The 144,179-nt window shown below is 40.7% G+C and overlaps 2 protein-coding genes across 4 annotated transcripts; one reads left to right on the top strand and one right to left on the bottom strand.

Moving 5' to 3' along the window:
* Positions 1 to 44,434: 44,434 nt before the first annotated feature.
* LOC132818500 (fibronectin type III domain-containing protein 7-like) lies at positions 44,435 to 60,192 on the bottom strand. The gene is made up of 13 exons (XM_060829559.1): positions 60,131 to 60,192; positions 59,376 to 59,394; positions 58,828 to 59,098; positions 57,229 to 57,483; positions 56,497 to 56,757; positions 54,891 to 55,166; positions 52,939 to 53,193; positions 50,984 to 51,241; positions 49,771 to 50,025; positions 48,267 to 48,521; positions 45,619 to 45,879; positions 44,622 to 44,651; positions 44,435 to 44,478 (listed from the first exon to the last, which is right to left on the bottom strand). Exons 1-13 carry the CDS (start codon positions 60,190 to 60,192, stop codon positions 44,435 to 44,437), a joined length of 2,502 nt encoding a protein of 833 aa, XP_060685542.1.
* Positions 60,193 to 71,557: 11,365 nt separating this feature from the next.
* stxbp3 (syntaxin binding protein 3) lies at positions 71,558 to 133,911 on the top strand. 3 transcript variants are annotated; one of them, XM_060830220.1, is made up of 19 exons: positions 71,558 to 71,919; positions 83,094 to 83,143; positions 86,335 to 86,416; positions 91,553 to 91,629; positions 94,570 to 94,648; positions 98,684 to 98,784; positions 101,746 to 101,912; positions 103,911 to 104,001; positions 104,552 to 104,676; positions 109,203 to 109,304; positions 111,106 to 111,163; positions 112,760 to 112,825; positions 114,325 to 114,405; positions 114,591 to 114,729; positions 118,889 to 118,992; positions 119,318 to 119,416; positions 129,008 to 129,093; positions 130,171 to 130,319; positions 131,233 to 133,911. In XM_060830220.1, the coding sequence occupies exons 1-19, from the start codon at positions 71,877 to 71,879 to the stop codon at positions 131,292 to 131,294; spliced, it is 1,761 nt and encodes a 586-aa protein (XP_060686203.1). In that variant the 5' UTR covers positions 71,558 to 71,876; the 3' UTR covers positions 131,295 to 133,911. The 3 variants fall into 3 exon arrangements, with proteins under 3 accessions (XP_060686203.1, XP_060686205.1, XP_060686204.1); XM_060830221.1 differs by lacking the exon at positions 71,558 to 71,919 and adding an exon at positions 75,708 to 75,800; XM_060830222.1 differs by lacking the exon at positions 83,094 to 83,143 and having other exon boundaries at positions 71,559 to 71,919.
* Positions 133,912 to 144,179: the final 10,268 nt, after the last annotated feature.

Raw genomic sequence — 144,179 nt, 5'->3', positions numbered from 1 at the left:
GAGATGGTACAATGTATTGGGAAAGAAGCCAAGTGTTGGTCATCAACTTTCCCACAGGAACAAAGGCCAAAAATTGAGGAAGAATGGCATTTGGGCCTGGTGCCTATTTGTCAACTCTCTTCATTTACTCTAAGATGATAGCTAGCAATAGAAGGTCAAAATAAAGGGGATCATTTTATTCCAACTCATCAGATAGGATGCAAGATGTAATTAATTGACAATTTTACAACCTCAATTCCCTACTGCCCTGGCGCTGGTTTCAATTCTCAACAGACAGGTGAGGTTAACATTTGCCTCCCTGAAAACATTTCTCCACCTTTCTCGCAGACATGCGAGGAAAAAGGTTGAAGCCTTTTAGGCCAGCTTTCAGTTAGCAGGATTAGTTAGCACAGCAAAAGTGTCATTTTATAATTTATCAGTTCTCACCTCATCAAACAATGACCTAACAACTCCACCAACCTTTGGGGTAGTTTAGGTGGAATTCTCTCCATTACCTGTTACAGCACCATATCAAAACATTTGAAACCCCTTTCCACAATTAATTCGTTGTGCAACAACAATACCTTTCTCACATAGACAATCGTGGATGTGACATCCCACAAACTGCAAGAAAGTGCACTGGCAGTTAATCCATTGTCTTGGTGACAGGGTTGCAGGACAATTATCAAGACAGCAGGAGGACAATCTGCCCTTCTTTGAATATTGCTGGGCGGTCTTCAATATCCACTTAAAAATCATTGGAACAGAGAGAAGGAATCTTGGTATATCCTTAATCCAAGTGGATAGCATCCTGAAGATTGTAGAAATCCTTTAGCGCTGCATCAATGTGTCAATCTGAAATATACGCTCATTCACCTAATGTGGAATTTTAGCATACTACTTTCTGACATGGAGACAAGAGTGATACGCATTGATCTAAGCAGTTGTGGGGCAGTGGGGAGGTGTGGTGTTAAAGGAAGGAAGTGAAAATTATCTTACCCGTTCTTCCTATTTTCCATGCAGTAGCAACTACAGTAAAACGTTGAATGGCTTTGACTGTCACGTTATAGGCAGCTCCTGCTCTCAACCTATAAAAAATTTTTGTGGTGATGAAAGGGTGTGCAATAACAGTGAATGGGAAGCTTCTGGATTTATTCACAATCCTTAGGTCAAGAATGTAATAACCAACATTAGGGTATGGTGTCCATGATACTTTCAATTTGGACGATGTCTCTGATTTTATTTCTGTGATGGCAAATTCTGTGAAAACAATACAGAAATCTTTAACAACAGTTTATACAAGTATTTTCATTTTTTACAAGTGGTAAGTACTATTAATAGTGAAGCCATTACATTTAGCTGTAGGTTAAATTCATTATTCGACTCATAATCTAAAAAGGAATGACACTTTACATGTAAATGCAACCTCAGAAATATCAACAAAATTATGAGAATTCATTTACCATTGTGTTTGAGATCTTCATTCCAATATATTATGCATACTGAGGGGTAACCTTATAGGAGGTTTATACAATCATGAGGGGCATGGACAGGGTAAATAGACAAGATCTTTTCCCTGGAGTGGGGGAGTCCAGAACTAGAGGGCACAAGTTTAGGGTGAGAGGGGAAAGATTTAAAAGGGACCTAAGGGACCTTTTTCACGCCAAGGGTAGTGCATGTATGGAATGAGCTACTAAACAAAATGGTGGAGGCTGGTACAATTACAACATTTAAAAGGCATCTGGATGGGTATATGAATAGGAAGGGTTGAGAGGTATATGGGCCAAGTGTTGGAAAATGGGACAAAAATTAATTTAGGATATCTGGTCTGCAAGGACAAGTTGGACCAAAGGATCTGTTTCCATACTGTCCATCGCTAACGCTCAACGACTATGTCCAACTGAACCACCTAAATTTATTCTATATTTGTAAGCTTTGGGCCAATATATTTGCAATTCTGATATTCCTTATAGCAGATTATTTTACAAAATAAACTTCTGGCAGTAGCATGGACACCATGAGATTCCATTTCGCTTTTAACAGAGGAAATTCAAACAATACCTTCTAAGAGACAAGTTCAAGGTGATGCGTTAAACCTATGTATCCATTGGAGTTTTGAAGAAGAGGAGCTGATCACATTGAAACATGTACGATTTTGAGGAAACATAGCAGGATGGATGCTGAAAGGATGATTCTCCTTGGAGGAGAGACTAGAACTGGGGAACGCAATTTAAAAATAAGGGTTCATCCAGTTAAGATCGAGGTGAGGATAAATTTTTTTTTCAGAGGTGAATTTTAGAATTCTCATCTATACAATGCAGTAGAGGCTGGCTTTTTGAATATTCTTAAGGCAGTGTGTGGATAAATTCCAGACAAACAACAAAGAGGGTGTCAGAAATAGATAGAAAAAGGGAGATAAAACACCATTAGACAAGTGTGATCTTATTAAATAGCAGGAGAGGCGCAAACAGACCAAGTAACCTATTCCTACTCTTAACTGGTATATTCATGTGAGTATATACATTAAACTAGTCATTGGAACTCTTTATCTAGCAAAACCACTCTCTCGCATAAATGGAAATTATCTTCCCCCTTCATTGCCTTAACTATTACTTTCTCTATTCTAATGTTACAGGTTGCATTTTCCAAGAGCTGTAGGGTCAGGACTCCAGGGCATTCGTAGATGTTTGCATAAGGCTGGTGGGGGTAAGAGATAAGGGGATGTATTTTTAGAATACATGATTGCTGTTATTTAACAGCCCCTTAAACTTTTTAAGGAGTTTGATGAGGGATCTATCAAGAACTAAGGATTTGAAAATCGATGACAGTCAGTCCTAGTCAGCATGGATTCATTAAAGAGAAATCATGCTTGGGAAATCTTCTGGAATTTTTTTTTGGAATGTGACCAGTAATGTGGACAAGGGTGAATTAGTAGATGCTGTGTATCTGGACTTTCAAAAGACTTTTGACAAAATTTACACAAGAAAAAATGGAAAATTAAAGCTCATGGTATCAGAGGTAATGTATTGATATGGTTGGAGAACTGGTTGGCAGACAGAAAGTAGAGAGTTGGAAAAAACGGGCCCTTTTCAGAGTGGCAGGCAACAACAAGTGGGGTGCCACAGTGTTCAGTGTTGGGATTGGGATATCAGCTGTTCACAATATACATTAAGGATTTGGACAAAGGAATTGAATGCCATATCTCCAAATTTGCGGACAACACTAAACTGGGTGGCAGTGTACGCTGTGAAGAGGATGCTAAGAAGCTGCAGGGTGATGTGGACATACTGGCTGAGTGGGAAATACTTGGCGAACGCAATATAATGTGGATAAATGTGAGGTTATCCACTTTGGTCACAAAAACAGGAAGGCAGATTATTATCTGAATGGTGGCAGTTTAGGAAAAGGTGAAGTGCAATGAGACCTGGGTGTTATGGTGGAACAGTTGCTGGAGGTTAGCATTCAGGTGCAGGTAGGCAGTGAGGAAAGCTAATGGCATGTGGGCCTTTACAGCGAGAGGATTTGAGTATCGGCCCTCCAACCGTAACAAGGACAGAACGCCCCTGGTGCTCACGTTCCACCCTACCAACCTTCGCATAAACCAAATCATCTGCCGACATTTCTGCCACTTCCAAAAAGACTCCACCACCAGGGATATATTCCCCCCTCCCCCCACCCCTTTCCGCCTTCCGCAAAGACTGTTCTCTCCGTGATTACCTGGTCAGATCCATGCCCCCCTACAACCCACCCTCCCAGCCTGGCACTTTCCCCTGCCACCGCAGGAATTGCAAAAGCTGCGCCCACACCTCCTCCCTCACCTCTATCCAAGGCCCTAAAGGAGCCTTCCACATCCATCAAAGTTTTACCTGCACATCCACCAATATCATTTATTGTATCCGTTGCTCCCGATGCGGTCTCCTCTACATTGGGGAGACTGGACGCCTCCTAGCAGAGCGCTTTAGGGAACATCTCCGGGACACCCGCACCAATCAACCACACTGCCTTGTGGCCCAACATTTCAACTTCCCCTCCCACTCTGCCTAGGACATGGAGGTCCTGGGCCTCCTTCACCACTGCTTCCTCACCACCAGGTGCCTGGAGGAAGAACACCTCATCTTCCGCCTCGGAACATTCAACCCCAGGGCACCAATGTGGACTTCAATAGTTTCCTCATTTCTCCTTCCCCCACCTCACCCCAGTTCCAAACTTTCAGCTCAGCGCTGTCCCCATGACTTGTCCTACCTGCCTATCTTCTTTTCCACCTATCCGCTCCACCCTCCTCCATGACCTATCACCTTCATACCCTCCCCCACTCACCTATTGTACTCTATGCTACTTTCTCCCCACCCCCACACTCCTCTGGCTTATCTCGTCACCCTTCAGGCTCTGCCTTTATTCCTGATGAAGGGCTTTTGCCCGAAACGTTGATTTTACTGCTCCATGGATGCTGCCTGAACTGCTGTGCTTTTCTAGCACCACTAATCCAGTATTGGCGTAAAGATATCTTGCTGCAGATATTCAGGGCCTTGGTGAGGCCACATCTTGAGTATTCTGTGCAGTTTTGGTCTCCTAGTCAGAGGAAGGTCATTCTTGCTATTGAGGGAGTTCAGTGAAGGTACACCAGACTGATTGCCTGGATGGCAGAACTGGCATATGTGTAAAGACTAGATTGACTGGGTTGGTACTCACTGGAATTTAGAAGAATGACAGGAGATCTCATAGAAACATGTAAAATCTGAGGGGACTGGCAGCCTAGATGCAGGAAGAATGTTCACAATGTTTTACAAGTCTAGGACTAGGGGCAGAGTCTAAGAAAGAAGGGTAAGCCAGGCAGGACTGAGTATTTCTTCATGCAGAGAGATGTGAACCTGTAGAATTCTCTCCCACAGGAAGCTCCTGAGGCCAATTCATTAGAGATATATTCAAGAGAGAGCTTGATGTGGCCCCTGTGGCTACAGGGATCAAGGGGTATGGAGAGAAAGTGGGAATGGGATACTGAGATTGCATGATCAGCAATTATTGTATTGAATGGTGGTGCAAGCATGAAAGCCAATGGCCTACTCCTGCACCTATTTTCTGTTTCTATGTTTTTATCCATTCTGCATTGCAATTCATAATGCTTTGGCGTGCGACACCATCTGGTACATGCTAATGCACAGTTGTTTGATTCACTGCCAGGCCTAATTAGGTTTTTAGAAAATTCAATATGTGAAGCTAACAAGCACCATAGAGTCATAGAACGATACAGCACAGAAGTAGACCCTTCGGTCCAACTTGTCCATGCTGACCAGATATTTGCCAGCATTTGGCCCATATCCATCCAAACCCTTCCTATTCATATACCATCCAAATGCCTTTTAAATGTTGTAACTGTACCAGCCTTGCACCACTTCCTATGGCAGCTAGTTCCATTTACGCAACATCCTTTTGATTTGGAATCCCCTACTCTAGGAAAAGGATTTGGCTATTTAACCTATCCGTGCTCCTCATGATTTTATAAACCTCTATAAGATCACCCCTCAACCTCTGAAGCTCCAGGGAAAGCAGCCCCACTCTACTCAGCCCCACCCTATAATTCAAATACTCCATTCTCGACAACATCCTTGTAGACCGTTTCTGTACTCTCTCAAGTTTACCAGTATCCTTTCTATAGCAGGGTGACCAGAATTGTTTACAATGTTCTAAAAGTGGCCTCAACAATGTTCTATACAGCTGCAACTTAACATCATGATATATCAAAATGTGTGCTACTCCTGGCCTTGTTCTCTGTGGCTGCTTTCCTCTGTGCTTGGCCATATGGCCATCTATGAACTGCCTGCTCTAATTGGCAAGACATCAGCACTTGCTGCTGGTACCAGGCAGCTCCTACCACAAGCAGTGAACTCATTTCCTGACAAATTAGATCATTTGCATTTAAAAATAGCAGCTGACCCAGAGGTGTGGAGGTTCCCAAAATTTATCCAGGAGGCAGGTTCCTGTTTTGAAAATCCAGCCCAAGATCTCTAAGATTTTACAGGCCAGCTTTCTTCACATAACACACAAATCTAGAAGGGGCTTTTGTAGGTTTGATCCATATATTAAGCCTTCCTTATCGTCTTGTATATCAAATTTCCTCCTAAACTTCCTCACTTAATCTAAAACCTGCATCTTACGTGATTTTTTAAAAAAATTAGATTCTCTACAGTATGAAAACAGGCCCTTCAGCCCAACAAGTCCATACTGACCCTCTGAAGAGTAACCCACCCAGACCCATTGCCTACCCTTACTAATTATCCTTTACTAATGCACCTATCACGATAGGCAATTTAACACAGCCAATTCACCTGACCTGCACATCTTGCATTGTGAGAGGAAACCAGAGCACCTGGAGAAAACCCACGCAGATGCGGGGAGAACATGCAAACTCCACACAGACAGTCACCCAAGGCAGGAGTCAAACCCGGGTTCCTGGCACTGTGAGGCAGCAGTGCTAGCCCACTGTGCTGCCCCCAAGATTTGGTTTATGTAAATCACTATAAAGAATTGAAATGTCACTACACAGATATAAAATGTAAGATAGGAAAAGACCAATTAATCCATTAGGGTTTTGCAGCATAGTTGTACGCATCACAACAAATACTTCCTATCAGCTACAGCTAATGGCAGTCATAGACAGCGTGACTGTGCTCAGAAGATTTCTTTATGGAAATGTCTAGATAATGTGTCCACCTGCTTATATTTAACACACAGTGAAGAATTTTACTTGATGGTCTTGACTTAATTTATATTCAGGAGTAGAAATACAATAAGGGGAAGGATAGCTGCAAAAACTAGAAGTTTGAAATAAAAGCATTAACACATAAAGCATATAAAGGCTCAGAGAGACTAGCTTTGGATACATTAACTCAAAAAGCCATTGTTAAAACATTGCTGCATGCAAAAGTCGTCCCCACCAGCAATGATCTCACTAAAGAAAGGTTTCTGAAAATTTGATACAATTAGATAGATGTTCTATTTGCATTACAACTCAAGTTGCCAATTCTCATTTCCCCCGATTTCACATCCAGACAGCAATTAGTTTCTGCTGATTCTTTTAATGGGATAATACAAAGAGAGCCACTTTTCTGCAAATTCTGTTACACTTTATATTAAAATTGAGATTATTTTGTTGTATGTTATTTACTGTTTCTAAGTCAGTGAATTTAAACAAAATTATAAATATGTTATTCAACCTGTCCAATAGAATTTTATTCTCAGTAAGAAAACCAAAATTACCTGGAAATGATAACAGAGCAAACAAAAAGCATCAAGGAGTCGGGAATCATCCAAAACCTATTCTCTGACAAATATTACACAGGTGTAACATCCCTTCACCAAATTAATTCAGTATTTAACTTATTTTAAACAGAAAATGTGTATCTGCTAAAACAGCAACAGGGACAAAAGTTGTTCATTAACAGACACAACTACTGAAGGGCAAACAGCATATTAGAGCCAGAGAGTCATACAACTGTACAACATGGAAACAGACCCTTCGGTCCAACACACCCATGCCAACAGTCCTAATTGGCAGCTTTTGGCCTGTATCCCTCTGAAACCTTCCCTTTCATACACCCATCCAGATGCCTTTTAAATGTTGCAATTGTACCAGCCTCCACCACTTCCTCTGGAAGCTCATTCCATACACGTACCACCCTCTGTGTGAAAAAGTTGCCCCTTAGGTGCCTTTTGAATCTTTCCCCTCTCACCCTAAACCTATGCCCTCTACTTTTGGACTCCCCCCATCTCAGGTCTATTCACCCTATCCACATCCCTCATGATTTTATAAACCTCTATAAGATCACCCCTCTGCCTCCGACACTCCAGGGAAAATAGCCCCAGCCTACTTAACCTCTCCTATATCTCCAGCCCTCCAACCCTGCCAACATTCTTGTAAATACTTTCTGAACACTTACAAGTTTTACAACATCCTTTGTATTTCAGGGAGACCGGGATTAAGTGCAGTATTCCAAAAGTGGTCTAACCAATGTCCTGCACAGTGGCAATATGGCCTCCCAACTCCTACACTCAATGCACTGACCAATAAAGGCAAGCTTACCAAAGGCCTTCTTCACTATCAAATCTACCTGCACCTCCACTTTCAAGGAGCTGTGAACCTGCACTCCATGATCTCTTTGATCAGCAACACTCCCCAGGACCCTACTATTAAGTGTATAAGTCCTGCCCTGATTTGCCTTTACAAAATGCAGTATCCCACATATTCTTGTACAGAAATTACATTTTAATTTAGCAGTAGTTGTCGGCATAACCTTTTATAATGCACTTATAATATTTTCCTTTTTTAGGATTCGTTTTCCTGATCACAATCTTAAAGGGGGTCGGAGACTAGCGATAGGTAGATTCTTGCAACCACTTCACAGGCGCCAAGCTTGGGGGAATGATTGCAAACGATGGATATCGGGTCGTCAATTGTGTTAGAAATATACTTTTTTTTATCAAAAACGGCTAATCCCGTCAGTTGAATCAAAGAGGTGGGTACAGAGATTTAACGTACATGGCTTCACTTATTTAAAAAAAACAAATTACTCGCGCCATTCCACTGCAGAAATGGTCTTATCCGGGGGTGGGTAAATCTTTCACTCCTGAACAGTATAAAATCGGGAGTAAACAGCACAATTGAAGTCACCAAAACGCCAAAAACAGACAAGACTGTCTGATCAGTTTGTTGCCAATGTTCTATGTCGCAATCTGATTTTCTGCTTTATAGTCCGATGTGTAAACTTTCTCCAGACCCTTATGCACTGTACTACCTGGGGAAGGGTGTGTTGCAAGGTGCCCCGGACTCAAGGGATGAATCGACACCCTAATGCAGACTGGTTTCAGTCCCCCAAACCCCCCATCACGTTGTCTCGATAATTTCACCCGGAGTCGGGGGCATTCCATCAAATGTAAAGAAATGAAAGTATCACGTAATGCTCGAGTTGCATTTTAATTCTGCGCTAACCCACGACGAAATTTAAATAAACGCACCCATCGAAGCGGATCAATTAAAATTCTTCTAACATTTTAATTGATGAGAGTTGAACAATAGAGCGTGTCTTTGTTGCTGCAACTGCCCATAAACCAGCCAAAACCGAACTAGAATATGAGGCTAGGGGGTAAGCAAGGGGGCAAATTCACGTTGAAATAGGAGTTATAACGTGCTCCGAATGCTAGAGGTGGGAAATAAAATAGAAAGTGCCTGACAGTCTGAGCCTGTTCTGAAGTCATAGCAGACTCGAAATGTTACCTCTGTTTCTCCCTCCACGGATGCTGCCAGACCTACTGAAGTTTCTCCAGCATTTTCTGAATTATTATTTAATTGTATTAAGGCGGTTTGAGGACGGGCCCTTTGCCCACCAGTTTCTGTTAAAAATAGACAATTCTCAAACAATGGCAAAAACAGACATTGCTGGAGAATCTCAGCAGCACTGGCAGCATCTAAAGAGAGAGAGAGCCAGAATTAACATTTCGGTCCAATGTGACTGTTCTTCAGAATCCGCAGTTCTCTGTGTTACCCAACTGGTTAGAAAGTTTTCTTTGAAATTTGTGGATGTGCGTCTGTGTTAAAATGTTAAGTGCGGCATGATTTGAGTAGATGACAACACTGGTTTCACTCTGCAGCGTAAGTCAAGGATCCTTGAACAGGATACAGAAGGGATTAACTGAAAAACCGCTTCCAGGACCAATATTGTCAAATACGTCGGATTTTAAGACAAAATTCACAAAGATGTGCACTTTCCAAGCACTATGCAACGGAATGCTCAGACTTAGTATATTTAAATAGGAGGACTACTGTAAAAAAATGTCCTTCATTCCCAACTGAAACAAATAGTTGCTGGACGTGTACTGAAGTGGATCGTGAGAATCAAATCACTGAGAGATACACTCAGATTTTCCCGCTTTGTTTAGAAAAGTATTAGATATTTACACTTACCAGGACGGCAATATGACACCTGCAGGTAAGAGAGAGGAGAGAGAAAAGAAACTTTTTAAAAACTGAATAACAATTTCGAAGTGATTTGAACATTGTTAGTGTTCCCGTCAGTACGTTGCCTTAAAGGAAACAATTTACCTGAGACAGAGTTGTTAATATTAAACATATCCCCAGCACGTTTACAAACCCCATGGCATAGTTTTTACATGGAGCTAGCTACCAAGCTGGGCTGACAATCTTTGATTATGAATGAATCCCCAAAGGACCAAGCTGATTATTTTGAAGAGTTTGGTAAAGGAGCTATCACCCACCCAATTCCATGAACCAATCAGGAAAACTTCCTGTGACCCACCTCCTGAGAAACTCCCCATTAATCATTTTTAATTTACTTCCAGAACAAAATTGTTCTGACTCCCTTAGATGGTTACATTGCTCAAACAATTCCTCAATCTGCACAAATACAATCATCGCTGGGGTCAAGAGACCTTTCCTAATCCTTCTTCACAATGGTAACCCTGCATTCTTGGGTTAGGATAGAAAAGAGATACCTGAGACTTTAGGGTTAGAAATTAAAGGGCTGAGCAGGGGCCATGGAAAGGCTATGGCAGAGAAAGAGGCCATCTAGCCCATTGTGTCAGTGCTGGTTCCCCTGGAGGATAATGCCTCAACATGTGCCCACCCCGCATTGCACCTTACCCCGGTCATCCCAGCTCTTCAATCCTTATTCCCAATCAGTATGATCCAATAGATGTTTTTAAATAAAACAAATGCTGACCAGATTATTTCCAAAGATGGAAAGCGTTACTTCACATGAAGAGCACATGAAATCTGTGGGGAAAAGCTTCTGGTGGGAGCACACAAATTTATATTAGATTACTTACTGTGTGGAAACAGGCCCTTCGGCCCAACAAGTCCATACCGACCCGCCGAAGCGCAACCCACCCATACCCCTACATTTACCCCTTACCTAACACTACAGGCAATTTAGCATGGCCAATTCACCTGACCCGCACATCTTTGGACTGTGGGAGGAAACCGGAGCACCCGGAGGAAACCCACGCAGACACGGGGAGAACGTGCAAACTCCTCACAGTCAGTCGCCTGAGTCGGGAATTGAACCCGGGTCTCAGGCGCTGTGAGGCAGCAGTGCTAACCACTGTGCCACCATGCTGTCCATATTGAGAACCCATGGAAAGGCATTGCTGCAGGCAGCCTTCTGCATGCCTAAGCTGGTATTAGTCATTGATATTGCAGAATCATAAAGTATTAGAGACATACAGGACAGAATCAGACCCTTCAGTACAACCAGTTCATACCAAACATAATCCTGTATTAAACTAGTTCCACCTGCCTGCTGTTAGCCTATATCCCTCCAAACGTTTCCTGTTCATGTACTTATCCAAATGTCTTTTTGTGTCTGACTCTCTGAAAGCGAAATTCAGACTGAAACTTCCCTGCCTTCCCCCCCCCCCCCAGTCTTGCATGTTTTTCCTTCTCAGATAATAATTCAAAAGGGGCATTTCCCTCTTCAATAGCTCAATTGAACTTGCTTCCATCACACTCTCAGGCACTGCTTTACAAATCCTAACCACTCACTGAATGTAAACCATTTTCCTCATGTTGCATTGTTTATTTTGCTGGTCAACTTGAAAGTATGTCTACTGGTTCTTGCTCCTTTCATCAGTGGGAACCATTTCTCCCTATCTTCTCTGTCCAAACTCCTCATGACTTTGCATAGGTCTAGCAAAACTCTTAGCCCTTTGTTCCACCAGAAAAGAGTTCCACTTTTCCAATCAATCATTTAATTGAAATCATCTTCTCTTGAACCATATCTGAGAATCTTTCCAGCACTTTCTCAAACCTCTACTTAGTCATCCTCAATTGTAATACCCAGAATTGAATGCAATACTTTAATAGGTGTCAAACTAGTATTTTATAAGGTTTAACATAATTTCTTTGATTTTGTATTATTTGTCCCTATTAATAAAACTTAGGATGCTTAATAAAACTTTATTAACCATACTGTCAATTTGTCCTAACAGCTTCAATGATTTATACACATATATGCAAAGGCTGTTTTGCTCCTTGTACCTCCTTTAGAATTAAACCCTTTATTTTAGATTGTCTCGCTGTGTCCTCTCTATTAAAATAAATCACTTCACATTTCTCTGCATGAAATCTCAACTGCTAGTATTCTGTCCGTCTCACCCACTTGTCGAAGATTGACATTACCCTCATCACAAATAACAACCTTTCCAACTTTTGTTTTGTTTGCAACTTTGGAATCTTTGCTCTCTACACCAAAATCTATGGCATTAAAGAATATAAAGAAGAGAAGAGGTCCTAACACTGACCCCTGGGGAACAGCCTCTTCCAACCTGAGAAACAAGCATTAACCATTACTCTTATTTCATTCGATTCATCTAGTTTTAAACCCATGAGGCTGCTCTCCCTTTTATTCCAAGAACATGAGCTTTGATCTCTAGGCTGTTGCATAACATTTATCAAATGTTTTTTGGCAGCCCATGTACATGACATCAACAGCATTCCCCTCATCAATCATATTTGTTTCCTCATCCAAAGAGCCTCAAGCATATTAGTTAAACATGATATGTCCTTAACTAAGGAAAGCAAGTACAAATTTGTTAACACATGCCCAAGTATCTACCGATCTTGTCCAGAAGTATTAATTCTAAAAATGTCCCCATCACTGGGGTGAAATTGATTGGCCTATAGATGTTGGATTTATGAACTTCTACGAATGAGGGTGTAGCATTTATAATTTTCCAATCTTTTACTCCTGAGCCTAAGAAAGTTTGGAAAATTATCGCCAGTGCCTCTCAGTTCTTTTCATGTTGTTGGATGCATCTCATTCAATATATGATCCTTATTAATACTTAAGAAGCCAGCCTACATAATACTTCCTCCTTTACTGATTTTATATGCTTCAAGAGTCTGTACTATCTTCTCTCTCACAATGATCTGTAAAACATCTTTTTTTCTTGACTAAAACATATGTAAGTATTCATTTAACGCTGCAGCTTTACCTTCTGCCTCCATTTGTATGTCTCCTTCTTGATCCTTAATTCTCCCCATTCTTCCTTGTATCACTCTGCTATTATCTATACGTCTATAGAAAACATCTGGATTTCCTTTTATGTTAACTGCCACTATTGTTTCATAATCTCTCTTTGCTTCTCTTATTTGCTTTCTAATTTATCATCTGTATTCAGCCTGGTTCCCAGTTTGATTATCTCCCTCTCATCATAAGCATACGTTTTTTTCTCCAGCTTCATCATTCACTCTTTTGTTATTCAGAAGCTCTGGATTGTCAATCATACATTTCCTCAGGTAGGAATATACCTTGACAGTAGCCAAAATTGTTCAGTTACAGTATTGCCTGCGAATCTTTGATTCCAATTTATCTAAGTCATGTACATTCATACCCCACTGAAATTAACAGTTGACTGCTTTAAAGCCTGGATTTTTCCTTGTCATTTTTCATCGACAATTTAAAACCTATGATAAAATTATCACTGATACTTGAAACATCAGAACCCCTCACATCCAAGAACCAGGACTAGAAATACCTCCTTTCTCAGTAAACTGATGACAGCATAATGCTGTAGAAAATTCTCCTGGATACACTCTAAGGACTCTTATGCTCTAAGTCCTTTTCATTTCTACTATTATAAGAACTCCAATTCTTCCACACCTCTATAATATTCTTGCAAATGTATTCCTCTACAACTCTCCCACCAGTTGGTGACCCATAAACTGCACCCAAGCAATGTAATTTCACCTTCTTTATTTCTTAGTTGGCCAAATACATTCCATCCTTGACTCTTTTGGGATATCCTCTCTCTTCAGGTCTGCACTTCTTTCCGTAATGATGATAACTTGGCCATCTAGCTGCATTATACTTTTGAGTCCAAATGCTTTAATGACCGAAGCTCAGCATGGAAGAGAACTTGAAGAAAGTCAGCAAATCCTGCACTCCAGGTCTCAATGCTCCAGAGATTTTTGAGTCCAGTATTAGTCTGTTCTGTCACATGAAGCCCCACTGCAAAAAGTTGTGATCCTGAGTAAATCTCAACCTTGAATCAAAGAACAACTGCCATTATTGATGTTTCCCTTACCCAATAATCCCACCACTCTCTCTTTCCTTCCATTCCTGTCTTTCCTAAACACCTTATGTCAAAAAATATTTAATATCCAGTTCTCCTGTTCTGCCCCTAAGTTAGATCTCTGCTTTAGCCATAGCATCATATTTCCACATGATTATCTTTGCCTGCAGCTCACCAACCTTATTTATACAATCCACTCATTCACATACATGTAGTTAACCTAAAGCAGACTTAATTATTTTCCTCCTAACTCCATGCATTATTTCTTACATTAGTACTATCTGCCTCTCCCAGTTTTATGTACCTCTGTATTCCTATCTAAAGTTACTTTCTGATTCTCACCCATTTGTTAAGTTAATTTAAAACCGTCTCAATAGCACTAGCAGACAGCCTTGTAAGAAATTTTTCCCAGCTCAGTTTTACCACCCTGCTATTATTTATACATCTATAGAAAACATCTGGATTTCCTCTTATGTTAACTGCCACTGTTGTCCCTTTCTTTGCTTCTCTTACTTGCTTTTCAATTTATCATCCCAACTATTTAGCCTGTAGGTGTCCCATAAACCCCAGAGTGTATCCCAATGTCCCCAAACTCTAAAGCCTTCCAATTTGCATAATCTTCCAAGTCACACATTCATCTGATTTATCCCTCTATTTTGATACTCACTTTGTGCGCTACTGTGAGTAATTCAAACTTTAACTACAAATCATTTTTTTGTTGCTAACTTCCCAACGCAGTCACTAAATCCTGACCACGCCACTTTTGTTTTGTTTATAATGGCATGTACATATTTAAATACCACTGTCGTTTAGTCTGGAGGCTAAGTTGGGAGTGTTCAGTGGAATTGATATGATTAGATTAAATTAGATTAGCTACAGTGTGGAAACAGGCCCTTCAGCCCAACAAATCCACACTGAACAACCTACCCATTCCCCTACATTTACCCCTGCACCAACACTACAGGCAATTTAGTATGGCCAATTCACCTAACCTGCACATCTTTGGACTGTGGGAGGAAACCGGAGTACCTGGAAGAAACCCACGCAGACACGGGGAAAACGTGCAAACTCCATACAGACAGTTGCCCGAGGCAGGAATTGAACCCAGGTCCCTGGTGCTGTGAGGCCGCAGTGCTAACCACTGAGCTATCGTGCCACCCTATCTTGAGGGAAATGATATACCATCTGAAATTGTGCTTTTACAGACTTAATGCTCCTCCTGGAATTTTTACCTATAAAATACTGTTGAGATTAGATCAATTGATTATCCATAACTCTAATTTTTGCTCAGCTGTGGTATTAGATGTTGTAGAATCATGGTGAGAAAATGAAGCTAAGGTGCAGATTAGAAATCATCTATCCAAATGGGTGAACTGAAATTTGACGGGCTGCAAGATCTCTGCTAGCTATTATATTTTTCATTGATTATTTCCAATGGACATTGCAACAGTGATAAAAAAGGCAACATAACCAAGAAATCCCAGCCATTCACAATATATATGATTTAGATAATGGAACTAAATGTAAAATCTCCAGATTGGCAGGCAGCACAAGGTTGAGTGGGAGAGTGAATTGTGAGGAGGGTGCAAAGATGCTTTAGAGCGAAATGGAAATGTTGAATGGGTGAATAAATACATAGCAGATGAAGTGTAAAGTGAGATACATGTGATATTATCCACTTTGGTAGCATAAACAGGAAAATAGATTATTATCTGAATGGTGATAGGTCGGGAAAAGGGACGTGCAATGAACTCTCGGTGTCCTTGTACACCAGTCACTGAAAGTAAGCGTTGCAAGTGCAGGAACAGTAAAGGAGGCGAATGGTATGATGGCCTTCATAGTGAGAGGATTAGAGTACAGGAGCAGGGACATCTTGCTCCAATTGTACAGGGCCTTGGTGAGACCACATCTGGAGTATTGTGTGCAATTTCAGTCTTCTTATCTGAGGAAGAATGTTCAGGCTATAGAGGGAGTGCAACAAATATTTACTGATACTTATGATGCAGGACTAACGTATGAAAAGAGACTGGATCAGTTGGGATAATAATCACTGAGGTTTCGTAGAATTAAGGGGATCTCATAGAAACCTATAAAATCCTAACAGGAATGGACAGAGTAAATGCAGGAAGGATGTTCCCAATGAAGGAGAATGCCAGAACCCAAGGATCACAGCCTAATGGTACATGATAGGCCATTTAGGACTGAGATGAGGAGAAGATTCTTCACCCAGACAGTGATGACCCTGTGGAATTCTCTACCTCAGAAAGCAGTTGAGGCCAAAATGTTTTCAAGAGGGGTTAGACATAGTTCTTCTGGCTAAAGGAATCAATAGGTATGGAGAAAATGGGAACACGGTACTGAGTTGGATGATTAATCATGATCTAATGGAATGGTGGAGCAGGCTTGAAAGGGTTGGATGGCCTGCGCATGCCCCTATATTTTATGATTCTATGTTTCTAAAATCCTAAGATGAAATGCATTGGAGTGTTTTAGAAAATGAAATTCTCTGCCATAAGTTGCTGAGCCAGAATCCAGAGTTTTGTTTCAAGGATATTAGCTAGTTTCTGGTAAAGATTAATTATTAAAAGGTAAGGAGAAAAAAAGTTAGAGGTGAGAAATTACATTAATCAGAGTGGAGAAAATGTAACTATAGAGTCGATAGACCATATCATGGTTTCTGTGTTGCAACATTAGAACATAGAACATAGAACAATACAGCACAGAACAGGCCCTTCAGCCCATGATGTGCCGAACATTTATCCTAGATTCATGTTGCTAATCCTTGGAAAAAGAGGTGTCAAAGCTACAAAACCAAACTGTTCAAACATGGCTTGATAACAATAGATTGATCTGCAGAAGAATTTAATGCATTTGTGGGAGGATCGGCTATGTTTTGAAAGTACAGCTAACACTGAATGTAGCAAAGAATAGAGAAGTTAGGTTGACAGCATCTCGCTTTCACTCCTGAAACTACAGACATGGTGACTTCAGAAATGTCATGAATAATGTTACATTGCAAGCTTAACAAGACAGAGAATCCAATAAGAATTCAGCTTTGGGATTATTTGGCAGCAGAACATCAGAAAACTGCACAAGAATCAAGCCCTGGACACCCACAGACAAACACTGTTGTATGGAATAGTGACTAAATATTTAGGTAATACCTAAGTTGGGTTGTGATGCTTAACTTGGTTACTTGAGGTGACTTCTTTTGGTTGCTATATGCAACCAAGCTTAAATAATTGTTTCAGTATTCGATTATCTGTGAGATTTCTTGATAAATAGCCAGATTAAAAGTAACTTGTGGTACGTTATCCACAACATAGTCAGCAAGATATCGATGGGGGGGAATGTAAAGTTACCTTTTCAAATTGATTGGCTTCCATCAGAACTGGAAAAAATAGAAGTGTAATAGGTTTTAAGCGGTGAAACTGGAGCCATTGAAATGAGGACATTGGATAGGTCTGTGCTAGGGTGGAAGATGGAAGACTTTAAATGACAGAAGAGTTGCTTGTGCAGAGCTAAAGAGAGTGATAATGAAACATGTAATTAAACGAGTGATGTGTCAAAAGAGTTGTGAATAGCAGGACAATGAACAGCTGTTGTCCAAAGCAATGAAAGAGAAGGAAAGCAAGCACAACAATTCTGATTTTCTCTTGCTTCACATTTCCTACATTTCCCATTTTCTTCCTTTGACTTTTTTTTCATGTTCACTTGTCATTTATCTTCATTCTCCAGGCTTTAATGCTTGATTCTAATCATATCCAATCATTTGATTTTTCAATAGCCTTAATCCTCTACATAAATGCCTCACACTTTCCAGTGCTCAGTCCAGCTGTCTATGCCAGTATGTTTCATTAATAGGAGAAGGGCTTATGCCCGAAACGTCGAATCTCCTGTTCCTTGGATGCTGCCTGACCTGCTGCGCTTTTCCAGCAACACATTTTCAGCTCTGTTTCATTAATAACTTGTCCCTGGTTGAAGGCTGTCAGAATCATTCAGGACCAATACCACATCTTGAATGTACTATTCATGCTGATAGTCTGTTTTGAGGGAATGTGACTCCCTTAAGATGAAAGGCAAAATGGAGTCTCTGGGAATTAAAGGTCTCATTACACAACTTAGAGGGTCATAGAGTCATAGGGAATCATAGAGTCACAGCACGGAAACAGACCCTTTGGTCCAACCCGTCCATGCCGACCAGATATCTCAACCCAATCTGCCAGCACCCAGCCTATATCCTTCCAAACCCTTCCTATTCATATACCCATCCAAATGCCACTTAAATGTTGCAATTGTACCAGCCTCCACCACTTCCTCTGGCAGCTCATTCCATACACGCACCACCCTCTGTGTGAAAAAGTTGCCCCTTAGATCTCTTTTATATCTTTCCCCTCTCACCCTAAACCTATGCCCTCTAGTTCTGGACTCCCCGACCCCTGGGAAAGGACTTTGCCTTTTTATCTTATCTATGCCCCTCATAATTTTGTAAACCTCTATAAGGTCACCCCTCAGCCTCCGACACTCCAGGGAAAACAGCCGCAGCCTGTTCAGCCTCTCCCTATAGCTGAAATCCTCCAAACCTGGCAACATGCTTGTCAATCTTTCCGAACCCTTTCAAGTTTCACAACATCTTTCCGATAGGAAGGAGACCAGAATTGCATGCAATATTCCACAGTGGCCTAACCAATGTCAGGTACAGCTGCAACATGACCTCCCAACTCCTGTACTCAATACTCTGACCAATAAAGGAAAACATACTATCTTCACTTCTTCACTATCCTATCCATCTGCGACTCCACTTTTAAGGAGCTATGAACCTGCACTCCAAGGTTTCTTTGTTCAGCAACACTCCCTAGGATCTTACCATTAAGTGTATAAGTCCTGCTAAGATTTGCTTTCCCAAAATGCAGCATCTCACATTTATCTGAATTAAACTTCATTTGCCACTTGAAGTAAATTAGTAAATTCTGGCCAAAGTCTCTCCTTCAGTTAATAATATCAAAGCTGATAAATCATATTATTGCAGTACATTGTCCATGCAAAATGACTGCTGAATTTGTCCACTCTAAAAATCAATTATTTGTGGGGCTTGCACACCTGGACAATTTAATGTGCCTATTGATGATATATAAATGCAAATATCTCATCGTTAGTATTTCTATCAGTGCAATCTCATTAGTTTTCATGTATTAGTCTTCATTTGCTGAGTATTTTTCTTGCAATTGTTTAATTGCGAAAATATTATATATTCCTAAAAAAACCTTTATGAACATGCACAGTTACTCTCTTTGCATATCAAGAAAAGCAAACTTTTTTGAATCTGAGATTCCCTGCAGTTGCAAAAACCAAAGGCATTTCTTACTTATGCAGGACTCTATTTACGTACATTTATATCGAGGAAATGAGAGAGTCTGATAACTGAACAGATCTCCATTGTGCTTTGGCAGAAATATCTTGGACTGTGGTCTCTCCCCTCTCCAAGCTGCCCCAAGGCCCATCCCTTGAAATGTGCCAGTCTGCAACAATCAGCTAGGGTCAACTCTTTGGAACCAACAAGTTTTGGGCAGACCAAAGAGTGTCTTTCACCAAGTTGATGGTCTTCCAGGTGCTGTCAATGTTTTTCTCGGTGTGTGTCCCGGCGAACAGCCTGTAGAGCACAGAGCTGTTTGGGACAAACCTGGAAAAGGAGCACTGAGTCTCTCTCCACACCTTCTTTGCAAAGGCACATTCCAGAAGGATATGTGTGACAATCTTTATCCCCCACAGCTGCTTCAAGGGCAGTGTGCGATGGCAGAGAGAGTCCAAGCGTAAATGAAGGATGTGATGGGCTGTGCCCTTCTCACCACCAACCAAGCTACAGGTTGGTGCTTGTTGGAAAGTTTTGGCAATGAGACTTTCTGCCAAGTGACTTTGACAATCTGCTTAGGGAACCATGCAACAAGATCCACCCTCTCCTTTACCTTGCAGGGTCTCAAGGATGCTATATGCTGACCACTTCCTGATTGACTTATGGTCAAAGGTATATTCCTTTATGAATCTTTTCATGAGGGACAGGTGATACAAACCAGTCCAACTACTTAGATCGTTTCGCCACAACAAACCCAGGCCCAAACGTCATAACACAGTGACAGTAGACCCTCAGTATGTAGTGACACTTAGTGAGGGTCTACAGCTTAATGCAGTATGCCTCCTGTAAACTGCTGCATCCTCTCTGCAGGGAGTGAGCCAATTATTCTGTTGGGACTACACCAGTCCCCTGATTTTTCATAGTCATCCGTTTCTCATTCTGAAGAGCAGGACTGCTTTGCAGTGTGAGGCAGACTGTCTTGGTTCCCTTTTGTTGCAGAAGCGATGGAAAGAAGAGCAAATGTATGAGCAGGGACATACATTGGGAGATTGGTTGAAAATCTTTACAAACACGTGGAATGTGAGTTGAAAGCATGCCTACAAAGAGGAGATCACAAGCCAATCAAAATAGTCATTAACAGGAGCATATAAATTACCAGTTTTTTTGGTCATCCATAGAATCATAGAGCCACAGAGATGTACAGCATGGAAACAGACCCTTCGGTCTAACCCGTCCATGCTGACCAGTTATCCCAACCCAATCTAGTCCCACCTGCCAGCACCCAGCCCATGGTCTGCCATGATCATAACTGTGTGGAAACAATTCACGTTCATAACTGATTGTAATTCCAACTAAATCTATGTTTAAGTTAATTGACATGAACCCAATCTTCTGGAGCAGACAAGATTTTAACAATTTGAAATTATTTAGTATTTAAGTTCTGATTTAATTTTGCTTCAATGTTTGCATTATATTTTATTCGTTTCACTTCCCTCATGTCTTTCAGACCAGAGAATATTGCCTGGCCAAAAACATGGTAAATAAATCATCTGAACGAGATTAGATTTAGCTGATGACACAGATGGATAAAGGGTGAGAATTGCAGGTGCACTGATCATAATCTTCCAATTCCAGAAGACTGGGAAACTGCGATTTCCACCCTTTCGTGTATTTGTAGATGTCTGCATAGGTTGCAATCTTTCCCCCAAATGGCTTTCTCTTAGTTACTTATAGAGTCAGAGAGTCACAGAGATGTAGAGCACGGAAACAGACCCTTCAATCCAACCCGTCGTGCTGACCAGATATCCCAACCTAATCTAGTCCCACTTGTCAGCACCTGACCCATATCCCTCCAAACCCTTCATATTCATATACCCATCCAAATGCCTTTTAAATGTTGCAATTATTCTAGCCTCCACCACTTCCTCTGGCAGCTCATTCCATACGCATACCACCCTCTGTGTGAAAATGTTGTCCCTCAGGTCTCTTTTATATCATTCCCCTCTCACTGTAAACCTATGCCCTCTAGTTCTGGACTCCCCCCACCGCAGAGAAAAGACTTTGTCCATTTATCCTATCCTTGCTCCTCATGCTTTTATAAACCTCTATAAGGTCACCTCTCAGGCTCCGACGCTCCAGGGAAAATAGCCTCAGCCTATTCAACCTCTCCCTATAGCTCAAATCCTTCAACCCTGGCAACATCCTTGCAAATCTTTTCTGAACCCTTTCAAGTTTCACAACATCTTTCCAATAAGAAAGAGACCAGAATTGCATGCAATATTCCAAAAGTGGCCTAACCAATGTCTTGTACAGCTGCAAGATGACCTCCCAACTCCAATTCTCAATACTTTGACTGATAAAGAAAGCATATCAAATGCCTTCTTCACTATCCTATCTACCTGTGACTCCACTTTCAAGGATCTATGAACCTGCACTCTAAGGTCTCTTTGTTCAGCAACTCCCAGGACTTTACCATTAAGTGTATAAGTCCTGCTAAGATTTGCTTTCCCAAAATACAGCACCTCGCATTTTTTAAAATTAAACTCCATCTGCCGCTTCTCAGCCCATTTGCTCATCTTATCAAAATCCCGTTGGAATCTGAGGTAACCCTCTTCGCTGTCCACTACCTCTCCAATTTTGGTGTCATTTGCAAACTTACTAACTGTACCTCTTATGCTCACATCCAAATCATTTATGAAAATGACAAAAAATAGTGGACCCAACACCGATCCTTGTGGCACTCCACTGGTCATAGGCCTCCACTCTGAAAAACAGCCCTCCACCCCCACCCTCTGTCTTCTACCTTTGAGCCAGTTCTGTATTCAAATGGCTAGTTCTCCCTGTATTCCAAGAGACCTAACTTTGCTAACTAAGAGGAACCTTGTCAAACACCTTACTGAAGTCCATATAAATCACATCAATGCACTCCCCTCATCAATCCTCTTTCTTGCTTCTTCAAAAAACTCAATCAAGCTTATGAAACATGATTTCCCACGCACAAAGCCATGTTGACTATCTCTAATTGGTCCTTGCCTTTCCAAGTACATGTACATCCTGTCCCTCAGGATTCCCTCCAACAACTTGTCCACCACCAATGTTAGGGTCAGCAGTCTATAGTCCGTTGGCTTGTCTTTACCACCTTTCTTAAACTGTGGCACCATTTCAGCCAGCCTCCAGTCTCCTGGCACCTCCCCTGTGACTATCCATGATACAAATATCTCAGCAAGGGGCCTAGCAATCACTTCCTCAGCTTCCCACCGACTTCTAGGGTACACCTGATTAGGTCCTGGGGATTTATCCACTTTTATACATTTCAAGACATCCATCACTTCCTCTTCTGTAATCTGGACATTTTTCAAGATGGTAGCATCTATTTCCCTACATTCTATATCTACCATGTCCTTCTCCACAGTAAATACTGATGCAAAATACTCGTTCATTATCTCTCCCATCTCCTGCGGCTCCACACAAAGGCTGCCTTGCTGATCTTTGAGGGAGTAAGAGTGTGTTGCTGGGAAAGCACAGCAAGTCAGGCAGCATCCAAGGAGCAGGAGAATTGACATTTCGGGCATAAGCCCTATATCAGGAATGATCATCCTGGTCTTTGTGGGACTCTATTCATTCCCTAGGTCAGGTGAATTGGCCATGCTAAGTTGCCAATAGTGTTAGGTACATTAGTCAGGGGGAAATGTAGGGGAATGGGTCTGGGTGGGTTACCCTTCGGAGGGTTGGTGTATTCTTGTTGGGCCGAAGGGCCTGTTTCCACTCTGTAGAGAATTTAATCTTACCCTTTTGTCCTTAATGTATTTGTAAAAACCCTTTGGATTCTCCTTAACACGATTTGCCATAGCTATCTCATGTCCTCTTTTTGCCCTCCTGATTTCTCTCTTAAGGATACTCCTACTGCCTTTATACTCTTCTAAGGATTCGCTTGATCTATCCTATCTATAATTGACATATGCTTCTTTCCTTTTCTTAACCAAATCCTCAATTCTCTCATCATCCACCGTTCCCTACACTCACTAGCCTTTCCCTTCACCCTAATATGAATATCCTGTCTCTGGACTCTTGTTATCTCATTTCTGAAGGCTTCCCATTTTACCTGCATCCCTTTACCTGTGAATATCTGCCCCCCAATCAGTTTTTGAAAGTTCTTGCCTAATGCTGTCAAAATGAGCCTTCCTCCAATTTAGAACTTCAACTTTTAGATCTGGTCTATCCTTTTCCATCACTATTTTAAAACTAATAGAATTATGGTAGCTGGCCCCAAAGTCCTCTCCCACTGAAACCTCAGTCACTTGTCCTACCTTATTTCCCGAGAGTAGGTCAAGCTTTGCACCTTCCCTTGTAGGTACACCCACACACTGAATCAGAAAACTTTCTTGTACATGCTTAACAATTTCGTCTCCCTTAACATTATGTTTGGAAAGTTAAAATTCCCTACCATAATCGCCCTATTATTCTTAAAGATAACTGCGATCTCCTTACAAATTTGTTTCTCAATTTCCCTCTGACTATTAGGGGGTCTATAATACAATCCCAATAAGGTGATCATTCCTTTCTTGTTTCTTGGTACCACTGAAATAACTTCCTTGGATGTATTTCCAGGAATATCCTCCCTCTGTACAGCTGCAATGCTATCTCTTATCAAAAACGCCACTCCCCCTCGTCTCTTGGCTCCCTTTCTGTCCTTCCTGTAGCATTTGTATCCTTGAATATTAAGCTGCCAGTGCTGCTCATCCCTGAGCCATGTTTCTGTAATTGTTATGATATCCCAGTCCCATGTTCCTAACCTGTAAAGTTGCAGGAAGCTATATCAGGAAAGCTCTAAATGTGATCCCCACTGCTGGAGTTTTCAACCTGCACCAGGATTGGATGTGGAAGGTAAAACTATTCTGAGGAGTCGAATAGCCAATTAGCATGATTAAAGACAGAATTAAAGGGCATTTTTGCAGGGACCGCTCATATTTTGCCAACAACAGAGCACTGACTGTGTGGGAGACAGCTGGCTAATGGAAATAGGCTCATTGTGGTAGCATGTGGTAGGGGTGGAGTTTAAAATCAGTCTCAATGTCCCAAAAAGGGGCTACCAGTCAGGAAAATAGCCCTCTTGGCACCAATAGTCCCACGAGAGGCAGTTCCTTGCCGCCACTAAATAGACCTGACCAAGTCCTCAATGTCTCTTGCTTCAGCAGAAATGATCTCTCCCTGTAGTACCAGAGACACTTCAAATCTTCAGACTCCTGATGGGGCAGCCAATGTAAATTGCCAAGATCTCTGTTGCCTTTGAGCACATACTTGGGAACACCTCTCCTCCTCAGTGTTAGGGTCTTCACTCCCATTGTAAAACCCAGGCCTCTGTGTCTGAGTTTGGTAGAAGGGACAGAAAACATTAGCATTATAGGCAATGAATAGATCAGAAGGAGGGAGGAACTAGAAACAATCATTATAATCAGAGAAAGAAGTACTTGAGAAAGCAATTGGATCAGATTGGATTACAGGGCCAAGGGTTAGCCAATGTTATTCTTTCTCAAGTTTTGAAGCATGTTCTTATGCCAACATGATGACTACCCCAGCAGCTACCACAACTCCTACATCCTGGAGCATGTCATGTACCTGGAACATGTTATGTACATGGAGCATGTCTTGTACCTGGTGCATGTGAGCATCCAGGTGCCTTAAGGCTGGTTACTGGAGGACAAAGAATAGCCACTGTAACCATTGCTAATGACACTATTGCACAAATACTCTGACAGACACATAGCACAATTACAGTGTGGCACATGCTGCGACCAGGACTGCGGTGGAGCTGACATAGGGCTGCCAAAGATGTGGTTCTGTTGTTCAGACTAGTCTGTGGGATGACTAACAGTATAATCTGGACAGAATCTGCTCCATTTGATGTGCTGTGGTCTGCAAGTGGAGCAGGCAATGAGGTGAAGTGCTAGATGCTGAGGAACTCAGGAAAATGATAGCAATCTTCTGAGGAGGAGGAATTGGAGAGGGAAAAAACTCTCCTTGTACATGACAGAGCTCAGTTGTGTTGGGTTTTACAAGTCAGACAGGATCTGATTGATGATGCCCAGTTCAAGTTGGTGAGACCTGAGTGCAGTAAACATTCATGAGCTGGTCATGATGCCAGTATTTGTTTTGCACTCTGGAATGAACAGGAGCCCCTGTTGGAATTGATTGTTGAAATAAAAGTCCATACTTAGAATTGTGCAATTGTTCACGTTTGTGTCATGTTCCACAATGATAAGAGGTGGGTCTACAGTCTGCAATGCAATGATTAGTTAGAGAGTGTTTAGATGGGATGTAGCCAAGGACAGGTAACTGTCTGGCCTAGTGGATAAACAGTAGCTGAATAGAGTTGTAAGTTCTAATAAATGTCAGCCATGCCAGCTATCTGCCATGAGCAGAATGGCTTTGTTACTGCGGTGCTATTACGTTGCTAGTGAGGGGAAATGCTGGATTACCAATACTTGTCCAGGCTCATGGTTGACTTTCAAAGGTGGTGCAGGCACAAGTGACACTGGTCTTTTGTTGTGTGTCCAGTACTGTGAGGGAAAATATTCTGGGAATGGCATGTGGTTGGAATAGGATGTGAGGGATGCCAAAAGGGTAGGGTTGATAGTTAAAGAGGTGCGTTTGGTAAATTGCAACAAGAAACTTTGCTAAGCATTGCAGCAGGAATCCATCTAAACAACTAGGTACGACTCACACATAGCCAAAAAATTGTAAGATGCACCCCATTGTCAAAAGATGTATGCATATGTGTCTTATGATTTGTATATTTTGTAGAGCAGGTATCATTCTAGGAGATGTCTAGAATTTCACAAATCAATAACATTTTGATTGCTTCTCAGATCTTATAAAATCATACTCCTTGTTGGATTCTAATCATAATATAGAAGATTCGATGAAGAAAATGTTGCTTTGTTCACCTGACCCAGTTTGCTAATAGGACTCTAAAGACATAAAGTGCTTTCATAATTAAATGAAAAGAGGAATCTCCACCCGTACAGTTAATTCAATGAAACACCGATCCATTTGTTTTAAACTACTTGATCCTTATACCTGTAGGCTGTTAAAGTGAAAATGACAACTAATGCTAAGACACTGACATCCATGTCTTAAACGGTCATTCATTATAAAAGTTTCTGAAATTCAATCCAACTTATTTCGAAATATATTTTTATGACCTTAAAATGTCATCAATTATGTTGCCAGTTCGGTGTTGAGCTTAAACTAGTGATGTTAATCTGAGGATAGTATATATATATTACTAATAGAGTTTCTCTGAGTAATTTAGGGTGGGGATATATCTCAAATCTTCAATTTGAGAGTACGTAGAGTATAAATCTTGTCCAAACCTGATTGCAAATTGTTTCAGAGTTTCTGTTTTTGGGAGAAATGGATGAAAGGTTCCTGCTGCACCTATAAAAAATTTGAAGGGTGTGTGAGATAGCGCTAATTGGCTAGTTGTTCCGGAGAAATGGCCAAGACACAATGTGCTATGTTGTTCATAATTGTTGATTTTGGTATTTACTTAAATGTCTAATTTTCAAGCAATACTGGGTTTATGTGTACTCAAGTATGCACAGATTCTGACCCATAATGTCAGTCTTGACTCTTATCTGAGTCAAAGGCAGTAGATTCAGGAAGAACATATTATTTATTTTGACTCTCAAATACTGTGGAAGTGCACATCTGCAACAGTTACAGTCTTCCAGAGAAGTTGGATGTTATTCCTCCAAATGTCCCATCAGCCTGAGTCTTACTTCCCACTAGTAGAAGACAATTGGTCAATTATCTATTGTAGTTAAAACAAACTTATGATATCACTCCTGGAATTTGGAGAAACTACCCACATTACCTAGCTTATACAATTAGGTTTGGAGTCAAGGTTGATGGAACATAATACAGGTCATTTTATACTTAATTCACACAGTCTTTGCACTGGAGATGTTGAATGCTAAGAGACTAGAGGCCAAAGTTGGAAAACATTTAGTTAGTCTGCAGTTAACATCTTTCACCTTGATAAGTACAAATATCTTCCCTATCCAAAAATAATTACATTACTGGAATAAAAAAAAGTCAAATGATTATAATATGGGTAATTATCATATAGTTATCATATAGTATAATGTAATTTTATCAGCTGAAAGTCCTCAAAGTATTCTTTGAACTAATTGTTATGGTTATGATGAGCATAAACACACACCACTTTCATTAAATAGCTTTATTAGCTCAGCAAGCTGGACATTGTTTCATCATTGTTCTATGTGCGTGTTTTTCTCTGTTATAAGATATGCACTGTATTAGAATCCAGGATAAATTTGATTCTCAAAGATGATGCTGTAATGAATGGGGTTATATTAAGTTGCCATTATAATGATACTGTCTCACGTTCTTCCTGTTCCCTCAGTTCAATTGCATAAGCTATAATGAGGCTGCATCAGCTTCATAAATGTTATCAAAATTATTCTGCATTGTGTTTCTTATGTTTGAAACCCATTTTTTACGATATTGTTGGTCTCCTGTACAGAGACTAGTACTGCATCTATTTTTCTCCATTACAACATCAATTACTGCCCCAGTAGAGAACTGGTTTCAACTCTGCACAATACTCAGTCAAAAGGATTAAATTTGAGCTGTTTCTGCAATGTCATTTCCAGTCGTTGTGTTTTGGCATCAATAATGTTTTTAAACCTCTCTGAGTTGGAGATCTTTTGTTCAAATAAATCAATATGACACAGAAGTTGGTAAGAATAGAGATCAGAATCTAAGCTTTCCACCTATCATCGACTAACATACATCTCTGGGATTAGGGATTTTCTTATTCATTGATGGGATGTGCATATCACTGGCTGGGCCAGATTTAGTCATAGAGATGTACAGCATGGAAACAGACTCTTCGGTCCAACCCATCCATGCCGACCAGATATCCCAACCCAATCTAGTCCCACCTGCCAGCACCCGGCCCATATCCCTCCAAACCCTTCCTATTCATATTCTCATCCAAATGCCTCTTAAATGTTACAATTGACCAGCCTCCACTACATCCTCCAGCAGCTCATTCCATACACGTACCATACTCTGTGTGAAAAAGTTGCCCCTTAGGTCTCTTTTATATCTTTCCCCTCTCACCCTAAACCTATGCCTTCTAGTTCTGGACTCCCCCTACCCATGGAAAAGACTTTGTCCATTTATCCTATCCATGCCCCTCATAATTTTGTAAACCTCTATAAGGTCACCCCTCAGCCTCCAATGCTCCAGGGAAAACAGCCGCAGCCTGTTCAGCCTCTCCCTATAGCTCAAATCCTCTAACCTTGGCAACATCCTTGTAAAGGAGAAAGTGAGGACTGCAGATGCTGGAGATCAGAGCTGAAAAATGTGTTGCTGGATAAGTGCAGCAGGTCAGGCAGCATCCAAGGAGCAGGAGAATTGATGTTTCAGGCATAAGCCCTTCTTCAGGAACATCCTTGTAAATCTTTTCTGAACCCTTTCAAATTTCTCAATATCTTTCTGATAGGAAGGAAACTAGAATTGCACGCAATATTCCAACAGTGGCCTAACCAATGTCCTATACAGCCACAACATGACATCCCAATTCCTGTACCCAATATTCTGACCAATAAAGGAACGCCTTCTTCACTATCCTATTTACCTGCGATTCCACTTTCAAGGAGCTATGAACCTGCACTCTAAGGTCCCTTTGTTCAGCAACACTCCATTAAGTGAATAAGTCCTGCTAAGATTTGCTTTCCCAAAATGCAGCACCTCGCATTTATCTGAATTAAACTCCATCTGCCACTTCTCAGCCCATTGGCCCATCTGGTCTAGATCCTGTTGTAATCTGAGGTAACCCTCTTTGCTGTCCACTTCACCTCCAATTTTGGTGTCATCTGCAAACTTACTAACTGTACCACTTACGCTCGCATCCAAATCATTCATGTATTTGGCAAAAAGTAGAGGACCCAGCACCGATCCTTGTGGCACTCCACTGGTCACAGGCCTCCAGTCTGAAAAACAACCCTCCACCACTACCCTCTGTCTTCTACCTTTGAGCCAGTTCTGTATCCAAATGGCGAGTTCTCCCTGTATTCCGTGAGATCTAACCTTATTAATCAATCTCCCATGGGGAACTTTGTCGAGCGCCTTACTGAAGTCCATATGGATAACATCTACCACTCTGCCCTCATCAATCCATTTGTTATTTCTTCAAAAAACTCAATCAAATTTGTGAGACATGATTTCCCACACACAAAGTCATGTCGACTGTCCCTAATCAGTCCTTGCTTTTCCAAATACATGTACGAGGTAAAAACAATGACTGCAGATGCTGGAAACCAGATTCTGGATCAGTGGTGCTGGAAGAACTCAGCAGTTCAGGCAGCATCCAACGAGCAGCGAAATCGACGTTTCGGGCAAAAGCCCTTCATCAAGAATAAATGCAGTGAGCCGGAAGCATGGAGAGATAAGCTAGGGGAGGGTGGGGGTGGGCAGAGAGTAGCGTAGAGTACAATGGGTGAGTGGGGGAGGAGATGACGGTGATAGGTCAGGGAGGAGAGGGTGGAGTGGATAGGTGGAAAAGGAGCTAGGCAGGTAGGACAAGTCATGGGGACAGTGCTGAGCTGGAAGTTTGAAACTAGGATGAGGTGGGGGAAGGGGAAATGAGGAAGCTGTTGAAGTCCACATTGATGCCCTGGGGTTGAAGTGTTCCGAGGCGGAAGATGAGGCGTTCTTCCTCCAGGCGTCTGGTGGTGAGGGAGCGGCGGTGAAGGAGGCCCAGGACCTCCATGTCCTCGGCAGAGTGGGAGGGGGAGTTGAAATGTTGGGCCACAGGGCGGTGTGGTTGATTGGTGCGGGTGTCTCAGAGATGTTCCCTAAAGCACTCTGCTAGCAGGCGCCCAGTCTACCCAATGTAGAGGAGACCGCATCGGGAGCAACGGATACAATAAATGATATTGGTGGATGTGCATGTAAAACCTTGATGGATTTGGAAGGCTCCTTTAGGGCCTTGGATAGCGGTGAGGGAGGAGGCATCTTCCGCCGCGGAACACTTCAACTCCATGGCATCAATGTGGACTTCAACAGCTTCCTCATTTCCCCTTCCCCCACCTCATCCTAGTTTCAAACTTCCAGCTCAGCACTGTCCCCATGACTTGTCCGGACTTGTCCGACCTGCCTAGTTCCTTTTCCACCTATCCACTCCACCCTCTCCTCCCTGATCTATGGCCTTCATCTCCTCCCCCACTCACCCATTGTACTCTACGCTACTCTCTCCCCACCCCCACCCTCCCCTAGCTTATCTCTCCATGCTTCCGGCTCACTACCTTTATTCCTGATGAAGGGCTTTTGCCCGAAACGCCGTTTCGCTGCTCGTTGGATGCTGCCTGATCTGCTGTGCTCTTCCAGCACCACTGATCCAAATACATGTACATCCTGTCCCTCATCACTGAGGTCAGGCTCACTGGTCTATAGTTCCCTGGTTTGTTAATTGTATCATTTGTAGCACATCGTGTCATAATATTGAATTTAAAAATATATTAACAAGCAGGCCCAACCTTCATATTTGCTCAGAATTTAAGCTAAACAGCAACCCTTAGAGTATCTTCTCCCTCCTAACATTTTGCAACATTTGTTCACATTTTTAACTACAATTGTTTTTAAAATTTCTTGCTTCCTATAATCTTATAATTGATTTTGTCTGTCCTTTTTTTTATCAACTCCATCAAATGCCTGTGCCATAAATTCTTTTTCATGACACCTAAATCCCTTGTCTCCATTGCTTCGTCCCAGTATCTGCTAAGCATCCATGACTATTAATTTTCAGGACTCATTGTTGTAGCACTGTTGTTTTTATAAATGACCTAGATGAGGGTGTAGAACAATGGGTTAGTAAATTTGCAGAAGACACTGAAGTCAGTGGAGTTGTGGATAGTGCTGAAGGATGTTGCAGGTTACAGAGGGACATAGATAAGCTGCAGAATTGGGCTGAGAGGTGGCAAATGGAGGTTAATGTGGAAAAGTGTGAAGTGTTTCACTTTGGAAGGAGGAACAGGAATAAAGAGTATTGAGCTAATGGTAAAATTCTTGGTTGTGTGAATGAGCAGAGAGATCTCGGTGTCCATGTACATAGATCCCTGAAGGTTGCCACCCAGGTTGATTCAGTCGTTAAGAGGGCATATGGTGTATTAGCTTTTATTGGTAGAGGGATTGAGTTTCAGAGCCCGGAGGTAATGTTGCAGCTGTACAAAACTCTGGTGTGGCTGCACTTGGAATTTTGCATACAGTTCTGGTCACCACATTATAGGAATGATGTGGAAGCTTTGAAAAGGGTTCAGAGAAGATTTACTAGGATGTTGCCTGGTATGGAGGGAAGGTGTTATGAGGGAAGTCTGAGGGACTTGAGGCTGTTTTCATTAGAGAGAAGAAGGTTGGGAGGTGACTTCATTAGACCTATAAAATAATCACAGGGTTAGATCGGATGAACAGTGAGAGTTTTTTTTCTCAGATGGAGATGGCTAGCTTGAGGGGAAATAGCTTTAAATTGAGGGGTGATAGATATAGGACAGATGTCAGAGGTAGTTTCTTTACTCAGAGAGTGGTAGGAGCGTGGAATGCACTGCCTGCAACTGTAGTGGGCTTGCCAACTTTAAGGGCATTTAAATGGTCATTGGATAAACATATGAATGAAGATGGAAAAATATAAGATAGATATGCTTTAGATTGGCTCAACACCAAAGACCGAAGGGCCTGTACTGCGCTGTAATATTCTATGTTCTATGTTCCAGACTCCAGCATTAATTAAATAACCTTTTCTCTTCTCTATGACTTTGCAAGCAAGCTCCTCATGAATAATGTAATGTTTGTTCAATACATCTACTTCATTCTGCCATATTCTGCCAGACAATAGCCATGTTACTGAAACCTTTTGTTTTTTTTTTACATGCATTATGGAATCCAACTAATTTATCCACATACAGAGCTGTTACTTTATGAATGCAACTTGAGGAGAAAGCCAATAGAAATTCATCATTGCATGTCTTTTATAGAAGGGATTTGTATATTAAATAATAATCACCTGTGGGAGGAGATAATTTAATTTAGGCCAATTACAACAATACTTCAGGTTTTTTGGTCATCAATGGTATTGATGAAAATAACAAGGATCATTACAACTTATAGAAAATAAGATACATGATCTGGCCTAATTAACTTTAAAGACATTGTTCACATCCTCAAAATCTAGAACAATGAGTCACCTTTCTCTTTATCCTTTAATAGAACAAATCCCTTTATACCAACTTGAGATCTTTTGTACAGGAAAATACCAAAGTTGCAGCCAACCCCTCCCTGTTCTATTGAATAATCATAATGACTTGCCTTATTACCATATCACTTGATCATTTCTCCTTCCAAAAATATACTTTGAACTTACCTTTCCTGCTTTTTCTCAGTACTTTTCATCTCAACTCTTAAGATTTGGATGAACATGTTATGTATAATTCCCCATCTCATTCATAGCTTATAAAATTTTAAATGTGTGCCTTTTGGTTTTTGAATCCTTTATCGCAGTGCATTTTCCTTTTTAATCAATTTTATCAATTCTCCTCATTAGTTGGAGTACATCAGTTAAATGACCTTGAATTCTGCTCTTTTCCAAGAAAACAAACCCAACGCATTGAAGTTTAACAGTCCCGGGATCATGTTGGCAATAATGAGTCACTTGGAACAATATGTGGAGACTGGGAAAATAAGATTCTCACATCATGAGAAAAAGAATCTAATTTTGCTCCCAAGGTTTGAATAATAGGGAGAGAATCCTATTAAGCAGTGGGAGGCTAATTGCTTACATTTGCATCTAACTTTTTCTATCTATTCTTGCTTAATTTACACACAGTTTCCTTTTCACCCACAGGCCAGAGAGAAAGTCAAGAGGGGTATTTGACAAGAAGCCGAGAGGGGCAAGTGGCAAAGAACCTGGTGGAGGTGTATATGTGAGGGGCGTGGACAGGGTGAATAGAAAGCAGTTCCCCTGAGTTGAAGGGTCAATGACAAGGGGCATAATTTTAAAGAGAAAGTGGTGTGGAATGCAGTATCTGGGAGGGATGTTTGAGGTGGGAAACCTCACAATCTTTATTTGAGTTCAATAAATATCACAACATTCAAAGCAATGGGACTTTGTGGGCAAAGTGGGACTAGTGTAGGTAGTAGTATATTTTTGAAGGTACAGACTCAATGGGCCAAATGGCCTCTTGTGTACTGTATAATTATATGATTCTATGACCATGTCCAAATCCCTGGATTGAGATCAGAAGCTGCCTTAGACTGTGTGTGGCGGGAGCCCCTTACCGACTACATCAGACTGTTTTACTGGATGTGACCGAGGACTGCTCTCCTTAGATTTTAAGATATAGTCATTTGGCTCAAACACCTGCAGTGTGTTTGCTGTGTAGGTTGCTGGCAGGAGACGTACATGTGATATTGAAGCACAGAAACATGTCCAACCCCTGAATGGAACACTGCTGACGACCCTAACTGGGTTGGAATTTAACACAGATAAATGTGAGATGATGGACTTTAGAAAAAGGAGGAAGTGAGGACGACAGATGCTGGAGATCAGAGTCAAAAGATGTGGTGCTGGAAAAGCACAGCCGGTTTTGTGTCTGCACCAAAAGCAAGGCCAGATCTAACTGCTATGGGCCTGTAAGTTCTGAATGAGGTGGCAAAAACACAAAATGGCAAGGGAAGTGCTATACGCATCCAAGCAGACCAGACGTGGGTAAGCAGAAAGACAGTCAACAAAGTGCCTTGAGGTGCTTTGATGTTTGATGACTGCCTGTCTCTGCACACGAAGCAGCTAGGCAGCAGCATTGAAAGAGAAACTTTTGGTGTGTTTTGTTGAATATCTCTATGCACAAGTCTGAGATGTCCCATGATGATATGGGGAGGCTGGTGGGTGCCCAATGCCAACCTCTATGGACACGAGTGTGTGGGCAGTCTTTGCGTATAAACTTTCCTCTGAGAGGTTGGGGATTCCTTTAGAAGATAGAGGTTTAGAGGAGCAAGTGGCCAAGAAGGCCACTTCCAGGTACCCTCCCAGGTACTGCATTCCAGAACCCCACCACCCTGTGGTTGAAAAGGCTTTTCCTCAAATCCCCTTTGAACCACCTGTCTTTCACTTTAAAATTATGCCCCTTGTTATTGACCCTTCAACTCAGGAGAACGCTGCTTTCTATTCACCCTGTCTATGCCCCTCACAATCATATACACCTCCACCAGGTTCCCCTTTCAACCTTCTCTGCTCCAAAGAAAACAAGTTAGCTCAACTAGCCTCTCTTCATAAAAGAAAAGATGAAAGATGTGGATGCTTTGGAGAGGGTTCAGAGGAGGTTCACCAGGATGCTGCCTGGAATAGAAGGGTTTATCTTATGAGGAGAGGTTGACTGAGCTAGGACTTTTTTCATTGGAGAAAAGGAGGAGAAGAGGGGACCTAATTGAGGTATACAAGATAATGAGAGGCATAGATAGAGTCGATAGCCAGAGACTATTTCCCAGGGCAGAAATGACCAACACGAGGGCCATAGTTTTAAGCTGGTTGGGGGAAAGTATAGAGGGGATGTCAGAGGCGGGTTCTTTACACAGATAGTTGTGAGAGCATGGAATGCGTTGCCAGCAGCAGTTGTGGAGGCAGGGTCATTGGGGACGTTTAAGAGACTCCTGGACATGCATATGGTCACAGACATTTGAGGGTGCATACATGAGGATCAGTGGTTGGCACAACATCGTGGGCTGAAAGACCTGTTCTGTGCTGTACTGTTCTATGTTCTATGAAAAGGTAGGTCTCAGGTAACATCCTGGTGCATTTCCTTTCCCATATGGTGGTGACCAGAACTGCACACAGTAATCCTGCTCTGACCTAACCCAAGTTATGTGCAGCTCCAACGTGACTTCTCTGCTCCAATAATGTATGCCATGACTGAAAGAGGTAAACATCCCATATGCCTTCTTAATGACCTTATTAATCTGCCACCTTCAGGAATCTGTGGACAAACATCCTAGGGCCCTTATGTACCACTGAGCTTCCAAGTGTCTTGTCATTCATTGAGTATTCCTTTGACTTGTTCCTTTTCCCAAAGTCAAAAAGTGGGGCACTGGAAAACCACAGCCAGTCAGGCAGGAATGATGAAGAGCTTTTGCTTGAAATGTCGACTCTCCTGTTCCTCAGATGCTGCCTGACTGGCTGTGCTTTTCCAGCACCACACTTTTTGACTCTAATCTCCAGCATCTGCAGTCCTCAGTTTCTCCTTTTTCTGACGTCCATCACCTCGCATTTATCTGTGTTAAATTCCATCTGACCACCTAACCAATCTGTTTATATCCTCCTGTAACCTAACACCTTCCTCCTCTGTTAATTACCCAGTCAATCTTTGTGTCACCCATAAACCAACATATCACACCCTTCCCCCATCCACTCCAACATTTTAATCCATGACATTTATGACATCACAGGTAATAAGGGATCCCCCACAGGTCCTTGTGGTATACATGGCACATGCGGCTTCAGTTACATAATCTACTACTACCCTCTGTCTCCAGCCAGTAATTCAATTTTGGAAACAACTTGCTGTGTTACCCTGGAGCCTGTGATCTTTTACCTTTCTTATCAGTTTATCAGTCAAAAGCCTTGCTGAAATCTCTATAAGTGACATCAACTGCCTTGTCCTCATCCAAACACTTGGTCACTTCCTCAAGTATCTGTTTTGGAGCGGTCCTGCCTTATTTTAAGAAAATCTGCCTTACCCCTGAATCCAAAACCCTCTTCTTTTTGTTTTGAAGGCCATCTTTCTCATATTCCAAGCTTAAAACATAGTGTCATGGTCACTATCACTAAAATGCTACCTCACTGTCACCTTGAACACTTGTCAAGTTTCATTCTCCAGAATTTGGTCAGTGCTTGGAGCTGTCAAGGCCATGTGTCTGTATCGCTACAGTCCAAGGAGTGGGCTATAGATAGTCCTGCAGGTCCAGTGCAAGAAACCGAAGGACTCGCATCATGTCAGGCTGGGAACTGCACAGAAATCAACCAGGTCACTCATCAGTCAGGGCTGTACTTCAAAGTTGGTCTGGGGGATGAGCCACAGTCAGTGTTGGAGGTTCGTTCGCTCAAAGTCAAGGTGGGTTATTAGGGTCCACTGCTGTGGTAAGGACGTTAGGGAGTCGATTGTGGAGATTAGAGGCAGAATGATGGGATGAAGAGCGGACAATTCAATATATGAAGATATGGTTGACTCTGTGAGGGATGGGGCACGATGGGGTGATGGTCTTTGACACTCATAACCTCTGCCAAACAGACTCCATGTGAAGAATTCACAGCTGAGGATGGAACAGGAGACCCAATATCTGTCACCCTTGTGGCCACTTTCTCCAGATGAGACAGATGTGTTGTTTCTATAGACTGAGTATGTCTCTAGGACACCATCAGAGAACTGTGTTTGCTGCTGAAAAGGGACTTGACACCTGAACAGGTCAGTCAAGGTGACAGCTAAAATGTTGTGCAAGTAGCTACTTCCAGGAATCCACTGGGGATCATCAACTCACAAATGTATCTGATAGGCTTTATGACAGACCACATTGCTTCATCTTGCTTCCCTGTATCAAGGTCAGTGCTTCTGTTGGCTTTGCCAACATAGCTGGCTTCTCCCAGGTACCAGACACTATGGTATTGCATCCGGTGCCCTGCATAACTGCAGCCAAATGAACAGGGGCGTGATGGAGAAAAAAAGAGTTGGGAGAGCATCTTCTGAGGAGGAAGATGAGGGCCCTTCGCCATGATGGAGCAGTGCAGTATCAGGGTTATAGATCAAACAAGATTTAATTGATAATCACTTCCATTAGACGTGATTTGGGTGAAGTGGTCACTCATTGGCTGTAAATCTGTTGATTCTCGAGGACAAACGGTCCTTGCTTGTTCCCAGAAGTGAATCCAGCTTTCTTCTAATATGTTTCCCACTTTATTTTTCCTGTTGTTAAATAAAAGTTAATGTTTTCAACTGTTTGAAAGCTTTCCTGCATTGAATAGTGACAAGTTGTTATATTACACCGGCTTTTAAGGAAAGGTTTTAGCACTCTTTTAGACAAGGTTCTAGCACATTCCAACACTAAGGATAGGTAACCTTGGTAGCTTGATCCTTGTTTCTGCAGTTACAATGACAGTTGAGCAGACAGGTGATGATGTAAAGTAATCCATGTACAAATGTGAACTTCTATTTCCAATGGAGTCATCAGTGCCACTAATGTGCCCTCAGAAGCTGTTATTTCTCATTCTCCTCCCACTGTGTGTCCTGTGAAGGGCTCTTCATGGCTGGCAGTGGTTGTCCTGGGCTTTAAATGCAACACTAGTGGAGGAAATCTTGGAAGGTCCCAGCAGGAGTGAATATTTCTACCACAGGATGTGTGAGTGCTGTGTGATAGAGGCTTGATGTATACATAATGACAGGGAGCAGTGGAGAAATACATGAGACAACTCCTTAGAGCTCATGGAGAGGAACAGTCCATGATGCTGCATGATATTTCACACTTACCTGATTGTTGGAAAAATTTAGCTGAATAGCTTCAACCTTTCCTCATAAACTAACTTGATGAAAACAGGAATTATCCACATTGAACAGTTTTATATGGTCTCAGAGACAATGGTATTGTCGCTATGTACACAAGAAAAGAAATACAAAGAAGGAAAATCATGCAATCCTGTAAATTCATCCATCCAGAATGTAGGAGATTTGGTGCTTCCATTAAGCAGGTAACTATCTCTGGGTTGTCTCAATGATGTTTACCGTCATGGGGAAAATTCTTCCCCTGCATTGACCATTCATAACATGAATAAGTCATTTCAGTGTCTGACTGAAGCCTATTTTTTTGTCAATTTGTTTCCATTCTCCTTTGTCATATTGCCTTGGCTTATCTTGACATAATGCATTGGATTTTTCTTTTCTGTACCATTTAATCTTATATCTTCCTGTGAAAATATTAGGCATTCCAATAGTAATCCTTTGCCCATTTTTGTAATAAGCATTCACTACTTCCAACTAGTCCGTCCATTTTCTTTATTCAGGTGATTTGGTTAAATAAAGATTGAATATTGCTTTTCCTTTTTCTCAAAATAATTTTAGATTTCTCACTATTTCATTCTTATGTATTGGTCATTTTATGGAAAAACTTTGTCCAAGCATTTCCGAAAGACCAGATTTATTTTGTCATCAGATTTTGCCCAGTCCACGTGAAAGTCATTTATTTAAAAGCTCAATGAATTTGGAGTTTGGTATTGTAGAAGTCTTTTCTCTCTTATGTCATATTGACTAATATTTGCTCAACCATTGTCTTACTAGTTCATTATAGGTATGTGCCTCTTAATTCTCTATATCATTTTACCTATTTTATGTTCAAAATTAACAAGTTCGTTGTTTCCTAGAGTAAATTGTTAACTTTCTTTCACTGTTATTCTATCCCAGAATGCACATATACACTAGGATGCACATATGAAAAAAGAAAAACTGACATTTATGATTACCATGTGTATCAGAGTGCATGACAGCCACTGTTATAATGTAGGAAATGTAGCAGCCAACTTGCACACAGTAAACTCCCACAGACAGCACAAAAATGAACAGATACTCTGTTTTTGTGAGTTTATTTGAAGGGCTAACTATTGGAAAGGAAACAAGGGGCAAATTTGTCTTCTTATCTTTGCCTTCTTCAAAATAGTGTAATGGGATCTGAAACTTAAGCATCTAGATGGAGTCTCAAATTAAAGGATCACCCGACAGAGGCACCTCACTGGTGGCTACTGTACTGGATGTCAGCTTGATTTTTATGCTGAAGTACTGGACTGTAACTTGAATCCAGAACTTGTGATTCAGAGATAAAAATGCAAACAACAAAATTTTGTCAATTTAGCATGTTGGGCTATCAAGTATTTTCAATTTTGGAATGAGCTATAGTACAATTAGATATAGAGTAAAGCCTCAACTTCTCTCTCCCTTCAGTTTACTTCCAAACCGCAGTGTCCACAGTGCTGTGTATAGATCGCTGTCTATTACAATAAGATAGGGCTCCAAAATTGACCTGAACCTGCTTTGCTATGATTCCAGCTGTAAACCAATTTTCTATCCAGCACCATGCATGCTATGGTGATTCCTGACTTTCGCCATTAATCCCTGGCATAGAATCTGCCTAAAAAAAAACTTGCCGAGAAATAGTTTTATTTATTTAAATTATAATGATAGTACAGATCAGTTGCTTGATGAAGAGTGAATTGGACTGAACCTAAGGAAGGGTGAACTATCTTGCTAAAAGTGCTCTTTCGCTAATAATTAACAACTTGCTAAGGTTAAATTAATGTCAGTATCAGGAACAATACTTCTTGTTCCTTTCTTAAAATGATTTGTACAATAGATGCCTCCAACATCTGAACTGACTTATTGTAGTATGAGGTCTGACACAGATTTATTTTGTGTCCATTCTTCAGCAGCACTGATAAAGATATTTTAGTAAACTTGGAAACTAAAATCAAAAGATAAAGGGGACCAGATGGATATATCATTCAAAAGAATGACCTTCAACATTGTTTGCATCTTTTAGCTACAGATAAGGGCATTTCTTACATCCTGAGTAGGGAGACTTTGGAGTGATCATAGGAGGACAGGACATTGTTGACTCAAGGTTTGTGTAAGCTGCCTCCTTTTCTTTTTAAATTCTATTCTATCAGTATTGTAAAATACAAAACTAGTAACACACCTTAATTAATCATGGCATTCTTAGAGAAAGTTTTATGTGAATGCTAGTCCTCTTCTTATTGTCAGATACCTCATGGCTGTATTTCGCACAGCATCCCATCATTCACTCTGCCTCTCCCTTACATCCAGCTTGAGCCTTAGCAAAACTTCAAACCCCATGCCCTATCCATTAGTAAAAGCATCCAATTCTACTTCAGTAACATTGCTAATTTACCACCTCAACCAACACCACCCTTTTCAGCTTACCTCACCTCCACTACTGCTGAACTCTCTCTATGTTTTTCATGTGTTAGACAACTTTTATTTGATTTTGATCTCCTACATATTCCTTCCACTCTTCGAGTCTCAATGGCAGAATCTACACTTTGAAACTCATTCCCCATTCTCTTTGCAAATAGTACCATGCTTCCGACTTTCAGAAGCCCTCTCAAAATCTATCTTGGAGAATCTCCGCAATTTCTTTTACTGCAGTGCGGCCATTTCTCTTCCATGAACTACCTCACATTAAACATGCTGAAACAAACAAAGTTAAAAATCATACAACACCAGGTTATAGTGCAAGAGGTTTAGTTGGAAGCACTAGCTTTCGGAGCGCTTGCACCTTCATCAACCATCTGATGGAGCAGTGCTCTAAAAGCTATTGCTTCCAAATAAACCGCTTGGACTATGACCTGGTGTTGTATGATTTTTAACTTTGTTCACCCCAGTCCAACACTGACTCCTCCACGTCATGGGGAACAAATGAAGGTAGTTGCAATTTGGGCCTTGCAATTCCAGCTTGGTTTTTCAATAAATCAATTTCAAGTGGTGAAAACTGTCTTCATCGGATATTCATTTCTTAATTATTTACCAGGATTATGTCAAATAGCCATTTTCTTGTATTTATCTTTATGCATTGTTCATTGGTAATTTATTTTAGGATTAATAGTTATTAAAATTTAATTCAACACATATACCCACAGCAAAGCACAACTTCTTAAATTCAGTTTTAGGTTGTTTGAATATTGCTAGGAGAGTAGACTGATTAATAATGGTACATAATCCATAGTGTATTTGAGTAGCTAAATCCTGATTCATCTTTATAATCATTGGGTTTACATTGCCTGTTTTGTCCCCTTTCTGTCCTGAAGGCATTATCAAATGTGTGGTCTATGTTTTCCTGGACATGGTAGGTCTTTAGCTTCTATATCATATGACTATTTGACATTCCTCATGAATGTTCACAGGTTATTAAAGCTGGGAATGCTGGAAGAGTTATAGCTGAGCCCAATACTGTTGCTGTTCAGACAATCCACAGACATGAAGTAGGAGCAGGACTCTGGCTAAGATTTGTGCCCTCCCCCACTGTCCAGCTGCACTGACATAAAGCAGTGCACCCTATTACTTACCTCAGCAGATTTCATTTAAGTTAGTACATACTGAGGAAAAAGCTTTAGAGTTTCCTGACCTGTGTGGCATTTTACTGAATCATAGAATCCCTACACTGTGAAAACAGGCCATTCAGCCCATCAAGTTCATACCAAACCCCCAAAAAGCCTGACCCACCCTACATTTATCATGACTAATGGCAAACTACCTAACCTATACATCCCTGGACAATATAGCATGGTCATTGTAGCTACCTGCACATCTTTGGACTGTGGGAGGAAAACCACACAGACATGGGGAGAACATGCAAACACCACACAGTCAGCCAAAGATGGAATTGAACCTGATTCCCTGGTGTTGTGAAGCTACCTTTATGGATTGTATTATTCAGATTTTAATTGCTAGTTTTTAATTCATAAAGTTCTAAAGACCATGGTGGATTGGATTTAGGGTGTGCTGTATTTCCCACCATCCCAAATACAAATGCAGTCAGAAGTCATCCCTGACAAAGCCTCTCAACCATTTTACCTTCACTGGGGTATTAATTAATTCATGGTAAACTTCTGCCCTCATCCTGGGGGATGTCTTACCTAACAGTACTGCTGCCAATCCAATTGACTGGCACTTCTGGAGTCCCAGCAGCTCCAATTCGAGTGGTAGCCATTGCTGAGACTGCCACCTGTAACCAAACAAGGGCAGGTTATGGAAGTCAGACTGAAGCAAAGTCCAGGGTACCAGATAGCCTGGATGGTAGGCCCTACATAAATGATTTGGATGCGAGCATAAGAGGTACAGTTAGTAAGTTTGCAGATGACACCAAAATTGGAGGTGTAGTGGACAGCGAAGAGGGTTACCTCAGATTACAACAGGATCTGGACCAGATGGGCCAATGGGCTGAGAAGTGGCAGAGAGAGTTTAATTCAGATAAATGTGAAGTGCTACACTTTGGGAAAGGAAATCTTAGCAGGACTTATACACATAATGGTAACATCCTCGGGAGTGTTGCTGAACAAAGAGACCTTGGAGTGCAGGTTCATAGCTCCTTGAAAATGGAGTTGCAGGTAGATTGGATAGTTTGGTATACTTTCCTTTTTTGGTCAGACTATTGAGTACAGGAGTTGGGAGGTCATGTTGCGGCTGTACAGAACATTGGTGGAATATTGCGTGCAATTCTGGTCTCCTTCCTATCGGAAAGATGTTATGAAATTTGAAAGGGTTCAGAAAAGATTTACAAAGATGTTGCCAGGGTTGGAGGGTTTGATCTATAGGGAGAGGCTGAACAGGCTGCGTCGGAGGCTGAGGGGTGACCATATAGAGGTTTACAAAATTATGAGGAGCATGGATAGGATAAATAGACAAAGTCTTTTCCCTGGGGTCAGGGAGTCCAGAAGTAGGGGACATAGGTTTAGGGTGAGAGGGGAAATATATAAAAGAGACCTAAGGGGCAACTTTTTCACACAGAGTATGGTACGTGTATGGAATGAGCTGCCAGAGGAAGTGGTGGCGGCTGGTACAATTGCAACATTTAAGAGGCATTTGCATGGGTATATGAATAGGAAAGGTTTGGAGGGATATGGGCTGGGTGCTGGCAGTTGGGACTAGATTGGGTTGGGGTATCTGGTCGGCATGGACGGGTTGGACCAAAGGGTCTGTTTCCATGCTGTACATCTCTAAGACTCTATGACTCTAGTAAAGGTAGTCGAAAGTGATGAGTGATAAGGCCAGAGTGGGGGTCAGCTTAAAGCAGGAGCATGAGCTTGGGACCAAAAGAGATAGCTCCCTTTCTTGTCCAAAACCAGTTGACCCAATACAATCTGCTGGAAGGGAGGAAAGAAAGATGGCAGGAAAGAAAGAAAAATTAAAGGAAGGTTGATTCATTATTTGAAAATGACAGGCAAAATATACTTAAGCTTGGCACATTGCATGTTTCCCAGCTGACCAAAGTTGAAAAGTTATTTGTAGGAGTTGAGTGGGTTCTGTTATGTCCTGGTTTGTATTTTTATTGACAAGGATTGCAGATGTCCACTGTATTAAACATAGATTATGACAGTGTAGCTATCATCTCATATTCCATCATTATTCTGTAATCCTATGATATTTATATCCATGGAGAATGAATATTTAATAATGATTAGGTATTATGCCTAAGTGCCTTTGGAAGTTGTACAGGGATAGCTGAATTTTAAACATTTTCCACATTATAACATAGATAAATCATTGTTGCACATATTGAAGAGGACCGCCTGGGTATTTGCTTTTATTTTTAATATCACAAGCACAACAAGAAGTATTCCAAAGATCACCATTCGCATTTCTTTCTTGATTCAGCCTTCAGCTTTCTTTCATTTGTCAAATATGATAAAAGGCATGAAATCTAAACAAGATACAGAAAAGCTTTTCTCCTTGTCCTAATTTTGTTTCCATTAGCTTAATCAGAACCATTGCTAATTTTAAGAGATACATAGTTAATGAAATGAATGTCTGTAGTTAAGGTTAATTGTATTACGTTATCTCTTTATTGATTAAAAAGTAAGGATGTGCTTAAACATGTTGGCTATTTATCAGATCAACAGACTAGTTCCCAGTATTTAGTTCCCAGTATTTGAAGCAATGTGTATTAAAGTGATTTTCAGAATAATTATGTCATTATTTTTCACAGCTTTTTCTAGATAAGTGTACATGAAGAACCGCATTTTGCATTGACTTCTGTTTGGATAAATTGACTTTATTCATCTGTGATCCTGGCAAAAGAAATATATACAGTATTAGAAAGTATTGTATGTGATACAATAAACAATGTTAAAAGCCAAATAATTATCTGTATATACAAAAAACTTTCACCTTGTCTTTCCTAAGCTTCATTATAAAATAAGCTCCTCCTCCCTCGATAAATTACTGGATAAATAAATAAATGTTATTAATAATATTCAACCACCAAAATGTGTAAATTTTGACACAAACTATTGAAGTGTGTTAATTAATTTATGTACAAAAACTAGATCCAGTAAATAGTGAAATTTAGAAGATACAATCCTTACCCATTGCACCTGAATTCATGGAGCAAGATACTGGGGGAGAAAATAAAAATATTCAAGTCAAGATTTGTTTGCTTTAATCTTCCTAATAAAGGCATCATACATGATTCCTGATAATTCTCAATCAATGGGCAGAATCTTCCAGTCCTAGATGCAGTGAGTCTGGGAGTAGGATGGCAACTTTCTGAGGTGGGAGATCAGCCAATCAGAACCCAGCAACCTTGCCACTTCCAATGGAGTTACATACTAGGTTGAAAGGCCCTAGCCAACTGAGGCAGGTAAGTAGCCAATTAATGATCACTTAAAAGGGCTGCTTTTGTTATAAATTCTGTATCTTACAATCTTATTCTCCATAACCACTTGATGAAGGAGCAGCGCTCCAAAAGCTAGTGCTTCCATATAAACCTGTTGGACTATAACCTGGTATTGTGTGATTTTTAACTTTGGGCTACAATTATCTCCATTCCAGACAGGGAGAGAGATAGTGGGGCTACTATGTCGTACATCAGTGTGGGCAGACTGTCCAGTGAGGAGTGATCCCTCCAGCTGCACTAACCTGTGCACAATCAAGACATGCAGCAGTGCAGTGGTACTGACAGCAAAGCCCCATGACACCCCATTCTAAGAAATCACATCCCCACCTCCCCCAAAGCCAACAACACATCCCTCTTCATGCTTCTGCACCATGGGCTGGGAGACCAGGGAGTATTTTACCAGCAGCAGCAATGGCCTCCTTCACAGCACTGTTGAATGATAGACCAGCCAGTCTGTAAATGACTGGCAGCTCCAGAAGGGAAAGACCTCCTCGACTGGAGTGCATATCCTAGTCAAAAGCCGATTGACCATCAATAATCTGTTTGACTACTGGAAAATTTGGTGGCCTAAGATGGTTCTGAACTCTCCTGCTTTCAGACTGAAAAAGGCAGGGTTCCACCTCATGAGACAGAAACTGAAAACAATTTCAACTGGCTTTAAATTTCAAGTCATAAAATTATATTACCTGAATACATTTTCATCGGACAAAATGTGACTATTGATCCATCTGTGGAAACGGGAGAGACAGTGACCATGTAAATGTCCCCACAGTAAATCCCAGTTATGTCACAGTATGTCTCCCACAGCACCGTAGAGCAGGTGAAGTTTGCATTGTTGCTGGTAACATTTACAATGTAGTTCACAGAACCTGCAGTGGCATGCCAGTAAACTCTTAACGCGTTGCTCCCTAACCTGTAAAGTTTAATTGCAGAAGGGCAACAGCCACCTGTTGGAAAATATAAATGAAACTGCGTAAACACATTGATCTTCTAAACAATTAACTATATGTAACTGCTGCTTACATTTGACATTAAGTTAGCTGGTTTTATGAACAACTAAATACAAAGGGTCTAAGAATCCACTAAATTGGAGAAAAACCAGAAAATTAACTCAAAAATTCTTAGAGATATTCATCGATTGCTTGAAGGTTAATTATTGCAAATCAGTAAAGTTAATTTCACCCAAAATTTAAAATCTGCTAAAGAAACCCAGGTTTTGTTCCAGCTTTTGGTGATTGTTTGTGTGGAATTTCCACATTCTTCTTGGATCTGTGCGGGTTTTCTCCGAATGCTCCAGTTTCCTCCTACAGTCCAAAGATGTGCAAGCTAGATGGATTAGCCATGGGAAATGCAGGGTTACAGGTCTAGGATTGGTGAGTGGGTCTGGGTGGGATGTTCTTCATAGGATTGGTGTGGACTCAAAATGGGCCGAATGGCCTGTTTCCACACTGTAGGAATTCTATGATTCTACGATTTCTAAATTAATCATAAATAAATGATACAGTGCCAACCTTTTGAAATAACCTAATTCTCACTAACCTGATTTGTCTGACAAACCAAAGTCTAGTGAATAATGTGCTATACTTGCAGTGCCTTGTCACATTGAAACACTACATAAAAAGAACGTTTTTAAGTGCAATGACTATTGTTCTGCAGACAAGTGGTATCACCAGGTAAAGAATGGTCAATCTGAATTCCTATGAGTCTCCTTGGAAATCCCATGTGATTATGTTTTATTAATTACTAAATAACAAAGTGTAGAATAACTAGTTAAATTGTAAGTTGACAATCTGTGAATTAATCTCCACAGATCCACGATTCACAATTTAGTGCTATTTAGTGTTAAAAAGCAAATCGTGCCCATAATTGTGAACACTTTGTACATTTGCTTTAATTGTACTTCATTGTAAAGCATAACAGAATCAATGCAATTACTTGAACAAAGTATTAGTTTTGAATTAAAAATAGTGAGGATTAATTTTCCCTCAGAGAAATATTCAAACAACTTGCTCATGATGGCACAAGCTGACCAATTGACACATGCCAGGAAGTTTAGATTAGATTACTTACAGTGTGAAACAGGCCCTTCGGCCCAACAAATCCACACCGACCCGCCGAAGCATAACCCACCCATACCCATTCCCCTACATTTACCCCTTCACCTAACACTACGGGCAATTTACCATGGCCAATTCATCTAACCTGCACATTTTTGGACTGTGGGAGGAAACCGGAGCACCCGGAGGAAACCCACGCAGACACGGAGAGAATGTGCAAACTCCACACAGTCAGTCGCCTGAGGCGGGAATTGAACCCGGGTCTCTGGCGCTGTGAGGCAGCAGTGCCAACCACTGTGCCACTGTGCCGCCCACTGAAGCTTGGTAAGTTTGGATGGCTCAGCCTTATTTGCAACAGGGCTGGGGCAGGGCAGGATGCAGTTTCTGATATCGGGCAGTTGGTCTTCAAGTGAAGGAAGTTTGGGTCCTGAGGGCAACAGCTGATCTGGGGAAATTAAGGGGGTGGGATTTAGTTAGTTGCAGTGTTCTTCAGCTCAACATGATTTTGTGGCATGGGAGAAGTACCCATCTTTGGAATCCCAGAAAAGTAGGTGGTGCTGACCTTCTGGTCTTCTGCCATGGCCTTGCCCACTGAGGTTAGTCAGAGTGGAAGTGCACACTCTACGTTCCAATCAGATCAGGCCAGGAATGGTAGTCCAAATACATTTGCCATCATAATAGCCTGACATTCAATTTGAATGGGCCTATCACTTGAATGTGAGGAAACAAAATAAACAGAAACTGTGGACGCTGGAAATCTGAAACAAAACTAGAGATGGTTGGATAAACTCAACAGGTCTGGCAGCCTGTGTGGAGAGAAAACTGCATCAACATTTTGGGTACAGCAACACTTCTTCTGGACAGATTGTAGCTAGGAAATGTTTGGTAGATATAGGAGAGGAACCAGTAGACAGTAAGTGGGAGATGGTGAGAAGCAGTAAATGATAGGTGGAGATAAATTTGAGTCTCAATCTGACAGCTCAGCAAAAGATCGATGATAACCGTGGTTACAGTGGTCGAGGGATGGATCTGTAAGTCACTGCCACTACTTCTGGGAATGAACTGCTCTGCTTTTGCGGAGTGTAAGAGGGGAAATTCAGCTCATGATATCAGAGTTAGAAATACTATTTTAAAAAGCTGCAAACAAAACTACTTGATGACACCCAATGTTAAGTATAACTGCTTGATAAATGACTTATATTTATATTGAGAATAATGTTTGACAACAACAGAAGAATTTAATTTATATCAATGGAACCACTCTACTCTTTGCTTACTGGAAGAGTATCCTTTGTAATTGCACACTGATGTCAGTCCAGTTTCACTAATGGCACTTAAAGACACCGTATAATTGGTGCTACAAGTTATACACCCAAGCAGGCAATGGTTTTCTCCAGTGTGGCATTTAGCCTGCCCTTTAGATGATTCCAAGACTGTAGTATATGACTGTGCTCCAATTGCTTCAGTCCAGCTAACGTTGGTCATTGACTGTGTAATCTGTGTGACTGAGAAGCTATCTGGGCAGCAGGGCGCTAGGGAAGAAAACAAAGAGTTTACTATTAAATATGTAATTTTCTATTTCTTACAAATTTCCTTTCCAGTAATTCTTGCAAAAAAGCAAAATGATAAGGTTCTAAGAAAAATCATCATAAAAGTTAGATTTTACATTGAGATTACAGTTTTCAGCTTTGACAAATTTGGACTCAGATTTAATTTAAATTATTATGGAAATGATAGCAAAAGCAGAGGATTACCAGTACAGGTATTAGTGCCAAAATCACACCAGCAACAGGAGTACTAAAATGGATGCATGCATAAACCCATCAAAATAATGTTGGGGAAATGCATTTGTTCAAGGTAATACTCAGATTAAAACAAATTAGCACATTTGAATTGTAAGAAATACTAGGCAGTACTCTGGAGCTCAAAGTTTATCTGACCCCTTGGAATGTACTTTATGTTTTAAAACCTATTTGAAACCAATTTTCCTCTGCCACAGGTACCAGTTCCTGCTCCCTAACCCTCCACCCCCATAACATCCCGTCGCCTCCCCAATCTCTTCCCTTTTACAAGGGTAGACACATTGCTTGGTTATTGTTCCACAGAACTGAAGTGTCAGTCACACTCTAATATTTCACTTAAACAAACTTATTTACATATGCGCTTGAAGAGAATATTTCACTTGAATCTGGGAGCATCTAACAGTCCTGTCCTCATCAATATCCATATACTACGTAGGAAGAGTCTGTTAGAAAATGATTAGAATTATTAAGTACCTTTAATAATCTCAGGATTTCCAAAATACTTTTCAGCTAATTAGATACTTTTGAATTGCTGTTAAGAAGGGAAAGTCAGCAAATGAAATATTTACGATAGGTAATCTATCAATTACATGGTTTTAGTGAACTCTGGAAGGGCATTGGGAAACTTCCTTACTGTTTTTCAGTTATCCCCTAGGATGACAGCTCATGTACAAATCTGAAAGTGGAATTTGAACCCTACTTATTCAGAGGGAACAATATTGTCTGCTTTTCTGCCATCTTATCACAGGAGTGTAGAGGCCAACCACAGCAAACTACCTTCTGAGATCAACTGAGATTAACTCAGTTCAGACACAGGGCTGTGGAGGTGAGAATCACCAAGTCTATGTGGTTCAATAACTTTGTGAGTCGATTAAGCAGATGGGACATCAGCAATTATTTTGCCATAGTGTCTGAGACCAATTGAGTGGAATATCTTTTGTACAGAATAAATGTTCTAAGCAAATGGCTATGCCTTTACCAGTTTCTAATGGTAGACTGTAACTGGGTAAGCTCTTCCCTTCTGGAGTTGTGGCCACTGCACTGACAGAGAAGATAGCTCCACATGGGAGATCATTGATTTCACAAGAAGATCCTGAGCTGTTGCAGGATCTGACCCCAGCTTTTCCAAAAGCAAAAACCTTGTACACAGCCTCATGATTATTTTGTTGCCATGACACATTAATGGTCGATGGACTCACTTTTGTAATATTTAGAATGCTGGGACTGCATGGCCCTGTGGGGAGAAAAATTACAATGTCAATCTCTCAGATTTTCAAGTAAATGTCACAATAATGTTTTGCTTCAATCATTACAAATTAAGTTAACAATATAATAAGTTGATATTTCTTAATACCACTGTATATCTAAAGGAAAAAAACATGATTACCTTTATTCTAATTCAGCAGTTATTTTCATTTTAATCATATATAAAGCATTGTGTGAAACAACATCATAGAAATTAAATTCTATTTATCATTGAATTCTTCCACTATCAACATCCTGAGGGTTACCATTGACTAGAAACTCAACAGGACTTGCCAGACAAAGGCAATGGCTACAACAGCAAGTCAGAGGCTAGGGATATTCACCTCATGACTCCTCAAAGCCTGTCCACTATCTACAAGTCACAAATCGGGAGTGTGATGGAATACTCGACACTAGCCTGAAGGTGTGCAGTCACAACACACTCAAGAAGCTTGACATCATCCAGGGCAAAGCAGTCACATTCACTCCCTCCACCACCTACACTCAGTAGCAGCAATGCTCACTATCTATAAGATGTACTGCAGAAATTTGCCAAAGATCTTCAGGCAGTAGCCATGACCACTACCATTTAGAAGGAGAAAGGGAGCTGATACATGGGAACACCACTACCTGCAAGTTCCGCTCCAAGCCCTCACTGTCCGGACTTGGAAATGTTTTGCTGTTCCTTCACTATCAATGAATCAAAATCCTGGAATTCCTTCCCTAACACCATTATGAGTTAACCTCGAGCACATGGACTGCAGAGGTTCAAAAAGACAGCTCCCCTTCTCAAGGGCAACTGGCGATGGGCCATAAATGTTGGCCCAACCAGCGATGCCCATGTCCTATTGATAATTTTCAAAATTGTTCTTACATTTAATTTGTTTATTAGAGTCCAATGAAATATTTGATATAATGAAGCATACACAAGCCATTTGTCACTTTACCTGTGATGATTGATCTTTTCTGACATGAATAGTTGAACCCCCTGATATCACTGTAAGAATATATAGTAATATTGTAGATTGTGTTGCATTTCAATCCAGACAATGTACACAGTGTGGATGTGTCATTGCAGAATATCACTGAACTCGCATCTTGGGCTTTAGTTTCATACATTTCAGCTCCACGAACTGGATTCCACTTCATCTCAATAGTATCACTTGAGACAAACACAGCTTTAACATGAGTTGGACAACAAGGTGCTAGGACATGAAGAATAAACATTTTTACAGCAAAAGTATCAGAAACAAATTTTCCAAAATCAAAATCATGTTTGCAGGTACAGAACATTAACTGATAGAGTATAACAACAGAATTGGTAATTTGATTCAAACTTTTATGCTGCACATGGTACTTCATCTTACATCAACTCACTTCATCAATATACCTCCCCTTCTATTCCTAACTCCTTCATGTATTTAACTACCTTCTGCTTAATATAATATTTTACTTTGATAATAAGATATTTGATATAGTATTAAATGATGATAAAAACCACATGTGATAAGAAAAGCAAGGATATCTATAGATAGTGCAGAGGTAGATGCTAACTGCCATGGAACTGCCATGCAGGAGGAAGAATGACCACCAATCTTACTGATAGAAAACTTGCTTTAGGTCAAGGGGTAAGCTGTTTCTATGTCACTGTCAGAGTGCAGACCCTGAACTTTTGTTCTGGTTCAATTCACCACCATTGGGTCAAAATAATATCACAGCAGTCAACCCAGCCAGAAGTCAGATAGGTCTGGATACAATTCAGAAACTAGAGGAACAGTGATGTTCTTCCCCAGAGAGATAAGTCCTTGCTTACAGTTTTTGAGGCGACTTCCTTTAAACCACCAATTAACACAGTCATTGAGTCATACAGCAAGGAAGTAGACTCTTCAATCCAACTCAACCACGTTGACCAGACATCCCAATCTGATCTAGTTCCATTTGCCAGTGTTTGGGCCCATATCTCTCTAAATCCTTCCTATTTATATACCCATCTGGATGCCTTTTAAATGTTGTAAATGTACTTGCCTCCACCACTTCCTCTGGAAGCTGTTTCCATTCACACACTACCCCCTGTGTGAAACAGTTACTCTTCAGGTCCTTTCTAAATTTTGCCCACTCACCTTAAAACTAGGCCCTCTAATTTTTGATTCCCCCATCCTAGGAAAAAGACCATGGCCATTCACCCTATCCATGTCCCAAACCTGGATACAAGAACAATGTGATTCCCAGTACAAATGGGATAGGCTTTGAGAGGGGAAGGGTGTCAGATATTTTGCAAGCTTACAGACAAGGTTAATATGCCAGGATCTGAGACAGAGAGGCAGCTATAGGCAGCAAGATGATGGTCTCCATCACTCAGCATTACAGGTGGAAGCTCGTGCTCAGATTGTAAAGTCTGAATTCGTGAAATATTAAAACAACATTGGACGATTCATTTAACGTGTGCTTGTGGATGAATCTGTGGGAGAAAAACCCACCAAAGAAGGCAGTTCTGAGATTTAAAATTTCCAGGCCAAGAAAGGGAAAGAACAGATGTGGATCCTTGATAACTAAGTCAGCTTGAATTGGATCCAGGGAAATTAAATGTTTACTGACAGGCTAGTACAAACTCTGAAGTGAAGTTTTCAATAATGCAAAAGGAAACGAATGTTTTGTTGTGTGGATTAAGTAACAAATGGCCTATAAATATAGTGATTAGATGAGGGTGTTCTTAATCATTTGTTACATTCTTAAAATATGAGCTCTTATTGTGTTTAGGTATCATCTTTTAGGTGTTAACTGGAAGTTTGAATTTCTTTTTAAACATTATTGTTCTCTACAGAGAATGCAACAGTTGGAATTGTAAGATTACAAAAATTGATTAATTTGTCTCATTAAAATTAACTATCAATATAATACTTGCCTGTTGTGTAATTTAAAACATTTCCTGGAGGACTCTGCCCAACTTTATTGTATGAAAAAACACTGATAAAGTAAATGAATCCACATTCGGACTGGAAGGAACAGCTTGTTAAGGAGGTGTTGCACATAACCTCAAGGCCATCATCTCTTTTCACAAACGCTGTGTAGTAATCAGTCAGGTGGGATGGGGACCAGGATACTGTCAGATTACCAGAGTCGATCTCCCAAATTGTGATGTCACTTGGACTACAAGGTACTATTTGAAAAAAAAAGGAAGTGGTTTTAAAAAGAAACCAAACAATACATACTGTTTTCATCACTGCGTGTACCATGTGTGGAAAGCCCCCAGTGTGGAGCAACTGCAGGCTATAGAGGGATTGTAATGTTTATCTTTTAACTTTACTTCTTTATTTTCTTTATTCTATGAAGAACTGTCAAGTTGAACTTTTAGTTTTACTCTTTATTTCTCTATTTTTGGACCTAATCTATTTTAGTACCTAAGATTTGTAATTAGGTACTTTGAACCTAAGGTGGTGCCGTGTCTGGTGACATTGTACACTTTTCACTGTACTTCTGTACTTTTGCATTTGAGTACATGTGACAATAAAACCTAATTCTAATTCTAACTCAAATACACGTATTTCCCTTGGACAATAACTTATTTCATTCAAAATACAAAGGAGGATTTTCTTCTTTTTTTACCCATTGGTAGGAACTTCAGAGACACGCAATTAAAACTGAATGGCTTCAACTCTCACTCTGTCACTGATCTCAGATTTACTAAGTAGATGGGATGTCCAGCACACACAAGCAGGACCCTCATGCATAAACTCTAAGTTGAATCCTAAATTGTGAATAGGACCCTGCAATTATTGTAACTGCACAGAATTGCTTAGTGTGCCTTCCTTGTGGTAACAATCCTCATATTGCAAGGACACCTTAACTATCATTCTTACTTTAGTTATCTTCATGGACCACAATTGTAAAATCTCAGTGAGATTATTCATGGGAAAAAAGGGAAAATTGTATTCTCATTTTCCATGTGCACTTGTCAGATTCATCTTGTGACATTGTTAATTTAAGATTTTTTAGACAAAAGTAGCCAGAGATTTGTTTAATATTATTGTTGAATTTGCCTGAGCTGGACATTTACACCCTCTATGTGGAATGCATGCTAATGACTCAACCAAATGTACCCTGACCTCAGCTATGGTGGTTTGGAATGGAAGAATTCAATAAACTTTTTTCAAAATATTCTGGTCATAATTGTGTTTGTTTCTGTACACTGTATAAGGTGGGACAGAATCAGCTCAATTGGAGATGAATGCATTAAAGACAAAAGTATCCTTAATTTTACTCATGCAGAAGGTTTAAGAGTGCTCACTGAAAGCCCAAGTTTTTGCATATCAAGCAAATGTTCCAAAACTCCTGAATCATTATAATATGGCACATCTACATCCAAGGATCAACTTTTAAGAGATGATTCTGGCCATAATCTTAATTGCTATCTTTTTGATAGTGGCAATAGTTCTGAAGTGACTACTTTAGTTGGAGATCCAGTTGCACAACAGTTTCACTGGGACACTTATCCCCAGGGATTTATCAGTTCAGCTCCTTCACATTTTTTATTTGCTGAAAAATCCAAGAGGATGATATTCCAGCCCCACTAATTCAGGAAGCCAACTGAGCAGGTGAAAAGCTGAATAGGAAATGAAAACAGGTTAAATTCTTCACTACATTCTTTGTTTATCTTTAAAGATTTACTTCCTCTTGACTTATAATTTTGAATAGCATGAATGTGATAGTTTTATGAGTAGCTAACACGATAAATTCTTAGAAGTTAAATGTCACACAGACTGTAGCTCAAAATATGGAAGAAAAGGATTGAATGGCATGAAAAAAGTTATTTGGTAAATGGCCAGTGGCTTGCTATTACTTAGCTCTGGTACTTACTGCTCATAAACTCTGAAGGTTTTGCAGCATCAGATGGGCCAGCATCATTAAAAGCTACTACAGTGACATTGTACTGTATACCACACGGGACTGGAGAAATGATGCAGGATGTGGATCGTGATGTACAGTTCTGGACTACATTCCGAGATTTTTCAATGGGTGTAGCAAGGTAATTTGTTGAGCCTTCTGAGGCATTCCATGTAACAAAAACCCCCAGAGTTGTGCTCAAGGAATCAGTGGTAAGAACTGTTCTTACAGATTGTGGAGCATGGGGTCCTGAAATACAGAAAACATTCAAATTACATCATGACCTATGAAGCCTGTTAACAATAACAGTGAAATATTTTGTTGTATCTTTGGACTCTCTTTCTAAATTGTTTGGCATCTGTTGTCAGATTATTCATATTTTAAACTGCATTAGATTAGCACAAACAAATTTACCAATGTCTTCATTGTTTAATTAACATGATCACCACCAAAGCATGTTGATAAAAATTAGCAGCATTTTCCTTAAAGAATTACTTGTTCCACTTACCGCAAAGATTTATTGGGGTACCAAATCCAAAATGCAAGCTGGTAAAAATGATCTGAACACAGTTAAGATATGAAATGTTAACTCCAATTTGCTCTCCACAGATGCTGCCTGACCTACTAAGTATTTTCAATATTTGCTGTTTCTATATTGGAGGTGTCCATAAGACTGGAAATAAGAAGGGCAGCGGGTTTGGAGGATTTGAAGACAAAAATGAGAATTTCAAAATCGAGGCATTGCACCAGGAGCAAATGTAGGTGAAAGAGAGGACTGCAGATGCTGGAGTTTAAAGTCAAGAATGTGGTGCTGGAAAAGCACAGTAGGTCAGGCAGCATCTGAGGAGCAGGAGAATCCTGATGAAGGGCTTTTGCCCGAAACATTAATTCTCCTGCTCCTTGGATGCTGCCTGACCTCCTGTACTTTTTCAGCACCACACTCTCAACAGGAGCAGATGTAGGTCATGGGTGAACAGGGGTAGACATAAGTAAGGAGACAGGCATCAGAATGTTTGACGGCCTCAAGTTCACAGTGAGATGAAATGTGGGCGGTTAGCCAGGAATTAATTGGAATAGTCATATCCTGAGATAACAAATATATGAATGGAGGTTACGGCAGTAGATAAACTGAGTCGAGGCAAAATTGGGCAATGTTCCTCACCTAGAAATAGGCAGACTTAGTGATGGTGTGGATATGTGCTCAGAATCTTATTTATGAGTCAAATATGAGACCAAGATTGCAAACAGTTTGATTTAGTCTCAAACTATTACTATGGAGAGAGGTGAAGTTGATAATTAGAGACCAAGGTTTGGAATAGGGAGTGAAGAAAATTGCTTCAAACTTCCCAATATTTTGTATAAGGAAACTTCCTCCCATCCACATGTCAGCAAAACAAAAACTTTGCAACAGAGAAGGAGTCAAGACCTAGCAATACATGTGAATACTAACACTTGGCAGTTTGATGACATCATTCAGAGCAGCTTATAGATGAGAAATAATTAGTGTAGAAATCCTTGATCTCTGGACAATAATGTATTATGTATTGTTTATTTTTAACTAGAAATGCTTATGACTTACTTGTTATTTGTTCCTTTATCTTATCATCACCAGGAATACCATTGGCATCCAACGCATGTGCTTTTATAGTGTACCATGTACCTGGCTCCAGGTCAGTGAATGATACATTGGCGGAGGTTATGGTCTTTTTAATCTTGTTGCCCACTGCATCTGACCTGATGATAATGAAGCTGTATTTCACTGCATGAGACACAGGCTCCAAATTGACAATGATGGTTTTGAAATTTGGTGATGTAGAATGGATGACAGGGGCAGCTAAAACTGTAAACACATAATATTGATGACATTTAAATTAATAGTCAATACTAAACATCTATCATTATATAACTTGCATATGGTATAACATTATGAAACTGTATACTTATATAACAATGTACAGATATTATTTGTAATCCCTATTGGAGTTTCACATTCAAACTATTTTTGTTCCTTATTACAATATAAAACCTGTGGAAGAAAAATCAACTGAAGTGATTTGGAATGTAACTTAGCTAGGGCCCCATGTTAACTCTGTGGCATGAATTAGTGTTGAATGCATTAACATTGGGGCCTCGTGTCAATTTTTTCATATTGTTAAAGAGAAGACCTCAGTTTCATATGATCAATTCCAATTTACATATTGTATAAATACATGGGAGAAGTTTACGTACTCCATTTTACCAGAATCCCTTGAATCAGCAATTTAGGTACATGTTTTCACATTTCCCCATACTGAAGGCTGTTTGAATATACCTGTTCTTGTTTCTACAGGCAATGATGGCTGACTGTTTCCTCCAGCGTTAGAAGATTGTACAGAGATGGTATATAAAGTATATGGCTGCAACCCTGTCAGGGTCCCAGATGAATCATTCACAACAGTTTCAATGACTGAACTGCCAGATTTTGCTTTCAAGACGTAGCCAGTGGCTTTGGGAACAGCGGACCAATTCACAGTAATGCTACTGCTCGTCTTTGAATAAGCCTTTATATTTAGAGGAATATCAGGAGCTGAAAAACAAAATCACAGTTAATACAAAATGCCTCTCCTCAGTATGTAGTGGTACTTTCATTGTATTTGGATCAGTTGAATCAAATGGTATATAAAAAAAACTGAAACAACTGCGGATGCTGTAAATCAAAAACAAAAAGAGATGTTCTGAGGATGGGTCACTGGACCCAAAACATTAACTCTGATTTCTTTACACGGATACTGCCAGACCTGCTGAGCTTTTCCAGCAACTTCTGTTTTTGATACAAATTATATATACAATTTCATTTTTCAATAATAACCTTCCTCAATTTAACTGACTACTTTTGCAATAATTTTTTGATATCTGCAGTGCTCTGCCATCCTGCCAGTAAATATATCACCAGTAACTATTGAAATGCAGGAAAAGAAAATTAATTTGTCACTTATAGTTTGCTCAGCTGAATACTGAGAAGTTCTCAATATTTACCATACGTCATAGTTTTCTGATGTTGAGCAGCAAATCTAAGCAACTGAAATTGCACGTTGGAAATCTTACTATTCATTGCCCACTATTTTCTGACTATTTGGTCTGAAAATCTTGCACAGTGCACAGACAATTTTCTGGTAGGCATGAGAAGGCATGCAATTCAATCTTCAGGTCTGAAAAGGCGAGTCAATTTAGCTAAAAAGGCAACTAGTTGGTTTGGATGGCTGGTTTGCAATGCAGAATGATGTCAATAATGTGGGTCCAATTCCTGTATGACTGAAATTACCGTGGGACACTAACTCAACCTCTGTCCTTGCCCCAGGTGTGGTGACCCTCAGGATGAACTACCAACTCTCTCTCTCTCTAATAAGAAAGCAGCCCTATGGTCTGGTGACTTTACCTTTACATTTTTGTTTGGCAAGGAAGTCAAATGCTATGGGGGTAAATAGGAATTCCAAACACAAAATGATTCGCCACAATGGTGGACTAGAGCAACTTCCCCTTCCCTCCTACTTAGCTATTTAGTATTGCATTATGACAGTTCGTTTTCCATGCGGGAGGTCGACTGGGGGACATGGATCGGCTGCAATCGATACTAAGGATGTGCCGGAAAGGGTACTTCGGCTGATTAGGGCAAGACTTTTGAGGTGAGTTTCTCCTGAGGTGAGGTGAGTTTCGTTCATGCTTAGGGTGTCAGTGCACTTGCATGACGGAACCTGGGGCTGTTTTTAATCAAAGAATACGGCAGAAAGCCCATATTACTGCAACTTAGGGGTTTAACCACACATCTGCCCTCCCGTGACGTTTCTGTGCGATTCGTATACGGCTCTTTACAAACACAAATGCGAAATGATAGTCCTCGCTGGATGAGGAAATGTCGATTCGCGGAACTCACTTGTGACTTGTTGTGTTTGATCTTCGGCCAATACATTACCGTTGCCGTCAAGAACCTCTACTTTAACGTTGTACAAAGTTGCGGGTAACAGGGAGGTGATTGTACCGAGAACAAATCGATTGTTGAAAATGACAAACGCTGGCTGCCCCATAACTGCTACGGAGTTTGCAGAAATCCTGTAGGAATGTGCTCCTACATATCTACTCCATCGAGCTGAAATACTCCTGGATGTCACGGTGAAAATCGTCATGGTGAAATCTTCAAAGGAAGAGTGGACAGGTTAATGGTCATACTTATGGCACATGTCTCCCGAACGTCTGTCGACAAACATATACATAACAGCGCATGTATGTGCGGGTCTTCCTATCTATATATAATTATATGGGAGACGTATAATGTTTTATGACCCTATGCGTTTTTCCTCCATTTCTTTCCCCAGTCTTAAAGTGTTTTTATTTAAAATGTATTACAACCAAAGGGACACTTCTCGTTTGTAGCAGAGCCTTGCATTAAATATAGAAACTCCAAGCGCCAACAACTCCGCTTACCCAAGTTTGCCGAGGACATCTGAAACAAAAAAAAGAACATTAAAACATAATCAAGACCACTGAGTTCATCTTGTATTAAGTATTCATTTTTCTTGCACACCAAATGGGATGTTTACACTCGATAAAAGCAAGTTACTGCGGATGCTGGAATCTGAAACCAAAAGAGAAAATGCTTACAGATGCTGCCGGACCTGCTGAGATTTTCCAGCATTTTCTTTTTTGGATGTTTAGATTCGTCGTGGTGGGGATAAAAATCAATCTCCGACAGATTAATGTTTGTTTTTCTCCCCCCTAACAATCAGTTTTATTCCTGCCACTCAGACAGGTCAGCTATTGTGTACAACTGTTACAAGCCGGAAGACGCTGCTTCCAAATTTCGCAAGTTTTCATCTTGTCACCGGTCTCAGTATAGGGCAGAAATATCACATTTCTATTTAATAGTTCTTGTTTTGAATCTCTCTATTGATTCAGAGCACAAGCCAGGGAGACGCTGACAGGTTTTGAAAGAAGCAGTTGTTCTGTGTTCATTATCTGCCCTTACACTGTCCAACAGCTTTGTCCTCCCATAGTTACTGGATCAGGCATGCAAGTCCATTAAAGCTTCCCATTTAAAATGTTTGTATGCAATCATTAATAGTGGGGTTAATTGAATTTAATCACTTAGTACAGAGGCAATGCCTGAGACTGTAGCAATTCGACAGTTGGCAAAGAATCTACATTAATCGAAACTTGAAACGTATCTCTTCGATACGCACTTGTTATCACTCACGTTCACAATGCAGGCTAGCAGCACAGAAGTCAATCCTCGGATGTCCATTGTTTAATAGATTTCCGCACCATCAAACCGCAAGGAGATTTATGCAAGAGCAATGTTCGGTTACGCTGCGGAAAAGCAGACTGGAGATGTCACTTTCTATGGGGCTGCCTTACTTCTGGGAATGCCTATAAATCTGGTCTGAGACGCCGCCTCTTTTATCCCACCTTGTCCAATGAGAGATTGCAGGCTATTTACCGGATTTTCAAGTCGACTCCCTCACAGGGACTTGGCGCGTCTGGTTCTGTTGGATCAGATCACGAATCTCTAGAGCCAAGTGATGCTCATTGCTATGGATAAGGGGCTAGCCTTTGCTCAAGGATCACTCAAGACAATTGTTATTCTTAGCGATAAATCTAAGGATAAACTTTCTGACTCAGAAGTTATCAATCTTTGGGTGCTGAGCTTCACCAAAATAAACTTAACCCTTTAGAGTTTATCGGGTCTCTGTAGTTAAAGACATTGGTAGCACCAATCCTGCAAAACCATGCTCCTCTCGTTTTCCTTAGCGTTTTACATCCTTCTCCTAATTCATTATTAATTACTCTCACTCCATTCCAGTTTTATCCTTTCCCCTCCCGTCACCTCTCTTGAATTTTTTCTTTCTTTCTCCCACTTCTGTGTTCACCCAGTTCCTTTTTATCTGTAGCTCTTCATTTTGGTCCTTCCTCCGTTTCATCTGTCCTCCCCCTGCATTAATCTTCCTTCCTTCATCTCCCTTTCCTTCATTATCCCCCCCTTCAATTTTGTTTTTCACCTCCCTCACTTTGATTTGAAGCTCCAATTTATTTTATATTCTTATGTGTTCTTTGTCCTCCCTTTTTGTCTTTTTGTGATTACTCCATCCCCACATATCTCACCACTTCAGCAATGGAACTGCCACATTAGGAGATTTTTATTTCCTTACCATTCTCTTTGCATAGTGAGGCATCGAAGAGAACAGTCTCAATTCATGGCGCCATTACAATGAATCTATATCCCAGCTAGTACACCACTGAATTTTTCCCTGTAAGCATATGTCATGAGCATGCCCATAATGGGAAGATGATGGCCTAGTGGTATTACTGCTGGGCCTTTAATTCAGAGACCCAGTTAATATTCTGAGGATCCGGGTTTGAAACCTGCCATGACTGATGGTAGGATTTGAATTCAATAATTTTAAAAATCTGGAATTAAGAGTCTAATGATCACTATGAATCCATTACCAATTGTTGAAAAAACCCAACTGACTCACTCAAATTGCCATCCTCACCTTGTCTGGACTACATGTAACTCCAGACCCACGCAATATGATTGAATCTTCACTGTCCTCTGGGCAATTAAGAATGGTCAATAAATACTGGCCTGTCAATGCCACTATCCCATAAATGAATATAAAATAAATAAATTATGACACCCCCACCCCTTCTCCTGAACAGTTTGGACTGTTTCCTAACTGCAGTCCTCTGCTCTTCCCATGAACATGGCAGTAGATTAACAATCACTGATGTTGATCACTGTGAGGGAAATGGGCTAGTTGCAAATATGATCTTGTTTGATAAACCAAGAAATACTCCCAAAGTCGCCTGTCTGTTGTTAGTCTATTAGTAACTGTACATGGGTCAGCTCCCACAGGAACAAGAGTAGGCAAAACAGTCCCTCAAATGTGTTCTTCCATCAATGAGAACACAACTAATCTCAAGGTGGGTGTGTGGAATGCACTGCCGGCAGTGGCAGTAGAATCAGATACATTAGGGATATTAAAGCGACTCTTGGATAGGCACATGGATGATAGTAAAATGTAGGGTATGTAGGCTAGTTTGATCTTAGAGTAGGATAAAAGGGCCTGAATTGTGCTGTACTGTTCTATGTTCTAACCCCATTACTTAACTTTGATTACTATCCTTAATATCCTTCCATAACAGAAACCTATAAATATTAGCAATGAAAGCTTCAGCTGACCACAACATTTTGAGGATCATACTTCAGCTTAAAATACACTTTGTGAGAGAGCGGAGCTTCCTAGTTTTCTGAATGGCCGAGTTCCTATTCAACGTTATACAACATTTATCTAAATTTCTCCACCACAATAAAACAATTTTCTGTATCTCATGAACTTCATCAGGATCTTAAATGACTCAGTTCAATCATTCCAAACCTTCTAAACTGAAGGGAACACAGCCAAACATTTGCAATCTAACTTCATAATTCACCTTTTAATCTCCTCAATTTCATTACTGTGTAAATATGCTGTGACAATTAGATGGAGTTTGACCAAGGTGGTAAGTACTAAGCATTGACATTTCATCTTTTTGTATTGCAGGCCATGGAAAGATTGAATGCATGTGACATAAATCTTGCTGTTTTGTGTACAAATCTCACTGTGCTAATCTACTCCAAGTTGTTTAAACTAATAATTAGAATAATTAGAATAAGCATGCCATTAAATCAGAGTTAAAAATCACACAACATCAGGTAATAATCCAACAGGTTTATTTGCAAGCTCTAGCTTTTGAAGTGCTGCTTTTTCATCAGGTGGTTCTTCATCACCACTTTATGAAGGAGTGGCGATCCGAAAGCTAGTGCCTCCAAGTAACCTGTTGGACTATTACTTGGTGTTGTGTGATTTTTAATTTTGTCCATCCCAGTCCAACAGCGGCTCCCCCAACTCATTAAATCAAAGGTAGCATCATACTGGACTCCTAAATATGAATGGAAAAATAGAATAGCTGTTTTGAAAGAGGATGTGGGAGTAAACCTAGAAATTCAGAGGAATTTTCTGGTCTTTGCATGTGAATCACTGAAAATTAGTACGCAAACGCTGAAAGCAGTCAGGAAGGTAGAATCATAGAGTCATAGAGATGTACAGCATGGACCTTTCAGTCCAACTCGTCCATGCCGATTGGATATCCCAAACCAATCTAGTCCCACTTGCCAGCACTTGGCCCATATCACTCCAAACCTTTCCTATTCATATACCCAAACAGATGCCTTTTAAATGTTGCAATTGTACTAGCCTCCATCACTTCCTTCGGCAGCTCATTCCATACACGTCTCTCTGCATGAAAACATTGCCCCTTAGGTCTCTTTTATATCTCTTCCCTCTCACCTGAAACCTATGTCCTTTAGTTCTGGACTCCCCCACCGCAGGGAAGAGACTTTGTCTATTTATCCTAACCATGCCACTCATGATTTTATAAACCTCTGTAAGGTCACCCCTCAGCCTCCGACGCTCCAGGGAAAACAACCTGAGCTTATTCAACCTCTCCCTATAGCTCAAATCCTCTAGCCCTGGTAACATCCTTGTCAATCTTTTTTGAAGCCTTTCAGGTTTCACAACATCTTTACGTTAGGAAGGCTTCCAGAATTGCATGCAATATTCCAAAAGTGACCTTACCAATGTCCTGTACAGCCGCAACATGACGTGTCAACTCCCGTACTCAATACTCTGACAAACAAAGGAAAGCATACCGACTGCCTTCTTCACTATCTTATTTACCTGTGACTCCACTTTCAAGGAGCTATGAAACTGCGCTCCAAGGTTTCTTTGTTCAGCAACACCCCCTTGGACCTTACCATTAAGTGTGTAAGTCCTGCTAAGATTTGCTTGCCCAAAATGCAACATATGACCTTGCATATATCTAAATTAAACTCCATCTACCACTTCTCAGCCCATTGGCCCATCTGATCAAGATGTCGTTGTAATCTGAGGTAACCTTCTTCGCTGACACTACACTTCCAATTTTGGTGTCATCTGCAAACTTATTAACTATACCTCTTATGCTCACATCCAAATCATTAATATAAATGACGAAAAGTAGTGGACCCAGCACCGATCCTTGTGGCACTCCACTGGTCACAGGCCTCCAGTCTGAAAAACAGGCCTCCACCATCACCCCCTGTCTTCTACCTTTGAGCCAGTTCTGTATCCAAATGGCTTGTTCTCCCTGTATTCCATGAGATCTAACCTTGCTAACCAGTGTCCCATGGGAAACCTTGTCGAATGCCTTTATGAAGTCCAAATAGATCACATCCACTGCTCTGCCCTCATTAATCCTCTTTGTTACTTCTTCAACAAACTCAATCAAGTTTGTGAGATATGATTTCCCACGCACAAAGCCATGTTGACTATCCCTAATCAGTCCTTGCCTTTCCAAATACATGTACAACCTGTCCCTCAGGATTCCCTCCAACACCTTGCCAACTGCCGACACCAGGCTCACTGGTCTATAGTTCCCTAGCTTATCCTTACAATCCTTCTTAAACAGTGGCACCACGTTAGCCAAACTCCAGTCTTCCTGCACCTCACCTATGACAATCAATGAGACAAATATCTCAGCAAGAGGCCCAGCAATCACTTCCCTAGCTTCCCACAGAGTTCTTGGGTACACCTGATTAGATCCTTGGGATTTATCCACTTTTATGTGTTTCAAGACATCCAGCACTTCCTCCTCTGTAATATGAACATTTTTCAAGATGTCACCATCTATTTCCCTACATTCTATATCTTCCTGTCTTTTTCCACAGTAAATACTGATGCAAAATATTCGTTTAGTATCTCCCCCATCTCCTGCAGCTCCACACAACTGCCACCTTGCTGATCTTTGAGGGGCCCTATTCTCTACCTAGTTACCCTTTTGTCCTTAATGTATTCGTTAAAAACCCTTTGAATTCTCCTTAACTCTATTTGCCAAAGCTATCTCATGTCCCCTTTTTGCCCTCCTGATTTCCCTCTTTAGTATACTCCTACTGCCTTTATACTCTTCTAAGGATCCATTCGATCTATCCTGTCTATATCTGACATATGCTTCTTTTGCTTAATCAAACGCTCAATTTCTTTTGTCATCTGGCATTCCTTACACCTACTAGTCTTTCTTTTCATCCTAACAGGGATATACTGTCTCTGGACTCTCGTTATCTCATTCCTGAAGGCTTCCCATTTTCTAGCTGTCCCTTTACCTGTGAACATCTGCACCCAATCAGCTTTTGAAAGTTCTTGCCTAATGTTGTCAAAATTAGCATTCCTTCAATTTAGAACTTTAACTTCTGGATTTGGTCAATCCTTTTCCATCTCTATTTTAAAACGAATAGATTTATGGTTGCTGGCCTCAAAGTGCTCCCCCGCTGACAACTCAGTCACCTGCCCTGCCTTATTTCCCAAGAGTAGGTCAAGTTTTGCACCTTCCACTTGTAGGTACACCCACATACTGAATCAGAAAACTTTCCTGTGCACACTTAACAAATTCCTCTCCATCTAAACCCTTAACACTATGGCAGTCCCAGTCGATGTTTGGAAAGTTAAAAATCCCCTACCATAACCACCCTATTATTCTTACAGATAGCTGAGATCTCCTTACAAATTTGTTTCTCAATTTCCCTGTGACTAGGGGGTTAAAATACAATCCCAATAAGGTGATCATCCCTTTCTTATTTCTCAGTTCCACCCAAAAAACTTGCCTGGATGTATTTCTGAGAATATCCTCCCTCAGTACAGCTGTAATGCTATCCCTCATTAAAAACACCACTCTTCCCTCCTCTCTTGCCTCCCTTTCTATCTTTCCTGTAGCATTTGTATCCTGGAACATTAAACTGCCAGTCCTGTCCATCCGTGTGCCATGTTACTGTATTTGCTATGAAGTCACAGTCCCATGTTCCTGAGTTCATCTGCCTTCCCTGTTAGGCCTCTTGCATTGAAATAAATGCAGTTTAACTTATCAGTCCTACCTTGTTCTTTGCTTTGTCCCTGCCTGCCCTGACCGTCTGACTCACTTCATTTTATCAACTGTACCAGTCTCAGATTGATCTCTTTTCTCACTATCTGCTTACAGGTTGTTAACCTGGCTCGGCACTCTCGAAGTAGGAGTCAAGTTGCATCTTAAGGGGTCAACCATTTTGGACTGAAATGAGGAAAAATGTTTTCACTCAGAGATTTGTGAATCTTTGACATTCTAGACCTCAGATACTCATTTTTTTGAAATGATCAAGCCTGAGAGTGATACATTTTTATGTATTAATTAAGGGTTATGAGGATATGGCAGGAAAGTAGAAGTGAAGTAAAAGTTCAATGTGCTCTTATTTCAAGTTCAAGGAGACTATTTCAGATGTTCTCATGTTCTTAAACACAATTAGCAACACGAGGCTGGGACCCTAATGAAAATCAAAGTATGACAGGTCAGTTCAGCTAAGCTTTACTGAAGACAATACTGATAGAAGAATGAAGTCTCAGCAAAGTTTAGCTTCTGTGATATCTCTGACAAGAAAGTTAAATTATGGGTGCTGGCTCCAAATTATTCCACTGCCTTCCCAAAGGTGCTTGTGCCAATGGCTGAACTGATAAGCCAAATAAATAAGGCCAAAAAGATGGCTATGTCACAAATAGTGGCAAACTAATTGAGATGACACAACTGTGGGAGATGGTGTTCAATGTGCAAGTGAGAGGTCATCTCCTCCAAGTAAATAAATCAGAATATTTTCTGAGCCACCTTGAGGGGATAAAAGATTCGGATGTCTATGGGCACAAATCATGAAAATGCTGCGTACTGTACTAAAAAAGTTTAAAAGGCTAATGCATTTGCCAGCCTTTATCCTACCTGCTGTACAATAGAAAAGTGAGGGATTAGTGCTCTAGCTATATGGAACATGCATTAAGTTAGGCTCTGAATCACTGGAAAAATATAGTAGTGTTAGAAAGTAGCACAGAATTGTACCATGGATTAAAATAATAAATTATGTAAAGAGGTAGATTTAATGAATGATAAAACAAATAACTAAGTGGATAGTAAGTACTTCTGCCATGATATATTTTTTGAATGGTGGAGCAGGGTCTATTTTTTATATTCTTATGCTCGTAGAGGTATTCAGCATGGAAACAGACCCTTCCAACTCGCCCATGCTGACCAGGTATCCTAACCTAATCTAATCTTATTTACCACCACTTGGCTCCTATACCTCTAAACTTTCCCATTCATGTACCCATTCAAATGTCTTTTAAATGTTGTAATTGTACTAGCCTCCATCACTTCCTCTGGCAGCTCATTCCATTCACGTACCACCCTCTGTATGAAAAAGTTGCTCCTTAGGTCCCTTTTAAATTTTTCCTGTCTCATCATAAACCTATGATCTCTAGTTCTGGACTGTCCTAAGTTCCAGGGAAAATAACTTGTCTATTAATCCTAACCATGACCCTCATGATTTTATAAACTTCTATAAGGTCACCCCTTTAACTCCCATGCTCCAGGGAAATCAGCCACAGCCTATTCAGCCTCTTCCTATAGCTCAAACCCTCTAACCTTGGCAACATTCTTTTCTGAACCCTTTCAAATTTCACAACATCCTTCTGATAGGAGGGAGACCACAATTGCACACAATATTCCAATAGTGGCCTAGCCAATGTCCTGTACAGCCACAACATGATGGCCCAACTCCTATACTCAAAGCTCTGACCAATAAAGGAAAGCAGACCAAATGCCTTCTTCACTATGCAATCTACCTGCGAATCCACTTTCAAGGAATTATGAACCTGCACTCCAAGGTCCAACACTCCCCAGGACCTTACCATTAAGTGTACATGTTCTGCTCTGTTTTGACTTTCCAAATTGCAGCACCTCACATTTATCTAATTTACTCTCCATCTGCCACTCCTCAGCCCATTGGCCCATCTGATATAGATCCCATTGTACTTTGAGGTAACCTTCTTCGCTGTCCACCACACCTTCAATTTTGGCATCATCTGCAAACTCACTAACTATATCTCCTTTGTTCACATCCAAATCATTTATATAAATGATGAAAAGTAGTGGACCCAGCACTGATCCTTATGGCACACCTCTCCCATGGGGAACATTGTCAAACACCTTACTGAAGTCCACATAGATCACATCCATTGCTCTGCCCTCATCAATCCTCTTTGTTACTTTTTCAAAAAACTTAATCAAGTTCATGAGACATGATTTCCCACGCACAAAGCCATGTTGACTATCCCTAATTAGTCCTTGCCTTTTCAAATACATGTAAATCCTGTCCCTCAGGATTCCCTCCAACAACGCCCACCACCGATGTCAAGCTCACCGGTCTACAGTTCCCTGGCTTTTCCTTACCACCTTTCTTAAAAAGTGGCACCACGTTAGCCAGCCTCCAGTTTTCTGGCACCTCACCTGTGACTATTGATGATACAAGTATCTCAACAAGGGTGCTAGCAATCACTTCTCTAGCTTCCCATAGAGTTCTAGGGTACATCTGATCAGGTCCTGGGGATTTATCCACCTTTATGCATTTTAAGACATCCAGCACCTCCTCCACTGAATATGGACTGTGTGTATTTCCTTAACCTTAAAAAGCTGGAAGATGATCAAGTTGAACTGTTTAAAGGAATAATGAGAAGTAATGAGCAATCAGAAATATTTTTTCTATACCTCAGATACTCAAAGTGCAATGGAAATCAGGAACTCTTTTACCTAAAAGGCTCGTTAAAATGTAATTTTCAAGAATTATGTCGGTAGATCTCGCTAGACAAGAGTATCAAGATACTGTATATAAAGCAAAAGGTGAGTTGAGAAACAGTTCAGCTGTGATTTAATTGAATTGTGCACACAGCCAAGGTTGAATGCAGAAATGGTAGTTAGTTTCAATCTCCGTCATCAAATATAATTATAAAGATAACATATTATTAAGCTGACTCTTAAAGAATATATTTTACCATTCTTAAGGGTGAAGTGAATTGTCTTCAGGGTGCATTGATTATTTTGAAAAGCATTTTCATGCATAAGGTTTCATTATTCCCTACTCAATTACTTTATGGCAGGGATTAATGTATTGGGTTTTCTTAAAAGGATTTAAGATCCTTTTTTTGATGCTGGTGCAAGGAAAGATTTTGGCATCAAGTCACTGAAAAATGTACTATGTGTTTTTACTATGGTAGCATCTAACCTTTGGAAAGATCAGAGTGCATGATAACTGCTTAAAAAGGAATAAATATAATTTAATGTTAATCTGCAACAAAAGAAGCAAAGTGAATCAGTGATATTGAATTTGCATAGGGTCTGACCATATCCAGTTTCTAGATTCTTCAAAAAATAACCTTAATTCTCACAAATCTTCAAGAATTCTCCTTTCAATTTCTTTTGAAAATAGGATGCAATATTTTGTTATTAAATTTGCTTTTCTTCACCCTGAGGCAAATACAGAGCAAGTTGCATTAATGTAGCATCATTAAAAAAAATCCCAATTTTTTTAATCCACTTGTGGAACCTGGGCATCACTGGCTGGCCAGCAATTATTGCCCATCCCTAGTTGCCCTTGAGAAGGTTGTTGAGAGCTGCCTTCTTGAACCAAACCACTGGAATCCATGTGGTGTAGTTTGTCCCACAATGCCCTTCGGGGTGGAATTTCAGGATTTTGACCTAGCTACAGTGAAGGAGCAGGAGCAGCGATATATTTCCAAGTCAGGATGGCAAATGACTTGAAGTGGAACTTGCTGGTGGCACTGTTCCCATGTATCTGCTGCCCTTGTTCTGCACAGTGGAAGTGGCTGTGAGTTTGGAAAGTGCTGCTTAAGGATCTTTGATGAATTTCTGCACAGCATTGTGTGTATAGTAGACACTGCTGCTACTGAGTGCAGGAATGGATGTTTGTGAATGTGGTGTCAATCAAGTGGGCTGCTTTGTCCTGGATGGTATCAAGCTGCTTGAGTGTTGTTGGAGCCATACCATGCAGGCAAGTGTGGAGTATGCCATCACTTGTGTCTGGTAAATGGTGGACAGGCTTTGCAAATTCAGGAGCTGAGTTACTTGCTGCAGTCTCTGATCTATTCTTGTAGCCACTGCGTTAATGTGGTGAGTCTAGTTGAGTTTCTGATCAATGGTAACTCCAAGGATGATGATAGTAAGGAATTCAGTGCTGGTAACAGCATTGAATGTCAAGGTGCAAGAGTTAGATTGTCTCTTATGGTAACGGTCAGCGCTTGACATTTGTGTGGTGTGAATGTTACTTGTCACTTGTCAACCCAAGCCTGGATATTGTCCAGTTCATATTGCATTTGAACATGGGCTGCTTCAGTATCTGAGGAAATACAAATGGTGTTGAACGTTGTACAATCATCTGTGAATATCCCCACTTATAACCTTATGACAGAAGGAAAGTCATTGACGAAGCAGCTGAAGATGGTTGAAGCTAGGGCACTACCCTTAGGACGTCCTGCAGAGAAGTCCTGGAGCTGAGATGACTTATCAGAACTGTGATAACTAAAGCTTTGTTGAGGAGATGAAAGTGTTTTAAAGACGTAGAGAAATGTGATAGTAGGAGAAGTTTTGGAAGGGAATTTCAGGGAGTGTGATTCCTAGGAATGAAAGAGTAGACATCAAACATGGGCTAAAGAAGTGACACAGAAAATGTCAGAATCAGAGGAGATGAGGGCTATATTATTGGGAAATATCAAGGAGATGGGGCAAGGAGAAGCCATACATTTAGTATATTTGGTTGAGTTTCTCCAGTGGTAAACTGAATCAGCTCCAAATCACTAAGTCTCAGTGGCACTCATTAAGTTGAAAATAATCACTGGTATCCACTATAATATTGGACTAATCATCTCCAAAAAAAAGTCATATTTAGTGCTTCTGAATGTGCTTCACAGGACAGCTTTTTGGATAAACTTTTTTGGATGGAGAAGTGTGACACCATATTTACATCAAATTACACCATATTCATTACATTATCCAGAATAATGTCAATGCATTTTATTTTAAACAAAGGAGTTATTGGCAGGATTATCCTACGTCTACACCTCAAGAAATTGTAAAGAATGTGTATGATAAAATCAAGCCTTCATCCTAAGTGACCTGCACAGCTGTTATAATCTGTACAAATCTCCTCCTAGTCCATCTTCATACAAAGAAAAATAAACAATCTTTCAATTTATATTTCTTTTTTTGGGATTTCTTTATGGAAGCATTGAAGGTATTTGTGTCAACAACTTCCTGGGATAATAAGTTCCAATTTCTCCTCATTTCTCATTCGATTTATTCACAACTCTCTTGTGCCCTTTTTTTGACTTCTCCCACAATTGGAAACTGCGAAGTAAAATCTTCATGGGGGGGGGAATTATTTATTTTAATTTCTTTTACTTTCGGGTGTTTTCCCAAAATTATTCTACAGGGTCTGTGGGTTCAGTGACCCAAAGAGTTTTGATTTGTTGCAATGTCCTTGCAAGTGCTCCCCCCAACTACTTTTTAAAACTGGAACCCCACTTGGAGGCTTGAAGACTGTCGTGAGCCCTCACTGAGTAGTGGCTGTGGAGCCCACTGCCGCCTAGGAGTTTCCGACTTCATCCAGCGAAGCCTTGGACTGTGGGTTCAGAGTCATTTCCTGAAGGTTGATGGGCTTAGCGTGTGCGTGGAGATCTAATGTTGGACTTTGCCTATGAGCAGCGGATCCAGTTCCTGCTGCTGCTGCCTCTGGTTTCAGTTTTTGTAAAAGTCATGGTTTGGATTCCGCCTGTCTGCAAACTATCTGAATTCGGATGCACAGCCCGTGAAGGTTGTGCTTTGTAGCCTGCCAGGTTCGCAGTGCCTCTGCACGACGTGTGAAGGCTGACTGCTGGAGTTTGGCAGCTCTGCCCCCTCTCGCCGCCTCCCCCAGAGGCTGGAGCTGGTTGAAGTTCGGGATTCGCACGGAGTCCTCGCGTCATTGAAGGGCTCGCCCGGAGGGGAGTAAAGATGGCAACTGCAGAGTTCAGCTTGAAGAGAGTGGCCTGGCAGAGTAAGTGTGGGACAGGGATCCCCGGAGGGGGGGGGGGGGAGAGTAGTAGCGGCGGCCTCTCCCGGTGTCTAACGCGGAAGTGTCTGATAGGAAGCAGCAGGTCGGCGGAGAGCAACCCCGGCCCCCAGTCACTGAAGTGACAGCAAGTTCTCTCTTTCTCTCTCTCTCACACACACACACAAGCCGCAGAGAGGGGGGCGAAGTGAAAGGGGGTTCAGTTTAAGGAGTGGGTTGGGAAGGGACTCGACTAACACTGTGAAAGTTTCCGGGCGCTCCTGCTGCTTTACTTTATACTGAGGCACCATTTCTTTCTCTCTGTGTGCACTTTCATTTGCAATTAGATACCCCCCCCCCAAAATGGGAATGTCCCCTCCTGGCTGAATTTGCTGGAATTGTTAGCGGAGTGGAGCTGGCTGGGTGCTCCCCGTGCAGCCCCAGCAGCCTTCAAACCCTTGTTTTATCCCCCCCAAGTCATGGCATAGCACTGTGCTAACAGGCCTGAGCTGAACCTCTGCACTTCCTGGGGCTGGGACCTTGTTTGGCAACTCCAGTGAGATTTTGCACACACTCGTTTTAGGCCCGACTAGACCAGGCTTGGCTGAAGAGCTGGGTGGCGTTTTCCGCTCACTGTTTGTGGCTCTGTCTGGAGGGCACCTCCAGCTCAGCCCCAGTCCCAGTCCCAGGGACGTAGTGGGTATGTTTTAAAAGACATAATCATCGAGCAATTCAACTTGCTTAAAAGGCCAGTTGACACGGGAGACTACAACAAACCTCACAGCAATGCTATAGTGGGAGTGGGTTCTCTGCATTTTTCAAGAAGCAAGTTTTTAAAGGTGGGAAGCAGCTGAAAGATAATATGGGAAAATGTTTTGAGTTTTTTTTCCACTTTGGAAGAAAGCATAGAGGAGCTGAATCCTATTGAAATTGAGGAAATAAAACTGCAGAAAACTATAACAGAGGGATTTGGGAGTCCCAGTGCCTAAGTCACAGACAGCTAGTATCCTAAGTTCATCTGGAAGTAGGCAAATGGAACATTGCCCTTTGTTTCAAAGTAGTAACCCAAACAGAAGTTGCTGGAAAAACTCAGCAGAGTAATGAAAGTTAATGTTTCAGGTCCTCAGAACTGATAGTAGCTTGGAAAATGTTAACTTATATGCAGAGAATAGGGTGGCGGAGGGGTAAAGAGTAAACAATAGGTAGTGATAGAGCCTAAAGAGAGAGAATGGTTGGACAGACAAGGGAATCGATAACCATCTGCTTGGGCAGGTGAATAGCAGTTAATGGAGACTGTTAGTGGCTAACAATAAGTAGTGTGTAATGGCAGACTGTGATAACAAGACCCAGTGTGTGTGGTAGGGGGCTAGGACATGGGGTAGTTCAGGTTCTAAAATGATTGAATGCCATATTGAGTCCAGAAGGCTCAGGGTCCCCAATTGGAAAATGAGGTATTGTTCTTCTAGTTTGTGCTGTAGCAAGCCTGAGACAGAGATGTTGGCCAGGGAACAGGGTGTGTTAAAGTGGCAGGCAACTGGAAACTCAGGGTCTTTCTTTGCAGGCAGAACGTTGATGTTCTGCAAAGCGGTCACTCAGTCTATGCTTCGTTTCCCAAATGTAGAGGAGACTACATTGTGAGCAGCAAATGCAGCAGACTAGATTGTGAGGGATGCAGGTAAATTGCTGCTTCACCTGGAAGGTAAGTTTGGGCCTTTGGATACTGAAGGAGGGAAAAAGTAAATGGGCAGGTGTTACACCTTCAGCAGTTGCAGAGGAAGGTACTGGGAGGGTGTTGGGAGTGAAGGAAGAGTGAACCAGGATGTCCCAGAGGGAACAATGCCTGTGGAAGGTGGACAAGGGAGGGGGCAGGACAGGGATATTTGTGTTGTGGTAATATCCTGTTGGAGGTGGTAGAAATCGTAGTTGATGATCTTCTGGATGTGGATGCCAGTAGGATGGTAGGTAAAGACAAGGGGAGCCCTATCGACGTTGCGGCGGGGAAGAGAGAGGATGAGGGAGGAAGTGTGGGAGATAGGTCTGACCCAGTTGAGAGCCCTGTACCCTGGTGCTGAGGAATCCTCTGTTGAGGAAGAAGGTGGACATTTTGGCGGCTCAGTTGTTGAAGTTGGCCTCATGGGAACATATCCAATGGAGGCAGAGGAACTGGGAGAATGGAATAGAGCCTTTACAGGAAACGGTGCGAGAATGTATAGTCCCGGGCAGCTGCGGGAAATGGTGGGTTTATAGTGGATATTAGCAGCCAGTCTACTCCCTGAAATAGAAACAGAGGTGTGGAGGAAGGGAACGGAGGAGTCAGAGGTTGTTCAGATGAAAGTGAGGGCAAGGTGGAAATTAGAAGCGAAATCAATGAACTTTTCCAATTCCAGATAAGAGAGTGAAGAAGCGCTGATGTTACCATCGATTATATCAGAGAAAGAGCTGTGGGTGTGGGCCAGAGTAGGACTGAAACAAGGAATGTTCCATGTGACCCACTAAGCGACAGGCATGACTGGGGCCCATGCGGTTACCTATGACCACCCCTCTGACCTGAAGAAAATGAGAGGAGTTGAAAGAGAAGTCGATAAGGAGGAGGTCGGCCCAGCAGAGGACAGTAGCAGTCGGTGGGGATGGTGCAGGCCTTTGCTTCAGGAAGAAGCGGAGAGCCCTGAGGCCATCCTAGTTGGAGACGTACGTGTAACAGGATTGCACATTCCCGGTAAAGGATGGAGCCTGCACACTGGGAATTCTGGAACAGGCCTAAAGTGTCAAAAGAATCACTGGATGTACGTGGGCAGGGACTGGACCAGGAGAGAAAAAACTGGGACAGGGTAGGAGAGGTGAGTTCTGTGGAGCAGGAACAGGCTGTAATAATAGGTCTGTCTGGGCAGTGCTGTTTGTGAATTTTTGGAAGGAGGTAGAAGCGAGCTGTGTGGGGCTGGGGGGACTATTAACTTGGATGCAGGGGAGATCACCAGTCAAAAAGAGGTCAGTGACTGTAGTTGATAAAATGGCCTGAGGTGCCATGGTAGGGTCATGGTCCAGGGGAAGGTAGGAGGAGGTATCTTAGCTCTGGCACTCAGCCTCTGTAGAGTTCAGTATGCCGGATGACAACAGCACTACTCTTATCGGCATGTTTAATAACAAAATCTGGGTTAGATCTGAGCGCACGGAGTGCAGTCAGTTCAGAGGGAAATAGGCTGGTTAGGAGGGGGGGTGCGAAGTTAATGAGGTGACTAGTGTCACGTCAGTAGTTCTCAATGAGCAGATCGAATGCAGGGAAAAGGCCAGAGAAAGGGGTCTAGGTGGAGGGAACGTGTTGGACCTACGTGAGTTCAAAATTTTAGGGCCTGAACTCTAGCATGGCCTAGCACCCTACCACACACACCAGACCTTGTTATCCCATAGTGTTCCATTACACAGTTCCTATTGTTAGCCTCTAACCGTGTCCATTAACAGTTGTTCACCCTCTCAAACCAGATCATTATTGACTCCTTTGTTCAACTGTTCTTCTCTCTCTTTGGGCTCTATCCTGATCTATTGTTTACTCTTTACTCTCCCTTCCTCCTCCCTCCCTATCTACTGCATATAAGCAGTCGTTCTCTGAGCTACATCAGTTCTGAGGAAGAGTCACCGGACCCGAAATGTTAACTGATTTCTCTTCACAGGTGCTGCCAGACCTGCTGATCTTTTCTAGCAACTTCTATTTTTGTCTCTGATTTACAGCATCCGCAGTTCGTTCTTACAAAAGTAGCAAGTCTTGTTAAAACTTTTCAATGCTCTGTTTAGATCACAGGTGGAATACTGTGAATAGTTTTGGATCTTTTATCTAAGGAAAGGTATACTGGCATTGAAATCAGTCCATGGAGCATTCACTCGGTTGATTCCAGGTATATTTATTCTAATTTTATTGGCTAGGAAGTACCTGGGCAATCTTTTAGTGCCGGAGTATTGTCTGTGTTGTAAATAAGCTTGGAGACCTTGGCGAAGGAGTGGTTAGTCCTAGCAGGAGGGCTATAGAATTGCAGCCAAGATGCTGTTAGGATCCACTGCTTTCACTGTAGCAAATGCAGTCAGCCACATCTTATGTCATGTTGGTTACTCTAGAAAAACCCTGTATAGCTCCAGGATTACAAGAGGATATTTATTAAACATTTTTAAGAGGCACTTCCATCTTGGCAGGTATTTTAAATGTTAAGCCCGTGCTACTTTCAAGTTATTGTCATGATGTTTGTGCACTGCAATAAGATAATTAACATAAATCATCATCTCATTTCAGAAATAAGCAATGACTTGGTTCTAATGCACTTGTAAAATCCTGTGTTCTGCTTGTTGCAGTTTGTTTTATAAATCTTTCCACTAATGTAAGAAACTGAAAGCATCTGTGCACAGACCATTTAATGTGACTCTAGTAGGAATTAATTTCTGAAAACTGAATTTTACAGTAAGTGATTAAATATGTCATCCAATTGTAGAGACAGAAGTTGTGTATGTGAAAATAATAGACTGTGGTTCTACTATAATACTAGATGCAACAAATCTAGATCAGAAAATATAACTAATGTACTGTCTACAGTATGAGGTGTCACTTTTCTTTTGGAATGTCTAGTTGATTAGCTGACTATGAATTATGATGCTTCACAAACAAAAAAATAAAATTAATATTTTTTAAAAATGCCAAAATGATATTTATTTTTGCAGTGTAGAGCATGAAGGCATGTGTAGTGGAATGAACATAGGTTTTGGATTTGTAATGTCACTTTAATGGTAAAATGTATAATTGAAACCTGCACTGTGGCAGTTGCTGACTGGCAATCTTTTCTTTTTAGTATTTCAATAGACAATCACCAGTCATGTGCAGCACCTTCAAATGCTGATTATACTAGCTCCAGTATGTGTTCGGTTGCAGAAAGGACCTGATGGATTACTCCACAATTACACAAAACAGTCCAATACATTTCCAGAAAATGGCAGACTGAACTTAATCTCCCCTCTCAATCTAACATGTCCTAAAGCCCATGATGAAGAATTCATATCAATTTAACTTGTCTGGATTAGATGATTGGAACAGATGATAGTTAGTACATTCTGTACCACAAACTAACAAACCTTGAGGAAATAATATTTAGTCATAGAGATGTACAGCAAGGGAGCAGACCCTTCAGTCCAACTCATCCATTCCTACCAGATATCCCAACATAATCTAGTCCCATTTACCAGCTCTTAACCTATATCCCTCTAAACCCTTCCTATCCATTTACCCATCCGAATGCTTCTTAAATGTTGTAATTGTACCAGCCTCCATCACTTCCTCAGGCAGCACATTCTATACACGCACCACCCTCTGCGTGAAAAAGTTGCCCCTTAGGTTCCTTTTTAAATTTTTCCCCTCTCACCCTAAACCTATGCCATCTAGTTCTGGACTCCCCCACCCTAGAGAAAAGACCTTGTCTATTTACCCTATCTATGCCCCTCATGATTTTATAACCTCGATAAGGTCACCCCTCAGCCTTTGACACTTCAGGGAAAAAAGCCTTAGCCTATTCAGTCTCTCCCTATAGCTCAAACCTTCCAACCCTGGCAACATCCTTGTAAATCTTTTCTGAACCCTTTCAAGTTTCACAACATCCTTCCTATAGCAGGGAGACCAGAATTGCACGTAGTATTCCAAAAGTGACCTAACCAGTCCTGTACAGCCACAACATGACCTCTTAACCCCTGTACTCATTGCTCTCACCAGTAAAGGAAAGCATACCAAATGCCACCTTCACTATTCTATCTACCTGCGACTCCATTTTCAAGGAACTATGAACCTGCACTCCAAGGTCTCTTTGTTTAGCAACACCCCCCATAACATTAAGTGTATAAGTCCTGTTCTGATTTGTTTTTCTAAAATGCAGCACCTCCTGGTTATTTAAATTAAACTCCATCTGCCACACCTCAGCCCATTGGTTCGTCTAATCAATATCCCATTGTACTCTTGAGGTAACCTTCATTGCAGTCCACTACACCTCCGATTTTGGTGTCATCTGCAAACTTACTAACTGTACCTCCTATGTTCACATGCAAATCATTTATATAAGTGACAAAAAACAGTGGACCCATCACTGATCCTTGTGGCATACCACTGGTCACAGGCCTCCAATGTGAAAAGCCACCCTCTGTCCTCTACCTTCAAGCCAGTTCTGATTCCAAATGGCTTATTCTCTCTGTATTCCATGAGATCTAATCTTGTTAACCAGTCAACAATGAGGAACCTTATCGAACGCCTTAGATCACATTCACTGCTCATCAATCCCCCTTGTTACTTATTTGAAAAACTCAATCAAGTTCGTGAGACTTGATTTCCCACGCACAAAGCCATGATGACTATCCCTAATCAGTCCTTCCCTTTCCAAATGCATGTAAATCCTGTCTCCCAGGATTCCCTCCAACAACTTGCCCTCCATCGATGTCAGGTTCACTGGTCTATAGGTCCCTGGCTTTTCCTTATCACCTTCTAATTATTAGATTACTTACAGTGTGGAAACAGGCCCTTCGGCCCAACAAGTCCACACCGACCCGCCGAAGCGCAACCCACCCATACCCCTACATATACCCCTTACCTAACACTACGGGCAATTTAGCATGGCCAATTCACCTGACCCGCACATCTTTGGACTGTGGGAGGAAACCGGAGCACCCGGAGGAAACCCACGCAGACACGGGGAGAACGTGCAAACTCCACACAGTCAGTCGCCTGAGGCAGGAATTGAACCCAGGTCCCTGGCGCTGTGAGGCAGCAGTGCTAACCACTGTGCCACCGCACCTTCCTTGATAGTGACACCACGTTGATCAACGTCCAGTCATTTGGCACCTCACCTGTGACTATCGATACAAATTTCTTGCGTGTCAATTGAATTTTAATGAATCTATTGCGATAGCCCTAATGCTTTCCACACTTGCTACCAAGTGTGTACCAGTATCTCAACAAAATTTTCTTCATAATTTAAAAAAAACCTCAGTCACCTACATTTGGAATTTGTTTCTCCGTTCCAATTCTCCAAGCTGACGAATATGGTCTGCCATGGATGTGATGGGTGTAATGGTTACTGTGTGTGGTATTGACTTTATGGCTGTTAGGAAGCACATTAGAACAGGAATAGACCATTCAAACTTTGCAGTGTGTATCTCACCATTCTTTAAATACAGTGAGGATTTCTTCCTCACCACTCTTTGAAGCATTGAATTTCAGATCCTAAGTGGAAAAAAAATCTCCTAAATTTCCCTCTAAAATGAGCTTACAGCATAGATTGAAGTAGGCAGGTATGATGTTGTGAGTATCTCGGAGACATGGCTACAACGGGATCAGGGCTGGGAACTAAATATTCAAGGATATGTGTCCTATCAAAAGGGCAGCCATTTGGATACAGAACTAGCTCAAAGGTAGAAGACAGAGGGTGGTGGTGGAAGGCTGTATTTCAGACTGGAGGCCTGTGACCAGTGGAGTGTCACATAAATGATTTCGATGTGAGCATAAGAGGTACAATTTGTAAGTTTGCAGATAACACCAAAATTGGAGATGTAGTGGACAGCGAAGAAGTTTACCTCCGATTACAACAGGATCTTGATCAGATATGCCAATGGGCCGCGAAATGGCAGATGGAGTTTAATCTAGGTAAATGTGAGCTGCTGCATTTTGGGAAAATAAATCTCAGCAGGACTTATATACTTAATGGTAACGTCCTAGGGAGTGTTGCTAAACAAAGAGACCTTGGAGTGCAGGTTCATAGCTCCTTGAAAGTGGAGTTGCAGGTAGGTAGGATAGTGAAAAATGTGTTTGTTATGTGGTACAAGGCTTTGGTCAGGCCACATTAAGAATGTTGTGAACGGTTTTGAGCCCCATATCTAAGGAAGGATGTGCTGGCCTTGGAGGGGGTCCAGAAGAGGTTTAGAAGGATGATCCTTGGGATGTAGAGTTTGCTGTCTAAAGAGCAGTTGATGACTCTGGGTTTGTGCTCGTTGGAGTTGAGAAGGATGTGGGGGGAGTTTCTTTGAAACTTACAGAATACTAAGAGGCCTGGATAGAGTGAATGTGGAGAAGAGATTTCCACTAGGAGGAGAGACCAGAACCTGAGGGCATAGGCTCAGAGTGAAGAGATGATCGTTTAGCACCGAGATGAGAAAGAATTTCTTTAGTCAGAGCGTGGTTAATCTGTGGAACTCATTGCCACAGAGGCTGTGGAGGCCAAGTAATTTTAAAGCCAAGTTAGATAGATTAAAGATTTGTATGGGGATCAATGGTTACAGGGAGAAGGCAGGAGAATGGGGGCGAGAAACATGTCAACCATGATCGAATGATGAAGCAGACTTAATGGGCCAAATGGCCTAATTTTGCTCCTATATCTTATTTTATGATCTAATAATTTACTTAAATCCTTAGGGAGCACGGCATTTACCTTTGCTCTTATATACCTCAACTAATCCTCGCTTGGTCTAGCTCTGTTTCAAAGAAAATAATGCCAGCTTACTCAATTTTATTGGTAAACGTTTCCTTCATACCAGTCTCCACTGTATTCTCTGGAGTATTCATATCCTTCTTGTAAGGATGAATTTCCCATAGTCTTGCTGGATTGCAGGGTTGTTTTGTCATTAGAGAGAGAAGGGCGACTGGTGGTGGTTGACCATTACCAAGCCTGGAGAGTGGGGAAAGGTTGAGAAAGTTCTTTTACGTTAACCTCAGCCAGTGTGGGAGTTGAATGCATGCTACTGGGTTCTCTGCATGGCAAACCAACTGTGCGGCCAGCTGAGCTAACAAAGCCTCCCACCTCTCCTTCCTGTATAGCTCTGTCCAAATAAGTAACCATATGCTTGATGAAACATCCTGCGTCTTACCTGCAAAGGACTAATGGAAACGAGAAAATGTGTTATTTTTGAGTGTGTGTGGGTGTGCCAGTTACATTAGTGACGTAAAATACATTCATACGTTAATGTCTAGAAGCTGCTTTTCTGTGCCCTACACTATTTCCATTGTTTTTCAATTTGAGAAACTCCAACATGGTAATTGTGCTGAAATAGATCAGGTTGTTCTAATATAAAATTACATAGAATTAATACTGAAATCTTTTGGTTATTTTAAAATTTTATCCCTGAAACTGCAAAGTTTTTCAAAATGAAGAAATACCAAATAGATGTTAATAGAGAATTCTGAACAGAATGTTGTCACTGTGGTTACTGGGATTCATTGAAATTAGAGGCTTTGCCATGAAGAATGCAACCATTCATGCTAACTGACAAATACCAGCCAGGGTCTGCTAAAACTTTAAACCGGACAGGTTGGCTGTGATTGGTCATGGCATTGCCCTGAGAAATGGACAAACAAATGGCTGTCACCTATTTTCTTGAGTTGAAACAAGAGCAGTGTGTGTATGTACTTTGGCAGAAAGAACAGCACCCTATGTAGAATATAACAACTACCTTCCAGTATGCAAAAGTAGAAGAAAGTGAGGACTGCAAAAGTACCCCACACTGAGCCTGGCTGACAATCCAGTTCAATTCCTTGTGTATTCAGGAATACCCAGAAACTGTTGTCAAAGTGCAGAATCCCATCTAATATTGTCTGTTGCATGTTTTGCAAGCAGGCAGGTTGAGTACAGTCAGTACCTTCTTGTTGCAAACCGCTGAAGGGATATGCTGTTTGTTACAATCCATCAGCCTACGTTCTAGGCAGCGCACCAGCGCTGAAATTCATACACTGCATTACTCATTTATGTGATAAGCAGAAATCTTTTTTACTTGATATTCTGTTAGCAGCCAGCACTATTCCTGTTGCTACTGTACTGTAGTAACTTGAAACAGCTAGCTTCACCTGTTCGACAAACATTTGAGATACTATTCCCTTCCACGGCAATGTGAGATAGTCTGGGCACTTTACAGGACCAAAAGTGTAGTAATCATTTTAGGCCTTTTCATGAGGTTGTGCAGCGAGAAATAATCTGAATAGGGTAGCCATTATCCTGCAGATGGTTTTGAAATACCCTAATTCAGCGTCAAACTTGCGCAGTAAACAAATGGCTCACGTAATATTTATGAGATTGTTGTTAAAGCCAGTCATAGTGCATTATAAACTGAGCATGAAGGTAGGTTTTTCAGAGTGTGTGATGCTGGAAAAGCACAGCAGGTCAGGGAGCATCCGAGGAGCAGGAAAATCGACATTTTGGGCAAAAGCCCTTCCTCAGGAATGAGGCTGGGAGCCTCGGTGGTAGAGAGATAAATGGGAGGGGGGTGGGAGGCTCCCAGCCTCATCCATGAGCAAGGACTTTTGCTTGAAACATTGATTTTAATGCTCCTCGGATGCTGCCTGACCTGCTGCACTTTTCCAGCACCACTCTCTTGACTCTAATCTCCAGCATTTCACTTTTGCCCAGATTTTTCAATAGAGAACCCACCAATTTCTCAACTAGGACATCGAGGAAAGGGAGCTCAGTGTACTGTTTGATTTCACATGTAAATTTGCACACAGGATGGAGTCCACTACAATACCTTTACATGCAGCTATGGATTCAAATATAGCAATTATTATTGTGCATAAACACAATATGCTATATTTATTATAATTAATATTGGATCTTCGTTTTGACAGAATTTCTCTGTCATATATAATATCAGTCATATATAAGAGCAAGCATCAATATTCACCTAATGTTCAGGTAATTACTTTCAAGAGTTAGGAACTTAACCCTTTCGGACTGAAGGTGCTCTTCGCATCTAAGATAAATTATGTAAACATTATGAATTTTTGCATTTTTGTAGATATAAAACTTTGCACTACGTGGTCAATATGATTATCCATTGGCAGATTAATTAACAGTTATCCAAAATAATCTTCTGAAATACATGGGACCTCATCCTTTCAATTGTGATTAGACAAAGATTGTACATTGCAAGTAAACTGCGCACAAATGATTGATTTTGATTAAAGGTGATCATATAGCAATGAAGACTGGGTGATGTCTCCAGAAAATTTTACTTTATAAACCTATATTTAAGTGCCATAATCAAATGTTGCAGAAAATGGATTTGAAAGCACTTTAAATAAAATAAATTAAAATGGACTTGTTCTTGTCCAGAGCTCAGCTGGTGAATTATGAAACTGTTTGATGAAGAGCATTTAAATTGTGTGTTTTTTTTTAAAATTCCTGTAGAGATCAAGAAATATGTATTGGAGGACTGTAAGACAGAAGGAGAGTGGAAGGTATGGCAAAGACTTGATTGTTCATATTAAGAGTGATTTAATATTTGAACATATTTGAATAATTTTGCCCTTTCTAAAGAATAAGTAATTGACAACTTGTCTGTCAAATCTGGTATGTCAGCCATTATGTAGCATCATGGACTGATTGAATTTGGATTCCCATTCCCACTCTGTGAGACATTTGAAATGTCTGTGGTGCTGAATGGGGTGGGGAAAGTCATCCTGTACAGATCTTAGATGCCCAGTCAAGGCAACAGAAGAGCAGGAGCTGTCTGCTCCTCCCTTTTTTTTTGGAGGTGAAAAGTGTGGGTTCAAAATTTCTTTAAAAGAGGAGCTTGGAAACTTTGTGGGAGTCTCATGCTTATTTTCAAAAATCACTTAATACAAGAGCCTTATATATTCAATGAAATTAGTCATTTTTGGTGTATTAATAGAATCAACTATGTGTATACCAATAGCATATAATAAAATATCAAGCATTGATAACCTTATCAAGTGTGATATTGAAGGAGGAGCTACTCACTTACTGGAATCATCAACGATCTATCCAACCCAATCAGAGTGCATTGTCAATCTTGGTTTATCCAGGTATATATTTGGAAAACACAAATTTGTAATGGCTTGCAAATATGTGAATTAATTTTGTATTCAGGGATGCATATTCTGTAGTCATTTAAGTTGTATAATTTGAATGTACCATGGTCTAGTTACTTCATTAACAGTAATTGCACTAATTATGCAAACAACTTTCGGATGTTTCAAGATGAACGGTATGAAGTTTCAAGTTCTTTTTTTCTTAGTAACTGCAGAGATCTAAATTTGTATTGCAAAGAAATTTGAGATGTCGGTATTACTTCTCGTCAAATCTGAATAACCTTGAGTGCCTCTTGCAGCATCTTTGTGAAAATACATTTTGTGAACTGTCTTGATCCTTGGCTCTTGTGACTGTCCATAAATTCAGCATTGCTTTTGTGTGCCATTAAACATCTCTGAAACAAAGGTTGAAAGGAATCACAAAGATTGTGAGAGGTGTATTAGTTGGTAGCTCTGGATTATTTTCCTGCACTTGCTGCAATGTTCAGAGTTCATAACAAAATTGAGCCAGACCCATAGAATAGCACTGAGCTCAATAACCTGGGCAGGCAAGTACAGAGACAGCAGTAGGAGAAATGTGTTAATGGACTGTGAATCATTTGAAAACATGGCTAATCTAGTTCATTGAGCAGAGAGAATAATGGGGATTTGTTTGCATTTGCTTAATTCAGTTTTGATTTAGAGTGTAAGCTTTTTGAATTATCCAAGACTTGGATAACAGAAACTTTTTACCATAATAGAAAGTGATCATTATGTTTTAAAATGACCCACTTAATTCTTAAAAATCACACAACACCAGGTTATAGTCCAACAGGTTTAATTGGAAGCACACTAGTTTTCAGAGCGCCGCTCTTTTATCAGTTGGTTGATGTTGATGCTGCAAGAGACCTCCACCTGATGAAGGAGCGGCACTCTGGAAGCTAGTGTGCTTCCAATTAAACCTGTCGGACTATAACCTGGTGTTGTGTGATTTTTAACTTTGTACACCCCAGTCCAACACTGGCATCTCCAAATCACCCCTAATTCTTGAAACCTTGGTGAGACATTGACCTGTTTACCACACGATTGATCAAGTTTGTTGTTTACTACTGGTATCCTTAAACTTTCTTTTTCTAATCTACTTCTCTTTGATATTCAAACCCATTAATGATTATAATGTAAGAAAATAGTCAGAATCCTCAGCAGGCCAGGCAACAGCTATGAGAGATAATGTTAATGTTCCATATCGATGACTTGCTGTCATTTCCCTCTCTGTCTTCGCAGATGCTGCCTGACCCTCTTGTGCATTTCCATCATTTCTGTTTTTAATTTGATTGGCAGCATCTACAGTATCTTACCTTTGTTCTGGGAACCTATACCTTCTCCTGTGATAGTGATTATAGTAAAGACTGAAGTTTGGTAAGCAGTTCGCATATTGTGATTATTAACGTTACAATTGTACTTTCAAAAAAATTCATTCACAGGATGTAGACATCATTGGCTAAGCCTTGATCATCCCTGAGGAGATGGTGGGAAGGCATCTTCTTTAACTATTGCAGGCCTTGGGTGAAAGTACACCCACAGTGCTACTAGGAAAGGAGTTCAAGGATTTTGATTCAAATACTTTGAACTTGAGATGTTGTAGATTGCACAAAATCAGTTCAAGAAAGTCTACTTCATATATTAATTTTATATACGATATATACAACATTTGGCACCACAGAGTGGTAGTGGTTTATCTTTTCTGTTGATGGCTGTGGAAACCATTCCCCCCACACCCTCTTGCAATATTTGTAACAATGCACTGAGTAAGCCTACCAAGAACCACCGGATAATGTTAAGTTTGATCCTTGATCTGTTATTTAGCTGATTTTTGGCTATTGTGACATGGCTTCACAGAGTCTTAGAGATGTACAGCACGGAAACAGACTGTTTGTTTGGCCCAACCCGTCCATGCCGACCAGATATCCCAACCCAATCTAGTCCCACCTGCCAGCACCCGGCCCATATCCCTCCAAACCCTTCCTATTCATATATCCATTCAAATGCCTCTTAAATGTTGCAATTGTATCAGCCTCCACCACTTCCTCTGGCAGCTCATTCCATACACGTACCAACCTCTGTGTGAAAAACTTGCCCTTTACGTCTCTCATATCTTTCCCCTCTCACCCTAAACCTATACCATCTAGTTCTGGACTCCCTGACCCCAGGGAAAAGACTTTGCCTATTTACCCTTTTGCAGCGGGTAGGTGAGAAACCTGACTGGACCCCAACTCCTAATCACTTCCCAGGAATTTCTTTTGGGATATGTTTAAGGGGGCATCATGAAATGACAGGATAAGAGCAATTACAAACCCCTCGGCTCCCACAAGTCAACAGTTTGCCATCTCATTATTGAGAGTTATACAATAACAGAGTATCTGCTTCAAGATGTGTTTCTGTGGAGTCACACTCAAATGATTTAAGAGGAGAAACGTACAAATTAAAGACTAGTGGAGTCTGGAGGCAATGAATTTACAAAGTGTTACACATGCTGCCTATTTCAACAATTAGCTTGCTGTAACTTCAGATAGCTATATTGCAAGATAGTTAAGCTGTCATTTTTTTTTTACTTGCAGATACTTATTTTGGACCATTATACCACAAAGCTGCTTTCCTCTTGCTGCAAGATGTCTAATCTTATGACTGAGGGGATTAGTGGTATGTACTTACATTAAGGACTCTTGTTTTATGATTGCGTACTGCATAATTTTGTATTTTCTTTGTTATCATTGCCTTTTCGTTTTAAACTCACCTGCTACATGACTCAGAAGGAAGATCTATGACAACTGTTTTAAAAATTCATTTTGTTGTCCTTTGTCTGCTTATGGTTTTGGTTTTAATTTCCCACTTAGTATTTTCTGTCTTGGCGTATAACAGGCTTTCAGGCTCAGTTTTTGAGTTCAACAATTTCTCTCTCAATTTCTTTTAATTCTTCTGTAATCAGCTGTTATGGGTGATTTTGATATTTACACCTTCCCTAAGCTGCTCTTTTTGTTCCTTTATTTGTCCCATTTCCGTTATCTCTTGCCTTGCACCATCACTGTTGTTCTCATTTATCACAGGGGGGATTTCTCTTCTCACTTTTTCCTGCCTGTGTCTGTTTGAAATCTATTACATTCCTAATTTTTTGTTTTATTCAGCTCTGTTGAAAGGCTATCAACCTGAAACATTTAACTGTGTGTGTTTCTCTCTCTTTCATACTAAATGTTGCCATATTTGCTGAGTATTTCTATCATCACTGTTTATGTCAATCGAGATTTGCCGATGTTGGACTGGAGTGTACAGAGTTTAAAAATCTCAACACCATGTTATAGTCCAATAGATTTATTTGGAAGCACGCTAGCTTTCTGAGCACTGCTCCTTCATGTGGTTGTGGAGACACAGATTGTAAGACACAGATTGTAAGACACAAAATTTATAGCAATAGTTTAGAATGTGATGTAACTGAAATTATATATTGAAAAAGACCTGGATTATCTGTTAAGTCCCTCATCTTTTAGAATGACCATGTTGGTTTCAGTTCTTTCATATGTAAATCCTAGAACTTTTTAAAAGTTACATTCTCAAGTGAACTTTAACAATAGGTGCCCCATGTCGGCCCAAACAATGCATTAAAGGTGTGAGGTGTCCTGTGTGAGACTGTCTGTGCCCTAATGTTCAGACTGATTCTATTTCTAAAAAAGGGATTTACAGAATCTTGCGTGGATTCGTGCAGTTTTTGAGCAAAATAAAATGTAATTCTGCATGTACAAATTAATCCTACAAACCCCACAGAGGTTCTCTGACTACGTCGAAGGCATCTTGAAACCCATCGTACAGGGGACCCCAGCTTCTGACATGACACAACAGATTTCTTACAGAAACTCAGCACCCATGGACTAGTCGAACCGGGGGAACATTCCTTGTCACAGTGGACGTTTTGGTACTCCACACCAGCAGCCCCTACAATGGGAACAGCCTCAGTACTCAACACCAACAACTGCCAATCTCTGAGCACCATCCTGCAACTCATCCAGTTTAACCTCGACCACAACATTTTCACCTTTAACAAGCAGTTCTTCATCCAGACACAAGGAACAGTCGTGGGGACCAAATTTGCACCCCAATATACTAACATTTTCATGCGCAGATTCGAATAAGATTTATTTGTGCAGGACCTCCAACCCACACTGGTATAGAGTCATAGAGATGTACATTGATGACATTTTCTTCCTCGGGACTTATGGCAAGAAGTCACTGAAACAACAACACAGTGATATCAACTGGTTTCATCCCACCATCAAACTCGCTATTGGACTACTCTCTCTTATTGGTCTCCTTCTTGGGCACATGCATCTCCATCAAGGATGGGCACCTCAGCACCTCACTCTATTGCAAACCCACGGATAGCCTCACGATGCTACACTTCTCCAGCTTCCACCTGAAACATATTAAAATAGCCATCTCCCACAGACAAGCCCTATGCATACATAGGATCTTTTCAGATAAGGAGGAATGTGACGGGCACTTGAATGTACTCAAGGATGCCTTCATAAGTACAGGGTACGATGCTCAACTCATCGACTGTCAGTTCAGACATGCCAAGCGAGAAACTGTGATGACTTCCTCAGGAGACAGACACGAGCTGCAACCGACAGGATACCTTTCGTTGTCCAGTACTTCCCAGGATTCAAAAAAACTGCGCCATGTTATTCACAGCCTGCAACACATTAGCAATGAGGATGAGCACCTCGCCAAGACCTTCCCCATGCTTCCACTTCTCACCTTTAAACAGCCACTAAACCTCAAACAGATCATTGTTTGCAGCAAACTGGCTGGCTCTCAGGACAACACCATGCAGCCTTGTCACAGTAGACACTGCAGGATGTGTCAGACTGTCGACCATGTATGCGGCAGGTACTCGTGACTCAGCCAATGGTGTCCATTTCCTACACTGCAGGCAAAGATGCCCTGAGGCATGGTACATTGGTGTGCAGTGTCTACTCATCCACTGCCATTGCCTCTGCTCGGTTTCACCAATCAACCGAGAGGAGTGTTGCCTCCTAGTTGGAGAACATTTAAGCAGTCTGGGACATTCAGCCTCTGACCTTTTGGGTGACCATCCTCCAAAGTGGACTTCAGGATAGGCAACAATGCAAAGTGGCCGAGCAGAGGTTGATAACCAAGTTCGGTATCCGTGGGGATAGCCTCAACCCTGGGTTCATTTCACACTTCAGGTGACCCCACTCCAACAAAAGCACACACAAATGTGCGCGCACGCACACACACACACACACACACACACACACACACACACACACCTTCTCTCATACGCAAGCTTTCATACACTTACATACACACAACACTAGGTTATAGTCTAACAAGTTTATTTGGAAACAGTAGCTATCGGAGCACTGCTCCTTCATTAGGTGGTTGTGGTGTATAAGATAGTAGGACACGGAATTTATAGATTCTAAACGACGAGAGACTTAACAAACAATCCAGGTCTTTTTCAATATATAATTTCAGTTACATCGCACTGTAAACATTGCTATAAATTCTGTGTCCTACGATCTTATACTCCACAATCACCTGATGAAGGAGCAGTGCTCCAAAAGCTAGGGCTTCCAAATACACCTGCTGGACTATAGCCTGGTGTTCTGATTTTTATCAGAGTAGATCGATTACACTTCTTGCAGATAAGGAAGATTAGTGTCTGGGATAAGGATGTTACCCTCCTCACATTAAGCAGTGACCCCAATCTGTCAACTCACCTATCTTTATTATAAAAAAGGCCCTAAATTGAAGAAAAGACAGAACAAAGTGAAAGTCGAATTAGAGTAGCCATACAACAACAATGCTGATTCATCTTCTGTCCTGAATCAGATGTATGTTGAAGCACTGTGGAGAGTTTTTATCCTTTTGGTGATTCTGATTGTGATAGTTTGCAAAACAATTAACGTGTGGTGACAGTAAGTTACCAGTTTTGTGCCAGAAATATGTCTATTTGACTTTAACAAACCAAATTTTTAAAATGTTATTCAAGATGGCACACCTCTGCTGGAGAGGTAGCCCTCGTTTTGTGTCCCTTGATGAACTTTATCTTTTTTGAACAAAATTCAAAAAATAAGCCACTCCGATAAAATTCTGTCTGGATGAATCGTTTCTGCATGCTGTGCTGAGAGAATGCTACGTTATCAGCAGTGCTGCCCTTCAGAGGGGTTTCAACCCAATGTTGAGAGTGTGGTGTTGGAAAAACACAGCAGGTCATGTGCTCCTCGGATGCTACAAGAATCCTGATGCCCAAAATGTCGATTCTCCTGCTCCTTGGACACTGCCTGGCCTGCTGTGCCTTTCCAGCACCACATTCTCGACTCTAACCTCCATCTGCAGTCCTCACTTTCTCCTTTCACTCCAATCTGCCAATTCCAGTTGTGACAGTGTTCAAAGAAGGACAGCTATTTCTCCCAATGCATTGGGCAAGGTTCCTCTTGCATTGAACATTTAACAAAACTAGATTTACTTAAATAAAAGCAAGGTAGTGTGGATGCTGGAGATCTGAAGTAAAAGCAGAAGGTGCTGGAAAAACTCTTCAGGTCTGGCAATATCTTGAGAGACAAAAGCAGGGTTAAGGATTAGAGTTCAATGACTTTTCATTGAGTGGTTATCTGGTTGATGTCTGTGGTTATAAATAAAAATGAAATTATATCTTTTTTTTTATCCCTGACATGAAGGGAGTCCAGTTGTTCCCTTGGTATTGTTACTCAGTAAAGAGATGCAGAGGATGTCCATTTTATCCCTTCTAAATGGTCCAGTAACCTGCATGAGAAATTGATGCATTCCTATGAATGAAATGTTCCTTTCTTCTAAGCTGATGTTTTGTGTTTACATTATGCATGCTGGCATACAAATAAAATTTTCTTTGTACTAAGTAGGAATAAGTTGGGAAATGTTGCAATTGTACAAGGCATTGATAAGACTGCCTCTGGCCTACGGTGTACAGTTTTGGACCTCTTACTTAAGAAAAGGTTATAATTGAATTGTAGACAGTTAATTCCGGAAATGAAAGGCTTGTTAAATGTGGAGAGTTTGAGCAGTTTAGGCCTATACCCACTAGAATTTATAAGGACCAGAGAAGATCTAATGGTATGCAAGATGCTAAACAGAACTGACAAAGTAAACTTAAAGTGGATGTTTCCCCTTTGTATGGCAATTTAGAATGTGAGGTCGCAGTTTTAAGATAAAGGTGACAGATTTGAAACAGATGCGGAAGAATTACTTCTCCCAGATTTGTAGAATTCACTGCCCCAGAGTGTAGTGATCGCTGGAACCCTAAATAAATTTGAGGAAACAGTCAGTAACAGAGATTGGGCAGGAAAGTAGAGTTGAGACCAAGATGAGATCAGCCACGATTGTATTAAATGGCATTCTTAACTTTTATAAGTACTGTTCTAATATGTGCCGCATATCACTTTGTTCCTGTCCGGTCTCCCCTAGAGCTGGTGATGCATGCTATGGTATGACCCTTTTGCCAGTCTTAGATACTTGTTCGAATGATTATTTTGTTAGGTGAGCTTATACAGTAAATGTAAAGTAGGGTATTGTTCCTTGGGAGAGCATCTATCTTACCATAGCCATCTGTCCAGTGTCCACAGTATTAACAGGGTAGTGACTACAGAGGTTCAAATGGAATAGCCTGGCATGTGACTTCACAAGATTTCTGTTGGCTGACAATTATAAATCTGCTCATGACATAGAAGTTACATATGATATTTGTAGAACTACAGTCTATTCTCTGAATATTTCTTTTCACAGTTGTTGAAGACCTACACAAGAGCCGTGAACCAATTCCAAACTCCAAGGCTATCTACTTCATTACTCCAACAGACAAGGTATAACTTTCAGGATAAATTGGGAAGTCTTCCAGGAGGAGTGTGCTTTTGATTCAGTATTTTTGTGTCACAATTCAGCATATTTATTTATCTTCTCTGCGCCTGCTGAACATTTCACTCCTAAATGGGCCAGAGGAGGAGAAACATTTCTATGAATAATTTTTAATAACTTGGTTCAGATCTCCTGATTGGGGGAAGGTAATTGTTGTTGCTCTGTCCCCTGAAAGATGCATGTGCGACCCATCTGAGGTCCTGGCACTGAGTATAGGAAGGATGTTGTGAAACTTGAAAGGGTTCAGAAAAGATTTACAGGAATGCTGCCTGGGTTGGAGATTTTGAGCTACAGGGAGAAGCTGGGGCTGTTTTCCCTGACACGTTGGAAGCTGAAGGGTGACCTTATAGAGGTTTATAAAATCATGAGGGGCATGGATAGGATAAATAGACAACGTCTTTTCCCTGGGGTGGGGGGAGTCCAGAATTTGGTTCAGGGTGAGAGGGAAAAGACTTGTAAGGAACCTAAAGGGCAACTTTTTCATGCAAAGGGTCGTGTATATATGGAATAAGCTGCCAGAGGAAATGGTGGTAGTACATTTTAAAAGGCATCTGGTTGGGTACATGAATAGGAAGGGTTTAGAGGGATGTGGGCCAAATGCTGGCAAATTGGAGCAGATTAATTTAGGATATATAATCAGCATCGATGAGTTGGACCGAAGGGTCTGTTTCCATGCTGCACATAGAGCCTTGGAGATGTACAGCATGGAAACAGACCCTTCGGTCCAATATGTCCATGCTGACCAGTTATCCCACCTGCCAGCACCCGGCCCATATCCCTCCAAACCCTCCTTATTCATGTACCTGTCCGAATGCCTTTTAAATATTACAATTGTACCAGCCTCCACTACTTCCTCTGGCAGTTCATTCCATACACGTACCACCCTCTGCGTGAAAAAGTTGCCCCTTAGGTCTCTTTTATATCTTTCCCCTCTCACCCTAAACCTATGCCCTCTAGTTCTGGACTCCCCGACCCCAGGGAAAAGACTTTGTCTATTTATCCTATCCATGCCCCTCATGAGTTTGTAAACCTTTATAAGGTTACCCCTCACCCTCCCACGCTCCAGGAAAAACAGCCCCAGCCTATTCAACCTCTCCCTATAGCTGAAATCCTCCAACACTGACAACATCCTTGTAAATCTTTTCTGAACCCTTTCAAGTTTCACAACATCTTTCCGATAGGATGGAGACCAGAATTGCACACAATTTTCCACAGTGGCCTAACCAATGACTTGTACAGCCGCAACATGACCTCCCAACTCCTGTACTTAATACTCTGACCGATTTCTAAGGATAAGTTTCAACTTTCTGTGGGTAATTACTCTGTGTCTGGTAATTTCTCCTTCTAAATGTTCTCCAAGTCTTGAGTTACAGTCAGTGACTTGGAGAGTTCTGACTAAGTTGCTTAAGTAGTTACTCCGGAAAAGTTAATGGGAATAAAATCAAAAACAGAAATTACTGGAAAAGCTCAGCAGATCTGGCAGCATTCTGTGCAGCGAGATCAGAGTTAATGTTTCGGGCTGAGTGACCCTTCCTTAGAACTTGTTTCTGATTTGCAACGTCCGCAGTTCTTCTGGTTTTCATTTGGAGGGATTAAAACCTGCTTTAACGTCTGGGTAACTATGAATCCTCCACCAGTGTGATGCCACCCATGCTGACCTGATTTAACATTTCCAATATCCCCAACCAAAAGTAGCCCTTACTTACTCATCACTCTAACAGTCCCCACCCCGCCGGGCCTGATATATTACCTACTAATCTGCCCCCTGCCCCTTAATAGGCCAGTGTGTGCCTGTAGGTTTGTAACCTGTCCTATTCCTTAAAGAAGCACTATGCCTCAATGTTTTCATGGTAGATAGCTAATAGTTTTCCACAATTCTGGTTTCTTCCAAGCTTTCAGTCTGTATTTAATCACATTTTGATTGTTAATACTCGCACATTTCTAGTGTAGTAACCTCTCTCTCTTCTTGTCTTCTGACCACATTGCGGGTTTGCAAGCTGTGTGTGATGGAAATGTTATGACTAGTTGAATAGTGCACCATTATAAATCTACCATCAATGATTGTATTCTCCTGTACTCTTATCTCTGATTGTCTGTAACAAGCTGCTAGGAGGTGGGATGCAGATTGTGGTGAATGTTGTGCTTCTCCTTAGCTGACACTCTTTGGGAGCTTCGCACCTCTCCAGGTAGTAGGGTAAAGGACTTGTTCCATGGGGAATTTTGAGAGCACTTGCATATTGCCAACTCTTAACAAATATTTTTCCGGGATTTCTGTTTTATGAAGGCATGAAAATAATTTTGAATTTTCCTCTTCTATAAAGCTTCCTTGATCACTATCTCGGGTTATTATTTTCACTTATAGGGTACTATGTGTCACAGTTTTTCTTTGTAATTTTTGCTGATTGTTTTGAACATATCCACTGAAAGGAGTTGGGCAAGTTTGCATGAAAGAATTGTTTTGATACTGACAGGATCTTGTATAATGGCTTTGAAACAAAACCCAGAGATAAGTGACTTCTGAATAAGTCATATTTGACTGAAAGATTAAGTCTAGGTTGAATTTTACCAAAAACCAGCTAAGTGCCAATCTCAGAGTTTCATGAAGGGTTTCTTTAACGGGTTTTTTTCACTCCAGCCTCTGCAACTCACTTCATTAGCTTTGCCTCACACCTGGATGCATGGAAGACACATGACTTGCATGTAGAGATAATCCTGTCTCCTAAAATACATGTGAAGGAAAGCTTTTCTTAAGACCTTGTTCTAACTTCAAAAGTGAAATGGTAGTTCTGCCTTTCGACATTTTGCTTTATAAATGAAGAAAATGTGTGTTCAACTATTTGTTTTTGGGAGGCAACCTTTGCATCACCATCTATTCTTTTACTTTGCAGTCAGTCAGTGCACTAATAAATGACTTCAAAAAGAAGCATTCCTACAAGTATAAGGCAGCCTACATTTACTTCACTGATTGTAAGTACCTTTATTGTTATCCAATGTGTTTCCATTCTAAAATAATTGTGGCGCTGCGCGATAGAGTATGTGTCTTATCCCGGGCTTGGCTATAACTCCAGCTTGATTTATTGATTAATTTATTGTCATGTGTAGCAAAGAACAGTGAAAAGCTTTGTTTATGAACAGTACAGGCAGATAATAGTAAACAAAGATGTACAAGTCAAAAAGACTTGGATAGAAGCATACAGGTTACATTGATCTTGCCTAGCACATGCCCTGTACAATGTTAGTAAAATCAGTATTATTTGAAGCTAGAGAGTTCATTCATCAGTTTAATATCAGCCAGGATGAAGCTGTTCTTGAACCTGCTGGTGCATGTGTTCAGGCTTCTGTATGTTCTCCCTGATGGAAGAGGTTGGAGGAGATCATTACAGGGGTGCGAGAGTCTTTGATGTTGGCAGCCTTTCTGCAGCAGGAGCTGTATAAATGGAGTCCATGGCTGGAAGGTTGGCTTCCGTGATGGTCAGGGCTGTGCACACCACCTTCTATACTTTCTTGCAGTCCTGGGCAGGCCAGTTGCCATACCAGGCCATTAAGTACCTGGACAGTAAGCATTCAATGGTGCATCTGTAGGAGTTGGTGAGAGTCCTTATGGGATGCCAAACTTCCTGAGCGGCAGGAGCAAGAAGAGGTGTCGTTGTGCCTTCTTGACCATTGCATCTATGTAGGCAATCCAGGACAGGTTGTCACTTCTTGTCACTCTGAGGAACTTAGTGTTCTCCGCATTTTCCACCTCCTCAACCTCCATTCTGCTGAAGTAGATGGGGACATGTTCTCCCGCTTTCTTTCTGAAGTCAGTGATTAGTTCTTTAGTTTTGCAGATGCGCCAGAGAGGTTGTGCTCATTGCAGGACGTCACCGAGCCCTCTATATCCCTTCTGCATTGTGACTTGCCGTTGCTAGATATCTATTTCTACGTTGGTGTTGTCAGATGCCATTCTTTTGGAATTTGGCAGCACAGTAATGCGTGTACAGGGAGTACAGTAGGGGGTTGAGGATGCATCCTGGGGATGGGGGGGGAGGGCTCCATTATTGAGTGTTTATCATGGAGGAGTTACAGTTGTCAGTCTTCTCTGATTTGCGGTTTGTGAGTCAGAAAGCTGAGGATCCAGTTGCAGAAGGTGGAGCTGAGACCAAGGTCATGGAATTTTGAGGTCAGTCTGGAGGGGATAATGCGTGTTGAAGGTGGAGCTGCAGTCAATTAGCAGAAGTCTGACATGGGTGTCTTTGTTATCCATAGCAATATCCGTGGCCTCGGAGCCTGTGCCCATTAGTATGAGTTTGTTGGTGACATTCTGTAGGCCTGGATGCTTGAGAAGGGCTGTTCTTTATGCTATTGCTTGTTAGATGATAATTCATAAATCAGACCTCAAAAATCCAGTTGTGCCAGTAATTTGAGATACATATGCAGAGAAGCAGGAGTGTGGATTTATATTTTATGCTTAGCCCTTTGATTCGATGGCAGCCATCTATTCAGTTCCAAGAGCTGAACTTTGAGCTCTCTTCCCTAACTCCAGTGAGTTCTGCTTTGCTAGTGTCAAAGGATAAGTCAAGTTTGTTTTGGAATTGTGGTGTATTTTCTATGTGCCAAATGTTTAAAAGAAAAGTATTGTTTTCGTAAATGAAGTGTTAATCGGCCTTGATATTTGATCTGTATAACCCCACACAGCTAAGACTTTCCATCTTTCTTAAAGTTTAGCAATTACTCCAAGTTGACAACCAAATTTTACTTTTATCGTAAAGCAAACATTTATCCCCAACCAGCTACTTCTGCTGCCAAAGTTATCTGAACAAAATCTGCTTTTTTTTTAGAATAAATAGGTTGACCTAAATATGTAAGAAACACTGGAATAGGTGATGTTTTTGAATTTAATTCTATTGAATAATATTTTGTATGAATTTGAATATTCAGCTGATCCAAATCCTCTCTAAGCTGATCAATCACGCAGCAACTCGGATGGGTTTGTGCAAATTTTCCCTTTTAAAGTGACTATCCGAATACTGTATGGGCATTTACTTTAAAATGAAAAGTCCCAATGCACTTCTGTTGTTTGGATCATTGGAGTTCATTGTCCAATGTAAAAGCTTGTGTGTGGGAACATAAAGTTTCTGGAGGTAATAATTATTTGAGCAGGAAGTTGAGATGACCAGAAATATTTTAATACATTTTTTTTCATGGAAAACTCGCACTCGATGGTTCGCTGGTGCATTTAGTGTCTTGAGGCAACAATAAATGAAAATTAATGTTTTGATTATCTATATGATAAATGTTCTGTATCTAAACATCTCTATGACTCTGACTATAAAGTTCTAGCACTAAGAAAGGTCTTGCTCTGAACTCCATTTAAGCTGATTGCTGGGATATAAATGTGTTGAGTCAGTTGCACCAGGCTTTGATAAACTGCACAGGTTGGGAAATTGGACCTTATTTTGATATTGCAAAAAAATCTCTGCAATCCTTTAAGGAGCAAGACAGCTGTTGCATTTTTTTAAGTATGTGGTCTGCGATCCTTAACTGGCTCAGTGACCAAGGAAGGCTGGGACAGAGTCACAAGGCCTACCTTGTGATCATTTGTAGAACATCTGACCATTTCTCATCAAAATTAGGGAGCTGGACTGTCATTAGATAGGCATACTGTATATTTTGAAGCTTGCTCGCCACCTATTACAGAATTTAATATGATGCTTGGCATCCCGAAGAAAATTTCCAACACGGTACCCTGAACTGAGGCAAAAGTTTGGTGGGTTAAATAGACATTGGATAAGCCTGTACCTTTTTAAGGAGCACATTCTGCAAGGCAGTCCATTACCTGGTGTCAGCAAGGCCAATGTTGGATGGGGTTCAGCTACCAGGCCATCTTTCAAACCATCTGTGATTATACACATGGTATCTTTGAGCTGAATTTTTTTTTGTGAAGAAATGAAACACGTGAGAAAAGAATACTGTGTTGCAAAATAACAACAGGCGATCCCAGAGCTTTGAAGTGTATGTTTGAAGTTTCTGCAAATAAGCCAGTTAGTATGCTGATTCAGTTATTCTGATTTTTACCTACAATGAGCACTTGCTGTTCCTTGGGAAGTAACATGTGCCCCAGTGTTTTAAATGGAGACACAGGTATCAGTCTTGTTTAGTCATGAATATGTTGAGAATTTTGTGGTTTATATAGAAACAGGAAATCGTCATTTTAGCATGCATTTTAAGTCTCCATTTTTTGCTACAGTGGACTGTCTCCTAAGTGTCAGCATTTAGGACTTGCTGGCGGTGACTGAAATCATGACCCTGTATGGCAGACAGATGTCACCTCCGTAAATAAAATGACTGTTCGGGTTTTTGGGGTGAATATTTGTGACAGGGTTGAAAAGTGTTGGTGCGTGAACAGAACCAAGAGGCAGTCAATTATTTTGGGGCTCCAAGTAGAGTGGGTTTCTTTGTTCAAGTGCAACTTGAAAGCTAGATAACTTATTGCAGTGAGACCAATAACAGTTTGTACAGTAGACCTGTTATATCTTACACAGCAGTAAATGCTGGGTATCCTGGAACCAGTGGTATGTCTGACCTATGTTGATGTACATGATGGTGCTTTGGTCATGTGCTGGCCCTGTGGTTTCATCTGAACCATGTTTAATCAAAGTTTTTGGAAATCATCAACTGTGAGGGCAGTTCTTTTAAATTATCAAGAAGTTTGTACCCATAGCTTAGCAAAAAAGGCAGCCACTTGATGCCATAATCATTCTTAGGATATGACTGTACCATATCTTTGGCACCTTTCTGTCTACTGAATTAATATGTTGATGTCAGATAGTGGACTATCTGAAATTGAAAGAAAAATAATGTTAAAGCTCTACGGTGTGGATATAGACGCATATTGAGTCATTGCCTCGATATATTGATGTTCCCAGTTTAATCCTGTTTGTATGAAGTGATACATTTATTGAACATGTAAGTAAAAACAGAGGGTCAGTTTTGTTGAAATAACATTTTTTTGAATTATAGATTGTCCTGATAACCTCTTCAGTCAATTAAAGACCACATGTACCAAAGCCATAAAATGTTGTAAGGAAGTGAACATTTCCTTTCTTGCATATGAATCTAAGGTACTTTTATAAGCATTTTTCTGCTAAAAGTAATTTGTGTGCACAGTAGCTTCAATGTTCAAATGTTGTGTTTCTTGCTTCATATGAAATAATCTGCATTCTTTTAGCTGTTTGGATGGAATATTGCTAAACTTTCCACTTTTTACCCAAGTGAGCAGCAAGATTTCATACAACGTTATGAAAATCTAATGACAGGATTGCATTAAAGCATCTGCAGTTGTGTTTCTCAAATTTCAATTAAAACCTTCTGTTTTTGTTAATTATTTTTAATTCTAGCTGTTTGTTTAGCTTAGAATACATTTGGAAGTGTATCATATTTGGCAAAACGAGCAATTAGTTGCTCTTAATTAGAGGAACATGAAGATTCTAATTTATATGATGCTGCATTCAAGACTTTATGGGCCATTAGTTCATCTTTAAGCTGTTGAACCTTGTATGGATGCATTACACTACAGCTATTACTTTTAAGGTTATTTAATAGTTCCATGATATTTGCTTCCTGTGCACAAAACATAGCAAAGTAAATATGCTAATATATTCAAATCTATTAACTGCTGCTGCTAATGTCGATGGTGTTACTGTTTGGCAACTAGGATAGCTCTGATTTCTTGCTGCTTTGTGATCTAGGATGCTGAAAGTCTGGTTCATAGCTTTGGTTATTGAATCTCATCCCAATGAACTAGCCCTTCCTGACCTTCCTTAGGAAAGAAAAAAAAGATGAGATCCGTAATCGATAAAGAAATTCTGTGTTTAAAATTCCTCCCCCAACTTGTTAGAAGTGATCAGTCAAGCCAAATAATGTAGCAAACTCATTGGTTTCTTTTCAGATTAACTAGGGGAAGTACTGAAAAGCTCAGCATTTCTGGAGAGGGAAAGAAATGTTTGAGTTGAATATCATTCTCTTTAGGAAGAATCCAAATCCAAACAGAACAAGGATTGAACAGAGCCAATCTGATCCGTATTCACTGTCCAGCCAATATAGTCTGAATTGCTATGGCAACACACTCTTTTCTACATACAGGCAGTCCCTGGGTTGTGAATGAGTTTCATTCTGGAATGTGAACGCAAGTTGATTTGTACACAAGTTGGAGCACACTGCAGGACATTATAAAGGAGCTTTGTTGTGTCTTCAGAATTACATTTTAGATTTACAGAAACAGTCCTTCTGATCCATTGGATTTGCACCGACAATAATTATCACTAAAGGTGCGCTAATCCCAGTTTCCTACATTTGTCCCATATTGTTAAATGGTATATTTCAAGTGATCATCCATATTTTTTGAAAGGTTGCAATGTCCAGTACCTTCCCAGGCAGTGTATTCCAGATTCCCACTGCCCTCTGAATGAAAAGGTTTTTTCCCCCTCATATCCCCTCTGAATCTCCTGCGTGTTAGAGTTAAAGTATGTCCCGCCGTAATCAACCCTCAACCCGAGGGAAAACTCCTCTCTCTTCCTGTTCATGCCCCTCATAATGTAATACACTTCAATTATGTCCCTCCTCGGTCTTCCCTGTTCTAAAGAAACAGTCCAGGTTTAGCAAAATAAAGCATCCAAGCATGACCAAAAAGATTATTGTTATTTTCTTTAGTTACTTCATCTAAATCCTTCATACATAACCTCTGTCAAATTTCCATTTAGCCATTTCATTCTAAGGACAACAATCCAGTTTCTTTCGTCTATCCCCACATAATTGCAATCCTTCTTCATTGGAATTGTTCTCGTGAATCTCTTCTGCAGCCTTACCAAAGCTGTCATTTCTTTCCTAAAGTGTGGTGTTGGAAAATGAACACAATCTCCAATTGGAGCTGATCTGTATAGATTCCAAAATCATCCTGCATCCCAGCTTACTTCCCCTTTACTCTTATCTGACTGCTCCTTCCCCTACACAGAATCCCCTTCTTCTTGGGCAACCATGTTATCAGTCTCCTCCTTGACCCCTTTGACTTAAGCATAAGTACCACTTCCATCAGGCTAGAGCACTGCCCACTACCCTACTCTTTGTCATATCCTGGAGGAGAGTGGTGCTGACCCCTTGTTTTACCGCTGCCTTGTGGTTGTGTGTGCTGCATACACTGCTCCAGTTCTGGATTACACATGCAAAGCAGCACTGTGTGTTTACACAGGCTTCAAAGATTCCTGGGTAATGGCAAAAGGAGGCCTTACACATTTGCACACTCACCATCTGAAAATTCTGGGACAAATGTCATCCTGTGAATTCAATGCTGGGATGTAGTGGACGCAAGATGTCATGCTAATTCTCAAAATCCTGAACATTTGGGGGCAGTTAGTTATCTGCTGTGCAGTTTCCATTCAGGTCTCTAAAGATCTCACCAAGAGTTATTGCCATGTCACTTTGAAGGCTTGGCTGATTTTGAAAAGTTATATTTATTTCAGCAAAAGGGTTCTGAGTTCACAGATTTATTGACAGCTAAAGGGAGATGATTCAGGGTTTTTCTTGTGTCTGACTAGAAGCTTTCATTTTAAAGGAAGTCAAACACTAGAGATTTAAAAACTTTGGGTTTCAGGAATGGGATGCTTTTCAGTATCAAGTGAGTGATATAATTGTTAGAAGTTTATTGTTCTCATCTCCATGTGGTAACTGTGGTCTACTCCTGGTGAATACAGGGTGAATGCTCTTAAAGTGGTGTGGGGGTATGATGGGACATGAGGGTTGAGGAGGTACAAGAGGTGAAAGATTTATTAATCTGTAACTATTGGAATGGTTTCATCGTCTCTTTTTTGTAAAGTATCTGCCAAATAGGCTTAATTCCAATTGAGTAGTATATTTTAACTGTTGGCAGAGACCTTCATATTGATGGTTAACACTTAGTATCCCCATTTTTGTAACAAACAAATTTGGACTTTTTTAACCGTCTGTTGGCTATTTATGAACGTGTCATATCAAAATCCTGGGTAGAAGGGTGATTTTTCTTCATAAATCTTTCTTCTATCTTCAATCAGGTGTTCACCTTTGACATTCCCAATGCATTTCACTCCATCTATAGTCCAGAAACAACAGATAAAATGACCACGTTGGGGATAGTGGCTGATAAAATTGTGACACTATGTGCAACTTTGGATGAAAATCCTGGAGTGCGATACAGACTGGAGCGTGAAAATAACTACAGGTCTGTTTTGACACTTTTTTTTATTACCTGAAAAAAAGAGCTGAGCTTGCTGTTTTCTTTGAATGGCAGTGGCATAAAATGAATTATCAAAGAATTTGGTATCTAGTGTTTTTGTGTACAATCGGAATTCCACAGTGTTTCTATCATTACCTGTTTAATTTGCATAACCTGAAACCAGCAGATTTCTATAGCAACCGTTTGATTCAGATGATGTTGTTTAGTTTATTAGAGTTCACTTTATTTCTCCGATTCCCAATAGCTCTGAATAGATTTCTTGGATTATGTAAAGAATGTCCATGGTTCTATTTAGCCTTCATGCTTTCAGCTCTCCTCAAGTAGGCAAGCATTTGCTTCAGCACTTTATGGCCTAGTATGGGGTAAAGCAACGAGGTGCCCACTGCTGATAGATTTTCCTCGTGAAATTCTTGCCTGAAAGGATGATGGTTAAAGACAGGCTAAGGTTTCCTGTGAATGTTCCCTGACAAGGTTCACATGAAGAATGGTTATTAGTACCAGGCGCAGTACATGCCCTGGCTCCGGCTCCCACAACATACGTCTGCTTCTTAAGATGCTGACTGTTTGGACAGTCAGGGAAAACATTCTTTATTTTCTGTCCATTCCCATAGAGATAGGGGAAACTCTGTGCATAGGTTACCTCCCATGCTACCCACACACTCAGCAAATAGCTCAAGTGTAATCCATTTTGTCAGACTGGAAGTCACCTAGTGAAGACGAGTGACTAAAGGTTGTTGGCCTGGCTCCCTGATATATTTTTCCTATTTAATATCTCCATCCACTAACCTGTCCCTTACCCTTGCTATTGTTCCACCTGGCCCGCGCCCCGCCCTTTTTCAACGGTATAAGAACCATCACAGGCCTCTTGTGGTTCAGTGATAATGTCTCTATCTCTGAGCCAGAAGACCTAGTTTAAAGTCCCACTTACTCCAGAGGTGTGTCACGTCATCTCTGAACAGGTTAACTACAGATATCTGAAACCTGTCACAGTTCTACCTCCTCACCAGTTCTGAAGAAGAGTCATACTGGATTTGTAACATTAGTTCAGTTTTTCTCTTCACAGATACTGCTGAGCATTTTCCATCACTTTCTGTTTTCATATTAGCCACAGCTTAGTCAATAATACTGAATCTGAAGTATGACTTTCAGTTTCATATCAGAAACTTGAGCTCAAAGATCGAAATTGAGTGCAATACTGAGGATGAGCTGAACTACTGGGAGTCCTGTCTTTTTCAAATGCCTGTACAAAGCACGGTTCTATCTGCCCTCTGAAGTGGAACCCATAACATTGTTTTTTGCTGAAGTGTTCTGGCCAGTATTTGACCCTCAGTCGCCATCTCAATGTCAGATTAACATGCCACTTATGTGGCTGTTTTGTGGACGTTTGCTGTGTGCAAATAGATAGCTGCTGTTCCTACAGAATAACAGGATTAGTTATGAAAAGTACGTAGTTGGTTGTGCAGGTTGTGAAAGGTATAATAAAAGTGCAAAGATTGAAAATATATAGTCAAAGCAAACTTCACACCCCCAGTGCTGAAGTAAAGTGTGGCTGTGTTGCTAAGTACACGTAATGCATCAGCTATAATTGAGCAGAATATTACATACAAAAGCATACACACAAAACACTATCTTTCACCTTCTGATGTTGACTGACTTGCTGTCCATTGTAAGAAAATTTTGTTTTTATTTATTGTTTCAACATTGTTTGATTTTTCAAATCCTTGTTTCATCTATTGTCTTCTGCAGCAGTTCTATTTTTAATGTTAATATTATTTTGATCTTTTAAGAAATGAACAAAATGTGGTTGCAGAGATATTTGCCCAGCAAGAACAGGTTTTTATGATGTCAAACTCCAGTAATTGATCCCAAAAATACAGAATCTTCTGTGGTGACTTCTAATTCCTTACTTCCTTCTGTCACAGCAGGAAGATGAACTGGATCAAAATTTTATTTCTATTCTGATGTTTTTGTGATTGTGTCCAGGGCTACTGAAAATAATGCAGAATGTCTTGCAAACATGGTAGAGGAAAAGTTGGCAGAGCATTACAAACTAGATCAGCAAAACAATGGCAAGGTAAGAAAAGTGTAAATTCTGATGAATTGATTCAATTGCAATGCCTTCAGTTCGATGTTAGACTGTGGAAGCAAACTTGTTGATGGATGTGTTTTTTTGTGACATGTCAGTCCCCTTGGCATGTAGTTGTGCAGTTTGGTGTCATTGTTGCAGCTTGAGATCAGATAGGCATTTGGTGCTCCGATTACCACCCAGTGTGGGGCTATCACAGCTTTAGTGTTGCTTGGGCTTTGTTGGTCACTTTTCAAATCATTCCAAACACTGTTTCCCATGCTTTTTCCTCATTATAATCCCTTTTTGATGTTGAAAAATTGGCATGTCCCCAGACCTGCAAGACTTGCATCTAATTTGGGTGTGACATAGGCCAAAATATAATCGAGCTGATTAAGACGGGAGCCGGGGTGGTGTATAATGCACACATTAGTCTTTTAGAAAGTTAGCTTAAAATTTCAGTTTGTGGGGAAGTGTGGTGATGAGCTGATGACTTATTTACCTGACTGTGCATTTGAATTGTATGTTAATAACTGAACTTTGGTGTGGAACATTTCAGGGAAAAACACAGTCACAGCTTTTGATTGTTGACCGTGGATTTGACCCAGTATCAACGATATTGCATGAGCTAACCTTCCAAGCAATGGCATATGACCTGGTTGCAATTGAGAATAATATTTATAGGTAAGCATTGAAAAGCCTTTTTAATTCAGTAACAATATCTGCTTTTGAGGAGATTGTAATTGTTGGGAAATATTACGGCTTGGAGCTTTTGAGAGGACTACGATTGGGGAATGCATCGAGAATGCAGTGGGCCCTACAACAGGCTTGCTGAGGAGAATCAAAATTTCCATTCAATCATTTGCATGAATGAGAGAGTAAAATCTTTAAGAACCAGTGCTATTGAGTAGCATCGTTAAATGTGATTTGATTGTTGATTGAAAATGTCTTTAAAATTATTGCATTTAATATTGTTGCTGCAACAACAGATCAGACTGTAGTCTCATTTAGAATTATAGGAACTTTGGGCCTGGAGGAGGCCATTCGGCCCTTTTGAGCTGTTCGATCAAGGCTGATCTGACTCTGGTCACAGGTCCACTTCTCTGTCTAAACCTTTGTAGAGTAGCTGAACTATTGGCAGTTCTGTGTACTCCAGTGGGCACACCAACACATTTTCAGCATTGGACTTTCAGTTTTGGAAGCCACTGCTGTGCATGGACTTCAGGGGTTTATGCAGCAGAAAACATAATTGGGGGGGAAGGTACTTTACAACCAACCTGTTATTAAACATTCCTGGGACAGGTGGGGCTTGAACCTGGGTTTCCTGGACTAGAGGTAGGGACACTACCACAATGCCATAAGAGCCCCTAATAATATTCTGATGAAAAGGAAAATCAATGAACTGAATTTGGATTTGGTTAAACTAATTTTAAAGTATTTAAAACATCAAAAAGAGAAGCAGGTCTTTAGTGAGATTTTCAATTGACTACCACTTCCTGCAGCAGCAGCTCATCATCAATAAACTAATGTAGTCACAGATATCTGTGTCCACACATTTGGATGAAATATATTGTACATCCCTGAAAAGGTGCAATTTAAGGAAAGAAAAGTGTCACTGGCCTGGAAGAATGGCTACCTTTATAATTGGGCACCTCCTCAAGTAAATGCATTTTTGAACCAGCGTGAAAGATTTCCAAAACCCAAGCATTGACAGTTCTGGTCTAAATCACTATTTTGCTTAATTCCATTGGCAGGAAATTTGCAGAAATGAACCAGCAACATTTGTCATTCAAATGGTTGACCTTTGTTGGACATGGTCTCTAGAATTGTTATGTTTTTTTTGTGTCTTTATGTAAATGTTGCAGATAGTTTTAATTTTATTTTATCATCAATTCCATTCAGAAATTTAGCCTGATCAAACTTAAAATATAAGTTTTAATTGTCAGGATCAGATTTAATCATAGGAAAATAGTTTAAACAAATTCAGCAGTAAGCCAAATATCTATAATGTTTGATGGAACTGGCACTGGTTTCGTCGTTCACTCTCTTCCCCTGTTTTAAAAAAACATGTTTACTACTTAGAACAGTATAGCACAGAACAGGCCCTTCAGCCCACGATGTTGTGCCGACCACTGATCCTTATGTATGCACCCTCAAATTTCTGTGACCATATGCATGTCCAGTAGTCTCTTAAATGTCCCCAATGACTCTGCTTCCACAACTGCTGGCAACGCATTCCATGCTCTCACAACTCTCTGTAAAGAACCTGCCTCTGACATCCCCTCTATACTTTCCTCCAACCAGCTTAAAACTATGACCCCTCGTGTTAGTCATTTCTGCCCTGGGGAATAGTCTCTGGCTATTGACTCTATCTATGCCTCTCATTATCTTGTATACCTCAAGTAGGTGCCCTCAACTCCTCTTCTCCAATGAAAAAAGTCTGAGCTCAGTCAACCTCTCTTCATAAGATAAGCCCTCCAGTCCAAGCAGCATCCTGGTAAACCTCCTCTGAACTCTCTCCAAAGCATCCACATCTTTTCTATAATAGGGTGACTAGAACTGAGCGCAGTATTCCAAGTGCGGTCTAACCAAAGTTTTATAGAGCTGCAACAAGATCTCATGACTCTTAAACTCAATCCTCCTGTTAATGAAAGCCAAAACACCATATGCTTTCTTAACAACCCTGTCCACTTGGGTGGCCTTTTTAAGGGATCTATGTACCTGCACACCAAGATCCCTCTGTACCTCCACACTGCCAAGAACCCTATCCTTAATCCTGTACTCAGCTTTGAAATTAGACCTTCCAAAATGCATCACCTCGCATTTATCCAGGTTGAACTCCATTTGCCACCCCTCAGCCCATCTCTGCATCCTGTCAATGTCCCGCTGCAGCCTACAACAGCCCTCTCTACTGTCAACGACACCTCCAACCTTTGTGTCGTCTGCAAACTTGCTGACCCATCCTTCAATCCCCTCATCCAAATCATTAATAAAAATTACAAACAATAGAGGCTCAAGGACAGAGCCCTGTGGAACACCACTCACCACAGACTTCCAGGCAGAATATTTTCCTTCTACTACCACTCACTGTCTTCTGTTGGCCAGACAGCTAAGTTCACCTGTATCCCATTCCTTCTGAATGAGCCTACCATGGGGAACCTTATCAAATGCCTTGCTGACGTCCATATACACCACATCCACAGCTCCACCCTCATCAACTTTTCTAGTCACATCCTCAAAGAACTCAATAAGGTTTGTGAGGCATGACCTGCCCCTCACAAAGCCGTGTTGACTGCATTTAATCTAACCATGCTCTTCCAGATGGTCGTAAATCCTATCCCTCAGAATCCTTTCTAACACCTTGCAGACAACAGATGTGAGACCTACTGGTCTGTAATTGCTGGGGATTTCCCTATTTCCTTTCTTGAAGAGAGGAATAACATTTGCCTCTCTCCAGTCCTCAGGTACTCCAGTGGAGAGCAAGGATGCAAGATCTTCGCAAGTGGCGAAGCAATTGCATTTCTCGTTTCCCAAAGCAGCCGAGGACAAATCTGGTCCGGGCCTGGTGACTTGTCAATCTTAATGTTTGACAAAATTTTCAGCACATCAGCTTCCTCTATCCATTCCAGTATGCACACCCACTTTTCAAAGGTTTCATTCACGACAAGGTTCATTTCTTTCATAAAGACAGAAGAAAAAAACTCATTTAGGGCTTCCCCTACCTCCTCAGACTCCACACACCAATTCCCTGTGCTATCCCTGATCGGCCCTACTCTTCCTTTGACCATTCTCTTATTCCTCATCTAAGTGTAAAATGCCTTTGTATTCTCCCTAATCTGTTCTGCCAAGCCTTTCTCGTGCCCCCTCCTGGCTCTCCTCAGGCCATTTTTGAGCTCCTTCCCCGCCTGCCTGTAATCTTCTAGAGCTGAGCTTGACCCTAACCTTATGTAAGCTACCTTTTTTCCTTTTGGCAAGAAGCTCCATCGCTCTCGTCATCCAAGGTTCCTTTATCTTACCGCTTCTTGCCTGTCTCAGAGGGACATATTTATTCATCACTTGCAACAACTGTTCCTTAAACAATCTCCACATGTCTACAGTGCCTTTACCATGGAACAATTGCTCCCAATCCATGCTTCCTAACTCATGTCTAATCGCATCATGGTTTCCTCTTCCCCAAATAAATATCCTCCCATTTTGCCTAATCCTCTCCTTCTCCATAGCTATGTGGAATGTGAGGCAGTTGTGGTCACTATCTCCAAAATGCTCTCCCACAACAAGATCTGATACCTGCCCCGGCTCGTTTCCGAGCACCAAATCTAGAATGGCCTCTCCCCTTTCGGCCTGTCAACGTACTGAGTTAGGAAACCCTCCTGAACACACCTTACAAAAACAGCTCCATTCAAATCTTCTGCTCGAAAGAGCTTCCAATCAATATTGGGAAAGTTAAAGTCACCCATTACAACAACCCTACTACGTCCACACTTTTCCAAATTCTGCCAACCTATGCTTTCTTCCATCTCCCTGCTGCTATTCGGGGGCCTGTAGTAAACCCCTAATGAGGTGACTTCTCTCTTGCTGTTCCTAATTTCCACCCATACTGACTCGGTAGGCAGATCTTCCTCGACAATAGAAGCTTCTGTAGCTGTGATACCCTCTCTGATTAGTAATGCTACACCCCCTCCTCTTTTTCTCCCCTCCCTATTCTTTTTAAATGCTCTAAACCCTGGAACATCCAGCAACCATTCCAGCTCCTGAGAAACTTGTATGTAATGCATGCAATTGATCCATATTTAATGCTCGTAGTACTAGCATTAAAATAAAAATAAAATTCAAACACATTCCACCCAAATGTGTGGACACAGACAACACTTACAAAAAGTACTTCATCTCTTTTGATATCATTGAAAAGTTGCAGATTGTGAATATTGAAGTTTTTGGGTTAGTAGTGTCGTGCTTTTTGGACTTAGTTTTGTAGGCTAGTGTGTGATTATGGGTTTTAAAGCATAACATCACAAGGCTCATTTTGTGTCATCCTTGGTCGTACAGGATATAAGAAGGGAGTCTGATTCCTCCCTCACCCTTGTGTCTGAAATATGCAGGTCTGTGATAGACATAAACTTGTTGAAAGATTGGAAGAATGTGGAGTCTGAATTGCAATGCAATCAGTGTTTATTGACAGGACATTAAGTCCTTTTTTGTAATTTTAATAGATACCAAATAAAGGATGAAAGTACAACCAAAGAGGCCCTTTTGGATGAGGATGACGAACTCTGGGTAAAATTGCGGCATTTACATATTGCCGAAGTTAGCGAGTATGTATAAACTCCTTCTGTTAGACAATTTATCTTCGCTCTTCCTGGAAATGTAAGTTAATGCTTCTGGTCTAGTGACCCTTCTTCAGACCACCCTGAGGAAGGGTCTCTCAACCCAAAGCATTAATTCTGATTTCTCTCAACAGATGTTGCCAGAGTTGTTCAGCTTTTCCAGCAATTTCTGTTTTTGTTTGTGATTTACAGCATCCACAGTTCTTTTGGTTTTTTAATCCAACATTTTAGCTCTGATTCATTCTCTATATTGCTGACTGACTTGGTGTATATTTAGTGTTTTCTCTTTTAACTGCTATCTTCCAGCGTCCATGGTATTCAGCTTTTAAAATAGCATGTTATCTTTGTGCAATGTCACAGGATTTCCAAGAATCTTTTAAAATCCATCAAAATAGGCAGGAACATGAAAGTTGTGTTTTTTTAATTATGAATGTTCATATTGTGACAACCCAATTACTGTAGTTGGTCAAGTGGAAAATAGACAGTATTTCAGATATGTAAACAGATAGTTATGTATTTTAGGGTAAATAAAATCTGCAATTGATGAAGGGTCTGGAGCTGATTTCACTTGTGGACTGGACAGGTTTCTAAATGCTGTCCTGTATAGTTGAGTGGGGCAAAATTACTTTTGCATTTTAAAACCAGCATCCTTGCAGTGGGACATTTATGTTTTATGGGAGGGTGGAAAGAAATATAAATTCTTCTTCTCTCGCCTTTGTTTCTGAGCTTCTGGTCTTCGCCACAAGTGCCTATTGTGTCTCAGGAGGAAAAGAATTCAATCAGCCTGTTTTCTTTAGGCACTCCTCCACTCTAGATTATACAATCGGGGAAGAAGTATCAGTTCCAATTATTTTTGCAGAACAATAGTGCCGTGTCTGCGTGGGTTTCCTCCGGGTGCTCTGGTTCCTCCCACAATCCAAAGATCTGCAGGTTAAGTGGATTGGCCATACTAAATTGCCCATAGTATTCAGGGATGTTTAGATTAAGGGCATTAGTCAGGAGTAAAATGTAGAGTAGTAGGGTAGGGGAATGGATCTGGGTGGGTTATTCTTCAGAGGGTCGGTGTGGATTTGTTGGGTCGAAGGGCCTGTTTCTACACTGTAGGGATTCTATTCTTCTACAGATTCTTCTAAATACAAGAGCTGATGAAATATTTCAGTCAAACCATATGTTCTGGGTCACTCTAATTGTGAGAATATTTACCTCACTAGCTGATTAATAGGCTATAATAAACTACTGTAATTTGTTTTGGTCAGTATTATAATGACTTGTCATTGTCAAACTTCTGAAGCAACTACAGTTGTTGCTTTAGATTAAATTGTCTATAAACTGTTGATCTGAAGTGTTCCAAGATTTTGATTTAGACCTATTAAACCTCAAACTGCAGTTGCACTGCAGCTCTGAAAGAGAGTTCATGGAGATTCAGTATTTATTAGAGGTATCGACCAATAATTCAGTCATTGCCAATAACTTGAAATAAAGTAATTGTCACAACAAAAGCACTTGATTTAGAAAAAAATCAAGTTTAAGTTTTAAATACCTTTCCTATAGTTTGAGAGAAAACAGTGCATTGGATGTCACAGTGTTGCATGTAAGTGGAGCTTTTTTCATGAAGGTGGTATTTCTTTTAGTCATCATTCAAATTAATAAAATTGCTAAATTTTGTTACCACAGTAGGATCAGCCTACAATTTGATTACATTAATCCCAGGTACAGCAGGGGAAAAGCCAATGACATAAATTATTTTGACTTAAAAATAAGCATTTTATTAACTTTTATTTTTAAACAGAAAAATTCCCAAGTTGGTAAAAGAGCTTTCCAAAAGCCATCAGACTACAGAAGGAAAGGTAAATATTTATGCACATTTTGTATAACTAGCATTCCACGAACTTTATGTTGATGTTCCCAAAGTGTAGATATGGTCAGGATTGAAATCTGGTCATGAGCAACAATTTCAGTTGCTCATATTTGTCAACTTGACTGACATGACAGTTATAAAACCTGAATTACATTAATTGTAAATTCTGGGTTGCTAGCCCTGCCTCCACTTTAGCTTAAAAGCTTTGAGGGTTGACGATACCCTGGTAGCAATTTCTTCATCTGTTTCCAAACTATTATCCCTCCTATTTCAATATGGAGCTTCTTGGTTTAGCTGTTACTCGGCAGAGAAAGAAATATCTCAGCAACTTTTGCAGATTCTAACCATTTCAGCACTCTCTCTTAAATAGTTTTGTTCCAATTTTAAAATGAACGCCCATCATCTTGTTCAGATTTTCTACATCAGTGAAGATAGTTTCTCTCTATTTATCTTAATGAATTCCGTAATGATTTTAAATGCCTAAAATTGATCATCTATCAATCTCCTAAACTTGAAGGTGTGCAAACCAACTTTCTGCATCCTGTGCTACTACTTTACCCGTTCAATCATTGATTTAATTGTGGTGAATCTCTGCTGTACGCACTTTTTGATTCATGTTTTGGCCTGCGCCCTAGTTCTTAGTGATCTATAAGCATGGGCAATAAATATCTACAACCAGCAATTTGGTTAAAGTTGGCAAATTTGCATATGATATCAAAATGGGGACAATAGAGGAATTTCAAATTGATCCTTGTAAATGCTATGAGTGAATCAACCAACAGCAGGTTAATTAAACGTGGAAAAAGTGCACAGTAATTCACATAGGTAGGGAACATAAGAGCGATACCTACTCCTAAGAATGGTTGTGTTGAAACTAAACAAATGAAAAAAAATCCAAGTATCTTTAATCAGCTCAATGCTCAACAAACCCATTAATGCTGAGTACAGTAAACCATGACAACAGTATATTGAAGGACATTGCTTAAACAGTTGGGTGCAAGTCAATGGGACATGTAGACACTGATGTAGTGCTCCAGTCAGAATACATCTTGAGTTCTGTGTCCAGTTCCAATTTGCCAAGTTATAAGAGAGATTTTGAAATGCTGGGAATAATGCACTGAAGTGCTGCAAAGCTGACTCCTCATTGTGTTGCACCTTAAACAGAAAGACAAACTGAAGAGGCTTTTCAGTCTGTGAAGGAGAGATTTCAGAAATGGTCTTTGTGATAGATAAGCTACAAAAGGAAGTGAAAAAATTAAATATGGAATATTTGATCATGTCACATGTAAAGAGATCCAAGTGAAAAGTCCTGGAGTATTTCAAGAAAATAATGAGCTGCTGAATGGAGATTTTAATATGAATGGATTAACTAAGATGGCTGAAACACCTCCCTTATCCATAATTCTCTTGTGAAATAACAATTCCTTTATACCAACGGCTTAATTTTACTGTTGTCATAAATCTCCAAAGAAATTGCAGCAGCAAAATGTACATTAACAAAACTGAATGTCAGTGTCTATAAGTGGAGCCTCATTATATTATGCTTGCCTTTGATTTTTTTTCTGGCAATCTTTTTGTCTTGCAGGTCACTCTCAGCTCTTTATCACAAATGATGAAAAAGTTGCCCCACTACCGAAAGCAAAAGACCAAGGTACAAAATAAACTGCATTGAATTCCATATTTTGTGTAATGCAATATAATAACTCTTCAGAATGAATGTATTCACATCTGCTCTTATTTAGAGCTAATACAGCATATGTAGAGTAATCTTACCTGAGAATAGAAGTCTGAAAATAAATCATTTTTCATAGTGATAAATTAGATACATTTTATGGGAAAAGGTTTTGAGCATTTTGTTTTAATGAAAATATTACAGCCTCCTCATGGGTAATTAGGATTGGGGGTGAACCAGAAAATCTCATCCCCAAATAAACAGAAATATGGACACATTTGGGCACCAAGTAGGGATTGGGAGAGGTGATGATAGTGATCAAATAGGTGGTTTTCTAGATTACAGGTTCTAACAGGGGTGGAGTGAGAAGATGAGTTACTTGCTGCAGTATTCCTAACCTTTGGCCTTCTATACATTTAGCTAGCTAATCCAGTTTAGTTTCTAGTGAGTGGTAGCCCACAGGATGGTGATCATGGTGGATTCAGTGGAAGCAATGGCCTAATGGTATAACCACTGGATTGTTATTCCAGAGACTCACGTGATCCTCTGGCACCCAGATTCGAATCCCACCACAGCAGATGGTGGATTGTGAATTCAATAAAAATCTGGAATTAAGAGTCAATTGATGACCATGAATTCATCATCAATTGTCAGAAAAACATATCTGGTTCATTAATGTCCTTCAGGGAAGGAAACTGCCATCCTTACCTGGTCTGACCTACATGTGACTCCAAACCCGAAGCAATATGGTTAACTCTTAACTGCCCTGTAGGCAATTAGGGATGAGCAATAAATGCTGACCTAGCCAGCAATGCTCTCATCCCATGAATGAATTTTTTCAAAAAATGTAAAATTCTGCAATGGTAACACCACTTATTGTCTGTGGGTGATGGTTAGATTCTCCCTTGTTTAAGGTGGTCATTGCTTGGTCCTTGCCTGGTGGGAATGTTACTTTTCACTTGTCAGCCCATATTTGAATATTGCCAAGATCCTGCTGCATTTGGACATGGACTGCTTTAGTGCAGGAATGGTGCTCAGTCATGGTGCAATCATCAGTTAACATCCCCACTTCTGACCTAATGATCAAGGGAAGGTCATTGGTGAAATAGGCCGAGGACACGTCCATGAGGAATTCCTACAGAGATGTCCTTCGACCTCTTTCTAGGCATGACTCCAACCAGTGAGCCATAACTCTGTCAACTGTGCCTTGATATCAAGTGCAATCACATTCTCACCTCAACTTTTTATTGTCCTGTTAATTAAATGGCGCAATGGACCAATAAAATATGTACCTCATTGATACAATGAGCTATAATTCTGTCGATAATAGGTGAAGGACAGTATTTTTCTCAAAGGGCAGGATTTTGGCTCAATTCAGAGAATTTGATCATTAAGTTTGGACTTACTTGGGCTTTTTGTTTAAATCTGATTGAAGTTAAAGAAAACATTTTTGCTTATCTTGCTTTCTCTCACTGTAGCAAACAGTTCACCTGAACTTGGCTGAAGATTGCATGGGTCACTTCCATGGAACAGTAGAAAAACTCTGCAAGGCTGAGCAGGTAACTGTTATTCTTTAGCTTCTGAACACTGGAAATTACAATTTTGCGAAACAAATGATAGTTTCGTGAATGTTATTTTGTAATTAAAAGATTGAACATGGTTTTGGTAAAATTTATCTAAATAAGAAACTTGTTCAAAGATTTGTTGACATCCATTATTAATAAAGAAGTGTTCTTTCCTGAAGGACCTTGCCATGGGAGCTGATGCACAACGGCAAAAAATTAAGGATCCGATGAGAATCATTCTGCCCATTTTGCTGGATAAGTCCATCAAAAGTTATGACAAATTAAGGATCATCTTGCTCTATATCTTCCACGTGAATGGTACAGTAAATGTGACATTGGTTCGGAATCTAGGGTTTGTTTTGTTTATTTATGAATTCAGTGATGTGAAAAGTCAGCAGTTTTACAAATTAAAATACATTTTATAAATAGATTCAGAGGAATGGCACCAACCCATTAGCTTTGTTTTTCATAGTAGTGATGGGTTGCAATTTACCATCCTTTCACACGAAACCAAGATGATAATCTGATTCTCAGAGCAGGGTCTAAAGAAAAGTTGTAGTGAGCTCAAAACCATGACTCTGTTTCTCTCTCCACAGTCACTCCCAGACATGCTTTGTTTCTCCGGCACTTTCTGTTTTTGTTTCAGATCTTCAGCAATTGCCATAATTTGCATTTATTACATTTTATTTGGGCAGCACGGTGGCTCAGTGGTTAGCACTGCTGCCTCACAGTGCCAGGGACCTGGGTTTGATTCCAGCCACAGGCAACTGTTGGTGGGACGTTTGCACATTCTCCCCATGTTTGCGTGTTTTTCCTAGGGTGCACTGGTTTCCTCCCACAGTCCAAAGATGTGCAGGTCAGGTGCATTGGTCATGCTAAGGCCCATAGTGTTAGGTGCATTAGTCAGGGGTAAATATAGGTAAGGGGAATGGGTCTGGGTGGGTTACTCTTTGGAGGGTCGGTGTGGACTTGTTGGGCCGAAGGGTCTGTTTCCATACTGTAGGGAATCCAATCTAATCTGCAATAATGTTTTAGTCGTTTAATTGACTTGATTTTTGTTGTGGCAACTGGTGCTCTAATCATTTTGAATATAGGTATTAATTAAATCTATAGTATTAGTGGAATAAAAGGCAACACTTTTGTGAGTGTTTTCCTGATCTTGCAAGACAATCTTCCAGACAATTCCTGCTTTAGCTGTGTAGATAATAATGGCCTGGCAGCCACAACAAACAGGGGCAGGCATAGGCCACTTGGCAGATCAAATTGGCTTCTTCATTAATTATGGCCAGGACAGATCTGATTGTGGATTTAACTGCACTTTCCCACCTATCCTTCATAACCCCAAACACTCTTGTCAATCAAACATCAACCTAACTTGCCTTGAATTTATTCCATTGGTTTTTGTGAAAGCTAATTCTTAAGACTAACAAATTTGAGAGATGGAATTCCTTCCCATCTCCATCATCATCATCATAATTGGGAGACCCCTTATTTTTAAGCAATGACCCCTAGTTTCAGAATTTCTCACAAAAAAAGGAAACCTCATTTAGCCTCTACTCTGTCAAATGCCCGTAAGAATCTTGTACGTTTGCACAGCATTACCTCTCAAATTTGTAAACTGCAATGAGTATAGGCCTAACCTGTTCATCATTTCCTCAAGATTTAAAAAAAAATCCATCAGGAATTGGCTTGGTGAACCTTCTCTCAACTGCTTTCATTGCAACATGCCCCTCCTTTTAATAAGAGACCAAAACTGTACCCAGCAGTCCAGGTGTGGCCTCAACAATGCCCTGTACAACTGTAGCAAGACTTGTTTACTCTTGTACTCTATCTTTAGCAATGAAGGCCAGCACCGATTTGGTTTCCTAGTCACTTGATGTACTTGGATTCTGACTTATTGTGATTCATGTAAAAAAATGCCCGCCCAGATCCTTCAATACTGCAGCGTTCTGCAGTCTCTCTCCAATTAAATAATATGCTAAATTTCTGTTATTTCTGCCAAAGGGACATTGTATCTTCCCACATTATACTCTGCTCGTTTTCTACCCATTTATTTAACCCGTTTTTATTTCTTTACAAACTCTTTGCATCCTCATAAATTGCTTTTTTACCTAATTTTTGTGTCATCAGCAAATTTGTTTACAATACAGTCTATACCTTCATCTGAGTCATTATAAGTAAGGCCCCAAATCTGATCTCTATAGCACTCCACTAATTACACTTTGCCAATTTGAAAATGACTCATTATCCTTGAATCTCTGTTCTCTGAATCATAGAATTATACAATACAGAAGAGGCAACTTGACCCATTGTAGTAGTTTTGGCGATACAAACACAATCTATGCAATCGGACTTCCCTGCACTAGGCCTATAACCTTGAATGTTATGAAAATTAATTCAAGTGATCATCGAAGTACTTTTTAAATGTTGTGAGGTTTCCTACCTCAACTACCCTCCAAGGTAGTGCAATCCAGGTCTCCACCAACCTCTGGGTGAAAAAGCTTTTTCTCAAATCCCCCAAACCTCCTCTATTTCACTTTAAAATTATGCCCCCTTGTATTTGGGCCTTTGACTAAGGGGAACTGTTGTTTTCTATTCACCCTGTGTATGCCCATATAATCTGAAACACGTCTATCAGGTTCTCCTCTCAGCCTTCTCTACTCCTAAGAAAACAACCTGAGCCTATCTAGCTTCTGTTCATAGCTGCTTGTTAGCCAACCCTCTTTATCGATCCCAACAACATGTGCTGATCAAAAAATGATAACTTTGTCTTATATGATTTTTGATAGCTATGATGACTGCATGATTGATTGATTGTATTATGATTTCTAAATGTCCTGCTATTACCATATAAATAATAGATTTTGGCATTTTCACAGTAACCGATGTAAGACTAATTAATGACCTCCTATGGCACTCAGAATCCCTACGCTGTGGAAATAGGCTGTTTGGCCCACTGAGTCCACAGCAACCCTCTGAGGAGCATCCCATCCAGACCCACCTCCCTAACCTATTCCTGTATTTACCACAGCTAATCCACTTAGCATGGTTCCCTGGATAGCATGGCCCGCCTTCCTAACCTGAACATCTTTGGATTGTGGGAGGAAACTGAAGCACCTGGCAGAAACCCACGCAGACATAGGGAGAATATGCAAACTCCTCTCAGCTGGTTGCCCAGGAGTAGCATTGAACCCACAGCCTTGGTGCTGTGAGGTAGCAGTGCTAACCATTGAGCCCAGCTGTATTAAAGATGAGAATGGGCATAATGTGATAGAATTTCACATTTGGTGTGAGTGAGAAAAATTGGTGTTTAAAGCTAATGTCTTAAAAATTAAATAAAGGCATTGACAAGAGTATGAAGACAGGCTTTGCTAAAGTGGAGCACGAAAATAGAAGAAAGTTTCTCCATCTTGAACTGAGTGTGAAATTTGTCATGTTCTGAACACTGTTAACCTAGAGGATGTACTGCTATAAGATCATTCTTTAATCCTGTCTATGTGCACATTACCAGGTCCATATTTAAGCTGCTTCCTGGTTGGTTCCTAAATGTATTGTTTAGAAACAAAGTACCTCGAATACACCTTAAGAACACTTCATCTCGGCTACTTTTGCCAATTTTTGATTCGAAGTACCTAGTCGAAGGGCTTTGACTGTCTTTAGGAATAGGAGTCCAAGTAACTCTTACCCCCTCCCTGATCATCTAAAGACTAGACTCCAGTTCTTCAAATTTGAGCTGGAGTTCCTGAAGATATTTAATGCAGATGTGGTTGACATGGATCACACAGGTGCCTCCCAGCTACAGTTGCAATACATCACTTGCCCTGTCAGCTTTATTGTGTTGTACTTTAACTTATTATGTTTCCATTTTCAAACTTTCAATCGACTGTACCAAAGCACTTATACCAAAGTAGTTTAGCAAGTTAAACTATAAATCTAATTCAATACTTCTATCTCCCCCTGTACTGGTTCAAAGACCTGTGTTTTGTTGGATATAACTTTAAAAACTCCCAGTTATCTATCTGCCCTCTTAATTGAAGCCTTGAACACCCGCCAGTGTCTGGAGGCTCCACCCAGTTTCCAAGTTAGCACTTGTACCTCATTGCACTCTGGCCTTGTTATCCTCTGTTCCCACACAAAGTGATATTTATGGTGCACTAGATGTAAGCCTGAAATAACTTGGTTTCTGCAAAATAAGCCTGAGAAATAGTGGGTGAATCTGGAACATCTATTCTTGCCCTTTCCTGACCCCACCCTAGAACTGTCTACCATGAAATAGTATGTTTCTATCCAGCTTCATAGCCAGGCACATACTAAGACTCTGTCAATGGCTTATCAGGCATATTCATATGCATATTGTATTGTTGGAAGTTAGAAACAAGTGTTTAAATGTGACATGGATCATGTGTTTGTAAAACAAATTTGATGGGATTCTGTTATAAGATGATCACTGCTTATTTGCTTTCGCTTTCCAATAAAGGCACTACAGAGGAGAACCTTAGAAAGCTTATCCAGCATGGAAAGGTTACAGAGTACCATAATATTATTGAAAATTGGAAGTTTCTTGATGTACCCATTTTCTCTGTAAGTTAAACCATCAGACCAGTTATTAAATGACTTCGTATTTTTATATTTGGTTTTGGTTGGACTTCACACTGGAAGTGAAGCAGAAGTGAATTTTTAAAAACCATGGGAGCTATTTTCTCAACTTTGGAGGAAATGTGTTGATTGGCAAATTTAAACCGACAGATGCATTTTACTGTCAGCTCCTCCTGGTTTTTTTCTTTCCCTTTTGCACAGAAGGGCCAATAACTTATTTAACTGAAAAATGTGAACATAATCATGTCTGACAATGATATTGTTAACATTTGCTTAAAATGTTTCCCTTTTAATGCATGCCTTTTGCCAGGCTGATGGTCAGAACCATAAACTTTCTCGGAAGGATCGCAGTGACGAGGAGAGCTACCAGCTTTCCAGATGGACACCGTTCATTAAAGATATCATGGAGGTAACATTATCTGAAGTATAAATACACAATACTTCTCTTTATTTGAATACATTGTTATGTTTTATAGCATTAAAGTCATTAGGATATTTAAAAATGTCTGTTCATATTGATAACAACATAATTTAGTTGCAAACGTTGCTATTACAAATAGTTTCTGGGATATAGTGTAGCAGCTCCCAATTACATTTACTTCAATAGTGTGTTGCTCTAATTTGAAACTCTATAATTATAACTTAAATCTATATTTTTAGTAGTTTTGCAGGTATTAACTCATTCTCTTTTCCATTGCCATTCCCTATGACTGTACCTGTCACTGTATGTTCTGACCTTCTGTGTCTTGGCTACTGTGTCAAACAATGTCTTAATTTTAAAAATCTCAGACTTGTTTTCAAATCTCTCCATGGCCTCACCCTTATCTGTCTCTGTAGTCTTCTCCAGTCCCACATTCATAGAATCATAGAATCCCTACAGTGTGGAAGCAGGCTATTTAACCCATTGAGTTCACATCGACACTCCAAAAAGCATCCCACTCAAACCCACCCCCTACCTTATCCATGTAACCCTGCGTTTCCCATGACTAATCCACCTAGCCTGCACATCCCTGGACAATATGGGGCAATTTAGCATGGCCAATCCACCTAATCTGCACGTTTTTGGATTGTGGGAGGAAAACGGAGCACCCAGAGGAAGCCCATGCAAACTCCAGTCACCTGAGACTGGAATTGAACCCAGGTCTCTGGTGCTGTGAGACAGCAGTACTAACCACTGAGCCACTGTGTGCCCTCTGTGTTTCTCTAATTCTGGCCTCTTTCTCATCCCCAAACTTAATGCCTCTGTCATTGGATGCCATGTTTTCAGTAGCCTAAAGCACTGAGCTCTGCCGCATAGTAACTACACCTCTCTTCCCCTCTACTTTCTACTGCACTTTCTTCCTTTGAGACATTCCTTTAAAACCTGTTGTTTGACCAAGCTTTGCTTCATCTGATCTTGCATTTCTGTACATGGCTTATTGTCATACTTAGTTTTACATTATCCTGAGACATCTTTTATCATTAAAGGCGCAATATAAATTAATGTTTTTTCACTTTCTTTTTCTTTCTTCCCGTTTCCCCCTCCCCCACCCACAATATTTTAAAATTTGTGTCAACAACAGACTGCATTTCTGATTTCCTTCAACAGAGAGAGCAACATTGTATCTGATTTATTTTGTTTGCCTAAATTAAATTAATTAATAAAGTAAAGGCAAGATGTAAGAGGAAATCTGGTGATTGCCTAGACAGCAACATGTTCTCAGTTAAATGAATGAGGCAGCTGCTGTCCAATACTGATAGTGTCACTGGGAGTGGGGATGGCCACTGCTGGTATTGTACTCGGGTTAACACTGTCTCTGGAGGGAATAGAGGATGCAGCAATGAGTGGGGCTTGCAGATAAGGGTTTACAGATAGGTGAGGGGGTGCCTTCCCACAAAGGACCTCCTTTCCTGATGCTGGGTCCCTTGCTTGGGTACTTTGTCTGAGTACAAGGGACCTCCTTCCTGCCAGAACACTGTGGACAAATCTGTTAGCTAGAAGATGGGCTGGATTCCAAGTTCCTCATTCAAGTAGTGGCAGGGTGAGGTCCTTAAGTGGGATGAGTTGAGGATGGGAGGAATTTCCAGCCTCTTGCTTGATTTAAGGATAGGGGGGAGGAGGTGGAGAAATGGGGTGGAAATAGATTTGGATGCAAATATAGATGGGTGGGTTAGTAAGTTTGCGGACCATGTGGAGATTGGTGGAGTTGTGGATAGTATAGAAGGTTGTCAAAGGATACAACGGGATATAGATCAGTTGCAGTTATGGGCAGAGAAATGGCCAATGGAGTTTAATCCAGGTAAGTTTGAGGTGCTGCGCTTTGGCACATCAAATGTAAAGGAAAAGTATACAGTTAATGGCAGGACCCTGAACTGGTGTACTGTGGAATCTTAGGGTTCAAGTCCACAGCTCCCTGAAAGTGGCCATGCAAGTAGATAAGGTGAGAAAGAAGGCATATAGCATGTTTGTCTTTACTGGTTGGGGAATTAAGTACAAGAGTCAGGATGTCATGTTGCAGCTTTATAAGACTTTGGTTATGCCACACTTATAGTATTACATTCAGTTCTGGTTGCCACGTGACAGGAAAAATGTGGAGGCTTTGGAGGGGGTGCAGAAAAGGATGCTGCCTTGATTAAATGGTATGAGCTATAAGGAGAGGCTGGAAAAAACATATTATTTTGTCTGGAGCGGCGGAGGCTGAGGAGAGACTTGTTTTAAATCCATAAAATTGAGAGTTGCACAGATAGGGTTGATGGTCAGAATTTTTTTCCCAGAGTTAAAATGCCTAAAACTAGGGGGCATGCATTTAAAGTGAGAGGGGAAAAGTTCAAAGGAGATGAGAGGCAAGTTTTTTTTTTAAAGAGTATAGTAGGAGTCTGGAATGTGGTGGTAGAGGCAGATAGGTAGGGGTGTTTAAGGGACCTTGAGATAAGTACATGAATGTGCAAGGAATGGAGGCATATGGACTAAGGTCATGTGGAAGGGATGAGTTTAATTTGGCATCATGTTCTGCACAACACCAAAGGGCCTGTTCCTGTACTGTAAAGTTCTATGTTCTACATCAGGGTAATATAACAGAATGCAGAATATAGCGTTACGGCTACAGGGAAGGTGCAGAGATACATCAACTCTAACATTAAAATCCTAGCAGTAGTCTTTAAATAATTATTGAGGAGTACCAAACATGGCTTGAAACTTAGCTTCATTAGGAGACTTGGGAACATCTCAAGAATTAGAGAGTTCAGTTTTGTCAAAGTTTAACTTTGAATTGAGCTTTTTTGCAATTTATATATTTCGAAAGTCTGACCAACTTCAAAGCAATAGGATGACTGTTAGCCCAATAAATCAATCCATGGACTAGGAGCTCGTGTGTAGTTAGGGCTGCTGATCTGAAAGTTAATGAATTTTCAGCAAGTGTATAAAATTGAATGGCTGATTATTCCTAATATCAGTGAACTCCTTGGAAAGATGAATACCATTTGGAAACTCTCAGATTAGTGAAACAGAAACATCTCAGCCACACATCAGAGACTGATTTTAGAGATGATTTGGAGATGGACTGGGGTGTACAAAGTTAAAAATCTTACAACACCAGGTTATAGTCCAACAGATTTAATTGGAAGCACTAGCTTTTGGAGCGCTGCTCCTTCAACAGCAGTGTTCTGAAAGCTAGTGCTTCCAATTAAACCTATTGGACTATAACCTGGTGATGTGTGATTTCTGATTTTAGAGAAATCTAGATAATCATGAATGTGATTTTGGTGAGAGAGACCAAATGATAAGCTTTCTAAAAATTATCTGAGCTTTAGTAGCAACTTCTGTAGCATTATGAAGTTCAGATTTAAGGTCATTAATTGGAAAGTAAGAACCAAACGTAAGGAATGAGATCCTCCAACATTCAATATCACATTTATTCTCAATTCCACGTTTATTCTCAATTCCACAATTCTGTCTACTCCACATGTTACTGAAGCCCTGAGAGACCAAAAAACTGTCTTTATCTTAAATATATTCATGGAACACTCTCTCAAAAATGAGGGGTAGTGAATTCCAAAGTTGCAGAAGTCTTTTAGTGAAGAAAATTCTCTCCTATCTGTCATAAATGGTCATCCCCTTGTCCTAAAACTCTATTCTAGATTCTCCAGCTATTTAGAAGAAACTGTGTGCTTATCCAGTCAAGTCCCTGGAGTCTTGCATTCTTCAACGAGATTTCTCATACTCTCATTCCGTGAAATTTCCTGAGACTTAGATAGGACTCCTAGAACAACTCAATCGTCTTGGTTAGCAATCTAGTGAACCTTTACTACACGGTCTCCAGTACAAGTATATCTTTTTTAAACACAGAAACCAACACCTATGCAATTGTAGCAACACTTTTTTCCATTCTTGTTCTAAAATCTATTTGCAGTAAAGGGCAGTGAGCAAAATGCCTTCCTAGTTGTCTGTTGTATCAGCATGTCAACCTTATGTTTTTGTACAAGGATATGCAAGTCCCTCTGAACATCAACGTCTCAATCCTTTCAAAAAAAAAGTTCTATACTTGCTGCCAAAGTGAATAACTTTATACTGTCCCACAACCAACTTGTAGCCCACTATGTGACCTTCCGGCTGTTTCCAAGGAAAACAAAATTGCGAGTAACTGCAAGAGAGTATATTCAAGTTCTAACTCTTGCTTAGAATCCAAAATGCTAAAAGCATTGTTCCAGAACTGGATACTAGAGATTGGTGATAATACCCTGTTTCCTGCATTTGAACTACTTTTCCTGTAGGAGAATGTTTGGCCAGAACAACACCCAACATTCCTGCAAGTTTATGCACAACCAGATTAACACAAGAAGCATTTTCAAGCTGCAGTCTACTAGTGGCACATTTATCTTCTAGAAAGAGGATAGTAGGTTAGTGCATCTACTCGGAAGGATCGATGTTCACAGTTTTTTAATTAAAAGGTTTGCCTATCTTCCTTCAAATGAATGTTTTTTTTGTTTGAGAGTTTATTCTCTAGTATCTTGTTCTTTATTTGTGTCGCACCATTATTGGCCAAGAAGATCAATAGATGTCCGGTTTTATAACTGGCCACAAGTTGCTCTTCTGTGAAAGAGACTGGATCAGGAAGGACTGTATTCACTGGAGTTTAAAGAATGAGGTGGGGGGGGGGTGTCTCGGAGAAACCTATAAAATTCTAACAAGGTTAGACAGGAGAGATGCAGAAAAGGTGCTTACTGTGATGGGGACGTCCAGAACCACAGGTGACAGTTTAAGGATATGGGGGGAGGCCTTTTAGAACTGGGAGAAGGAGAAACCTGTTGAGACATGATTGTATTGAATGGTGGAGCAGGCTTGAAGGGCTGAATGGCCTACATCTCCTATTTTCTCTGTTTATCTGCAATTCTTTGAGTAACAGGGCCGCATATCTTTGAAATATTTCTTTTCTCAAAAATCAAGACACTACAGATAATTAGTTTAATGAACAGTTACTTTGACAATTGATAAACGCATTTGCTAAGCTGTTCTAAAATGATGAGTGAATGTTAAAAATGTGACTAAGCAATTTAGCACCTTGAAATTCATAGCACTTAATCCTGGAACAATACTAACTGTTGATTCAATCTGAAATTTACATCAATTTAATCTGTTTACTTGCAATTTGGGATAATGTTTCCAGGAAATAAAATAGATACTCTTAATGCATGATGTTATTGGCATTTACGTTGAATGAAATGTCTTAAACTATTTTGATGCATCTCTGATATTATTGTCATTAAGAATTGAGGTGGCGTACGTGCTGAAAAGGAGTTATTTGAATCAACCTGTATAAAGTGCTTCATTTACCATTTGTACATTTTCATGAGTTAGCCCATTCAGAACTCTACATAGAACATTACAGCGCAGTACAGGCCCTTTGGCCCTCGATGTCGCGCTGACCTGTGAAACTAGTCTGAAGCCCATCTAACCTATGCTATTCCATCCTCATCCAATATGCCTATTCAATGACCATTTAAATGCCCTTAAAGTTGGTGAGTGTACTACTGTTGTAGGCAGTGCATTCCATGCCCCAACTACTCTGAGTAAAAGAAACTACCTCTGACATCTGTCCTATATCTGTCACCCCTCAATTCAAAGCTATGTCCCGCCATGCTAGTCGTCGCCATCCGAGGGAAAAAGTTCTCACTGTTCGACCTACCTAACCCTCTGATAATCGTTACCTCTCAACCTTCTTCTGTCTAATGAAAACAGCCTCCAGTCCGTCAGCCCTTCCTCGTATGACCTTTCCTCCATACCAGGCAACATCCTCGTAAATCTCCTCTGAACCCTTTCCAAAGCTTCCACATCCTTTCTATAATGTGGTGATCAGAACTGTACGCAATACTGCAAATGATGTCACACCAGAGTTTTGTACAGCTGCAGCATAACCTCATGGTTCCAGAACTCAATTCCTCTACCAATAAAAGCTAACACACCATCTGCCTTCTTAACAACCCTATCAACCTGGGTGTTAACTTTCAAAGATCTATGTACCTGGGCACAGAGATCTCTCTGCTCATTTACACTACCAAGAATCTTACCATTAGCCCAGTGAATGACCTCACATTTTTCCACATTAAACTCCATTTGCCACTTCTCAATCCAACTCTGCAGCTTATCGATGTTTCTCTGTAACCTACAACATCCTTCGTCACTATCCACAACTCTACCGACAACTCCTCCACAAATTTACTAACCCATCCTTCTATGCCCTCATCCGGGTCATTTATAAAAATGACAAATAACAGTGGACCCAAAACACATTCTTGCGGAAGCCTACTAGTAACTGAACTCCAGGATGAACATTTCCCATCAACTACCACCCGATATCTTCTTTCAGCAAGCCAATTTCTGATCAACCTCTAAATCACCCTCAATCACATGCCTCTGTATTTTGTGCATTAGTCCATGGTGGGGAACCTTACCAAACACCTTACTAAAATCCATGTACACCACATCAACTGCTTTCCACCCATCCACCTGTTTGGTAACCTTCTCAAAGAACTCAATAAGGTTTGTGAGGCACAACCTAACCTTCACAAAACTGTGTTGACTATCCCTAATCAACTTATTCCTTTCTACATGATTATAAATCCTATCTTTTATAACCCTTTCCAACACTTTACCCACAACCAAAGTAAGGCTCACAGGTCTATAATTTCTAGGGTTGTCTCTACTCACCTTCTTGAACAAGGAAACAACATCTGCTATCCTCCAGTTTTCTGGCACTATTCCTGTAGACAATGATGACAAAGAGATCAAAGCCAAAGGCTTGGCAATCTCTTTCCTGGCTTTCCAGAGAATCCTAGGATAAATCCCATGCAGCCCCGGGGACTTATCTATTTTTACCCTTTCCAGCATCGCTAACACCTCTTCCTTATGAACCTCAATCCCATCTAATTTAGTAGCCAATATCTCAGCATTTTCCTTGACTGCATTGTCTTTTTCTAGTGTGAATACTGACAAAGTATTCATTTAGCACTTCCCTATCTCCTCTGACTCCATGCCTTAATCTCACTCGAGTCCTCCTTTTATTCTTGATGTCCTATAGAAACCCTTAGGGTTTTCCTTTACCCTGTTTGCCAATGATTTCTCATGTCCTCCCCGGCTCTTCTTCGCTCTCTCTTTAAGTCTTCACTGGCTAACTTGTAACTCTCAAGCACCCTAACTGAGCCATCACATCTCCTCCTAGTATTAGCCCCCTTCTTCCTCTTGACAAGAGATTCAGCTTCCTTAGTAAACCACGGCTCCCACGCTTGACAACCTTCTCCCTGCCTGACTGGTACATACTTATCAAGGACCCACAGTAGCTGGTCCTTGAATAAGATCTACATTTATAATGTGCCCATCTCTTGCAGTTTCCTTCCCCATCCTAAATCTTGCCTCACCGCATTGAAATTGCTTTTCCCCCAGCTATAACTCTTTGCCCTGCAGTATATACCTATCCCTTTCCATCGCAAAAGTAAACATAACCAAATTGTGGTCACCTACTTCCAAATCTAACACCTGGCCAGGTTCATTACCCAATACCAAATCTAATGGGGCCTCACCCTTTGGTCTGTCTACATACTATGTCAGGAAACCCTCCTGCATACATTGGACAAAAACTGACCCATCTGAAGTACTTGAACTATAGTATTCCCAGTTAATATTTGGAAAGTTAAAAGTCCCCATAACAACTACCCAGTCACTCTCGCTCCTATCAAGGATTATCTTGACTATCCTATCCTCTACATCTCTGGAACTATTTAGAGGGCTATAGAAAATTCCCAACAGGGTAACCTCCTCTCCTTTTCTTGTGTCTAATCTCAGCCCATACTACCTCAGTAGACGAGTCCTTTCTGCCACCATAACACTGCCCTTGACCAACAGTGCCACACCACCCCTTCTTTTACCATTTTCTCTGTTTTTACTGAAACACCTAAATCGCGGAACCTGCAATAACCATTCCTGTCCCTGCTCATGTCCTATGTCATTCGTCAATGTAACATTGTTGAGCGATAATGTATGGGCAGGACTGAATAATTTTGAGCATTTGCCATATCACTTGTAGCATAGTATTTATTTGTATAGTTTAAGTGAAATTTTTATTTCCTTTCCTATTTTCTTTCTTAATGATTTGGATTGGGTGGGGTTGGAGCTTCGACACCAGTGCCCCTGTGCAGAACTGGAGGAGTCTTGCATTATGAAAATGATGCTGTCCTTTCATTAAATCATAGTCCCCTCTTGCCTGTCCGAGTGGATGTTAATTGTATTCTGCTATTTGATCAAGTACAGAAGGTTGACTGGGACAAGGTTTTTCCCCGAACTGTGTCCATTTTGTTGTGAGGTATCTGGATTTCCAGAAAGTGGAATGAATGCCAAAGATGAGGTTTTGTAATCACCTGCAGAATGTTTAGACTGCAGATTCTGGACTAATGTAAGTAAGATCAAAAGAAGTTTGATCTTCCCTATCATCAGAATTAACACACTGGCTTAGAGAGTTGATTTTATGGGGATAGAATTGGAGAAATTGTCCATCAGCTTTTAGTCTGTCACGAATCTTTATAGTTTGAAATAATGAGAAGATTGCCTAACCAGATAAGAAGGGGGATCTCGAACAAGAGGGAATGCAATTTTATACAGAAAACAAAGCTGGTTAAAAGGCCAATCCTGATTAAAGTAAGACCATAAGGAATAGGAAAAGAATTAGGCCATTTGGCCCACCAAGTCTGCTCTGCCATTTGTCATGGCTTGTATATTTCTCAATGCCATTCTTCCTCCCTGTAACCTTCAATCTCCTTACTAAATCAAGAACCTATCTATCTCTGTCTTAATTACACTCGATAACTTTGCGACAGAAGGCAGTTGAGGCCATGACTTCCACACATTTGCCAACTTCAGGCTGAAGAAATTCCTCCTCATCTTAGGTCAGTAGGGTTGTTCCTTCGCTCTGAGGCTCTGCCCTCAGGTCCCAGTTTCTTCTAGTGGAGCCATCTTCTCCACGTCCAATCTATCGAGGCCTCTCCGTATTCTGTGAATTTCAGTGAGATCCCCCCCCCCCCATCCTTCTAAACTCCATCTATTAAAGACCCAGAGTCCTCAACTGCTGAACAATTTAATACAAAAAATATCAGACAAACGCTGTGAAAATATACAATGCGCTACCAATGGACCATAGATGCTGAATGCGCTGTAGTGTTTGAGTGTGATAGTATTTTTTAAGAACGAAAAGTTTTAAAGGATATGGAGAATGGCAAAGGAACAAATTAAAATGAAATGAAGAGCTGCCCTGGTTAATTAACTGACATGCAGGTATTATTCTGGGTCTTTGTTCCTTGTTGTCAGCTAGATTTTATGATAAAGTTGTGTTTCAAACAGTAGTCCTAAACAATGCTATTATCATTGCTGTTGCTTTATCTATACATCCTACTGTCTCCTATTACACATTCTGTCTGTTTGAAACCTCAGAGCATTGAATACGAAGGTTTATAAATGTGAGGATTTTGTTTTGTACAGGATTCCATTGCAAACAAGCTTAATTCCCTGGAATGGCCTCATTGCTCAGGCTGTAGTTCTGCTTGGAATGGCTCTGGAGCTGTAAGGTATGAATTTTCTTTAACAATTAAGCAGTTGTGAAACCTTTTCTGCAACTTCAGTAAAGTTAATAATAGAAGTTTGAAAAGGACAAAATTGTTAATTATGAATATAGACTTTAACTTTTTACTGACCAATTGAATACATATAAAACAGTTTGTGTTCCAACTTTTAATTAAATCATATGTTACTGTTTCAGATGTACCTGTAGGAATTTCAGAGGTTGTTTTACAATAGCAGTGGATTGACTATTTTGTTCGTGTTTTTCTTAATGAAAGGAGAATTAGTATTTTGTCAAAGAACCTTGAATGGATTTGTTTTGATATTTTTTGGGGTAAAAGGTAAAGTTGTACAATTCAGTAATGCAAGACTTATAATTTGTGGATTAAAACAGAATTCTTGGTATTTCCAATGGACCATTGCTGTTGTGATCACCTTTGACAGAATGTGTCCATTGATTGTAGTGAGCAGAGATGGAAATGTTTCAAATGTAGTGTTGAGCTCATGTCTAGGGAATTGGTTATGGAACCTCTTAGTAAAGTGCATCTTTTACTTTGGCATTTCTGATTTCCTAATGTTTAATTTCCAGTTTTTCTAATACTTTTCTAAGGGAAATATCCACAAAGACTGTCATCTTACAAGGATAACGTGTATTCTTGATTTGATTGCCCTCAGGAGGTAGACACTATTGAATGAGGAGTACCTAAAAGAAGTTTTCATTTTAAAACTTACTTCAGAACCAGGTGCAGAGAAAGAGCCTCTTTTGACCCATACAGCTGACAATAGCTCTTGCAAAGAGAAATCTAGTTCATTTTCACTGCCCCATTCTTTCTCCATATCCATGCAATTTCTCCTCCATTAAATGTCTGTTTAAAGAAATTAGGAAATTTATATGCAACTGTTAGGTTACAGAGAAAATGAAAGGAATTCCACAGGGTTTGGAGGGATATGGGCTGTGTGCTGGCAGGTGGACTCGATTGGGTTGGGATATCTGCTTGGCATGGACAAGTTGGACCGAAGGCGCTCTTTCTGTGCAGTACATCTCTATGACTGTATATTAACTAATTATGTCCTTTCCTGTTTAGTGCTCGTCAGGGGAACAAAAGCAATATTCAAGATGACCGTAGAAGTCTGAAATTAATCATATTCATAATAGGAGGTGTCACTTACTCGGAAATGCGTTCTGCATATGAAGTTTCTCAGAGCAATGTTAAGCATTGTGAAGTGATTGTTGGTAAGTACTTCTAACATCTCTGTTAATAGTTTTGCTTTTGTGTATTTAGGCTTTGATGTTGAGAGTAAGATTTTAGCTCTTTTGTTTGACCCTGTGTGATCTAATTCAAGTTTAAAGGAAGCACATTTTTATGGACCAGGCCAGCCCCCCATAAAACACTTCAAGAAAGTGGCCCAGACCCTAACTTTTCTAGTTGTTTTACGCAGGTATAATGTGGATATTCCAGGTGGGATACGGCTGGTCAAACCACTCCGTTTCAAATAAGACGGAATGAATTTACAAGATTACTGAATGAAACACAAACAGAAGAGTACAGAATAACGTAACCTATCCAAAAACCCAACAGATCATCCCAACTTAAGGATGCTGTTCTGAATACTTGCAACAAACCCCATAAACACTCCTTGGCACAAAAAGGTAAAATCAAAATTAGGGTCTTCGAAGAGAGATGTCAGCGAGAGAGGAGGATCAGCCTGGACCTGCTTCTATGGGTCCAGCAGCTTTTTCACCTGCCTGACAGCTTTCAGTGAATAGCCAGACCAAACCATAGACATGCTGAGCTGGGAAAACTGATCACTCCCCTTTCATTATACCAGTGTTTTTTTTAAAAAATGCAAAAGCCTTTTGCCTGAGGCAGAATCTGTTAGCATTAATCAAACTTGCCCTAAAACCCATTGAAACCCAGACTTATTGGAACTTGTGTCTTTTCTGACCCCTCTGGTGGAAAAAAAACAAGAACAGCATAACCTTATTCAAGGAGCAGCATCATCACAACATAGTGAATATTTATGCAAGAGTGAGAAACTAATCTGGTTTTGGGAGAAGTAGATTAAGTTTTAAGCCAATGTGCACATGGATAATGTCTCGCATGCAGTTGCAAATTGCCAAACTGACACACCGATTTATTCCGCAGGTTCAACTCATATTCTTACACCCACAAGACTACTAGATGATCTGCAGAACCTGAACAAATGAAAGCGAAATGTTTGAATTAAACCAGTCACTTATATAGATTTCAGCAAATATGAAAGACAAGGTTTTGTATGGTTAATCTTATTTACCTAAATATTTTGATGATTTGGAATTCACAAATGTGTTGACTAGTGTAAAGTGCCTAAAGTAATGTAATTAAAATACTGTAAATTATGGCTCCAGCAGAATTCCATTGACAAAGGATTTTCACTTTAGATCTACTGCCTAAAACAGTTGTATAACAAGAATGCCATACTGTAGTTCATAATTCTGGTGTCACTACTATTGCATGTGTTTTATAAAAGCAATAACTATATGGGTGTATTTTCAGAGATTTATGTTGATATATTTTATAAACAGCATTTTGAATATATTGTCTAAAGTATATATTTATGTCTAACATGGGTCTTAAATAAAATTGTTAAATTTACAATTTTCAGTTGTAAAAGAAAAATATCTGTGTAATGAATGTTACAATGTAAATGCTTTTGACAAACTCCGTAAAACTTTGTCAAAACTAGGGCTTTATTATGTGAAATCAATGTTCTTTAATTTTCCAAACAGGTAAAACTATGCACTTCTATAAACAAAGAAAACAAATTTAGAACTGGTGCACTCTGTAATGTGATTTCAGCACAGTATTAGAATAATGGAAATGTGCAGGAGTTCCTGAAAATTACGTTATACTCACATGTATAGTTAAAATGCAACATATTTGTCAGCCTTGAGGCATAATTCACCTTCATGCTACCCAGAAAGTGTGTTGTATTTTTTTTTGGGATGCCAATGCAATTCTAGTATGCATATGATGTGACGGTAAAGGTCAGTGAGGGTAGGAGGGGTAGAATTCTTCTTGTAAGTCTTGTAACTATTTGCATAGGCTAATTCTTGCTACTTTATTTTGTTTATCCATTAAATGCTATAAAGGAGAATGCACTTCAATATTTTTTGGAAAGTGCTGAACATCTGAAAAAGTTATAAATTGTTTTGAATCTATTCTATCTTCTGACTAGCTATTAAACTAACAACTATACTGAGGTGTGTGTGTGTGGTACTTTCATGACATGGTCACCTTTAGTGAATTAAAATAGAATGTGTGATGTCTACTTTAAACTCCCCCAATGAGACGTTTAGAAAGGTTGAATTTCTGTTGATGGAAATCTTAGTTGAGCAATTCCAGTGAACTAATACACTGTTCCACGGAGTTATTCAACATGGGTTTGTGACTGTAATTCCTGCACACTCAGTCCTTAATCTCAGTTGTGTTTGTGAAAGTTGTGAAGTGGAATTCCTTTCAAAGATGGAAAAGATAAATTTACAGACACGTACACAAGGTCTTTACACAGACAAATGATAGATCATGGAAGATCACAGAATCCCAACAGTGGGAAACAGATCTTCCAACCCAACAAGTCCACACTGACCCTCCGAAGACCAAACCTTCCACCACCACCGCCCCCCACTTTGGATTGTGCAAGGAAACTGGAGCACCCGGAGGAAACCCACACAGACATGGGGAGAATGTGCAAACTCCACCCAGACGGTCGCCTGAGGCTGGAGCTGAACACGGGTCTCTGGCACTAAGAGGCAGCAATGCTAACTGCTGAGCCACTGTGCTGCCCCCGTCTGTCTTTCAGTTTGTTTTGAACCAGCAATGGAAGAGTAAAAATACACAAAGTGTGTTATTCACCTTGTTGCAAGCAATTACATTGCTTAAGAGGCAGGTTTTAAATGTTACACCTGTATTTTAGAGGCATATGTTTGCTTCTGTCAGTCATAGCTTGGAATCAGGAGGTTGTGGGTTCACATCCCGAGATCTACTTTGCTCCATTTCTGGGGAATCCAGTGTTGTCAGAGGTGCTGTCTTGAAAATGAACGCGAATTTGAACAAAAGCAATGGAATTAGCCCTTGTGTCCTGACCAATAGTTAGTATTCAATCAATAAATAGATTGACTGTTATCACATTTGCTACAAACTTGTTTGAAGAAGTTTGCAATGTGCAATTTAGCTGTCAAGTTTCCTACATTATACTTGTGACTTTAGCAGTTTTTGGTAGCTGTAAAACTTTGTGATATCTAGTGGTCCTGAAAGAATTACATGCGATATGGTTGGCTACATAGTGATGGGCGTATTGCATACTGCTGTGCATTTAGCCAAGAATTAAAAGGTGGTGCTACCATTGGAAAGTATGAAGATGATTTAGGAATGTTAGACTCAGCATTCAGCCCTTTCAGCCAGCTCTGCTATTCAATAAGATTATGGCTGATCTCAGTTCCACTTTCTTGTCTGCCTGTCATAACTCTTAGCTCTGTCTCAATCTTGAATAGACTCTAAGCACCAGCCTCCACTGCTTTTTCAAGTCTACTTGTCATGGAATATTGAGGAGCATGAACTATTTGAACAAATTCTGTTTTTGTAATCTTTAATCACAAGTAATTATTCTGAAATATAAGAACCATGATTCCACGCATGCATAATAAAAGGCTTATTTTAGGTTATGGCACTGCAGAAATGGTCTTATTGCAATCTGAACAGAAGTGTATTGTATATAACACAGTGCGTGCACAGCTTGTTCTCTAGTTATACATGTTAAATCTTAAAATTGTAAGCAATTAAAGAAGTGGCCATTCAGCTTATTGATCCTGACTTTTTTATTAAAGCATTCCAGTCACATGCCTTAGAAACTATTAAAATGTCATGGCATAAAAAGATGTCATTCATTCCATTGCATCTGCTAATAAAACTAGTACTACATTCCAATCCCACCTTCCAGCACCTGATCTACAGCCTTGCAGGTTATAGCACTTCAGGTGCAGATCTTTTAAAGGTGTTGAGGGTTTCCGTTTCCATCATCAAACCAGACACCATTCTATGGATTAAAAAAAAACATGCTCCCTCTAATCCTTCTACCAATTACCTTAAATCATCCCCTGGTTATTGACCCCTCTGTTGGGGAAATCAGTCTTTCCTGTCTTCTTTAGTTAGCTCCTCTCATTACTTTGTACACCCCAATTAAGTCGAAAAATTCCATATTCTGAAAACCAGGTGGTGCCAAGCATTTTGGATAAAGGATTGTATAACTATACTAGCTAGATGGCTAGAGAACAGGCTGGACAACAGGAGACAGAAGGTAGCAGTGGAAGGGAGTTTCTCAAAATGGAGAACTGTGACCAGTGGTGTTTCCCAAGGATCCATGCTAGGATGAATATTGTTTGTGATATACATAAATGATCTGCAGGAAGGTATAGGCAGTCTGATGAGCAAATTTACAGATGACACTAAGATTGGTGGAGTAGCAGAACGGGACTGTCAGAATACAGATTGGACGGTTGAGCGGAGAAATGGCAAATGGAGTTCCATCTGAGCAAATGAGAGGTGATGCATTTTGGAAGATCCAACTCTACAGTGAACTATACGGTAAATGGAGAAGCCCAGGGGAAAATTATATACAGAGGGATTAGGGTGTTCCGGTCCATTGTTCCCTGAAGGTGGCAATGCAGGTCGATACAATAGTCAAGAAGGCATATGGCATGCTTTCCTTCATCGGACAGTGTATTGAGTACAAGGGTTGGTAGGTCACATTACAGTTGTATAAGACTTGGGTTCAGTCACATTTGGAATAGTGTGTACAATTCTGGTTGTCACATTACTAGAGCAATGCTTTGGAGAAGGTGCAGAGGAGGTTCACCAGGATGTTGCCTTGTATAGAGGATGCTAGCTGTGAAGAGAGGTTGAGTAGATTAGGATTATTTTCATTAAAAAGATGGAGGTTGAGGGGGGATCTGATTGAGGTGTCCAAAATCATGAAGTACAGACAGGGTGCATAGCAAGAAGCTTTTTCCCAAAATGGGGGACTTGATTACTAGGGGTCATGAGTTCAAGGTGTGAGGGGAAAAGATTAAGGGAGATATGCATGGGAAGTTCTTGACTCAGTGGATGGTAGGTACCTGGACTGCATTGTCAGCAGAGGTGGTACAGACAGGCATGATAGCGTCATGTAAAATGTATCTACACAGATACATGAATGGGCAGGGAGCAGAAGGATACAGATCCTTGGAAAATAGGTGACACATTTAGATAGAGGATCTGGATCCACGCAGGCTTAGAGGGCTGAAGGGCCTGTTCCTATGCTGTAATTTTCTTTGTTCTTTGTACACCAAATTCCAGCTGTAGATAGCATTTCATACCATTCCAGAATCACATCCCTGTTTTTGGATTCAATGTAGTGTCATCTGCAATTTTCTCAACCGTGCCTCCCACATCTAAGTTTAAATCATTGACATGTATACCACAAACAACATAGGGCTCAATGCTGTGAACAGTGGAATGCTATCGGAAACTGCTTTCCATTCACAAAAACATCCATTGTCCATTACCCTTTGTTTTCCGTCAGTCAATTTTTGATCCAACTCATTACGTTCCCCTGTACACCATTAACTTTTTTTTTCTGATCGGTTTGCCATATAGGACTTTGTCAGATGTCTTACTAAAATCCAAGTACACAATACCCATAGCACTGCCTTCATCAATTTTCTTTTTTACATTCTCAAACAATTCAATTAAGTTAGCAAGACATGACACTCCATTGCCAGAAATATACCTGTACTGCTGTCCCTGATTCATCTGCCTTTCTAAGTGACAGTTTATAGAGTCATAGAGATGTACAGCATGGAAACACACTCTTCCGTCCAGGCCGACCAGATATCCCAACCCAATCTAGTCCCACCTGCTAGCACCTGGCCCATATCCCTCCAAACCCTTCCTATTCATATGCCCATCCAAATGCCTTTTAAATGTTGCAATTGTACCAGCCTGCACCATTTCTTCTGGCAGTTCATTCCATACACTCACCACCGTGTGTGTGAAAACATTGCCCCGTAGGTCTCTTTTATATCTTTCCCCTCTCACCCTAAATCTCTGCCCTCTAGTTATGGACTCCCCCCCCCCCCCACCCCACACACACACACCCATGGAAAAGACTTTGTCTATTTACCCTATTAATGCCTCATAATTTTGCAAACGTCTATAAGATCACCCCTCAGCCTCTGATGCTCCAGGGAAAACCACCTCAGCCTGTTCAGCCTCTCCCCATAGCTCAAATCCTTCAACCCTGGCAACATCCTTGTCAATCTTTTCTGAACCCTTTCAAGTTTTGCAACATCTTTCTAATAGGAAGGAGACCAGAATTGCACACCATATCCAACAGTGTCCTAACCAATATCCTGACTCTAGATTAGAGTGGTGCTGGAAAAGCACAGCAGGTCAGGCAGCATCCGAGGAGCACGAAAATCGACGTTTCAGGCAAAAGCCTTCATCAGGAATAGAGGCAGGGAGCCTGCAGAGTGGAGAGATAAATGAGAGGTTGGGGAGGGGAGAAAATAGCATAGAGTACAATAGGTGAATGGGGTGGGAATGGAGGTGATATGTCCTATACAACTGTAACATGACCTCCTAACTCCTGTACTCAATACTCTGACCAATAAAATAAAGCATACCAAACGCCGCCTTCATTATCCTAGCTACCTGTGACTCCACTTTCAAGGATCTATGAACTTGCACTCCAAAGTCTCTTTGTTCAGCAACACTCTCTAGGACCTTACCATTAAGGGTATAAGTTCTCAAAAGATTTCCTTTCCCAAAATGCAGAACCTGGCATTTATCTAAATGAAACTCCATCTGCAACTTCTCAGCCCATTGACCCATCTGGTCAAGATCCTGTTGTAATCTAAGGTAACCTTCTTTGCTGTCCACTACACCTCCAATTCTAGTGTCATCTGCAAACTTACTAACTGTACCTCTTATGCTCGCATCCAAATCATTTATGTAAATGACAAAAGGTAGAGGACCCAGCACCGATCCTTGAGGCACTCAACTGGTCACAGGCCTCCAGTCTGAAAAAAACCCTCCACCACCACCCTCTGTCTTCTACCTTTGAGCCAGTTCTGTATCCAAATGGCGAGTTCTCCCTGTATTCCATGAGATCTAGCCTTGTTAACCAGTTTCCCATGGGGAACCTTTTTCCACGCCTTACTGAAGTCCATATAGATCACATCTACCACTCTGCCCTCATCAATCCTCTTTGTTCCTTCCTCAAAAACTCAATCAAGTTTGTGAGACATGATTTCCCACGCACAAAGCCATGTTGACTATCCCTAATCAGTCTTTGCCTTTCCCAATACATGTACATCCTGTCCCTCAGGAATCCCTCCAACATCTTTCCCACCACCAATGTCAGGCTCACTGCTCTATAGTTCCCTGGCTTGTCCTTACTACTCTTTTTAAAGAGTGGCACCACGTTTGCCAACCTCCAGTCTTCTAGCACCTCACCTGTAACTATCGATGAGGATTACACCTCACCTGTAACATCGATGACTGTATCGGTGCTGCCTCGTGCTCCCATGAGGAGGTTGAACAGTTCATCCACTTTACCAACACTTTCCACCCCGACCTCAAATTTACCTGGACCATCTAAGACTCCTCCCTCCCCTTCCTAGACCTCTCCATTTCTATCTCGGAGGACCGAATCAACACGGACGTTTACTATAAACCAACCGACTCCCACAGCTACCTGGAGTACACCTCCTCCCACCCAGGCCCCTGTAAAAATGCCATCCCATATTCCCAATTCCTTCGTCTTCGCCGCATCTGCTCCCAGGAGGACCAGTTCCAATACCGTACAACCCAGATGGCCTCCTTCTTTAAAGACCGCAATGTCCCCCCAGACGTGATCGACAATGCACTCCACCACACCTCCTCCATTTCCTGCTCCTCCGCCCTGGAGCCCTGCCCCTCCAATTGCCACCAGGACAGAACCCCACTGGTCCTCACCTACCACCCCACCAACATCCATATACATCATATCATCCGTCGTCATTTTTGCCACCTCCAAACAGACCCCATCACCAGGGATATATTTCCCTCCCCTCCCCTATCAGCGTTCCGAAAAGACCACTCCCTCCATGACTCCCTCGTCAGGTCCACATCCCCACCAACCCAACCTCCACTCCCGGCACCTTCCCCTGCAACCGCAAGAAATGCAGAACTTGCGCCCACACCACCTCCCTTACTTCTCTCCAAGGCCCCAAGGGATCCTTCCATATCCGCCACAAATTCACCTGCACCTCCACACACATCATTTACTGCATCCGCTGCACCCGATGTGGCCTCTTCCAAATTGGGGAGACAGGCCGCCTACTTGCAGAACATTTCAGAGAACACCTCTGGGACACCCGGACCAACCAACCCAACCACCCTGTGGCTCAACACTTCAACTCCCCCTTCCACTCCCACCAAGGCCAAGAAGGTGCTTGGACTCCTCCATCGCCAGACCATAGCAGCACGACGGCTAGAGGAAGAGTGCCTCATCTTCCGCCTAGGAACCCTCCAACCACTAGGGATGAACTCCGATTTCTCTAATTTCCTTATTTCCCCTCCCCCCACCTTGTCTCAATCCCAACCCTCGAACTCAGCACCACCTTCCTAACCTGCAATCTTCTTCCTGACCTCTCCGCCCCCACCCCTACTCTGGCCTATCACCTTTACCTTAACCTCCTTCTACCTATCACATTTCCAACGCCCCTCCCCCAAATCCCTCCTCCCTACCTTTTATCTTAGCCTGCTTGGCACACTCTCCTCATTCCTGAAGAAGGGCTCATGCCCGAAACGTCGATCCTCCTGCTCTTTGGATGCTGCCTGACCTGCTGCGCTTTTCCAGCAACACATTTTCAGCTCTGTAACGATCGTTGATACAAATATCTCAGCAAGAGGCCCAGCAATCACTTTCCTAGCTTCCCACAGAGTTCTAGGGTACACCTGATCAGGTCCTGGCGATTTATCCGCCTTTATGCATTTCAAGACATCCAGCACTTCCTTCTCTGTAATTTGGACATAGTGCAAGGTGTCACCATCTATTTCCCTACTGTCTATATCTTCCATATCCTTTTCTACAGTAAATACTGATGCAAAATACTCATATAGTGTCTCTCCCATTTTCTGTGGCTCCACACAAAGGCTGCCTTGCTAATCTTTGAGGGGCCCTATTCTCTCCCTCTTACCCTTTTGTCCTTAATGTATTTGTAAAAACCCTTTGGATTCTCCTTAATTCTATTTGCCAAAGCTATCTCATGTCCCCTTTTTGCCCTCCTGATTTCCCTCTTAAGTATACTCCAACTGCCTTTATACTCTTGAAGAATTCACTTGATCTATCCTGTTTATACCTTACATATGTTTCCTTATTTTTCTTAACAAAACCCTCAATTTCTTTAGTCATCCAGCATTCTGTATACCTACCAGCCTTTCCTTTCATCCTAACAGAAATATACTTTCTCTGGATTCTCATTATCTCATTTCTGAAGACTTCCCATTTTCCAGCCGTCCCTTTACCTGCGAACATCTGCCTCCAATCAGCTTTTGAAAGTTCTTGCCTAATACCGTCAAAATTGGCCTTTCTCCAATTTAGAACTTCAACTTTTAGATCTGGTTTATCCCTTTCCCATCACTATTTTAAATCTAATGGAATTATGGTCGCTGGCCCCAAAGTGCTCCCCCCTGACACCACAGTCACCTGCCCTGCCTTATTTCCCAAGAGTAGGTCACGTTTTGCACCTTCTTGAGTAGGTATATCCACATACTGAAACAGAAAATTTTCTTGTACACATATAACAAATTCCTCTCCATCTAAACCCTTAACACCATGACAGTCCCAGTCTATGTCTGGAAAGTTAAATTCCCCGACCATAACCACCCTATTATTCTTACAGATAACTGAGATCTCCTTACAAGTTTGTTTCTCAACAATCCCAATAAGGTAATCATCCCTTTCTTATTTCTCAGTTCCACCCAAATAACTTCCCTGGATGCATTTCCAGCAATATCCTCCCTCAGCACAACTGTAATGCTATCCCTTATCAAAAACACCACTCCCCCTCCTCTCTTGCCTCCCTTTCTATCCTTCCTGTAGCATTTATATCCTGGAGCATTAAGCTGCCATTCCTGCCCACCCCTGAGCAACGTCTCTGTTATTGCTATGATATCCCACTCCCATGTTCCTAACCATGTCCTGAGTTCATCTGCCTTCCCTGTTAGGCCCCTTGCATTGAAATAAATGCAGTTTAATTTATTAGTCCTACCTTGTCCCTGCCTGCCCTGACTGTTTGACTTGCTTCTGTTCTCAACTATACCAGTCTCAGATTGATCTCTTTCCTCACTATCTCCCTGGGTCCCACCCCCACCCCGCCCCCACCTTACTAGTTTAAATCCTTCTGTGCCGCTTTAACAAATCTTCCTGCCAGTAGATCAGTCCCCTTCCAATTTGGGCGCAAACTGTCCTTCTTTTACAGGTCACTACTACCAAAAGAGATTCCAATGGTCCAATGGTGAATCCTTCTCCCATACACCAGCTCCTCAGCCATGCATTCATCTGCTCTATCCTCCTATTCCTGCCCTCACTAGCTCGTAGCACCGGGAGTATTCCAGATATTACTACTCTTGAGGACTTCCTTTTTAAATTCCTGCCTAACTGTCTGTAATCTCCCTTCAGAATCTCAACTTTTCTCTTCCTATGTCGTTGGTTCCAAATGTGGACAATGATCTCTTGTTGGCCCCTCTCCCCCTTGAGAACATTCTGCACCCTGTCTGAAACATCCTTGATCTTGGCACCAGAAAAGCAACATATCATTTTTATTTTTCATTGCTGGCCACAGAAATGTATGTCTGTACCTCGGACTGGAGAGTCCCCTAACACAATTGATCTCTTGGAACTTGACGTACCCCTCGTTGAATTAGAGCCAGTCTCAATACCAGAAACTTGGCTACTCATGGTCCATTCCATTGAGAATCCATCACTCCCTACATTTTCCAAAACAGCACACTTGTTTGAAATGGGTATAGCCACAGAAGGCTCCTGCACTAGCTGCCTACCTCTCTTACCTTTCCTGGAGTTACCCCATCTTTGTGACTGTATTTAAGACTTTTCCCCCTTCCTATAACTGCCATCCATCACATACTGTTGCAGTTGCAAATTCCTCATTGCTTCTAACTGTCTCTCCAACCGATCCATTCAATCTGATAAGATTCGCAACCAACAGCATTTATTGCAGATATAATCCACAGCAACACTTAAACTCTCTTTAAACTCCCACATCTGACAAGAAGCGCATATCACTATACTAAAGGCCATTTTTGCTCCTTCACAATCTACAAATCTAGAAAATAACACCATCTTATTCCTTTACAAAAGACTGCACCAGGTTAAATTAATAGTTATGGCTTATATTTTAAGTTTAATCAAGAGACATATCTCAAAAAACATATAATCAAGAAAGAACCCAATCTACTCAATACTGCAGACTTTCTGTGCTTCTGTGCTATGAACTTCACCCAAATAGTTCCTCCAAGATCAGTTGTGAATTTCACTGTTTCTTTGCTGTGAATTTCACCCAAACAGTTCCTCCAAGACCAGTTGTAAATTTCACTGTTAATTTTCCCAGACTCACTCCGATGTCCAGCGATACATGAATTCAAACAGCAAAGGCGGTACTGTACAGGTTCACTCTGGTGTCAGTTTCTTTCTCTCTCTCTCCTGCACTGACCTCACCTGTCTCAAAACTCATTCTAAAAATTTGTCCACCTCTGAGGCCTAATTGTCCTATATCTCACACCCTTGCTAAACACTGGGACAATGTTGGCACACCTCTAGTCCTCTGGCACCTTGCTTGTAACTAGTGAAAATTGGAAAATGATTCTGAGTGTCTGATATTGCCTGCCTAGCTTTTTTCACAACCTGTGATAAAATTCATTCAGAGTTGCTGATGTATTTATTTTCAAGGATATCAGTCCTTCTACTATTTACATACAATTAACATAATATGGGGTAATATTTCACACCGCTCCTCTTTAACTAGAATGCCTGCATAATCCTCATTCCCTTTGTGAAGAGAGAGACAAAGTGATCCATAAGCGCACTGCCTGTATTATCTGAATTCATACAATAATTACCTGTATATCACGAAATGGCTCTCACATTTCTTCAATTATCCTCTTGCTTATCATAAAACATTTTTGAGTGTTTCTTGATTTTTCCCTGCCAATTATATTTTATATCTGCTGTGATTTCCTAATTTCTATTTTTACTTCTTCACTGTACTTTCAGTGTTCCTTTAGGCTTTCTACAGTATTAAGGTTTTTTTAATTGTATTACTGTCATAAGCCTGCTTTTTTGGTTAATCTTGCCTGTACTTTTTGGATATCATGGATTTCCAGATATGACAGAACCATCTTCTTTACTTTGTGCCTTTTGAATCTTGCTTTTTTAAAAAAGCCTTGTCACTGATCCTACTTTAAGTAGCTGTGTCAGTCCATTTTTGCTAGACAATTGATAAACAATTGTGTATATCATCCACCTTCTCAGCTGTAATTGATTCCATAACCTATTCTACATCCTCACCCTTTTATCTACCTGAAAATTCTGTATTCAGGGAGGTTGAACTGCCTTCCTTGCCCCTTTTTAAGTCAAGTTTATTTTATAACAATATTATTATGTTGCCATATGTCTCTGTGCCTTCAGCTCATCAGCATTGTTTGCTATAATTCTGTGTTTACATATATACCTTCTAAACTGCCAAATAGCTGTGATGTTTCCTTTTCGTATTTGCTTTTTTTTTCTTTTCAGAGTCACTTGTGAATTTTCTGTCTCCCATTCTCTGTTCTGAAATTGTCCTATCTGAATTTACCCTCAAGTCCCCATATCCCTTGGTCAATCTAATTTATACTGAACCTAATGGTCCTGGCAAATCTCAATGTGAGGATGTACATCCCGATTCTGTACAGCTGCAGACTTGTAAAGATTAAAGCTTCTCTCAATTCTCCCAGATTTACAGTCACTAGTATACAGGACAGGAAGAAACGCCTTGATTACTGCTTTAGTGATATTGCTTTTCAGTCTCCTGTCTAGCTTCCTAAAATCTGCTTTCAGGACCTTATCCCCTTTCATATCTATGTCACTGATATGAGTGGACCACAACATTTGGCTGTTCATCCTATCCACCAATGTCCTGCAACTGCTCCATGAAATCTTTGACCTTGGTATCTGGGTGATAATATATCATCATAGAGTTACATCTACTAACACAAAGATACCTGCCTGTTTTCCTAAATAACAAATCCCCTATCACTACTGATCTTCTTTCTGCTTCCTCCCCTCCTGTGTAGTTGAGCTATCTTTCGTTCCAGGAACCTGACTCTGACTGCACTCTTCTGTGAATTCAACTCCCTCACCAATATCCAAAAATGAATCCTCTAGTGGGTCCAACTCTCCAAATGTGCTATTCAGGTAGTTCTCAGCATCTTGAGCTCCAGCTTCTGCAGCTAGTGAGACTTCTTATACATTGGGCCATCAAGGTCACTGTGAGTGTCCATGAGTTCTCATTATATATTATAGGAACCACATTTCACATGACTGAGCTGTCCTACCATGTCTTAATTTCATTAATGCAAGCTTTATTTACACTGGTTTATTTGTACTTTACCTCACCTGACTTTGACTTTACTTTCCTGTTACTTGTGTTCCTTATTGAAATATGAATTTAAAAATGTATTTGGTTTTAAAAAGGTACATAATTTTCAGCTATTTAATTTCATTCCCTAACAGCAGTTTCTCTCCAACCAATGAACTTCCAGTTTTTTGATGATGCGACTTTTTGATTTATTTTTCAAACACTGCCAGCGTCTTTAGTAGAAGCATCTCCTACAGATTTGGTCATCTCTGCTTCCAGAAGGTCCCTTTTCCCCAGCTTTTTTTGAATGTCTTATCTCCAGCTCTTCCCATTTTCTTTACAATGAAGCTGTTTGTGAATTTGTTAACTTCTCTTTTTGCCATATCCTTATGGTTT

Source organism: Hemiscyllium ocellatum, chromosome 9, assembly GCF_020745735.1.
Source record: "Hemiscyllium ocellatum isolate sHemOce1 chromosome 9, sHemOce1.pat.X.cur, whole genome shotgun sequence".
Classification (NCBI taxonomy): domain Eukaryota; kingdom Metazoa; phylum Chordata; class Chondrichthyes; order Orectolobiformes; family Hemiscylliidae; genus Hemiscyllium; species Hemiscyllium ocellatum.
The sequence above is the reverse complement of the archived record's forward strand: the minus strand, read 5'-3'. Positions and strand labels throughout refer to the sequence as shown.

Bases quoted from the DNA above. Each gene is read 5' to 3' on its own strand.
- stxbp3 (XM_060830220.1), top strand. From the start codon at position 71,877: ATGGCAACTGCAGAGTTCAGCTTGAAGAGAGTGGCCTGGCAGA. The intron at 98,785-101,745 runs GTACTTTTATAA...ATCTTCAATCAG, and splicing joins TTCTTGCATATGAATCTAAG to GTGTTCACCTTTGACATTCC. The intron at 104,002-104,551 runs GTAAGAAAAGTG...GGAACATTTCAG, and splicing joins ATCAGCAAAACAATGGCAAG to GGAAAAACACAGTCACAGCT.
- LOC132818500 (XM_060829559.1), bottom strand. From the start codon at position 60,192: ATGGACATCCGAGGATTGACTTCTGTGCTGCTAGCCTGCATTGTGAAC. The intron at 53,194-54,890 runs GTAAGTACCAGA...TTTTTCAAATAG, and splicing joins ACCTTCAGAGTTTATGAGCA to TACCTTGTAGTCCAAGTGAC. The intron at 48,522-49,770 runs GTAAAGGCATAG...TTTCTTCCCTAG, and splicing joins CAGTCTACCATTAGAAACTG to CGCCCTGCTGCCCAGATAGC.